Below are 105,858 nucleotides of genomic sequence, written 5' to 3'. Positions count from 1 at the left end.
TTTCTCATTTCATTGCAACACGACTGTGCACTGTGTCACGTTTCCACCAGTGGAGCTGACCTAATAAAACCAGCTCTGCTTAGAGGTGTGTGCAGTCACTCAAGGAGATGAGCACAGATTACGCTTCACGTCAAGAAACAGAACTGTGCCTGATTTATGGCATAATTTATTCTTTCTTATATTCTATGTACAGCTGATGTCTCCTTGAAGCTTCCCTCTGTAGGCTGTTGACTGTCAAAACAAGCTTCTGTGTATGCAAATACAAAAAAGAGGAGAAATCAGCTCCCTTCAGTCACCACAAACTGATGTGCAATTGTAAAGAGGTGATTCCTGAATTTGATAGAACAAATGAAGATTAGATTTGATAAAAGTGAGAAAAACTAATTTATAACATCAAAGTATCAAATGTACGTTGACATATTATCGCAGCAATGTGGATATCATCCTCATCCTCATCCTCATCCTCATCCTCAACCTCATCCTCATCCTCCCCCTCATCCTCATCCTCATCCTCATCCTCATCCTGTTCCTAGTCCTGGTCCTGGTCCTGGTCCTCGTCCTTGTCATCGTCGTCGTCAAAGATTTGACAAGACCCTACACACGAAGCTGCTTGGTTTCTTTTTAACCATTTGAATTATTCATTTCATACAATATTGATAGAGTGTGACAAAATTGAGGCAGCAACAACATTAACCCCAAACACCCCAACATAAATAACGCCGTCAAAATCATAACCACGGCATACTGATATATATATATATATATGTATATATTAAGTAATATAGGTAATAATAAATAAATGTAAATAGAAAAATATTAATATAATAAATTGTGTATAGTTAAAAATAGCACAATGAGGACATATAACACAAAATGATGAACCTCAGTCTTAATGTTATATCGTGATAATTATTGTTTCATGAAAGTATATTTTTGCCCGTGTTGCTAAGCGCTACTCCTTTCATACCCAGCTCCTCGCACTGGGAGTTGCAGACGAGCCGGAATATGAATTGCTTTGCTCTTTGTCCAATTCACTCCAAAATAATGTATCAGCTCCTGCTATTAAATAATGTTTCAGCTAAGGATGTAGAAACATTTTGAGGATTTCAATGTCCCTGGAAATAAAAGTGCCAAGTTGCTGACACACTGAGCTGGCACCTGCTTGAGTTATACTTCATCTTCCTTTCCTGTAGCTGAATTTTGGCTTTTACTAGTTTGGTTACGTGCAGCAAATACGGTATGAGCTTCACTCCACACAGCCCTGAATCGCTTTCATTTCACTCTTACGTGTGTGACGCATTGGGAATTTCCCACAATCTGCAGGTGAATCATTTTGTCACTGCCCTTCAATTACGAGCCATCCAACATGCATTTCACCGGTGAGCGACCAGGCCGTGTGCTCAGAGCCTGCTCTCTGATTCTCACCTGTCCGTATAAAAAATCATCAGTCCCCGGGGTTGCTCTCAGAAGCTGTGTAGCCTACTTTTGTTCCCCCCCAGCGGATCTGTTTATTTTTTCATGAGAAGGGCTCAGCCTGGCGTTTTCAAGATATTCCTTTTCAATTGCATACTTCGTCTTCCTCAAGGAAATGTGTCAACTGTTCATATTTGTTCACACCCAGGCATATTGTATATGTGTAGGTTGGATAAAGTTACAGAATTTTTGAATATGTACATTTTTCCTTTTCTTTAAATCCTAAACACATATAGCCATGAGTGGATGTACCTCTCAGTAACCCTTAGTAGCATGCATCCAAATAGTTGTGATGATGTGGATTTACAATAGGATTTCATGTGCAATAACACTGCAATTATCAGAACTGGGCTGCAGCCAAATTCTTGGTATCCAGAGATGTGCTGAAAATGTTCTGGCTTGATAACCTCTGCGTGTACTTTGAAACTCTCTAATCTGAAGATAGAGCCACAATAAAGATAGTGCCGCCCTGCTGCCATGCAATTAGTGGTATTACAGTACTGATAAAGCTGGCTGTATGTCTGAGGTAAGTTGAGTTTAATGCAACAAATAGGCTACAGTTATCTTTCAAGTTCTTGAAGGATTAAAGGATCAGGGGTTACAAATACGATTATTAAAATTGCTGTGAATCTATTGGGTCCTGAGTGAATCAGTGAAACCATAATTCACAGCACATCCGCCAAAATCGAATTTTCGTTCCTAACGTAACCTTATTTCTGAACATTAGAGACTCTTGACTTGTGTATTTCTGAAAAGCCTGCTGGAGCTGTAAAATCAAAATTCAAAACTGCTTCAGCAAGTTTGATTTATCAACATTATGGGACTTGCCTGACACACACACGCCTGGGAAACAAAGGGAATACTTACCCCATCATTACAGTCTATACAGAAAATGAGAGTCTGCGGACTCAGCTGTGTGCCACACAAACCCCAAGCAGGTCTGAATCTGACGTGCCTCAGATCACCTTTTTCTTTCCTCCTATGCACTCCTGTCCCCCCTCCCCCCCTCTCGTTTTAATGGTTTAGTAAAGGCAACATCAACATCCCACTGAAAAGAAACTTACAAAAGGAAAGATTCAAAAGAATAATATAGTCTACTTTGAAGGGTCTGATGAAGGAAAAATGTCAAAGAATTCATCTGTAGAGAAAAGAAAATGAGGGTCTTTCTTCAGACGTGCTTTGAAGTCAAGCCAGTGGTGGAGGAATTACAGTATGTTGCTTTTCATCAGCCAGTTGAATCTACTTTTTTTCTGAACTGCGGAGAAGTTTAATAGCCCTGCCATTGATCAGATCTCTTCCCCCACTGTGATAATTGCTAAACACACCTTTGACACAAATGATTAAGTATCATTTTGTGTTTCTGCTGCCAAAACATATTATGTAATCCCTTTGCTTATTGAGTGTATGCTTCTAATTATGACTATAAAGATAAGACACTGTGAGGCGTACACTGGTGGTTGTGCCAGAGAAAAAATAAATAATATCCTTGTTCACAGAAACTGAATAATAACTAAGTACTTCAAGGACGTACACAAAGAACCTGAGGGAGTGTTGGAACAATTTTGACAAATTCTGCATATAGGACTTTGGTTTGACAGATTCATTATTAAGTGAGTGATTGTGTTGTCATTCCACACTTTGTTTTTCTTCTGTGCCTTGGAATCACAGCAATGTCTGCACATGACAGCTCCCCAATAGTCGAAGCCAAGGCTCTTGACTGAATCCTCCATGTTTGTGGATGGGAGATGGACAAGACAAAAAGTCTGTTCGCTTACAGCTTTCTAGACACTACAGAGAAAACTATAAACCTCTACTGTATGTTGAGCCTCTCCTTATCATAGACACAAAGATGGACAACATGACTCCCAAAATCTAAAGCCAAAACATCTCAAATCCCCTCTCCTCCATGTTTGGGGATGGGACATGTACCATAGTAAAAAGTCTAAGTACATGTCAATTACTTTTTTCTAGAGGATGATTTCTGTTCTTGTTGCCCTGATTATTGTTCAAGTGCTAATTGTTTTTGATCAATTTAAAAAAATATATATATTTTATGCTGAGAGCGTCATGAATGACAGCTGAGAATGAGTTGCGATTGGTCAAGTGCATGTACCACAGCTCCCTTCCCCAACTGTTCCTGCGCATACTGGCTCTAAATAGACAAGATGGCAGCATTTTGATCTGGAATATGTTAATTGCTTAATTTCTGGAGACTGGGAAGAAGTGGAGACATATCGTCCTTCTATAAATACAGTCTGTGGTTGATCCTGTCCGAATGCTAACGTTTTCAAATAAGTACGCAACAGCACAGCTGAGCTGAAAACAGCCTTGTTAATGATAGCCTGGAATACTGAGCAAACCAAAATCAACTTTTGACATGATTCTGATTCTCAATTACAGACCAATTATTTACATTCTTTTAAATCAAAACAAAACTTTATAAAGAATTGACATTAGCTCTTATTTACCCTCACTCATTATAACTATCTATTTATTTTAGCAATAAATTACATCTGTTGAATCTTAGTTTGTTTCTCGACTCCTGTTCTATTGATTTATTCTCATAGTTTCTTCCTTTTAAAGCACTGTAATATTTCTAAGAAAAGTGATACATAAATTAAATGTATTATCATTGTAATTCTTATTTTCTTTACTTCATTCTGTTTGTTCTTTTATGCAGTAGGGTTATAATGTAGACGATTGGTCAGGAAATTATATTCATTCCCTTCCCAATAGTGATGGTAACTTTCAGTCCATCAAAAATTGCATCCTTACAGCTATGCTGCTAACATGTGTCAGCACATTTTTTGTTGTTTTGGTTTGAACTAATTAACAAATTGTTACTAACAGATAAAGATAATCATGACTCAGTCCGCCCTCTGCCTTTGAAAGCAATAAAAATGAGCTGTTAATCAATCCTTTCCAACAAGTATTCAATGTGAAACCAACAGCGTCTCGTCATGAGGACATCAAATGTCACTCTAGGAGAAACTTTGACCAATAAATCTATCAGAGAGCCTTTGTCTTGTGCTGATTGGCTCTACCAGCTATCTGCTAAACACCGGATTGGACAGTGATCACCTGGGATGAGGTAATGCTTATGGCATTTCAACTTTGTCCCTTGAGAGAGACTTAAGGTTTGCTCCTGGACACTGAGCCACACAAAGGATTGTCTTGATCTAGTTGTGTGTTGTCTTTTAATTCCTGCTGGAAGGTTTCACTGAAAATTCATCAGCCGCTGATTTAGAATTAGAATTATGGCACTGAAAACAGAGAAGGTAAGACATACAATTATTGTTTTTTATGTAAGAGAAGTATTCAGCCTGAGCAGTAGAAGAAAAATTATTACAGAAGGTAAAAAATGGATACATATTGATTTGATTCTTTTTTTACAGGCAAGTGTGGGTTTGAGCTAAAATCAGGCAGAACTGAGAAAAACCTCAACATTCACTCAGACTGGTTGTTCATTTCAGGCGCACACTGGGTTGGACTTCATTGACCTCCTGCTCAGGAACACTGATGAAACCATTGGTTACCAGAGCAACCAGTCGTGGACTATTACATTTGATGATGTGAGTATGGTCGTTTTGCACAGTTAACTCAGGGGACATAATAATCCCAAATGCAAACTCACAGAATCTCATTATGAAAGTGTGAAGGCCGAGTGGGATCTGTATATATCAAGGGTCATGTGTCATGTTAATGGAAGCATGCGTGTGAGCTCATTTACAGCTTCATGTATACATGCAGCTGACTGACAGACACTGATGAGATAAGCCTCTCAAGGAAATGAGCTGGAGGAATTGAATGTTCTTTTCTATGCTCGTGTGAGAGAAAATTATTTTCTGATGAAGTCCATTGCAAGAAGATGATGGGGTTGTTTGTTCATATGCTCACTTCCTCCACCTCAAACTCAGAGTCCAGAGAGAAGCTCTGCTGATGACTTCCTGGACTCCCTGCTGGGGGGGAGTGACTCCTCTACGCCGGCGTCCCCACTGTGGTCACCTTGCACGACCGACAGTGGCATCAATGAGGACCCCCTGATGGATCAATCGGAATGCCCTCACCCAACCTTTGACGCACCGTCTATCCCTCAGGATCCAGGGAATCAGCTGCCAGCCAGTGAAGAAACTGCTTCCATTGATCAAAGTAAGACTGGATTAACCGTGACAGTTATATTCTGGTATTTTGGACTGGCAAGGATCATCTCTGAGGCTTACAGCCACATGAAGCAGTACAGCGTTGAGAGACACACAAACCCACAGGAACAATGTGATCCAGGGCACTGCAGCACTGCCAGGTATATAACCAAGACCTGAATGTGAGACTTCCCAATTTTGTGCTGCAGAATAATGGAAGGGTTTTGAGTGAGCTTCTAAAGGCTAAAGGCCCCTTTCAAGGGGCAAATAATTAGGTTTTCCCATTTATGAGCATCTGCAAAGGATAAAAGGCTGTGCAAGTCAGAGTTTTTTGAATAAATGTCCCTTTTCACAATGCTGATGGTTGACCTCCTCGGTGCTAAAAAGATATAGATGTGTAGACAATTGTCTGCATAAACCACATCCGCGTCAACACAAAGGCATTTCAAACAGAGAAAAATGTGACACATTTTGTTGTGGCAGTGGACTGTACAGCACAGCGGGGTGCAGCACACACGGCGGTCTCAGATGCAGCAACATAAACCCTAAATGTTTCTCTTTGAACGGCACACGGTGGAAATTTGTATTTAAGCAAAGCATCACCTGATGTTTAACTCATTCAATCCCAAGGTCGGGAGTCCAGCAACCTGCAGGAGCAGTTTGGAATAGCATACTACCTCACGACAAACCCAAGCTCTGCTCTGCTGTCCAGTCAGACACTCACAGTGAAGGACCTGCTGATGTCGAACCTGGGACAGAATGTGAGTAGAGAGAGAATTATATTTCCAACCTAGCTTTTAAACTAATGAGGGGTGTTAATTAAAAATAATTTGGTTCAGTGTTTTCGATAATTGCACTTCATGGTCCACTGCTTACCTGTCCCACACAAGAGCCACCTTTGCACGATATCAACAACATTTCCTGAGCTACACTGCAGTGCCTTCTCTGGGTGAGCTGCCCAGAGAGTCACTTGAACTCCAATATTCTGTTTGCATGGTTCACAGGCACAACAAGTCCCCCAGCATCCCCTGCCAGAGCTTCAGCTTGACGAGGACGAGAAGACACTTCTGGCTAAAGAGGGAGTGAACCTGCCCAGCAAACTGCCCCTGTCCAAGGTACATGAGCAGGAGACACACTGAAACATGTATATGGGGCACACACACACACAAACACACACACACACACACACACACACACACACACACACAGACAGTCACCCTTTTTCTTTCTTATTATGTCTTTTCCCTATCCTCCCATGTGTTTCATCTCCCTGACAAGACTGAAGAGAAGGTTTTAAAGAAGATCCGGCGGAAAATCCGCAACAAGCGCTCGGCTCAGGAAAGTCGGAAGAAGAAGAGGGAATATGTCGATTGTCTGGAGGGAAGGTACGAGCCGGCTGCTCTCGGCGTCCTCACTCAGCACAACATTATTTCATGCACATTCCTCGGCCTGGACAAATGTAGTTTTAATCTGAAGCCATCTGTTGAACTCTGAAGTACTTTAAAATCAAGTATTTTTTCATCCAAGAATTAAATTGCACTCATTAAATACGCACCACTATGCTGATGGGGGTTGGGTGTTTGAGTCCACAAAACACTTCTTGAGTCTCGATTGGAGTAAATGGTGATCACTTCTTCCAATGCTCCTTTGGTTTCATCGAAGGGTTTGTAGGCCCTGATATTCAAATTAATTTACACCATGTTTTTATTCATAATGTCCGCTGTTATCCACTCGCCAACACTGTTCCGGAAGAGGATATCAGAACACTTTTTTGGGTGAACAAACAGTCGAGGCCTCATCTACATAACCAATGTGACTGTTTATCACTGTTGAGAAATCATGAAATGCTGTCTATTGTTGAGGTATTTGATGACAAAACACAGCTAAACACATTGTGATATTCCACTTGCTTGGCTTAATACTGCAGATGGTGCATCGGTGCAGTATCTCATAATGCAGAGCGGGATGTTTGTTTGCAATGGAGCTCAGTTTAGTCCCTCTCCTCCTCCTCCGCTACCTCCAGGTGGTGAAGAATCAACCTTACTACCCAGCCAGGCGTCCTTTGTCACCAGATGTATTAATCCTGCCTGCCACCCCCACGTTGGCTCCCCCACCCATCCCGCCTCCGCAAACGATGCGGCATGTTTGAGCCTCTGTGACTTCACATGACGAATAACACTGTAAAAAAAGTGCAGTCCTCAATTCGCCTGCATGCTGCTGTTTTGACAGATTCCAACAATGTATTGTTCCTGAGCAGTGCCAGTGTATTTCCAGGACTGCTCGATTGCACTGGCACTGAGCTTCAGATGGTTATACTTACGCCACTGGAATATTGAATTCCCCATCAGATGAGTTTTTTGGGGCCAAAGCAAAAAAACAAAAACAAAGCAAGAAGCCCTAGTGTTTTATAACTTAATGAGTTGAACATAATCTTATTCATATCTTGAATCTCAGAAAACATTGTCTCCCTGTGCCTCAAAATTACCAAACATCCCTTTGTGCATATTTCAATAACTTCTAAAATCCTTCATTATCTTATAGGACTTTAATATTGTGTTATGAACATCCCCTCCCACCTTGACCTCTGTTTCCCCTGGATGACAAAAGTTTGCATTGAGAAGAGTCGGCTGTTGTTGCTTTAATCAAACTCACTGCAAGCAGAGCCTATATCAACCAGGTTATCACTTATTGATGGTTCAGCTCAGTCTGTTGGCCTTAATGGAGGGTGACTCATAAAGTGACTCAAGAAACCAGAGAGACAGCAGTAGAATGGGGTCGGGGGGGGAGAGTGGAGACCCAAGATTTCAGAATGGGTGCTAGATAACAATCAGCAGAAGGATATTGGCTAAAGGAGAATTGAAGGAACACACAATGCTTAAGGCCTATTAATATCCTCCTAATCTATGTTTCTTTTCTCTTCCACTTACTTCCTCCCTGTCTCCTTCTGAAGGATGTCTGCATGCAGCGCTCACAACCTGGAGCTGCAGAGAAAGATCCAGCGGCTGGAGGAGACCAACCAGTGAGTCCTCAAATCAGCCAAACAAGGCCTCCAACTAACGATGTGTCCTCATTATTGATGTATCCATGGATTATTGCCCGTTGTTTGGCTTATAACTTTGAAGGATGGAGAGAGAATTGAAAACAACTTTTTACATCAACCAAAGATGACAAGCTATTCAATTTAAAGGGATTTTAAAACATTGAATGTAGCTGGATGACTCCCCAAAAGTGAAGCCAAAGCATCTTGATCGCTCCCTTGTGGTTTGTTCGCAGTATTGGTTATAAATCCGGCCTCCTCCATGTTAGTGGATAGGACCTGGATCAAACTGTAAAGTTAAAGTAAAGGTCAAATACAGGTTTCTCAATGATCCTTAGCTCTAGAGCCAATTAAGTGGTGCCGGAAAAACATAACTCACATCAGCTTCATCATATAGGTATGGATTCCATTGTGGGCATCATCTTAACCAATTGAATGAACCAAACAAAACAACTTTAAATGCTGATTGGATTACTTTAATGACTTAGGTTCATTTTAGGTTGCTGATTTTTTTTTTTTATTATTCTTTTTTTTGCAAAATATACATTTCATGATAAAGTCAACTTGAAGAGTAGCGTAGGATGCATCACATTTCAATTGAAGGCATAATCACAAGATTATTATTTTTATGTGTTGAGAGAAAAAAAACAAAAAAAACCCTGCAAAGAATGATAAAGATAAGGATAATAATAATAACATGATTTTTCCAATTTGTAAAATTGCAAATATGTGGATATTGGAATGGCCACATTATACAGCAAGTAAATTGTCTCTTGTCTCAAACTAGGTTGCTGATTTTATCTCCCGGTTGGGATTCATTTCCAAGCAGCTAGACTGTGTATCTTTTGTTGGTTGTTGCAATACATCTGTCAGTGTTTCATCGGTATGGATTTTGTCCCTTGGCCCCTTTTAAAAGGCAGACAGACATTCCTTATTTTGCCAGAATACAAAGCCCTCTACAAATTTGAAACCTGAAATGCCGTAATCTGGCTCCGCTTCTTCCACATCCTGCTGCCTCATTAGGCTGCTTTCTTCCTGATGCTGCTGGGAAGAGGAACGGGGGAAGACGCTGCATGCTCATGCTCTTCCTTTTGTTGTGTTAGTTGCCAGTGATCATGAACAAAAAAAACCTGCACATCAAGGAACCTGTGCATCTCCCCTCTGAACATATTTTTTTTTTACACAGCCTCTTTCGTCTTTCTGTTTGCATTCATATGACAGTGCTCTGTTGGAGCAATTAAACCAGGCGCAGGCTCTCCTCTCCAGCAGCTCCACCAAGACAACGCAAAAAGGGACCTGCATCCTGGTGAGGCAGATTACACACTGCATTTGCACATCTGCCCAGTCGACATAGCCTGCAACCATTATAATGCATGTGGATATAATACACTAGAGGCTCAGTTCTGTGTATGTATTAGAGAACATGTGATATTAATTATATATTCAAGGAAATTGGGATTTTAATGCACGCTCATCATCAAAAGTCACAGCCTGCGTTATACTTTTGACAAATGTCGAGTGAAATGTTTGAGTTGCACCTGCGCTCATCTTTTGTTCACAGTTGTGTGTTGGTTATGCTTAATGCCACCTTTTCCTCACTCCTGTGCTTTCTGTTGTTTCCCTCTGCTCTCTGTGCTTGGCCTGTTTTTGTCCTGCTGTCTGTGTTCATGTCCAGGTTCTGCTCCTCTCGTTCTCTCTCCTTATTTCCTCAAATTTGCAGCCAGAACCCTACAGCCATCTCAGCCAGGCGGACTACACAGAGACCAAAGGTCTGTAGGCAGGCATACACCCACTGTCTTTCTCTAACACACACACACACACACACTTACACCTCTCCACCATGCCTCTGCCCCTTCAGTGCCGTCCCGCTCCCTGCAGGCGATGGATGAAGTGCAGGACGTCCCTCCTCCTCCACTCCTCACTGTCTCCAGGGGCTTTGAGGCCTTGAGCAGCCTGACCGAGAAGCTCTGGACCTGGGCAGATTTCCCCATGGTAGACGTCCAGTCCTCTTACCACCAGGATCACAGGCACCGGGACAATCACTGAGCTCCTCGAGCTTCACAGGAGGAAAGATAGCAGCAAAGCGGTGCAGCCTTGCTCGCAGATACAGCATCCAAATTAGCAGTTTTATTGCTTTTTAAGCGTCTGTTCAGAGACCGAGTGAGGTGTCATGGTGTGTTTGCCACCCACCCTAACACACAAATAAAATATGTTTCTAAATGGAATTCACTCACTCAGATGGAGGTCGGGAGGAGGTCATCCTTTCTTTGGATGCACGGAGCCTCCGGGACCTGGCAGATATTTTATTGCTGACACACTACTGCATGATAAAGGTGTTTGCAGTATGATCTGGAAAAGAAGACGAATGTCAATTTACTGCTGTATTTTATTATTAACTTTAATGTATATAAGAAAGAACATAATTTCAGGATTAAAATGATTTCTGAGTTAATTTTTGCTTTATTTCTTTTAAGTCGAGTTTGGAAGAGATGTCCATCCCAAAAAGTAATGAGGCAATATCGTAAAAGTACAATTTCGTCGCCTCAAATATTAAAGTAAAAACTGCGTCATGACTTCTCACTTCAATCAAACCAAGTCTCACTTTCATGCAAGTTGTCAGAAGAAAGTCTGCCTGTTTTTTATTGGAGATATTATGTTTTTAAGTTAAAATGTTGGCGCAAAATTATCCGTTGCTATACTGTTTGTGGATTATTATTATTATTATCAAATGGTTTTGAGGGATTATGACAGAAGGGGTTACGTTCAGTTTAACTTTCAAACAAGAGAACTTCCTGTCTCGGGTTTGCTGGTGCATTACCTAACCTAATTTTACTTTCCCATATCCTTTCCAGGGGAATAACATCCACTGTGTACCCCTCCACAGCACGTCACAGTTCAGACAGCATATTGATTTTAAAGACGGTCTCCACAGAAGCTTGACTCTAAATCTCTAATTAAATCTGTATGTGACACACAAAGGGAACAATATTCAATCTCTGTACTTATTCACCAGCACACACACACACACACACACACAAACACACACGCAGGCACACACACGCAGGCACACACACACACACACACACTTACACAGAGGAAGCATGTACTATACTTTATAAGCTTAAAGAATGAAAACAACTTTCAGATCACATTTGAAACTAATTTGAAACTAAGCAACTCAGATTAATACGGTGAACTCTGCTTAGGTCCACAAGATAATTTGTATGTTGATTAATCACGGGAATACAGGACACAGTTGGTTGACAGGGCTTGTTAACACTGAGGCCATATCCATCAAAGTATGGGCTGTTTAGGTAGAGTTAATAATGATAAGAATTTTTGTCTTTGTACAAACTCCGTGTAAGGACACATTGAAGAATGTACCTGATGTCTGTAAAGAGCCTGAGAATGCATCAAATATCTATCTCAACAAATGAAAATACGTTTTTATGTCTTCTTTACAGTGTGTCTGTTAGCAGGGTTACACAATGGGCTAAGCAAGAAACCTTTACATTTCCAGGATCTTTAACATTACATGTGGTTTTTTTTTTAGACATTGATTCATAGATCTTGATAACACACAAATATCAAGCTAATTAAATTTGTGTAATTAGGCCCAGATTAAAAAAAGTAATCCATTTAAATAGGGAATTTAAATGTGGTTTCATAAGGGAACAATTGGCCCTTGTCAGATGTATGCACTATAGTATAGTATAGTATAGTATAGTATAGTATAGTATAGTATAGTGTGGTGTAGTAAGGAATAGTAAAGTATAGTATAGTATAGTATAGTATAGTATAGTGTAGTTTAGTATAGTATAGTATAGTATAGTATAGTAAAGTATAGTATAGTATAGTGTGGTGTGGTATAGTGTGGTATAGTATAGTATAGTATAGCATAGTATAGTATAGTATAGTATAGTATAGTATAGTATAGTATAGTATAGTATAGTATAGTATAGTATAGTATAGTGTGGTATAGTGTGGTATAGTATGGAATAGTATAGTATAGTATAGACCATGAATGTGAATCCATCAAGTAGCTGGACCTAAGTGGTGGACCGACTGGACCTACATTGGATACCTGTGGAGTCAGGCTGCCACAAGCATCGATAAACAAAATAAATGCAAATATGCTCTCCACCTGTTTTACATTTCAGAAACAGACCATAATATGTGGAGGCAAGAATAGATGATTAAGCCGTTATTTGAATAAATAACATCTGCATGTGATATTTGATTTGATGAACTTACGAGTTTACAGAGTTTAGTTAGTTGCTCGTCAAAAGTTGTCTGGGGTCAGCCTTTGTGTTTTCCTACAAAACCTCACTGAGTGCTGTGAGTCCCAGCTGAACTGAGAGGACAGACAGAACTTAAAAAATTCTAAACAGAATAAGTTCATGCAAACCTGAAGCCCAAAAATGCAAGTGCACTATCCACAGAGGGAGCGAGAAATTAATTATTGATCAGGTAGCTCTAAGCAACGTGTTGCAGTGGTGTGATAAAGAGTTATAGATATAGGTCGAAACTCTATATGAATAACAATCATGTAAGGGCTGAGCGGAGATACTGCCGGCCGGGTTCTGAAAAGAGGTGACAGGACGAAAAGATCATTTATCATGCTTTTCTCTGCGAGCTCAGTTTGTCTGCGGTTCCACAAGCTTTTCAGGATCGAAGCAGGAATATCACTAATTCTGCAAACTCGTGGCTTTGGCATTTGCACGTGTTGCTCCCTTTATGATGACTGTGATATTTATACCCATACACCGATGTCTAAAGTCATTACTGGCAAGGGGACCTTTATTAAAAACGAATTTGTCACCTCACTGAAAAAGGCGCAGTTCGAAAACCTGACTGTCACTGCTGCTATATTTTTTGCATTGCAGAAATGCAAAGGGAATCATTCAGATAGTGAATTCAAATGGCTACTTCTGCATGATGCTCTTTCAACCAAGAATGACAAAGAAGGCGACCGCTGGATGTACTCAGCCCTGAATCTCTGTGAGAATAACACAGGGCTCCGTTAAGTGATTCTGAGTAGAACGTCCGAACGATTGTGACGAATGATGAAAAGCTCTTGTCAGTAGCAGAGTTCATTCCAAGCTTCTCTCATTCATTATAATCTCTAAGTAATTCTCTCCTAATGTAAATTTCAACTTGATTTAAATATGATAGAATTAAAAGTCAGGGTACATGCACTTCCCTCTGTGCTTTATCGGGACTTGCAGACAAAAAGAAGCCCTCAGCGTCACACAACACAAAGACAAACTAATGAGATTTAAATTAAACATCTTTAAACATCTTTTACAGATTCGGCAGAATGCAAATGAAGGATGATGTTTCATAGATGAAGTATTATTTAGGTGAGATGGTTCATTTCATATACTGGAGAATGGATAATGTGTTTTGTATTTGTTGGGTGCATTAAAATTCGAAAATCATGTCGATAAAGTTTCCACGATTAGCATATACCACAAGTCCGATATATATCGATATAATGTTTGCATCAGGAGTTTTAAAAGATAATTGATCAACCTCAGATTTGTGATACGTTTGACTGTTTATCAAGTGTCATGTGCTCATAAAGAACAGTTCGAAACCACAACATTCACTCAGTAGAAGAGAATTTAAACTTAAAATCAATAATCTTGTGACGTATATATTTATAATTATCAATATTGGCCAATTTTTTTATATTTTTGACTTCATAGAATTTTTAAGCTATATCTCTCAGCCTCTATATTACACAGAGCCATCAAAGAGAGCTTTGGTGAAGATGTCAACAATATCTGGTAGATACTATATAATATAAGATGTATTTCGCTTTGTATTCGTGGCTTCAACTCATATTCATGAGTTGTTGCTTGTTTTGATCAGTTGTAGTATTTAGGTTTGTTGTGCAGTTAGTTTGGATGTTACATATAATGCACATAAATTATCCATAGATATTTGTAATTACATTAGATTTTATTTCAAGGTTGCCTTGACTGGCTATGGGGACTAAGAGAAGACAATAAATTGTCTCCAGCTGTCTTGAAAGGCCTTTGAATTCGATCCTGATCTAACAGAAGAGACGACCATTTCCAGTTGTCCCTCGTAGCAAACTGTTGATGTGTAGTTGTTTTTTTATTCATCAATGTGTCAGATGCTGCCTTTGGACAAATTCTTTAAAAAAACACATTGGAGCGATTTTGGGAAACTGATAAGTCACAGAGCACCCGAGCGAGTCCAGTCCTGCCAGTTGAGGATTGAGAAAATGACAGAGCTTCTCATCCAGCTTCACCCGTTCTGCTCCTGTCTCTTTGATGCGTTTACAGGTGGCCACACAGCTGCTTTATGTGAATACCAACACTGACCTATAAGAAATGCAAATTGAAAACAAAAATCTCTCCCTCTCTCCCTCCTCTGGCTCCCTGACAAACACTAAAGGCTGTTTGAAATCTAATTATCATTCTAGTGATGTGCATTTCTGATGCGTAACAACAAATCCTCGTAGGCAAACAAACCTTTCCTGGAAATACCAACCTTGTACTTTAGCTGAACATCATATTCAGGGATTTCTAAAGGTTATATCAGAGCACAACGATGAAATGTGAGGTTATAGCCGACGCCACAGTGATTATGTAAAACGGGAAGAGATGGCCTGGCTGCAACTCAGATTTAATTTCAAAGGAAGCAGAAACTCTGAGCAAACTTTAAATGAGGTAAACAAGAATTATAACAAGAACAAAAATGACTCTTAAAAGTTTTGCAGGTGTCTCGTTATTTATCGCACTGTTATCCGTTAAAAACAACACAACCTCCTCAATGAAAATAAAATAGATTCAACTTGCTGCAGGAAATCTGGGGGTTATATTTGTTTTGAAGTCCAAGAGAAGTAGATTGTCCACTCCTGTTTTTTTCCACCTTGAGGACTACTCAAGTTCGTCAATTAATTTATCTTGTCCTGGCTAGGTTTCCTGCTATATGGTATTACTCATGCTAGGATTTAAAGCCGAGGAGATAGAAGGCTGGCAGTTAGACAGGTCCCATAAGCGTCCTACAAAACAGAAAATATAAAGAAAAATACAGAAAATGACTTTAATCTCTGTTTGCAATTGTATTTATTATACTTGATTTTTTTTTAAGTTGTTTATGTTATTGTTGTTTTGCGTTTTTATCCTCTTGTAAAACACTTTGTAATTCGGTCATAAAAAGTGCCATAACAATAAAGGTTATTATTATTATAAAACATCATAAATGTTACCCTACAGCATACGTACATCTTCCCCCCCTGATTATTTACTTTAAAAATACACCTGATCTTACTGGAAGCAGAAAAGATGAAATGGTTTACTTCGAGTTGAGAGCTTCACGAAGCGCACGCTCATGAGCGCCCCCAGGCGGTGGAGCTGAGTCCCGCGACTATAAAAGCCTCCTGTGTGTGGATGCTGCCAGCATCAGTGAGAGAAGAGGAGGCTGCTGTCGCACTTCAGGCTCCAAAGTAGACTCCTTCACATTCAACAGCTCCTATCGTTTAGAATTTTATTCTTTCTTCCACAAATGGAAACAACAACAACAAGTCAGAGTCGCTTCAAGAAACCACTCGTATAAAGCTGTGATCTCCCGCTGGGACTTTGAGCCTTAAATGCAGCAGGACGGGGACTATGGGGATTGTTGCATCCGAGACTGAGCCCGAGAAGAGGAGGGAAACCTGCGCAACATATCGCTTCCTAAAGTAACTTGTCCCCGTTTATCTCGTATTTTCCCTCCGCAGCTGCTTCACCATGCAGAGCAACAGCAGCGGCTCCGCAGCGCTGAGCGCGTGTGGAGAGGAGGACGAGCGCGAGATCTCCAGAGTGGTCAGTCCCACCGGAGCAGCCTCCAACCTGGCTCCTCTCAACATCTCCCTGAGCTGCTGGCTGCACGTCCTCTCCAAGGAGTCCTCCCTGGACCTGCACGGGGACGGAGCCAACCTGGCCGTAGGTTTTGTTATCCCATACTTAACAATCACTCAATAATACTCTATTTGTACAGGGACTTTCATGCAGAATGTAGTGCAGCTCTAAGTGCTACCCAATCTTGAGCCAAGAAAAGACAACAATGTGGACAGTAAGAAGCCATCAAGACTTTAAGCTACAACAATAACATAATTTAAAATAAAATGAAATGCAAACCCACTCTAAGAACAGTTCTATTTAATGTTAATCAAAACGAACATGTAAAACGTTGTACTTATGCATGAAAAACATGCTTCAAACACTTTTCTTCTCTGCATGTTGGGTTTTGGCTTTAATTTCCCTATGTGCACTTTTTGTGTGATCCTCTTTGAGAGAAACACTAAGTCTGCGTGTTGTTGTCCCAACAGGTGCGAGTCCTCATCGCCCTGGTCTACCTAGTGGTGTGTGTGGTGGGGCTTGTGGGTAACTTGCTGGCACTCTTCCTGCTCCACTCCCGCCGACGGGGCCACCACCACTCCTCCATTGACTGCTTCGTGATGAGCCTGGCGCTGACGGACCTCCAGTTCGTCCTCACCTTGCCGTTCTGGGCCATAGACACGGTGCTGGACTTCCGCTGGCCTTTCGGCCGCATCATGTGCAAGATCGTCAGCTCGGTCACCACCATGAACATGTACGCCAGTGTCTATTTCCTCACCGCCATGAGTGTGACCCGCTACCGCTCCCTGGTTACCTCACTGAAGATGGAGAGCCCAAGGATCGCCACTGCTCGGGCCAAGTGGGGCAGCTTAACCATCTGGGTGGTGTCACTGGTGGCTACGCTGCCTCATGCGTTCTACTCCACCACAGTCCAGGTTTTGAGACTCATCTGTCATACCCTGATCTGATTTGCTTACAGTGTGTTCTCTGTTGTGTGCAAGCAGCCTCTGATGCAGTTGTTGCTTTCACAGGTATCTGCTGATGACGAGCTGTGCTTGGTGCGGTTCTCTGACTCCGACTCAGGTCACTGGGATCCACAAGTCCTGCTCGGACTCTATCAGATGCAAAAGGTCCTCTTAGGATTTGTCGTGCCCTTGGTCATCATCAGTGTGTGCTACCTCCTGCTCCTGAGGTTCATCCTGAGCCGCCGCATAGTGGGCAGTGTGGTCAGTGGAAGCGAAACCGAGAAGTCAGAGAGCGAGAGGGGACGCCAGCGCCGCCGCTCCAAGGTCACCCGCTCCGTCACCATCGTAGTTCTGTCCTTTTTCATCTGCTGGCTGCCCAACCAGGCCCTCACCATGTGGGGGGTGTTAATCAAGTTTGACATAGTGCCCTTCAGTAAAGCCTTCTACAACGCGCAGGCCTACGCCTTCCCCCTGACTGTGTGTCTGGCCCACGCCAACAGCTGCCTCAACCCGGTGCTCTACTGCCTGATCCGACGGGAGTACAGGGCTGGACTGAAGGAGCTTCTGCTCAGGGTGTCTCGGTCCCTCCAACGTGTCCTCAGACTGGCTCTGAGAGGGAGACGAGTGGAGGAGGCACCATCCTGCCTGGTCGGGATACACAAAGACATCAACATGTGATTCACTGTCGGAGGGAAAGTTTGATATTTTGGGGATAGGTGCTCATTTACTTTTTTCTTGCTGAGAGTTGAAGGAGAAGATTGATCTCCCTCCCATGTGAGAACAGGAAATAGGAGGCAACAGCCAGCACCTGGTTAACTTTACTTAAATAACTAAAACAGTCAGGCTTTAACATAAAACCCTCACAGCTAGAATCTGCAGAAAAGCTGAGATGTAAAGATGACCACCCGCTGTTTTACGGAGGTTTATGTTTCAGACTATATCTTGGACGGGACCGGTTATTTCCTGGTACGATTAATTTTGTTCATCCAATAATGAGCCAGGTGTTAATTACTGGGTGCTAATGAAAGAACTTTGTCACCATGTTGGCTCCCTGTGTTTCCAGTCATTATGCTAAGCTAAGCTAACTAGCTGCTGTAGCCTCATATTTGCACAGTAAGGACGGCAGGCAGCATATTTTCTAAATTTTCCTATTTTATGATGCCATAAACAAGTTTTTCCCCACTATAACTTCTTTCAAGAGCTGGTCTTTCAGTTTAAGAGCAGCACATAATTTCATATTCAGATTTTGTAAAGCTGTCGCATTCAAATAGTCTGTGCTTGTGCTCAAACTTTGCAGTCAGATATTTTGTTGCCTGCACAGACATCCTGCGCTCCAGCTTCACTCGTGACTGACTGATTCTGTGTGATTTAATTCATGCAACAATTCTGTCAAAATTCTCCAACCAATAGAATGCCAGCAATAGTTTTTTTCCAATGAAATTGTCACTTCCTGATTGTCGGTGTGTCAGCTTACTTTACTTTACTAGCCTCGTAAGGGCGGTTACCTTTTATGAACTTTTATACAAAAGCGGAAGGTTTGAGCACAAGCAGAACAGATCTAAGCACAAACAATTCGAGTGAAAGCGTTACAAAATCTGAATGTAACATCAATCAATCCCGCTCTCCAACTGAAAGACCTCACTATGCATCACAATCTATTTCACACACACGCACACAAGCATGCCAACACACGTCGAATCGATCACCTTGGAGAGAGAGTTGAAAGAATCAAACTCCTCCAATCAGTCGACTCTGAGTTATTCTTTCCGACGCAATCAAGCAAAGTGCAGTGTACTATTTGAGATTGTCAGATTTGCATTATGTCTGATGTGTTTAATATCTGTATTATTGTAGCTAACTCAGTTAGAGCATTAGAATCTGTCTAATGTCATTCACAGTAAAACTTAACCCCAGGATATATATATATTATTTGTATTCAGTGTCGGTAGTGTTTGATAGAGCATGATGCTGTGTGCCATTTTCATGTCTCTTTGTGTCTGCCTTGCTCTGCTGATGTGAAGTGTGTTGTTGATACACATGTTCTGTGACATTAAAAAAAGGAGAGGACAAAAGAGTCTGGTGACGCCTGAGGAAATTAATCTCGCCGCGAAACTGCAGAGATGTGGCCAAAGTAGGCAGCCGCACAAACACTGCCATACTTTTGCCCTTTCTGCAACCTTTATAGTGTGCACATGGATCCACATCTTCAGCTGCACACAGATAAGGGCACATGCGCCACACACGCAGACACACAGACGCATATACCAAAGTTGCTCCAGTGTGTGCCACTCTGCATGTAATTACTTCTACAAGCAGAGATGTACAGTATTCAGCACGTCTCGGTGTGGGGGCTTCTGACGCTAAAAGGCCAGTGGGTCACTGAGGGAACCGGCATCTTCCTGCCACGAACGGATACCAGTCAAAAGTACTAGAGTCAGTTCTCCGTCAGCTGACTGCCCGACACGACCACTGTGATATCGGAGAAAGTCTTAAGTCGCTATCGCACATCTGTTATCGTTTCTGCTGATTTGGGGTTTTATTTTTTATCAAGCTGGAAACGCATATCCAAAGCACCAAGCGAGTATAAGTACTGCGTTCAATAATAATAATAATAAAAAGCTATATTTGTATAGAACCTTTCATACAAGAAATGCAGCTCAAAGGGATTTAAACACAATCTACATACATAACAATAATAATGTGTTAAAATGTAATTCCAATAAGGAGAGATGTTAAAATGACATATAAAAGGAAAGGAAAATTAAAAGATCTAGTTAATGGTTGAAGCAAAGACAGAAGTTTAATGTTTTCCTTTAAAGACATTAACTGAACTAGCTTGTCTGATATCTAGTGGCTGTCCGTTTCACAACTTCGCAGCATAATTTATTAAAGCTGCCTCTAAGACCCCCCCTGGCTGATATTGGGAACCACTGATAGATTTGCTGCAGAGGATATAGATGCACATAGTTAACTAGAGTCAGCTCTGTTACTCCATCACATATTCTTAGGCCTGGTTCACAAGAATAACAATCTGACAGGGAGAGTGATCCTGGCTATTCATCTTCAAGGACAGACAGTCGTTTCCAGAGTGCTGCTGATGAAAACCACTGGAGGAAGTCACTGACGTTAGTGTACCAAGTAGCGAGAGAATATAGAGGTACTGGGAGAAAACTGGGAGCAAACTCCACAATAAAGGATTCTTTCTCCTTGTGAAGTCACAGTGCCTTGTGCTGTCGTGTGATGTATAAAAAGAAACAGAAATAGGTCAAAGTCAGTCACACTTGGAGGTGATACTATGAAAAGCACTAAGTATAGACATGATGCCTGCTGCATCTCAGTATGCAAAGATGTTTGCAGAACAGCACAAGAGTTCCCACTGAAGAAAAGACTAAATAAATCTAGACTCAAAGTTCACATTTTTCAGAGCTCCACTTAGTCTTAAAGGGGACATATTATGCCCATTTTACCACAGTTGCTATGGTTCCTTGTGGTATTTTGGCCAAAATACCACAAGGATCATTTAAAACAGCACCCTTTTTACCCTGTCTAAAACAGCTCTCCGCAGATTGACCTGTTTTGAGTGCCTATGACGTAAATTCTTGTTGTAATCCCATTCGACGCCATCTAGCATATGGTTTCTGACATAGAGGAATCACAACAAATCGCGGGAGTTATTTTTTTCCAGAGTTTTGGGGACGGTACATGCTAGATACCCAAATGAACGTGTAGAAGCAAGTGGAATTTTCATAATATGTCCCCTTTTAATCTAAATTCAGCTCTTTCTGGTGCTTTCAGCCGCATCTCACAATTCTCAACAGGACTTGACGTTAAAGCTCTTGTTATAAGCTCATTGTCCTTGGCATGAAGACCAAGAGTTGCAGTTGAAAGCCATGATGGGTAAATTCACTTCTAATGGTTTTCAAGATGAGAAGATTGTAACCATGTTTCCCAGGTTTCATCAATAATGCCACAGGCTGCAGTTGAGATGTCGGAGGGCTTTCAATTGATTCTCATGCTGTGGATCAGAGCTTCAGTGTTTGGGATGAGAGTTAATGAGATGTGGTTGAAAGCTCCAGCTGAAAGCTCATCTGCTTTCAGCCACATCCCAGTTTTCATTGTGAAAACTTTGAGTGAGACCCACACTCTTCTATCAGTCACAGCATGAAGACCAAGCGCTGCAGTTGAAAGCTTATTGATTTTCATAGAGGGGAAATTCCTGCTGCTTTGTCTTCAACATGAAAACCTTTTAACTGCGTCTCAGTTTTCCTGGCTAGGAGTCGAAGTTGACAGCTCCAGCTGAAAAGCTCAACTGCTTCATCAAAGGGCCAGAATAACAACAGGTGTACGTTTCTTACCCAGTTGCCCCCTTAGTTTACAATGTAGTCACAGCTGCTGTGGACGTGATCTATTCAAATTAATTCACAAAACAGCATATATAAACATTGAAAAATACCAGAATTCCTCTTTTAGGTCTAAAAGAGCTTTCAACCACATTCACTCTTAACTAAATATCAAATTACAAATGCGCCTCATGGTCTCTCTTAATTATGTGCTTATTTCTAGATATTACAGCCTTCTTGATTCGATCTGATAGGGATGTTGAGAGACTCTTCGACAGTCCCATGATACTCCGCTTTCAATCCCCTCTGCTGGTCTTCTTCATCACCACTTTATTGGGAGGAACCAAGCTCTGAACATGTCCCTAGTGTCTGAGAGAGTTAAATTATCATATAACCTGACGCTCAGAACCACTCTTTCTCCTCAGTTAGCGGGATGTTGTGCTTGGGAGGTAGCACGGCCGTTCACTAATCAGAAGGCCGGTGGTTCGATCCTTAGTTCGATCCTTAATTCTTCCGGTCCATATTTCAGTCCGCCTCTGGAGTATCATTTCTGTCGGGAACAGTGGTGATGAATCTTGATGCAGCTGTTAGCACTGATGTAGCGGCACGACTTAGTCACGTTACAATTAAGATGCAAGTGTCTTAAAAGGACATTGATAATCCTGTGTTCCTCCTTCAAGAAGAGCAACGAGTGGAAGTGACTGCCCGGAAAATTGCTCCCGCACGTGGAGAAGCAGGTTCACGACGCCTGCTAATTGAAAAAAACCAAACCATTATCAGCCTGTGTCAAAGAGCGAGCTCATGATGAAATCAGTGTTACCACTCAATTTAGAGCGCTTTTGAAAAATTTTACTTCCAATTTATAGGTAAATTACAGCTACTTATCCCTCTTTTCTCTCCTTTCTGGACACTCAAACCTTCAGGTGTTGTGTCAACACCTGAAGGCCTGTGTCAAGAAAATCCACTCAAAACCGTCTCTAATGGCTCGCAAATTTGGCTCGTTAATGATTTTCTTTCAACGGTCTGGTGCCACATGCTTTAGAAGCCTAAACTCTTCAGTTTAAGAAGCCATTAACGCTGATTTACAGGTTAGTCTGACCTTTTGGCTCCGTTCATTGTTCTTAATATGTTCCTTAAACGTGCCACAGCGCTCCACAGCAGTGGGTGTTACTTAATTAACAAGCTCTCCTTCAGACTTGATTCGGTCTTCGTCAGAATATCAACAGTCGTCTGGTCCCTGTGTGCCCACTCAAGCCGTGCAGCTGCTGACTGCCTCCTCGTGGCCTTTCTGTCAGTTAGTGCCGTTGTAGCAGTAGATAGTCTGCAACTATATGACCTGAGAACTTTTCAGAAACCATTCCTCACTATTCTGACTGAAACTCACAAGAGCCAACGAGAACATGGCTCTGATCTCCACTGTGCTCTGTTGGACCTGAGAAACTGTGTTTTTAGTAAATTTACCATTACAGAATACATTTCAGATATAACAATAAAAAACAAATATTAAATTTCTCTAATTTCTATTTTCCTCTTCAGGTCTAAAAAAGTAGATCTAACAAGTATAAGGTCTGATGGAGACCTGGTAGTAACATCAGAGTACGTCAGTTCACACATGGCATTAGAATGCACCTCTCCGTGTGTGGAGTGACCACTTGTGATGAGATCTCACTCCCCCACTCAATATGCAAATACACACGCACAACATTTCTGCCCTCGAACACTAAGCGGTGTCGTCTCCAGAGCCGTAATGAGGACCATTCACAGAGCAGGAAGATTGACATAGCGCGTGTGGGAGTTACAGCTGTTGCATTGTCCGACTGTTCCATCTGTTGCTCATACCGCATGTCGAGGAAGACAAAGTGCCTTAATAGGCCGAAGCGTATTCAACATCGGTCATGCAGCGAAGTGATCTGTACAGTAATGACCTGCACTAACAAACACCTGTGTCTCAATGTGCAGCCGTGGCATTGAGGAATGAATGATCTTATTTACGAAAGAAAAGGAAACAAGGGCGAAATTAAAGTGCAGGGTTTTGTTTTTTTCCTGAAATCTGTATTTACAAGGTGGAGCCTCTTTTCTCCTCTTCCCATTGACAACATGTCTTCTTCACAGACAGCAGGTTCGATTGCCACCTTCAATCACTATGCAGTGATGGGTGATGAATCTTTTAAGCAGCTTATAGATTCTGTCCTCAGTGATGGAGAGGAAGGGACGTGGCAGATTAAGACTCATACATGCTTTTCTCAATTTCCTTTGAAAAACAGGTTGGCCTTTGCAACTAGGCCACTGCTGGCTGAGAGCACTTACACAGCACATATATAACACAGCACAGAACACAGGTAATTATTATCTTTAATGCCATTACCTATATATATATATAAAAAAACTGTAAAATGGGAGACAAAGTACAAGGCTTTTTCCTGAGATAAAAACACTGTCCTACAATCAAACACAACATGGGATCATGGTCCATTTACAGCTAATCAGCAGAAGCCCATCGGAAAAGCTTTTAACAGGGTGTATTTTACATACCTCGATCAAAGCTTCACTTATCACTGTGTTCTAGTTCTCATTTCATTGTCCTAAACTAAAGGTACATCATTCGTGTTCTTAAAGTAGCAGGAGGTACGGCCAGTGTTTCTGGGCCTACTGGTGTAGACAGTGGACAATCCAGGCCAGGACACCGTCTTCTGTTCTTCTTTTATCACACGAGTCAAACTATTCTTCACATTCTACTTTTTGTAGGTGTTTCGGGTCCAGGCGACATTTTGGCTAGTCTCTATGAACAGTCTTCAATGTGGTCAATGTGTTTCACCTCTGTTGTTCTCCACCCAGACTGTTTACCTGTGTGCTGCCAAAGCCTGCTCCAACATGATTGGTCAAACTAAAATGAGGAAACCCCCAAGGCTTCCAGCCCCAAAATCTTGTCCCTCGCCTCCACATTCTACATATTCTCATGTAGAATCTTTTTTACAGAGACTAACTTCTCTCTGCTGTTCATTATGACTGTGACCGAATGTGTACAAAATCTAGGATTGACAAATCCAAGAGGGGGGTTAGATGAGTAGAACCTCCATTATCTGTGAAACCGAGCAGCCTCACATGCAAACTCTTTTTCTCGATGGGTTTGTGTTGAGACGCAGTTGAAAGAAAAAAAATACCTGAGGCTATTTCTCTTCATTTTTCACCACTGGGGAGTCTTCTCTCTCTCTCTTTACTGAAGGCCTCTCATCCTTCACGCTCCCATTGTCTGTTAGCTGTGCTGCTTCTCTCTTCCTTTCATCCTTAACAAGGTTCTTTTTCCCCTTCCCTTTTGCAGGGAGAGCTCGCTGTGGTTTGACATCTTGGGCGGCCTCGGAGGCGCCTGTAGAGCTTTCGCAGACGGTCGGCCCTTCCCACTTTGGGATGTCCAATCCAAGCAGCTCCATCACCTGTTTCATGACCTCGTCCACGTAACCGTTGATACGAATGTGCGCATGCTTGTCCTATAAGAAAGGGGTCAAAATAGGAATTTGAGAATAAAGTCCCAATATTACGAGAAAGAAAAAAAAATATATTGCAAGAAGGAAGTTGTTAATTTAGATCATATCAGAGGGGGAACATCAGGAGATTAGACTCTCACCTGCATTAAAATTAGGCATGTTGAGCAGGAAATACATTGGTGTAGGTTTTGTAAATAATGAGATAATTCATATTTTGTCACATCAGCACCACATTCTCAGGAGTATCAGGAGTCTGAGAGGATGTTTGATAAAAAGTGTCTATTTTGGAGAAAGAACCTGCCTGTGGAGGAGATAATGTCGGGTTGTGTTTGACTCTGATTTAACGTTGGTTCCATCTGTGTTGATATCCAAAGAGGTTTCTCTCTCTTGAAACACTGAGATTGGTATAAGATTTTGAAACCAGCACGACTGAAACCCTGGCAAGCTTGGGTTTCCTAATTTTTTTTTAATATTATGACGGTATACTTGTAATATCAGATTTGGGATTGTTTAATATGGGCCTTGCACTCTATCGTACAATAAGTGATTGCCATTGGATGCTTCCGTACGTAAATATGTATGTAAGGTTGTGTCATATGATTGAGACTCACATGCTTCGTAGGCTGCAGGTTGACAATGACCATTTTCCCTCCTTTGCGTTTGGTTAGGAGCGGAAGGTCTCCACTGGGTTTGATCTGCAGAGACGTGCCGAGGGTCAGTGCCAGGTCTGCTCGTCTGCGAGGCAACAGGAGAGAAACACGTCACACATAAATGGTTCAGAATTAACTCTTTAAACACTGAAGAAATACATAAACTAACAATAAAACCAATGACCAAACTATTCAGACATTCAATATAGTTGTTTGTACAATGTTTTTTATATTTAATCATTTATTTTATCTCTTAATAAGTCTCATTGAGATTTCTGATCTCCTTTTCAAAAGACATGTGGTGACATTCACGATCAGCTAATAAAACCCAATAGAGTAAATAAATAAAAGCAACATAATAAGGACTTAATTGAAACACATACAATAACCACGAAAACATCTAAGAACAAATATAACATATTGCAAAAGGGAATGTGAAACTAGAGTTTATGGATAAATTGCATCTCATTCCATTTAAAAGCTGTTTTACCAACAGTTGATATCTCACAGTTGATATCTCAGGAGATGTAGTGACTAGAGTAGTGACTACAGTTAGACAGTAATTATACTCAAGAGGCAAAAAGGAAAAATAAAGCAGACTGTCCTGCTGGTCAGGAAGTTAAAAAAAGCAAAGCACTAAGGAAAGGAAGTCAGGATAATTTCCAAAATGTTTGTTTATAGTTTATCAAGGCAGACGCTAAATCGAAAACAAAAGAGCCAGTTATAAAATGTAAAAGGGAAACAATTGAGCACAAACTGCAGCAAAGGTATCTGTCTCACTTGCTGGCATTTTCTGCTTTGTTCAGGTCTACGTCAGGAAGAGCATCCTCCCAGTCCAGTATGGTGCTGATTAGCTTCCCTCTGTTGTAGTAAATAAACACACGGTTAGTAAATCACAAATGGTAAAGCATCATTTCCAAATGATCCAAGTGCGTTTGCTCTACCTGCAGGCTCTGAGTCCTCTGGAGCGCACCACGTCACAGTAACGTCCTGTCGGCTTCAAGCCCATCACACCGATCACTTTCTCTCTGACATACTGCCTGAGAGAGGAGAGCCGAAAACAACACTGTTTAACCAGAGAAACCGCAGTTTACTAGAAAACGTGTCACGGCCGCTCACCGGCTCCAGGAATTATTTCAGTTTTCTTCTCCTTATTCTACAGGTATGAAAGGGTTTCTCTTCTGCTGCTGCAGTACATCTGCGTCAGAGTTCAACAACTGTGAGTTCAGAATGCTCTCCTGCACAAGTCATTACCTGTTCTCTTCTAGGCTTCCTGCAATCTTTAATAAGTCTGGCCTGTCTCCTCAAATTTCTCTAATTGATGAGATGTTTTCAATTTCAGAGTTGCCATTGAGTGTGGTTTGTTATTTGTTTTATTTGCTTTATTTATTTAGATGCTAAATGTTGGTGATTGGAGCATGTGTGTGTGTGTGTGTTTGCGTGCGTATGTGTGCATACGTACCGGCCGCACTTCTCACAATCCTCCACAAACATGTTTCCATGAAGCTCTGATAACAAATCCCTAAGAGAGTGAGAGGGAAAAAATTACACAAAGGCAAGAAAGAGTGAGAAGATGACACTGATTTAGATCATTACTAAAGTTAATGGTTATAACAGGCCTCTTAAGCCCAGCATTTTCTCAGTGCTTCTTTACAAAGAAACCTGTGATGTAAATATTCTGAGTACTTCTACTTAATGTCCTTCTGAGTTCTGGCATCTGCAAGTAGAAGTGTCAACCAGTTTACTTCACCTGTTAGTCTGAAGTCTACGATTTTCCTCAGTGAGCTTCCACTTTGCTGACTGACTAATGGAGGAGAGAGGCAGAGCCAAGATGGCTTCAAGGGAAGTGTGGGTCTAAATGATTATTTCCCTTGCACTGAGAATTATTTGAGCAGCGTTTGAAGAGCGCTTCATGTCTGGCGCTGTTGGATTTGTTATCACGAAGCAGCAGCAGCTTAACATCGAAACAATGAGTCAAACCACACATGTAAAAAACAATGTGAGATCTCACACATCTTACGTATGCTGCATACTTTGGTTTGGAAAATTTTAGAAAACAGAAGTGGGGAAGGTTGTCATTAATATTTTAACAATACTACTACTCTAATCAATACTGCTTATTGATCCAGCACCTTCACACTCTGTTCTGATCTTTTTATGAAAGAGAATAATTTATGGGTGAGTTCATAAATTCAAAGCATTTGAAGAATTACACATGTTACCTTAAAATATAAAAAATACAATATGATGCATAATTCATAATTTCAACTCTCGAGCACAATCAAAGCATCACTACAGATCCATTTTGAACATGTGTTTGGCTAAATGTAAATGTGCCGTGGCTACATTGTTCTGAAAAATGCAGATCTCTATCATGCTTTACTTTGAAGTAGAACATTACATCTAGGATTATTTTTTAATATCATCATTATATACAGTCCTGGTTTGGACACATTGCTCATGTTTCCGTCCTCACATGTAAATTACTTATTACATTTGTGGCAACGAGCATCCACTCTACCAAAGTCTAACCACACTTGGGAACAATCAGTTCACTCCAACATTTTAATTTGTGTGTCTTTGTTAGTGCAGGTAACAGCTCCTCCCTCGGCATACAGGAGAGAGGACTCTTGCACTTTCTCTGGAGTTTCTCCAACCCCAAGTTTGTTTATAAACATTCATACTGGTTTGAATGCTAGTGGTTTAGGGTAAGTGAAGTGAGTATATCATGCTGCAGGACAGGAGGCAGAGTGGAGATACCTGGGGAAGCCTGAGCGGACGTGCAGTCCATCCACATTCTGGCTGATGAGATACTTGAGGTAACCGGCCCTCTGCAGGCCCACGAGCGCCATGTGAGTCAAGCTGGGCCGGGCGTCTTCAAACGTGATGTCAAAGCGAGGTGACTCACCCTTTTCCTCTAACGTCCAAACTCCCTTTGGACCCCTGGAATGGAGGATAGTAATGAATTAAGTATAAGGTTTGGATGCAGTGAGTGGACTGGAGGCTTTATCTGGCTTCAACTATATTGTGTGTGTGGGGGGTTTTATTCATGGAGGATTAATGATGTTATTGGAGTATTCTGCAAAGTTTGTCTACCAAACTGACAATGCACTGTCTAATGCTGCAAGTTAGAGCCCACTGACAATCCCAGGGACAAAAACACACTGCACAAAGATTCACCCATTACTGAGATCTACAAAGAAAATTGGAGAAAACGTATTAAATAAAATTATCTATACAGACGTTTCACAAAAGCAACAAAGATCGACATGAAAGAATAATGTCTCACAGCATAGAGCTGCATTTTTTCATGGTGAAAAATACATTAAATCTGGTGAACAATCCACCATCATTCGTTTCGTGCTTCTATAATTACCCATTGAGTCTTGTGCTTCTGAATGACGGATGAACACAGCGCTGGTGACAGTGCCGTATGACAACCTAGCTGCCGCAAGTTACTTCAAGGACACACAACTTATCTCTATGATGCATTCACAACAGTCTCATCTTTCTCTTACTATGTGTGCTCGAACGGCCCTGTCTCTCATCACCAATATGATTCACCGCCTGCTCTGCCAACACCAGTTCAAAGGCATACTGGCATTAACGGAGAGGCACGTACATCATTAGTTACATGCTTAAAACCATAGAAGCTGAAAGACATGAAAGCCACAGAGGATCTGTAATGCTGGTAAATGAGGGTGAGGTGGGGGAGGTACTGACTGTCTTACTCTCAGCTGGAACATGTTTGTATGTTTGTGTGTGTGCGTGTGGGTGTGTGGCAGCAGTGGGAAGACAGTTTGCAGGAAACTGGCTTTAATGATGAGGCTGTCCAAGGTCGAGTCGTCCTGCCTGACTTGACAGACCAATCAAATATTTAATAGTCGAGTTTCCATCGCCAAGCATATTTATCTGTCATTTGCACTAGCTGAACCATGAGTAAAAAATAATGAATGAGAGAATGAGTAAAATAATATAAGACCTTGCAAGTTACATGCAGCTACTATTGCACTTCTGTCCATCCTGGGAGAGGCATCCCTCACATGAGGTCTCTATTCCCCACTGTTAATAGGGTTTTGTTTTGGTAGTTTTTTCTTACTCTTGTTGAGCATTAAGGACGGAGGATGTTGTACCTTGTTAACCCCTATGAGTCAAATTGTGATAAGGGAATATGGGCTATACAATTCTTTAGTTTATGTCTAAATCTTACAAAGAGCTGTACCACCCTCGTCTGCTCAAAAAGTGGTACTGCAACAGGGAGTCTGCAAGTTTAAGGTCAATTTAAGATTTTTTAAGGCCATAATGAATTAAATGTAATACCTATTTCAAATAGAACAGGAATAAATAAATACCAGAGTCCCAGAAATAGTTTCTCCTCCCCATAATTTATGTTAAGCGTAGAAGAGGATAACCCTCGAAACAGCACACGTTTTAATTTGTTTGTGGTTCCATGAAATAAATACAGAATAAAGGTTTTCTGATTTATCATACACAAAATATTTGATAGATGTTTAAGTCTAACTGGGGTGGAATTTGTTTTATTGTATACTTGGAATGTGTTGAAAACTCTGTGTTTTGACAAAAGGTAAACGTGAAAATAGATTCTGCAAATAAATAATGATGGACTGAAATCATGTGAGTTAATATCCCTCAAGCTTCTGCCCCAGAGGAGAGGGAAACATCAGACATATGTGGACTATGAGGAGCCTGCAAAGTTCCTTGAATTGATAGAGGAAAAAAACATATTGTGATCTCTGTCACCAAGCTCTCCATCATGCAAACACATCCATGGCTTGTTAGTTTGAAGCTTGATTAGCACCCTTTTAATGAAGTCATCTCTTTGCACTGTCCTCTGCTGCAGTTGCATAATTGCACCTGAATGGAGAATTAGCACCACCTCATGCATGGAACGTGCAAAATCTCAGTTTCTTTATCCATTTTTCTTTCAAAGGCTGCAGCTCAACTTCACACTGCCTTAACTCTAAAAACAGAGGTCACTGTAATGAGAGGACCCATTTTGTTAGTTTCCTGTCCAGCCTGAAGATGTGCAGCAGCGGGGGCTCTGAGTTGAACAGAGTTACAAAGAATAGCAGGATGGAGCCTGTTCATGTCCACAGCTATCACCTGTTGTTGTACTTTTGTTGTTTTGTTATTATTTTTCAGTGAATGTTGTTTAGCAGGTGTGAGGTTTGCTTTTACCCCAACAGTACATGCAGATATGATGTCACTAGAAATATGAGCAGTAAGAGTAAATGTTGAAAAAAGAAACGGTAATGACTTGGTTTTGTGCCTCACCTGAAGTCGGGTATTCCGGCTGAGGTGCTGATCCCTGCTCCAGAATGGACGACCAAGAACTGAGACTCTTTAATCAACTGGGCGAGAGTCTCCACCTTCACCTTCGCCTCTTCAGCGCTGTCGAACGTCTGCCACAGCACAAAATACGCAATCAGATGCTTTTGTACATGAGGGAGTTATATAGTATCTGAGAAAGAATAGTAAGATTATGTTGTGCAAGCAAGTCGAGAAATAACTTTATATTTCACACAGCTTGACCAATAAATTAAGATCTAAATATTATATCTAAGGAAGCATGCAAATAAGACATTTTTCTTTTAGATTCATCCATTTGCTTCAGGAAACATGATCTCAAAAGTTAAAAGTATAATAATAAAGTATTATATATTTCAAGTGAATGTGGTTTCAAGTAGTGGTGTCACTGGTTCAACTGTTTAGTGTGAACTTCTAGTTTAATTAGGAGCTGCTTTCTATGCTTGTTCAATTATTTTTAATTTATCACAAGCTTCCTTATTTTATCCCAAAACAATAATGGGAAGCAAGTTACAACATCATAAACAATTCTATATTCTTACAAATACTACAGGTATGTGGATAAAAAAAAATGCAAATGAGCATTTAATATTCAAGAATAACTTCATATCTACAGTTTGGAGAGATAAATCTATTTATTAGGGCTTTACCCCCTATTTGGGCATTATCCATTAATTATCGTTACATTAAAGAAGGTAAAAATGGCCAAAAATGCCCTCAAGATTTAAAAATGTTATAACAACAGATATCGATATTTGGGATAAATGTAACATTTTTGTTTTGTTGAGTTGAAAGAGGGATTTTAGCAGAGAATGATCAACACTTGATAAAGTGAAAAACATTTTATATCATCGTCATCTCCTCACAGTGTTACACAATGCAAAACCATCATATTGAATTTAATTGGTCCTTTCTTTTATTGCTACTGATGAGAATTTTACTACAGTAATTATTGATATTGTTCTATTGCCCAGCCTTGATACAAACAAAACTCGTAATGCTTGAACACGTATCTCCCTACTCGTTATTACCTTACACCTTCCATGTGGGTCTTTGTGTTAAAATCTTCAAACGTTTATAAAAGGATCTAAATCTTCTCCCTCCACATCCCAAACATGCATGAACCAGCCATCCTCGGCTAACATGCTAGCTCCATTAGCTGCCTGTTTGTGAGATGTAGCTCCGCTTTGTGCGTGTGAATTTACCTCAGGGAGTCCGCAGACACCTTTGTCCGCATACGGAGAGAGGCCCGCGGCGTAATTCACGGACATGACTGCGTTTTGGTCCGTTTTGTTTTGGTTTACAAATCTCTTCCTGTGTGTTTTCTACACAGTGGGATGCTAAAGGCGCAGTTTAGCTGACGTCATCACTGGGCGACGACATCTGCTGCGTTCATTGAGATTACATTCTTGTTCTTTTTATTATGTGTAAATATCCCCCTTTCATATGTTTGACAACTTTGATATTATCTTTGTGGTTATGTTAATGCTCTCTGGAAAAGTTTGCTTGTATTTTATATATGTTTCAATAAAAATAAACCAGTTATTGTCACGTAGGAATCTATACTGATTTAGAATTTACAGATTTTACCCGACTGCCTACAAATGAAAGGGCCGTGTTTTCATGAACTGTATGATAACCCTTTTCTCTTTAAAAAAACATGTGTTCATTTATGATAGTTATTTGCAGCACTTAACATGTATTATTAGTTAAATGTGGATTAACACCAATTTAACAGTAACTTCTCTTATTTTTAAGGAATGCTAACTTGAAAGGTGCACCCCCTTGTGACATGGTAATAGAGAGCTCTCCCTCTTCTCATGTGCTATTTTGCACTTTCCACCCTCATGGTGAACTATATCTATGTCCGTTAATCCTCATGAGTTATAATCCTTGACATCAATGCAAAAATCTTCTTTGAAAACATTTATGAAGTCTTCAAGGCTTTTCTGATAGAACAGGACTCATCCACAGATGAAGCCATAAAATAACAGCTTACTGTCAATAAACTTTCACAACTGTGTTTTTCTCTTTCCAATACATTTTTATTTTTCAGATTTTAATAACAGAAAATACAAAATAAACGCGAGTGAGTAAAACAACATGACAATCACTTATACAGCTACATGTGCATATCAGTTATGGCTCTGGTTGAAGCTGTAAATCATGAAGAAAACCTAAAAAAGGAAAAATATCTGCTGTTTGAAGTGAATTGAATTCGTCATAATGTAATTCATTATCCTGAGAAATTCAGTATGAAGTCCAGATTTAAGAAAACAATCAAGATCAATATGCAAAAATCCACGGAGGACACCCATACACTTTAAACATATTATGCCAGAACCTGTCCACTCTCGCGCCAACACAACGACCTGAAATGAAAATAAATCATGATGTCCTTCCTCTTCATGTCCAGGGCTAAAAAAACTGTGATAATCTTGACTGACACTGCAACAACACCTTATGAAAGACACTTTTTTCTACAGAAGCTTTTTTTTTGCCAATTAAAGCAAAAAATCTGATCACAAAAAAGAAACATTCTCAAGCAGCGACTGCAGGCATAGTGTCTACCCAACGAAAGAGAGTAAAATAACAACGCTTGCAAGAGAACAAAAAGAAGACAAGAATACAACAAACAGTCATGAAATATTTTGGGCTTTTGTTTACACTTGTTTCGGGTTGTTAGCTCTTTAAGGCCACAAACCTGAGGAGAAATACAGCTCGGATCATTAATTATATCTGGCCAGCACCACCACCAACACCCCCTACCCTGAAAAACATGGTCATCCTACACAACTCTTACATCTGAAGCTACATCAAAAGACAGAACCCCCACTCAAAAGGACAGAGAAACACATCCAACGGTGACCAGAAGAAACACGGCAAAGATCAACGTTAGCAAAAAAAAAAAACGTTCATGAGGATTTTGAGACACCGGCACCGTCCTCCATTATTACAAGTGCTTGTCATCAGCAAGCTGAGATCAGATCACGATGGAGGGGAATCGTCTTTCAGTCAAAGACACACAACACTTCCAAAAGTGTTCAGGCATGCACAGGAACCGTGTCAAATCATATCCTGTCCTGTCCTGTCGCAGCGAGAGGAGACTGTGAAACTCGGAAATGTCTGATTCAATGTGTTTGCAGTAAACTGCTCAACACAGTCAGGCTCCTGTAAGTCCTCTTCATTCGTCAGTCATAGAGACCAACTAGTGGGCAGAGCTATTCAATTACAATTAAGGAAATAAAGATATGGAGGAGAGAGGCTGAGAAATGTTTGGAAGTGTTTGCACCAGAGTAAATGTTTCTGATGTGGATCCAGCAACACCTTAAACTGTACAGTGGACTGGACAACTCAATAAAGCGACAGTTGAAGTTATTCTCTCAAAATAAGGTTTGAGGTGGTGATGAAAATTGCGAAACTGGAGAAATTGGTGACTATTGTGCTGGTGGAAATCTTAACCGGGTCTGACCCTTCCACAACGACGCATCGATTCAATCCTCCTGAGAGGTTGAGGTAAAAACAGCTCATTTCATTAGTTGAGAAGTGGGAAGCTTCAAATCTTTCTTGGTTGTAGGCCTCGAATATCTGGCAACCCGGGCAGAAAAAAAGGGGGTAGCCTATGTCAGCTAGACTGCGTTGCTGTCATACAGCTTGTCATGACTCCTCGTTGCCGGAGTCGTCCTCATCGTAGCAGCAGTCCCCGTCCCCGTCCTCCACATCGTCGTCGTCATAGTAATAGTCATAGAAGAGGTCGGAGCCTTCATCAGGGGCCGGGACGCGGGTGCGGATGCAGTACTCTGCGAGTGTGGTTGGGACTTTCACGCCGTCGCGCTCTGCTTCTGCTTTAGTGGCCAAAACCTGTTTCCTGAGGGAGAAATTAAGAAAAAACTCACACACTGACTCCTCAGGATGAGCGTATCCTGTGAAAACACAGTTTGAAATGTTACCTGATGATTTCTACGTATTCACGGTCCTTGCCCTTGCTCTCCCTCCATTTACGGTACATGACGGAAGCGTCCACGTTAGCAGGGGAGAAGGTGTTGGGTTCATTCAGCAGCGAGATCACACTCAGTAAAATGGTCCTGGAGAAAAACACACACATGAGGGAAAAGAGATTGTGTTTTATTTATTTAGTGTGAAAAAATAACCTCCGGAAATTATGTACTCGCCCATTTTAAAGAATAAAAAAACATTAATTATTCATGTGAAAAATAAATTAGAGTTTTTTTCAACTTATTTAATTGCCAATAACTTTTTCAATAAATTGATTACCATCAACTAACCAACTATAAGAACATTGTTAATGTTTACGAATGTGTAGATTTCATCCATATTAATGATGTCTCATCTGAATACATGAAAAACTTGTGTTTTACTGTATTACTGTCATTTATTATCTGTTTATACACCAGCCTCCACTAACACTCCATGTTAGTGTGTAATAATAGACTTATTAAATGTTTATATTCTGCTTTTGAATGCTATGAATAAGTGTTTCCAGCTAATCAGTTAACTGACTAATCATTTCAGCTCTAGGGTGAACACTGAAGCTAATGTGAGCTAGCCGAGAAAGCTCTTCCTTTCACGGGCAGCTGGAGGCCACTTCACCGAGGAACCGACCGTGTTCAGCTCCCTGAGATCACTGGAGTGGAAGTGAAAACACCCCCCTGACCTCTTCACCAGATACCACTATACAATCCATAATGAATAATATTCCACCTTTGTGGTGGCTTTTTCAAAATATTAAAAATAGGTTTTAAACTGAGCTTTAGTCTCTACAAATTTTACGATTCTACAAATAATGAATGAGTTGCGAAAGAATGGCACCTATCGACAACTAGGGCCAAAAAAAGATCCAGTTACACATGCGGTGTAGAATCCCTGCATATGGATTTATTGTTAGTCTATAGTATAGAATTTTTTGTATTCCCAAGAAAAAACGCATGTGATATTGGTGACAGTCAGGTGGTTTTCAAGAGCACAAAGCAGGGAAGTAACCAGAAACAAGAGACATAAGAGGGGAGATATTGAAGACGGGTGCTCACCGGACATTCTGGGTTGGATTCCATCTCTCTGAAGGCAGCTCTCCACTCTGCGGGTCGTCCACTGGAGGGTGCAATATGGAAATACACACATCTCCATTCTGAAACAATGGAAAGCGACTCTTTTCATTTTCACGTGTCGGGCAGCCATTTAAAGCAAAATCAATATCAAGAGAACACACACAAGTTCATATAAAGTTGAGCCAGACATTGATACTACACCTCATAGATGTTGGGGTGCCACATCTTGGTGAGGAATCTGAAGGCGGGTGGGGAGTACGGGTAGTCAATAGGGAACTTGACCCGAGACTGGGATGCAAAACAGATAAAAGAAGGACATTTACATGTAACTGCACACTCTGCTGCTACAGTTGGCATTAACAGGCTTGAGTTTTAATGACGGCGTCGCCTTACAAGTTCTACCTTTAAACTTTTCCATCTGCGGACGCTGAATACGGTTTTAAAAGGTGTGTTTGTTTTATCTGCTCAAACTACTGAATAACTGTAGAGTTCTGTAAATGTCTCTCATTTCACTGCATGATGAGGGCAGCAACCTGGAACGTGACAACAGGCTCCAGCTGCAGAGGTTGTCCAACAAACTAGTCAGATGGAAGCAGAGGTAATTGTGGGCTTTGTGGAAACAGAAGGTGAGCAGGAAGTCTCTGTGTATCCTGAGGGAACATTCACACCAACACGATGGCAACTGTTCGACTTAAAGTTTTAGAAAATCATTGGTTTACCTCTGCCAACCAATCAAGCTCCGACCCCTGTCCATTTGTTGTGGGTTTGTTTCTGAGATTACACAGAAACAATTTAGCATATTTCCACAAAACCTGGTGGATGGATGTGGTATGGGTCAGGGAAGAAGCAATTAAAAGTTGGTGGGGATCCAGGTCTTTTACTTTCTATAACATTGTTAGATAGGGCGTTTTCAACATTTCCATCCTTATCTCACGATTCATTCATGGATCTCGATTTAATGACTCAAGCACATTTAAGTCACTGTTATTGCAATTAGAAGATTCCTCACTTCTGGTTTCCACGTTTTTTCCTCTGTTAAATTTTGTTTTTTATTTCTCACTCTAGTCGAAGGACAGATGATGTTGCACCTCGTTCCGCCCTATGAGCCTAATATGATTTGTGAATATTAGCTATACATTTGACTGACTGATGTGCTGTGTGTGGTTTAATGAACCGTCAGATGTGTCTAGGAAAACGTCTGGTATTGCTTTCTCGTCTTACCTTGAAGTAGCCCCCTTCATAGTGAGTGTTTGGGGGTCCGAAAATGGCCACTTCCCAGATGTAGAGATCCGCCTCGTCCACCAGTGTGATTTTGAAGCCCTCGACGGGCTCCTCCTGGAGACTCTTCATCTCCAACATGAGTGCTTTCTGCGAGCTGGCCACATGAGTGGAGCTGTGTTGCGCCATCCTGGACCTGCTGTTCTCTCAGGAAGGTGGAGGGGTGAACAGCTGACTGGGGTTGTTTACACCAACGGGGCTTTAAGTGAACCACTAACCGGCCAAACAACAACAACAACAACAACTTGTGTGTTCTCGGTGTTCGCAGACAATGAAAACAGGCCAAACCAGCCTGGCTGCGCACACGCAGACTAAAGGTCGCGTTTGTTCACCCAAAATAATCTAAATGAATTCCTCTCAAACGTCAACACTCGTTCTCTGGTGGAGTGGCTGAACCATGGTGGCTGACCCTCAGGCTTTGGTTGATCTACCTGGCAGGGCAGCCGCCGGACATAAGCCTCCGTAAATCTACTGGTAACGGGCTGGCTAATGTGAGCTAGCCGACAAAGCTGTTCCTTTCACGAGCAGCTGGAGGCCACTTCACCGAGGAACCGACCGTGTTCGGCTCCCTGAGATCACCGGAGCGGAAGAGTAAACAGCCGCTGCTTCGCTCCTGTCAGATGTGAAGCTGATTATGTCCCAACACATAACCGGGTGAAGAACACTGTTGTTGAAAGAAGTCCCCCCTCTCCAATCAAAACAGGCAGCTGCGCTCTGGCTTCTGGTATTTGTAGTTCAACTTAATCTGCAGCCTTCATTTTTTTCACGGAAAACCACAAACAAGCCACACGGAGGCACATCAGGACTTTGTTGTATCACATTAAACTCAAAAACGTGGGAATCGTTTTGTTACGGCCATCATTTCTTGAATAGTAATTTAAAAGGCAATGTGGGAGAACTTCATTTATCAGTGACATGACGTCACCGAAACGCGATGTTGTTTGTGTTTGAGAGACGCGGCTCTGACCTATTTTCATTTTCTGGTTGATTTAACACAGGACCACGTGTAAGTGACGGTAAATGTACTACGGATGTTTCATGTGCTGTAAAAACTGCATTTAAACTTAACGCTTATTTATTTGTTATTTAATTTTCGCCAGCTATGCACATGACGTCAGTAATATGCGCCACAGTGTAAAGCCCCCTGAGCTGGCCTTTTAACAGCCTGATTAGTTAATTTTTAACCATACAAAGACCATATTGATTTGAGGAATATGTTGAGGTCACCACGATTATTAACTTATGTATGTCACAAATAGACTGCTTTTTCAACTGTGTTGTATTTACACCGTGGGTCAGCACACCTATGTCTTTGTTACCTCTTATTTACGCGACTCGGGACTTCCAGGACCCCGCACAGACAAGAACTTCGCGATGAGTTCGAAGTTACGACGTCGGTCCCGCTCCAGGTCCAGGAGCCGAGGCCGGGGTCCGCGGAACCGGTCCAAAGTGAGCAGGTCTCGGTCACCAGAGGACCGGAGAGACCGCAGTCGGTCTGCGGATGCGAGAAAAACCGCCCGTGGCCGCGTGCGGTCCGTCAGCAGGAACTCCAACGGCGGATCTCCTGTTCGGCGTCGGCCTCAACACAAGGACCGTCCCGACTCCAGAAGCGGCTCTGAGAGCGACTTCAGGCAGGGAGCACATCGGCCCAGGAGCAAGTCCAGGGGTCGGACATCCAGGTAACTGTCTTCTTCGATTCACTGTCAGTGCTGCTTCCCATCGGGTCCCGGTGACCTGCGGTTACAATGGACCCGGTGGATAAGTTACTGACTGTCAGAGTTTCTGATCCATCACGGTTTGCGAAAAGTCAACAGAGCATTAGTTTGACTTTCCAAAGTTTTTAGGGATAACTTCTTAATTCTAAAACACATATACATCTGTGAATATTGTTTTTATTAGAGAGTAAGACCATGGTTTCTCATAAAAGAGCACAAATGTACATATAGGATCAGTGTGTAGATATTAGTAAGCTCTAATGATGTAGTTTCAGGTTGCAGCTGAAAACCCCTCCCCTCACCCTCCCCTCCCAAACACGAAAGAGAACCTGTGGTCTTCAGTCGACATATTAACTCAAAAGGTGTTTAGTTTGTCTGGCGGCCTTGATAGAGACAGGGGTAGGGAGCAAATCGTACGATTTAGATGATACATATTAGTTAAGAGATCTCTAGGATTATTTTATGTGTATTTCTGCCAATAGATCTTTCATCTAAATCTCACCCACTGGACTTTAATCAACATTGTATTTGTTCCAGTTCTGATTCAGATGATCCTAAAATGATGAGAAGGAGAAAGAAAATGGAGATGCAGAGAGGACCATCTCATGACAGAACGAGGAGAAAGTCTGGGTCCAGCTCAGACTCCCATGATGGAAGCAGCGATAGAGAAATAATAAGAAGAAGGAGAAGTCCTGACAGACAGAGTCCAGCTCAGGGTAGACAGAGGAAGGAGCAGGATAGAGACAGAGAGAGGAGGAGGAGGAGCAGCAGCAGTGACCGGAAGAGAAAAACAGAGGGAGACAAAAGACAAGAGCAAAGGAAGAGAAGCGAGGACAAAGAGCCAGGGAGAAGTGAACAAAATAGAGAGAGGGTCGACAGAGATAGAGTCCACAATGCTAGAGGGAGGCAGCGTTCCAGCTCCCCTGAGTCGTCTGACAGCTCAGGTTCTGACCGAGAGGGCCGCGCAGTTAAAGAGAAGGTTGATAAGAAGAAACAGAAGGAGATGCTGAAAGCTCTGGAGACACCAGAGGAGAAGAGGGCCAGAAGGCTGGCAAAGAAGGAAACAAAGGAGAAGAAAAGGAGAGAAAAGATGGGCTGGAGCGAGGAGTACATGGGGTACACCAATGCAGACAATCCCTTCGGTGACAACAACTTGTTAGGAACATTTAAATGGCAGAAGGTGAGTTGGGGAGCAGTGTCCAGTAGCTACTGATCCACTCAGTCAGAGTAGTTTGGAACTTTTCTTTCCAAAACTTGATTATTGTGTAAATATATTTGTGTGTGTGGTTTTCAGGCGCTGGATATGAAAGGCATCGGTCATCTCGGAGAAAGAGATCTCAAAGACAGGAACAAGCACATTCAGGAGGAGAACCGCAGAGAGCTGCAGAAGGTATGAGCACGGGTTATATATTCGTTTGTGGTCATGTAATGTTTCAGAGTTATGAGAAACGGCTTTCTTAATGAATCCTTATAATTGTGTAGGTTAAACAACTTCGTCTGGAGCGGGAGCGAGAGAAAGCCATGAGAGAGACTGAGCTGGAGATGCTGCAGAGAGAGAAAGAGGCGGAGCATTTCAAGACCTGGGCCGAACAGGAAGACAACTTCCACTTGCACCAGGCCAAACTACGGTAAGTCTCCAGCAACAATTACAAGGTTTAAAGGTCATCGTCGTCTGGACTGTCCTGCTTGAGTTCACTCTCCACAAATACACATTGAGTGTGACAACACTTAAAACATAGAGCTGGTATATGGAATATAAATTCACACCGATAACAAAAGTGCCAGTAAACCAGAATTAGGAATGGAAAACTGCAGATTGTAAATATACAAGGTTATTATGCAACATGCGAAACACAAAGCCTATTAGTCAGGGTTTTCTGTGGTAGAGTAGAGACCAAGCCCAACCCACGCCTGACCGGTGTTAAGAGGGGGCGTCCTGTCAGGTTCCCACGTCACAGAGAAATGGAGTTATGTTAAATGATAATCTTAACGTGGGATGTTTTGACAGTACAATCTCAACGACCAATCACTAAAACTCCCTGTGGAGTGAAATGTCTTCAAAGTCCAAGATAGCATGAGACCTCCTAAGGACCTGCCTATTATACATGTCCAAAACTTGACATGAATTCTTACCCCTTATGTCACAGAGCACTTCTCTTTTAGTATGCTACATCATTGTGTATTTGTGTATCAGTTTGTTTGCTCTTTTCCAGTCCAGTTCCAGGCTCCTGCAACAGTTCCTGATTACTGACACGCATTGACTGAAAATCCTTGTGCTGTGTGTTTAGATCAAAGATTCGAATTCGCGATGGTCGCGCCAAACCCATCGATCTTTTGGCGAAGTACATCAGTGCGGAGGATGACGATCTCGCTGTGGAGATGCATGAACCTTACACCTTCCTCAATGGGCTCACAGTCACCGACATGGATGACCTGCTGGAGGACATCAAGGTGTGTTGTTATGTTACATTCCAAGGTCTTAGTGCTGTAGCCTAGCATAGCACTGGATTTTAAAGGGGGAACAGTGTATTAAACAGAATACTGTGAAAAAAGTGCAGGAACAATCCCTAGTAAATACAGATTGATATAAAATGGATCATGTTGAAATAAATATTGTGATTAGAAATGCTAATGCTTGTTTCAACATAAATGAGACTATATGTTGTTTGAAGGATGTGAATTTGGTGCTCAGCATTCTGTCACTTTTAACTGTTTTACAATACAGTCAAATGTAAACACAACATTAACCATGAATGAGTGTGAACTCAGTAGAGGTGTTCTGACCCTAAGCACAACAGAGGACATGTTATTTGTTGCTTTGCACCTTTTATAGTTAAAATGGACTCTCATTGTAAGTGCTGTCATACCGACAGGTGTATATGGAGTTGGAGCAAGGCAAAAACGTTGACTTCTGGAGAGACATGACGACCATCACTGAGGACGAGATCAGCAAGCTGAGGAAACTGGAGGCCTCTGGGAAAGGACCAGGTACCCGTTTTTTTTTTCCGACATTGTCGTCAAACTGGTGAATGCCACAGGGAGCTATGCTCAGCAACACATTATTTTTCTTTTCTTAATGCGATCTTTGTGAAACCCCAGGAGACCGGCGTGAGGGCATCAACACAGCTGTGACCACCGACGTCCAGATAGTGTTCAAAGGAAAGACGTACAGCCAGCTGCAGGCTCTGCACCTGAACATTGAGACAAAGATTCGGGCTGGAGGATCCAACCTTGATATTGGTTACTGGGAGAGCCTGCTGCAGCAAGTCAGGGTCTACATGGCCAGAGCCAGGTACGCCCACTGTTCCTCTGCTCCTGAAATCCTAATAACTTCAGAAATCTCGGTCTTTCTGTCATTAAATTGTCTTGACAAACACTCATCCGATTGACATATGACATGACGTGACATTGTTGCTGCTGAGGACGCTGGGAAGCGGATGAGTGGTTGTCAAGAACCTAACCATACCCCTGACTGAATGTTACTGTGTGATGTTGAAAATGAAGCACACTATTCTTTGATTAAACTATAAAATTACAGAGCTAATTTAAAAAAACCATAGTAATTTTGTACATTTTGCTAGAAGTTTTACATTTTTGAAATTACCCAGTAGAAATAATCGCTTAGTTGTTTTTGGTGTGTGTTTTATGTATCAGGTTGAGAGAGCGACACCAAGATGTGCTGCGTCAGAAGCTGTTCAAGCTCAAACAGGAACAAGGTGTGGAAAGTGAGCCTTTGTTCCCCATCATCAAAGAGGAGCCAGACAATGAGGAAGATGAGTAAGTTACCCAGACAGCACATGCTGCACACATCCAGAGACTGTAGAGCCCCGTAGGCTCGGTCAGGTTCTGTGGCCCGGGGTCAAATCTCCCATCAGCTTACATTAGTTCTGATATGAATGCATTTTTGTTTTTTATCTACAGGGAGAGAGCGAGAACCAGAGAGACTGAACCAGAGGAACCGGGACAGTCGTCATCTTCGTCCTCCACAAAAAATAAGAGCAGAGAAACGGATGGTGAAGAGGCGGGACCATCCAAATCCCCAACAGGAAAACAGGATGAGGAGGAAAAAGAAAAGGGTGAAGAGGAGAAGGGCGAGGTGGTGGAGGCCGTATTGACGGAGGAGGACCTGATCCAGCAGAGCCAGGCAGAGTATGACTCAGGCCGCTACAGTCCTACGCTGCTCACGCAGTCTGAGCTGCCGCTGGACACTCACACCATCACCCCGGAGGAGGACGCACACCGACTGCAGCTGGCACGCACACAGCTCCAAGCTACCGGTATGAGACCTTATAAAACCACACACACACAAAAACAAGATGTGCCTTAGATAATAAATTGTGTTGCCAGTTGTAAGAGAACATCTACAAGAGTCAATTCCAAGCAGTAGAAGTGTTAAGTAAATTAGTCATGTATAAAATATGTGTTCAATGTGGCGCAGACATTTCACTAACGGCTGCTTCTTCGACTTCTCTGTCCATCAGGCGAGGCCAGCGAGAGCGCCGAGGACGCCTTTGTTCGTCGGGCCAAAGAGGGCATGGGCAATGATGAGGCCCAGTTCAGTGTAGAGTTCCCAGTCGGGGGGAAGATGTACCTGTGGGCAGACAAATATCGCCCCAGGAAACCCCGCTTCTTCAATCGGGTCCACACAGGCTTTGAGTGGAACAAATACAACCAGACGCATTACGACTTCGACAACCCTCCGCCCAAGATCGTCCAGGGATACAAGTTCAACATTTTCTATCCGGACCTGATCGACAAGCGTTCCACCCCGCAGTACTTCCTCGAGCCCAGTCCCGACAACAAGGACTTCGGGATATTAAGATTCCACGCAGGGCCTCCGTACGAGGACATCGCCTTCAAGATCGTGAACCGGGAGTGGGAGTACTCGCACCGGCATGGCTTCCGCTGTCAGTTCGCCAACGGGATCTTCCAGCTGTGGTTCCACTTCAAGAGGTACCGCTACAGGAGATAGACGCCACGTAACAGGATGGACCAAGAGCCCAGGCCCCGGGCTTTAAACACACACAGTTTAGGATTTATGCTCTATCTGCATTGTTGTATCTTTTAGGAAAAGCCAATTTGTTAAGGTTACAAATAATTTCTGTACTGTTGTTTTGAAAAGTCAATTGTAATGTAGTTTGCAATTACACATTAAAGATGATTTTTACTCTATGCAAGCTGTGTCTGGTTGATGATTTTCTGCTAATTTACATCAGATTTCACAGGCAAGACACTTGGTGTCTATTCAAGAGATTCTATGTTAAAAACTGTAAAGTACCAAGATGATTTGTGTGATTAACGTCCACATCTGTTCTTCACATTCATGTCAAGTCCTGTCATAGAAAACTAGTAAAAACCCTGTTGCAAATATTTGGATTCAATGCAACAACACATGCATCAGGTAGAAAAAGGTTTTAATACAACAAAACAAATCTTTGCATTTAGTGGTAAGGAAGAAACTGGCTCAATTTTAGTCATTGTACATTCCCTGTTAAAAACCACACCAATCTTTACAAGAAAACTCAACCCATAACAGAATTTACAACAATTAGTAAAAAAACTAAAAACATACTTATTAAAATGTACATTCTACTGTTGAAATTCAAGCAACTCATTTGTACAAAAAGGAAAAGTTCATAGATTCTCAAAACAAGGTTTTGTTAACCTGGAAATTACGTTTTACTCCAACCTAATGGAATTCTTCTGAAAAACATTTCTTAGCTGAGATATTACAAACGAACCGATGAATCTATTTGTGCTTTGAAACAAAAGTTTCCTGCCTTACCTTTTGTTCAAACTTAAATCTCCCCTCAAGAGTAAATTGAATAATTTGCTTGTCACTTTCCAATTTTGGACTCCTCATCAATGTACTGCAGCGGTTGTAGGTAATTCATTCTGCCACTGCAGCACTGAACTCCACCTCCTCTCTGGTGTGGTTGTTACTGCTTCTGCCGTTGTCTCTTCAGGACACCATGGGCTTGTCCTCTGACGCCGCAGACCTCTGTGCCTCATGGTACCGCTCAGGATTCAGACCCCCTTCCTCGTGGGATTGTTGGCCATTTTTCTTCCCACACTTACAGGGAAGTGGTATGTGTCCTTTGTAAAAGTTCCAGGCCAAAAGAACAAGTAGGGAAATGACCAGGATTGCTACTACGGCCTGCAGTCCAGCCACAGAGGGGCCGTCCTTCTGGGCTTGTGGAGACAATGTATCAATGCCCTTGCCTGAGCCACCCGTGGCTATTGTGAGCTGGTACTCTGCCACAGTGGTTGTGTACTTGTTGGTTCTCGAGCGCTCCACAGACAGGCAGCGGTAGCGACCACCATCTCTGTCTGAGACGTTGAAGATATACAGTCCGTCTTGTTGTAGCTGAAAACGGTCTGAGGGGGTCACAGGTTGTTTGTCCCGCTCCCACCTGGTCTCTGCCAAGTTGGAAGACGAAGGGCAATGGAGCTTCGTGTTGCTACCAGGCCAGATGGACCTATTCACTGGTTTAAAAGGGTCTGAAAACCAAACAGACACAAATGACCTCAATTATGATGAGTTAATCTTCCTTGTGTCTAATGCTTGTATCTCTTGGACTATTGGCTACACTACCCCCCCTGCCCTTTGATTTCCTAGGGCACTGCTCTATTTCATCTGCTCAATTCATGTCTAAGTTTTCAGAAGATGTGCACAAATACAGATACAGGATCCCAATAAACGCGCTGATCACACTGCGTCGGTTTAACTGTGCTCTGACTCACCAGCATCTGGGCAAAGAGAGGCGTCTCCTTCTTTCAGACTTTGGATCAGCTTTCTGAAAAAATTACGAAAATTTTAGTTTGGCTGAAACAGAACACAACACTGCTTGTCTGAAGAACTGCCTGTACCTTTGTGAACTCGAGAGGGCAACGCATTTCCGAACAACATTGTCCCAGCCACAGTAAGGATCTCTTGCTAGAACGCAGTCCATGCAGGATGAGGACCGCTCACAGCTGGCCAGTGGTATCTGTGCTGCTCCGTAGTCTGAACCTGCATAGAGCTGAGCCTGTGCACACACACGCAGAACAATCACAATGTTGTATGTGCAGAAATAAACAATGAACATAAATAGTTATATTAAAGTAAAAAGTGATACATGTTTTACTGTGTATGAGTTTAAAATTACCGTGACATTAGAAAATTTCAGAATCTTGATTGCCTCCGGGGGCTCGAAAAGTTGTATCTCCTCTATGATGAACATCTCTCCATCGTAGTTCACTGCTTTCAGCATGGTGCCCTTGTCTTTTCATATAAAAACAGAACAACATACCATATTATACACTAACGCAAATGGCCTCACGTGTAACTCTCATCTTGTCCACTAGTTAAAAGCAGCGAATTGAAATACACACAGGAAGTAGCAGTTTGCAGCATTTATAAAAGCCTGACCACACACACCTGTGCCAACAAACATCACGTGATACATCTCGCCATCTGCGTCCTGCATTTCGTTGACTATGATGCGTGTGAATGTAGCTCCCCTTCGCACCAGCAGTGGCTTGTCTCCTATTGGCTTGATAGACTGGTCCATGAGGGGCCTATCTTTGATAAATTGAAGGGTCCGATCAGGGAGGTCCAGAGTCTGATTTATACCCGCTTTACGAGCCTCGTTATTTATGCACTGGCGAGAGAGAGGAGGGCAAGGAAAGAGCAAAGGGAGAACAACGGAGTCAGAGTACAAAAGGAGTCAGCTTTCTGCTGGGCCACTCGTTAAAAAACAAAAAGGAGTTGCTTTTGGAGATTTTGTTTTGTTTCTCACACGCACACACACACAGTGGGCACACTCACAGCTCCAGGCCGAGGGACGGGGACATCTCCGCTATACATCACCCACTTAACAAAAGAGGTTTCTACGGGGACTGGAGTCTTGTACTTCCCCAGCGCAAACACTTTGCTGATCTCAGACACCTTGTACGCACACACTGCAGACAGGTCTGATGTGCCCCTGAAACACAAACACAGAAAATGTGAGCCGAGCGGTGTGCCCAAAAAACATTAAAGAGCCAAAGACCATTAAAGAAAAAAAGCAAGCCTCCTTCTCCCTCGGACAAATACACTAACACGTCTGTTAAATCAAACCCACCACTGTGGTGTGAAGATGGCATAGAACATACAGTCCTTCCAGTGCAGCTGGGGGTCACACCAGAGGTAAGTATCCTGTATTATGTGCGGCAGCTGGGACTCCAGCACCGGACAATCCATCCTGGCCTTCAGGAAGGATGTCCACTTCTTCTGCAAAGTCCTCTGACCTCCAAGATCCCCCTGTGGGCACAGACACACCTTTAATTCCATACAAACGGAAACCTCCAATCAAACAACAGAACAGGGCGAAACGAGCGTAACTGAGGAAGCACTGTTTATATGCTATTGTGTTGGTAAATGGAGCTGTTTAAAATAAGCACACGCATGGTGAGCTCTTAATCACCTTGCAGACGCGGGCCACACGGGAGACCATCAGTTTGTTGTAGCAGTCGCACTCCACAGCCGTCTCACTGAAGAACAAGTAAACCTTGTCGTCATCTCCCTCCTCATTATTGTCACTCTCTGGCATCTGAGCCATTGAAACGAAATGGGGCTCTGGTGTATAAAAGAGAAAAGACATTAATTTTGACTCAGCTATCCAGCAAAGCTCAACAAGGTCAGTGCAGAGACACCGAAGTCCAAACATCAATTATTACAAAACGTAACATCTTACCGTTAAGCCAGGAAGTCTTGAACTCGGTGCGTATGGAGACAGGAGAGCTGCGCATCAGGATTGGTTCAGAGCCCAGGAAGTTAATTGAAGTGGCAGAGTATAGGTTGTTATCTATTGAAAAAAGACAGAAAACACAAAAATACAAATTAAAATGTCCCCACTTTCAAGGCCCCACTTCCAATAAAGCCCAGTCTGCTCTCATTGACCAGCTAGCTGTCTCTGTTGTGATTGGTCAACAGCCTCAGCGCAAGTAGAAAATGTCTGACGTTACTCTCACTTTATCTGGCTTTGCTAGCGCCACACTAGCCACTACATGCATTATGCAAATGTGGAGCATTGTGATGTCAAATGACCCCAAAAGTAACGACCAAACTCCTGATAAGGATGTTTCTGGAGCAGTGATTTCTTTGGATTTGCTGTGGACTTTTTATAATATATCTCCTTTAACAATCTTAATTTCTTAATCTGTTGTTGAAGAGCTACTCACCAACCATGATGGAGGTGTATCTCTGAGAAGGATCAAATGGACACTTCCCTTTGCCATCCTCTTCTTTCTTCTCGAGAGTCAGCTTCCCATCTGCATAGGACTGCATTGACACACAGCATTTCATTTGATGGAAAACTTATACGGCAGTTTAGTTTGTACAAGCGGCTCTAAATTTGTCTTACCATGTAATCACACTCTGGATCGAAGGCATTGGTTCCACACACATACATCCTGTTATCCTCCATCTTATGTAATATCCTTATATAGTTCATGCAGTCCTTCTGTAAATACAGATCAAAAAAAGCAATGAGTACATCTGCTCAATGCACAGTCAGTTCTGGTGAGAAAAACCAGAAGGGACCCACCTCAGGATCTTTGCCTTTGTTTGTGCACTCGTCTTTTTGTTCTTTTGTCACTTCCCATTTCACCTAGGAGTGACAACAGTTTTTGTTACACACTCCACCACAATGTGTTTCCTATCATAGAGTTGATAAACGCACCGCCAGCAGTACTTGAAATTGCTGAGGTAAGTTTCACGCTTAGCTAGTTGTTTTCCTGTGTTAAGTTAAAACATTACCTCCCAACTCGACACTTGCATTTCAAAGTTTGTTTTAACAAGATTAAAACCCAAGAGCAACGTAAGCCTGAGAGGCTGAATTCAGGTCACAGAGTTGGGCCCAACACGGAAGTTTGTTATTATAATAAAAAAAATTCTAGCCGTCATCCAAGAAATCTCTGATAAGAAATTCCAAAAGCTAACAATCAACGGGCCTTGCTCCAAGATGGAACTGGCCATAACCGCATAGTAAACAAAAGGTGTTCTTACTGAGGCGTGTTTCTTGGAGATGTTGTTGAGGTCAAGAGCATACACTGCCTCCCTGGCACCCAGCAGCAGCAGGTCCAGGTCTTCTCTCAACAACATGGTGGAGTAATTGAAAACGCCTTTCTCGTGAAACAGGTGAGCCTTGACCCCTATTGACAGAACATGACCGATTCATTATACAGCAACCACCCTGTTTCCCAATGAGTCTATCCCTTATTTAACTGTGTTTGCCAAAATGGGATGACACACTGTAAGCAGAGGTTATACAAACAGGCAGTAACACTCACTATCATGGGGCACAGTTTTGCGGGCAACACAGTCCAGTGGTGAGGCGTCCTCCAGCACCAAGGCCACAGGCAGCAGCCAAAAGACGCAGAGGGAGAGCAGCGGATGCATGGCTCCTTTGTTCAAGCTGAGAGGAATTTACGCTTTATTGTTTCCCCAACAGTCACTCTCACAGAGGTAGAGACAGCAAGTGGCATCTATGACGTGGTGAGGTCTGTGCAGGCTGAAGAGCCCCGGCCCCTTCACTGGCTCCGCACAGCGGGCTGTCCATGGTGAGATAGATGGCCCACACCAAAGAGACAAAGCAGAGGAAGGCTGAAAGAGACAAGGTTGGATGGGTATCACAATCAATTCACCAAACGTGAGACCTGAAAGAAAAATACAAAATCTTAGGCTGTGTAAAGACAGACACAAAACAAATGGGGGAAATGAGATGTGAGGAGAATCCTTAAAGATGTGTTGAAAACAAGGTGAAAGACACAAAGGGAAAAGAGAGAGAAAAAGTAGAGGAATGGCCAGAGGGAGCAGAGTGAGCTAAAGTCAGCACAGCAGTAATTCTGTCAGTGCCATAGTGATGTTAATGCAGGGCCATGAAAGGCATTCAGCAGGGTGCAGGCATGTCAACCTCAGCTCTCCTGCAGCACCAAACACAAGCACACAATGAGATGCACAGACGCTGCCAAAAGTGTGGTGCAGATGAGCGCCGGTGACCGAGTTTGTTGCAAGAGCAGTTTTACATGAAGCGACAGGAAACACTATGGTTTGAGTCATCACTGCACCGCAGTTAAGAAATACTACACTTCCTCTGCCTGCTCAGAGCTGTAGCTATGACAGCTGTTGTCACAAGTGGTCTTGTCCTGCAGACGGTGTTACTACGACCTGCGGAGTCTGTGTGAACCAATGAAGGGGCTTCTTTCCAAACAGAGATGTGCCGCGTCTCACCGATGAGCTGCAGCATGTCAGAGAATGCAGCTCTGATAAGATGTTTCACATATTTGTCCCTGGGGGCCATAGCCAGCCTCGCTCAACACACACACACACACACACACACACACTGGTTTGTGCAGCTTTCCTTACTAGGACTTTGCACTGACTTAGATTTATTGTTGTCAGCCAAGGCAAAACCTTATCCTTAAAAATGACCAATTCATGCCCAACCCTAACCTCCAGTTCCATCTTATCCCTAACCTTAGTCAGGAGCTCAGAAATGATGGTTCACCTCATTGGGACTGGGCTGTAGGTCCTCATGAGGTTTACTGGACCTGAGAAGGTCTGTGTTTATGCTGGAAAAGGAAAAATGAGTACACACACACAAGTCTCTCTACAGTGAAGGCACTCATTAGCATAATGCATTATCTAGCTCCTTACCCTAATGATCATAAATAAAAGGCCTAACCCTAACCTAAACCTAAAAGCAGATCTCAACCCTCAAACAGCCCTTTGAATTTGTGAGGACTGATCAAAATGTCCTCACAATGATGGTATTGAACAGAAATTGGCCCTAAGCTATAGAAAGAGATGTACACGTACACACACACACACACACACACACACACACACCCACCCACACACACAGTTGTGTCTCCATGACTTCAGAGGACATTGCATTGATTTACATTGATTTCATGGGGGGGATTTACTCTTACCTCACTACTTGCCTTCCTAAAGCTAACCGTAGCCTAAACCTAACTTAAACCTAACTCACAAATCATGTCGTCACTTTAAACTGGTTTTATTCACATACACGGACTTACTTTGTCCCCATAGTGTGACTGTGTAACTACACGCAGGTCCCCACAACATGAGGAATACCTGGGCCGGATACACACACCCACACCCACCCACTGCACTTTTGCGCCATATGTCCCCCGGCAATGAAAAGCCAGCTCGATTTGAAGCATTAAACTGCCAGCTGCTGATAATAGGTTGTCGGAACCACGTTGTTGTGTTAGTAACGCGACACAGAAAAACAGTTTAACAGTTAGCAAGTACTTTGCTTCACTTTAATTAAAACACAAGTTGTTATTTCACTGCATGTAGTAAAGCAGTAATCGCACACACCGTCATTTGGCAGCTCAGTAGGTTCAACGCGACACTTACCTGCGCGCGGACACGCCCGAGATTGTGTGCGCCTCCATTCAAGAAAGTAGTCCCAGCACCTGTGAGTTCGGCGCAGTTTGAAGGACCTCCGCGACGGGCGGCTGCAGGTCGGTGTGAAGACGAGCTCAGGTTGAAGATGAACAAATACAAAAAAAAACAAATAGAAATGAACCCGACACAAGAGCCGCTGACGAGAAAGAAGCGCGTAAGTAAGTTAGAGGTTAAACGTGCGGAAACAGGAATGAAGTAGCGTCTCTGTGTCTCTGTCTTTGTGTGTCTGTCTCTGTGTGCCTGTGTGTCCCCGTTAAAACACAGCGGAGCTTCGTCACTGGACAGACCCCCGGCTCTCAGCCCGCGGAGAGAAGCGTCTCAATGGCAGCTCTGCTAGTTGTGTTTTTGTTGTTCCCTCCTTCGGGCTGACGCGGCGGAAAGACGCTGATCTCTGGTCAGATTAAAACTCGTCCAGTGCACCTGAGTGCCTTAGAGCAGATGACACAGCTGACTCCAGACGGGCGAGGTGAATTATGAAGGCTGCTGTTTTCCAACAGAGCCAACATGTCCGGACAGGAGAGATGGAGTAACCCAGTGTTTTCTGTCTTGCACAAGAGGAGCCATTAGTTCCATTCTTCTCATATTCTCAACACATCCAGTGTAATAATGTTGCACCTGCACACATATTATCTATATACAATACAAATCAACCAAAGATAATGGAGTCATAATCACTTTCATATGAATTTGGTTGATGCAACTTCTACATCGTGCAAAAAGTCCAAACTTGCAGCTAATTGTTGTTTTCCCCACAGGGCAGACCTATTCTGCAATGGAGACAAGTTCAATCAAAACAAAACAAATCCAAATTCCATCCCTCTCTTACAAAACATCAGCCAAACCCAGTGTTGTGGATTCCTAAAAACACAGAATTGGATTAAAGCGTATTACATCCTATTAATATACATATACCTGACAGGCCACATATTAAGTAATACGCTGGCCCAGTGTCCACTGGGACTGGCTCCAGCTTCCGGTAAAGCAGTAAGGATAATGGATATCTTACTTATCTCAGGCTTTTATGTGTGAACTTCAAGGTCCTCAAGCCAGTAGCACTACAAAGGATTTGGGGGGATCCAGACAAAGCAACTCGGGGTGTGGAGGGCCTCTCTCCTAGAGACTCGTAATGCACAATAGACATTCCAGTCTTCACCCAAACCTTAAAAATGTTGTTCTTCAGGATTATGGTGCAGTTATTGTCTCCCATACACAACATTATAGAATTTAAGGAGGTCCTCACAAAATGATTGTTGCTGTGGATCAGCCATTCTTAGGGCACCATTTCTGCTCAGCAGATGAATGCTTTGCCTAGGCCCCTCTTTTAATACACCTACCTCCATCTTACATCGTGGATATACGCACTGTTCTTTGTTTGTTCTTCTTTGGTACATGTTAGTTCCGTTTGAAATGTTAGTTCAAGTGGTTTGAGAAAAATAGCAGGTGGTTTGGCAAACTAACAAATGAAATAGGAACATGTATTTCTACAGATGTATAGGTTTCTGCTAAGTAGTAGTATAAAAGACAGGATACACTTCCTGAAGAAAATAGCCTCAGTGTAAAGCTGTCACATAATCTGTATATATACAGTATGTGTGTATTATTTGTGAGACCACAGAAGGAATGTGGAAATATACTTCCCTACTAAAGTGTAGAAAAGTAAACTTTTACAAAAATAGTTTTTTCTTCTATTTATTTGTGGTAAAATATCTTGATTATGGATCATCTCCCGAACCAGCCACTCATGGTAGCAATTAATTCCAATAACTTCTGATTCTCCTTAGTTTCATGATGTCACTGGAGAGTCATACTTTCAACTTCAGATGAGGAACGACTGAGATCCATGCAAAAACAATTTAATGCCCTCAATATCTTACAAGCACTATCCTTCAATAGTGATCAAGTGGACACATCACATATTGTACAAACATACATGTACAAGAAACCGATCATTGTAAGAAGACTCAAGTCAGTTGATCACAGTTTTCCACGAGTGCTCAGACATATCAAATCTGCTCGGACTGGCCAATTGACAGAAATGTCAAATAATGTTTCCCATGTAGAAAAAAAAAAGACCCTCAGATCTGTAATACATTATCATTTTGTTACTGAAGGACAAAAGTTAGGTTATAATACTGTGATAGCCAAAACCCTTCGTGGGCTAATCTGGAAAATAAAACTTTTGGTTTTTGCCAAGTTTCTGGTTCTTGTGTACTTAATACTTAAATAGTGTTCTGTCTCTTTAGTTTACAGCCCTTCCACTAGAGGGCACCCTCACATACAGCAGATAGACGTTCTTGAAGGGGAACAGCGGAGGCTCCGAGCAGGTCTGAGCACTGGTGAGTCGTAGCACCATACAGTAGCACATATACACAGTAGCAGAGAATAAGGAAACACTTTAAAATCAGCACCGACATTACAGTCAAAGTTGGATTTGAAATGAACCAGGGTGGTGTCGCTGTTTCGATCAACAACATATTAATGGTCATCAATGCTTATTCACCACATATAACACTCGGAGCAGCAGGCAGAGACTGTGCAGGCTTCACCTTCAGGCCAGCTCCACCATATTCACATGATTACTAGATGTTAGATGAGGAGGAAGGTGGAGGGCCGCTGGGCTGAAACCTGAGCGCGCCTGGTTTATTTTACTTTCGGAGCAGATAAAGTGTCTCAGGTGCGGCAGTGACATCAGCAGGTCAGCACAAACAGACACGGGCTCAGACAGGAGAACATTCGGCTCTGTTGGTGGTCCGAGTGTGTCAGGGGTTTCTCCTGGAGGTTTTAGCTGCCAGTCACATTGATTCAGAGAAGGGAAAGTAATCATCTGTTGGGACGGCGGTTTGTAAACAGTTTGATGCATTTGGACGAAGCACTACAAAGAAAATGGCGGTGTTTGTAGTCCCTTGTCTTCCGCCTAGAAGGCACAGGATGAGTACATAGCTGCGGTGAGAAGGGGTTTGGCACTGAAGATTGAGTTCGCTGTGACAGGAAGTAGTTCCTCCCGAGTGAAATCAGTCCTGACTGGCTCGTCTCTTCTCCAGCTTCATTTTGAGTTCCTCGTTGAGCGCTGCGGAGAGACAGAGGATAAACACTTTGAGCTGAAAGGCCTGAGGATCGACGGCTGCAGGTGACGTCTGTACTTTATCTACTCACACTGTGCAAGAGGTGAAGGAGAGAGGATGAGTCGTCTCATCGGGTTGGTGGGCGAGGCCGGTACAGACGTGGTCAGGATACGGCGGTCTGGGGCGGGGGACCTGGACAGGGGACTGCTGCTGCACCACCGATCTGCACCAGAATGAAAGCAAGCAGTAATGAGTAAGAGCTTTCAAACCTGAAGGTCCAAACCAAGCTCCATGTCTTTGTTGCGTCGTTTACATCTTATCTGTTTAGATTTGGTTTCCTACATAGTCTGTGTATGAAGATAGATGAAACGTCTTAACTTTCTCCCACTTTCCAGAAATTATATTAAAATACCCCAGATACAATGCTGCCATCTTGCACATTTGGAGCCAGAGTGTGCACAGTAGCAATCAGGGGATGGAGCTGCAGGGGGAGGTCCAGTTGATACACGTGCTGGACAAATCAGGAGTCAGTCACAGATGTCCCCCCATTTTTATAGCATCAAAGAGTTTGAAACCCAATTTCCAGTGGGGTTAAAATATATTTGATGTTTTTGACTTTATAGTTTGGTCCTTATCCCATACACTAACATGGAGAAGGTGAGGTTAATAACCTATACTGCAACCAGCCACCAGGTGGCGATTGAGACACTTTGGCTTCACTTTTGATAAGTTGTCATGTGGTCAATATTTACAGTCTGCAGTCTCACATGGCAATTTAGACTTTTGTGTGACATACTTACATCGTCATTATCTATGTGGGCTGCATTTTGATGTCATATATAAGGGTTTTTATAACTTCCAAACAAATTGAAAAATGTTATCTCCTCCCACCCCCATGTGGCACCACAGCTCATTTCTGCTTCTCGGCTGTTCCTTTTTTATTGTCCTCAACTTCCTGTAATTGGTCTGAAAGTCTGAACTATCCCAAACGTGATTTCACAATGAGAAGGAAACAAACCATGGTTCTGTTTGATACAGACTGAGACTTCCTCTTGGAATAAATATAGGTCATTCGTTTAAAACCATGGTCCGAGTCACCTTTCATTTTTGATTCTAACTAAACTGAAAGGTCTGGACCAAAGGATGGTGTGAAAGCACCCTAAGGCTGTCTGTCTGTGACTGTCTGTGACTATCTGTCTGTGTGTCATGTTGAAAAGACAAACCTTGTTTAGGCGGCAGGGCAGGAGCCTTTGGAAGGGGGCTAGTGGGGGCAGTGTGGAGGATCCTTTCTCCATTTTCATCATTGGCAGAAACATATGCTGGTGACATAAAAGAAGTAATAATTTTGTTGGACTAATAGATTTATGGAGAGAGAAAGATTTAAAAAAAAAGCAGAAGAAGTAAAGTGTTCCTCACTGATATTCTCCTCATATGGCTCCTCCAGTAGGAACGGTTGAAGAGTTCCTGCCGTCTTCTCTACCAGGGCGTCAATGACCTCGTGAAGTGTAGCACAGGGAATCTGAAAGGAGGAAAACAGTTGGATTATATGACAAAAATTGGATGGATTATTATTGATGTTAAAAAGCCATTTGTCATTCATTTTCAAAGTCAGTGTTTAAGATCGTGTGCTCGACTGTTACCACGTCCTCACTCACCCTGAAAACTCTAATAAAAAAGGCATAAAGAAAAATGTGAATACAGTAAGTTAGTTCTGACAAATTGTCACTCAGACAGATGAGATGATGAGATATTAAAAGCATCTAATCTTTACTTTCCACTTAATAAATGTAATGTAGTGTGTATTTCCTATCATTTTGAATATTTAACCCTATGGTAGAGGTGCATCAAGCCAATACCTAATTATGTAACCATGAAATTATGTTTTATGATAAGACATTAGGAACAGTGAACATATATAAGTCAATCATAAGAGCTTTGAATTCAAGAAATCCACATCCTTTTAATTTAGTCAAATATGAATTGTATATCTATTATACATTTATTACACACTTACAGGATTTTCTACATCGATGACATAACCTCCTTGGTCCCTCTGAGTCACACGGTAATGTCTGAACACCGACCTGGAGCAAGAGACAAATAGAGAGCTCAGACCTTTGGCTGTGAAGACGGCGTCTGTCTGTGTCAATTGGCAGCTGTGGTGTCCAGATGTTCAGCAGGTGTTTTTTACCCGTTGAGGTCTTGTCGAGTGGTGACAGCCAGCGAGCATCCGTCCCGGCCTGGACGGAGCAGCATGTTGCCGCTGTCTGGGTGTCGCTCCAGGAGGACTTCAGCCTCTGTCCGCGACACTGGCCGAAAGCACCTGCACGCCACACACAGAGGACGATGACACTCGTGTTCACACACTCCACAACAGTTACTCTCAACACAGAGCAGGACTCACGCTGGGATCTCTCCTACTAAAGGCACGGAGAGCGGGGAGGGAGGCGCACGTGTGGGTGTTCGAATCCTCCGCCTGGACCTCTCTTTGTCCACCACCTCCTTCAGCATCTGCAGCTGGCCCGGCAGCAACGTCAGGCAGGACGGCACATTGAGCTGGGATTGGGTGGAAGGCGGATTGTTTTTAATTACACGGCTCAAGAGGCAGACACTGGTAAGAGGAATGCTGGTGAGCAAAAGATGAATATTTACATCAATGACAGAGTAGAGGAAACCTTTCCACAGCTCCCTTGATTCTAGGTTAGGTGCCTGGAAAAGACAAGAGCACTTAACACCTTGTAAAAACAGTTCATCTTATTTTATAATAATGTCATAATATGTCCCCATAACATAAACGATGACATAATAAGGTGAAGACACGTTAGGTTAGGTTAAGGTTAAGATTAGAATTATGGAAGTTATAATTATGGTCATGGTTAGAGTAAGTCTCCAGGTAATCATTTAAAGTTAATTTAATTTCCACTGGAGACGTGTGTTTGTGTGTGTGTTTACTTGTATTTATATCTTTGTGAGGAGCATTTTGAGAATAGACCATTAAGTGAAGACATTTTGCACTTTTGCAGTGAGCTGTTTAAGGGTGAAGACTTGGTTTAAGGGTAAGGATAAGTCATTTAGTTGTTAAGGTTAATGTAAGGGGCTAGTTACTGTAAGTTTGGTTTCCCCTTCCTTCATGCGTAGGATGAGTCTGGCCGCCTCCAGGTTTCTGTCCCGGCTGCAGTCGTCCTTCAGGGACACAAATCCACTGAGATCCATCTTCTCTACGAACTGTATGCACCCCCATACACACACACGCACACATAAACGTGTGTTAGCATCAACACACCAAGATGCACACTTGCATGTATACAAGGTATACACACTTACATGGGTGTCCTTGGGGTTATTGAAGAAATACAGTGAATTCCCGCAGAGACATGTCCACAGTCGCCTGGATGCCTGTCACACATGGAAATAAGCAGATAGAGAGAGAGCTTGGATAACAACTGGGCTGTTTCCCACATCCGTAATTTAATGAATCCTTCCCTCCTTTATCACTCTCACATTTCCTGTCCCCAGAGATGGATAGAGAGGGGAGCCTCAGCTGTGGTCAATCTGGGATCACTGGGATATCCTGCACCTGAGCCAGGCTCATATTACATGTCTGAATACATTAAAATAAGCATTATGAGAGGGAGGAAGTCCATGGGTACCATTCTTTGTTCGTTACCTTATATGTATCTGTATGTATGTAAAACATGGAAAAGAACGATTGCTAAGTATTTTATTTCAATAGCTTCCATGTCATGTGACCCACTGACTTCAAACCAATGCGGAATTATACTAATGGTATTATTAAAATATACAAATAAGACACAGCTCTTTCTATCGCTTTTAGTGTTTGTTTATTGTATGTGAACACTCATATTTCATAAAAATGAATGACTTCACTGGGTGTAACTTTGTATCAGACATATTGGGAGATGCACAGTCCAGGCTGTCAGGTCAATACCGTGAAAAGAAGAGTATTTCTCTGAGTCAGCAGTGAATCTTTGGATATAAACTGCTTGGCAGACATGTGTGTGTGATAGAGATACACTGAGTGGGCTCGTTATACGATCACAGCCACAGATCGTTCACGTGATCTGATTGAAATGACATGCATCGTTCTGACAGCCGACGGATTTTCCCTCGATCCTCACGTCGTGATTGCTTCACAGACTCTTCAGAAAACAGACTGATAATTAATCTCTGATCCGCTATGTGAAAGATCTCGAGTGTCGCCTCGCCCAATCCAACACAATAAGGAAGTTGACAGCTCTGTGGGAATGGGGTGGGGGGGAATCAGCCGGTGCATTCATACACACAGATCCTGTCTATCAGTAGCATGCACTGGAACAACATGGCTCTACGTCTGCACCGGCAGCGCCTACCTTTTCTTTCGGTCCTCGCTTCTCCAGGTATCCCTCGTAGTAGCAGGGCGGGAGCGGCGCCCGGGCTCCCCCAGGCCCGGGCCGCTGTCTGACGGGTGCAGCCGCCATGAGTGTCGCTGGCTGGGCACGGAGGACAAAGGGGATCCGAGTGATTCTGGGGGAGTGACACGCCTTCCTCGATGAGATAGTGCTGTGGCACTAATCCAACAGCTGGCTGCCGGAGCCTGCTGTGTCTGGGGGGTCATGCGGACGGGTGGTGGTGCAGATTAAAAATGGCTGCAGGGGGATAAACGTCCAATATATAGAGATGTTCACAGAACACAAATGAACATCTGTGCAGATGTGTAAAGATGAATGAAAGATTTTAAATGAGAATCGTGAATGCTACATGTTAAAATAGATAAACATACAGACACCATATTTTCTGCATGATTTTAAAAGATAATTTTAGTTGCATGGCTGTTATTTTCTGTAATGAGTCAGACACAAGGAAGACAAATTATTTAACATTTATTGAAGAAAGCAAATGAACAGCATCCATTTCCCTTTACACAATAAGGAAAATACACAATACACACATACGATTACATTAAGAATAGAGGTAAACCACATATCCTATAGATAATCCAGGATAATCCCACTTTTAGTCTCCCCACAGTCACAGTTACAAAAGGAAGGCATTGCCTCAGACACAGTAGCTGTAATGAAGACGCATGCAGAGCGGTTACACTTCAACACACAAAACGATTGTGTATAATAAAATAAAGGTATCTTTTAAAGGCCAATAATACTTCTTTCATTTATATAGTGTTATAGAGTCGGGACACTTATGGGTATGGGTGCTTAACAAACCATCACAGGGCTGCAATAAATGTCAGTACGCAGCAGGCAAGACAACTATTTCAGCTGTGACAGCCACGGCACACAAAAATTGATCTTAGTCCTTTGTTCCACGACATTAATCATCAACATTATACAAGCGACATAATAGCTCAACCTGAGCCCCTGACCCTCCGCTCCCCTCTCCTACTCCCGGCTTTTGATTTAGTATAATGAGGCATGAGAAGCCACACCTGAACCACATAGTTATTATTCAGCGCAGCCACTTCAGCCCAAAAGGTAGCACGACTAACATATAGGACACATGCAAACATAACATGAGGAGGCCCATACTATGATAACAGGGAGATTATTGCAGGGATGGACCAGGGGACCGGACTCCAGGGGCACCATGGGATAGGGATGGGAGCAGATAATGAGGAAAGGGGGAAGGGGTACGGGGGGCAGGTGGTGAATAAAGACTAGTTGGGGGGATGGAGGGAGCGTAATCCACTGCTGTGTGCCCTTCCCTGCTGAAAAGACCTGTCTGTTCCGCTCCCACTTTAAATAGAGATGGGAGAGATGAGTGGGGTGGGGGGGGCGGTCTAACAAGGCGATCATGACAAGAGGAGAAAGTTGGCATTTCTCGGTGAAAAGAACAAACCCTCGCAGTTCATAGTCATGCTCGTAAATAGGCTTAAATGAAACTCAAACCAGCCATTGTGTAGAGGCCGCGATGGTTATTAGTAAACTCTGAACACAATAGTTGGGAGCTAGCGTTTTCTGTCAGGTCGGGTGCACAGTTTCAGACTGAAACGTGAAGCAGCCACAAAAAACAAGCCAAAAGACATCAAATTCATTTACATGCTCAGAATTTTAGGTTTAGAGCACTAAAGCAGGAGCTTAATCCCAAATGATGAGGGAGAAAATAAATCACAAGATTGAAAATTCACTGACAAACAGTGGAGTGAAAGCCCACAAAACACTGTGACTGACACTGCCAGCAGCATCACTAGAGGCTGAGCAAACAGAGGGGCTGATGCTTATGGCTTTGGTGTAATGCAAATAGGTCGGAGTGTGGGAAAATGATGTTGCGTTATTAAGTGAGCTGCACTGTGACGGACACAAATGTCTGCTCCTGTGAGGTAAATAAAAAGGAAAACACATGTTTACATATAGTTAAATGATTAACTTAGAGTCATTTTGTAATTTGCGCTGTATAAAATAAATTTTCGCTTACAAGCAGCAACCATGAACAGTTTGGGAGTGTGTGCAGCCTTTCTCTAGTATTAAGAGATGAGAGGGTGGCGTGCACGGAAAAACAATGGTTGCGGTTTAGGTAAGTAAACTAACTAATAACAATTACATGTAATTAAAAAGAAGTGTATTTATGGACCCTTACAGTCCTTCAGACGTAGACCCTCAAACAACTTTTTGGTCTAAAATAAACTCAGCTAATATATATGTATATTAGGGCCATGATTATATTCATCATTGCTTAGTCTGTTGATTAATTCCTCGATTAAGCAATGTTTGGTCCATAAAATGCTCACATGAGTTTCCTGAACCCAAAGATGGCCTCCTCTGTCTTATTTTGTCCATTGACTAAAGAGATTCACTTTACTGGTATTAAAGCAGCAAAGAAACCAGAAAATATTCACATAAGAAACGGAAATCAGAGAGTTTACTTTTTTTTCCATAAAAAAAAACAAAACCTTGTTGCAGCCCTAAAGTCTACACATATATATTATAAGCCATGAGAACACAGCACTAACAGCTAGAAATCTGTAGCACCAGCAGGTGTCAGCAGAGGATAGATTTGGACATCAACAAAAGGCGGCCTGTCTTTCATGTTGAGTTCAGGATGTCGACAGTACAAACGCAGAGGCACAGTGGTGAAAAGGGATGTAGAAAACAGTGCCTAGAAAAATACATGCGTATACGTGCATGTGTGAAGTACCAATATGACAAATACACAGAACAGTTCATATTGTGGATATAAAATAGTAATATATGAATAAAGTACTTGCACTTCTTAGTGTTTGTGGATACTGCCAAACAGGTTATTACATATCTTGATCTTTCTTCATCAGTCCTTTTGTTGGAGGTGTCGTGTACAAAGTGCACAGGTGCATAGAGATGGAATATAAAGATTCAGGATGTGGTATATGCACACTCAGACGTCAGGTGGTAATTTCTCTGGTTTAACATCCCTCCAGTCTTACTGTCTTTAAAAATTCTTTCAATCTTATTATAGTGAAAAAGCTTTGGTCAAATAATTCCTGGATTCAAAATAAGGTCCCTGTCTTGAGATGATTATCTTTAATTACAATAGCCAAAAGATATTTTTTGGTTTAATGAGAGTCAACAACCCTCTTATCATTCCCCCTTTCCATCCTCTGCCGTCCCCCTCTTGCCTTGCTGTATTTTAGTGGGTTATCGGCACCACCACTTCGACGTAGTTGTTGGGGAAGTATCCTGACTTTCCATGCAAGGTCCCCTCAAACCAGTTCTCATCGATTTGATTGACCAAGGTGATGATGTCACCCTCTCGGAAGCCCAGCTCACCTTCGTTCTCTGGTTCAAAGTCATACAGGGCTTTACAGCATGGCTCGGCTGCAGAAAGAAAAGGTAGAGAGATGCAAGGAGGGAGAGAAAAAAAAGAGAAAAGGATTAATATATTCTCCTGTAAAAGGAGATCCTACGAGGAAGTGTGTCTCCCGTATGTTTTCCAGTAGGACTCTGGAATAGACCAGTGACAAGTGAAGTCATGAAACATGGAAGGTTTGGAAGTTAGTCATCAGAAGAGTAGGAGGTGGAGGAGAAGAGTCCTTCTGAAGCTTAAGATCAAAATCAAGCCACTGATACTATTTGTTTCACAGAAAAACTAATTCATTCAAATTATTTTTCAGTGGACTGCAGAGGTGAATGACATTAGATTCACTACCTGTAAAGTTAACCCAGTGGCAGTGATTTTTCTTAAGGTTCAGAAATGTCAGTCCGGGAACAGGTTGTAAGATACATACAGTTCAGCAAAACCATGACTATGGATAAAAATGGTTGTTATCACTTTATTTAAATTGGCTTTGAATTATCATTGAAATACCACAGTCACCGATTGTTTATAACAACAACACTAGAATGGTTTGCTAAAGCTTGTACGTCTCTACAGCTTGGTAAGACAGTAATGCTTATACCAACGAGCCCCATCTCGTTCTGAGATCCTGGCAGACACTGGACCCAACAAATACCCTTCAACAATGTTAGTGCAATAGTTGACCCAGACAAGTGTGCACCCCTCTGCCACACGCATGTGCAACAGAGTGAGTGAAGGTGAAAGACGCATTGTAGTTCTGTGATAAGTGAGACCTTCATCTACCCACTCACGTGGCTTGCTCCTGACGGAGTTTCTTTGGAAGGAAGTACCGTGATATTGTTCTGGAGCTGGTTCATGTCACAAAGGAAAGACACATCAGTCGTAAAGAAGGATTGGACTTGCATGTATTCCTTCTCGGTGCAGGCCTGGCACACATACACATACAGATGTTTGAGAAAACTCACAACGCTCTCACAGCTGTGTAAAATTTACCTGGAGAGTAAGCCGGAGGGTTTATTGCAGAAGGTGAGTATCCTCCGTTGGATGGCTCCAAGTCTCCATAGTCTAATTCTGGTCTGGGTTTGGGTATGTATTCACGTCTTGGACGGTTCTGAGCGTCATTCACCCTGAATACGAAAGTATGGTAAATAGTTAAACTCAAAACAAACCTAATTTATTTTGTGTTATTTGAAAGACAGATTGATATTCTAATGGAATAAAAAACAGATTACAACAGAATTGTCTGTGCCAACAAAAAACAACGATTGATATGATTCAGTAAAAAAAATCATTTTAACTCAGCATCAGTCACTGCTGCTGTTTGACATTTATTACTTGTAATCAGATCAGTACAGGAAAAAGAGGCTGAATCATCCTGCGTCACAGGCCAGAGGACACATACAGAAGGCATGTCGTTTTCACAAAGCAGTCATGGCGCTGACCTTTCTCTCAGTTTGTCGGAAAGCTCCTCGAGGACCTGCGAGGCCTGTTTGTGGTACTGCAGTAGAGACTCCACAAAGGAAGACAGCTGACTCACCTGCTCCACCTACACACACACGCACACAGAAACTATTTTAGAAGGAGACCAAACACGGACACAGCTCGGGTCTTTCTGTAAAAGGATCCAATAATTAATTGTTATCATCCCATTTCTTTTCATGTCTCTAATCTTAATCATTTGTTTATTTACAATGGCACTTTAATTGATGTCAAACACGTCACTCAAAAGCCATGAAACACTAATTATGACAACACAATAAACAGGTTTATCTGGCTCACACTGAAGCACTGCAGGAAAAAAGAATGCATTTCGCCTGCCACATTCTGTCCTTTTGTCTTAATGAGAAGCTGTGAGCAACATGTGTTTACAATTGTTGTCGTCACAACGAAATACAAAACCAGGGGAGAGACAACATGTTGAGAAATAAGTATAATTTAAGAGAAAAAGTGTAATCACTGTTTAATTCTTAACAGAGAATGAGACTTTAGAATTATTGTAAAATTAAGACGGTTAAAATGTTAAATGGATTAAACAAAAATAAAAGAAAAAGAGAAGCTCAGGCTTTTTGATTAGTAGACACTCTCTCTGGTCTTTTTTCAGGATGGTCCCGGGATAGTGGTAAAAAGGGTTATTCTTTTTCAAGCAGGATTAAGCAAAGACCAATAAACAGAAACATGGTGGAAGGATTGGACTTGGGCCAAGACTTGTTTTTTTAACATTGTTAGATGTTAATACTGGTACATATGGTTCAATATGCCTGCTGTTGCCTGTGTTCTTTCATCTAGTAGAATAACAAGGACAGCCTCACTAACCTGACTTCACACACTTTCAGTATATTACTCCATTACTCACAGGAACATTTATTTGGTTCAGCGTAATTAATAACACATTTAGGTTTACCGACTGTTAATGAAAGTAATGAAGGTAAAGTGAAACACTTTTTTTATGAACTTATGGAATTAAAAAACGGTCTGACAGAGCTCAGTGTGCTTAGTCTACAGGTCACTCACATCTGTTTCCAGCAGGTTATGCATGGAGCCCTCAGCCATCTCTTTGGACTCATGGAATTTCTCCAGGGACTGCCTGATCTCCTCATCCTGGATTTTACCTTGACGTTTCTTTTTATAATCGTAGTCCAGACGACGACCCTCCAGCTTCTTCAGGTGGTGCTGTGAGGGAGAACGAGTTGGAAATGGGAGGATGAGGTTTTTCAGATTTTCTCTTGTTTATTGCTATGTCATTAGTGTGATTCAAACACACATGCAGTTCAGCTGTCACGCATCTGGACTTCATATTACTGCAGGTGACACAGACTGTGGAGCTCATTGGTCAGGCCTGGAACCTACTTGCAGAAGAATACCAATGCTTTGATTCTACCTGAATGTCTTTGATATCCTTCTCAGCAACCGCCTGCAGTGGATCGAGAAAGTTCTGCTTCACATCGATATCCAGAGAGTCCTTGATCTCAGCCATCCTCTTCATGGACTCCCCTATGTCTACAAGAGCCCCACCTGCAGTGCACACACAAGCAGAAACATGCAAAACACCCGCATTAGACAGTGTGGGATATAATAACAATTATTAGCTCTGTGAGCAAGGTGGAAAACATGAAAAACTACAGGAAGTGACGATTCAGATTATTTCAAACAATAGGAAAATAATTCATTTTTAATGCACTTAAAACATTCACCATTATATTACACTACTCTAATCCAAGTTAATCTCGTCCTCTCCCCGACACCATCATGCTTACCAAAGTTGGTGTCTTCGCCCATATCCCGTCCATACTTTGTCATGCACTCCCCCAGGAGGCCCTCAGGCTGTGGGTAGCCAGGACTATTCAGCTGTCCGCGCATTTTGGACACTGTTGTGAGCATGGAAAGCTTAGCTCTGGTTGCTGGGTTGGGCTGCAGATACTCCGATGTTTTATTGATGACTTCTACCACTGCTTTGCTGGTAATATCTGCTCTCTGGTGATACAAATCAGGGAGAGAAACTGATACCTGAGTGCATATACAGAGTTGCATGGCCTTTACACTATTTACAAGTGTTTAGGAGCTGTGATGGACACGATTTTACAGCCCAAAATATGAGGATATTGTTACACCACTTTAACTCTGTGTGTGGTCCTAAAGAGTAAGGAATTACCCTCTCGAGGTCCCTGAAGTCTTCATCCAGTTTGGTTCCCTCTGCACCTCCAACTTTTTCACTCATCAACTGTGAAGACAGAGCAAACAGAGCTATGAGGCTAACTTGTTCACTTGTCTCAATGTAAGATTATTAATACACACATTAATTACCCACATTTGCAGTCCAACGTGACAAAATGAAGTTTACTTAATTATTTATTGTTTTTTTCCATTTATTCTTCTTTTTGCCAGGTGTCCACGTACAGAGAGGTCAACAAAAGAACTGAATTTCTGGTTCTTGCAGGGCAGAATCTTGTTGTCAAATAAGGTTGAAATTAAACTTCCCTTTTGCTGCTTCCAAACTTTAAGGGATATTTCATATCTTCCACCACTTTCTTTATTCCAGGAATGCTCATGCCCATGTTTTCCATCTAAACTCTGCATCAGGGAACAAGTTCAGCAAACTAGACTTTCCTCTGCACTGAGTCTCGATTCATGAGTAATAATACTGAAGCGTTTCCTCTTTTCCATCAGGTCAGCACACACACTGCAGTTTCCTACACTTCCACCATATCCATGGATACTTTTACTAAACACAGATGGTAACTTCATCTGGCTCTCACTGACAAATGCATATGCTCACTAACACATGGCACAATCTCCATTTATCATCAGACAAACAAACTCTTGCCCAGTTGTCTGGCCGGCCATACAGAGACTTGTTGAGCTTGTGCTTCTTTATTTGGTGCAGCTGTTAGCACCACATTGCACATAAAACCCCATGACCAGATGCAACAACCAAAGTCTCCCCTTTATATAATGCACAGGTCTGGCAAGTTGCTCTTAATATGTTCATAGCATCTACTGCTACCTGGTTCACGGGACATAATACAGCAACCATGCATTCCCAAATAATCAAATTTAATGTACAGCATTTAATTTAAACTACAATTGCACTCAGAGAGCATTAATCTCCACCAATGTCCCAAGTTACCTAAATTTAACATTTAAATTAACTAGATCCAGGATATTATTTGGATCTGCACCAAATGGCATAAAATCATAAATATCAGTTCCCTAAACATGTCAGAGATTCTTTCATTAAGATCCATGACTTATTTTCTGGGGGGAAAAACAGCATGCATCCTTCCACCAAGTTTTGTGGGAACCCATCAAGTAGTTTTTGCATAATCTTAACATGAAAACAAATGCAGACAAAAACATGACCTCCTTGACTGAGGTATTTAATGAATCCTTTGTTACCAGATGTGAAATTATCGCATTTGGACGATTGAAAGCTAAACAGCAAACACACTTTAGAGGCCCATGTAGTTTTATGATTGCCAACTGATTGTTTTGCACAACACAACTACCAAACCTGCCAATATCACTCAGACTACAGTAGTTAATGTATGTGGAAAACTGTTGAAACTCATAAATACATAATGGGTTAGAGAGATGAAAGACTCATAAGCAGATTAACTGATAAATAATTCAAGATTTGGTTAAAAGATGTTGTGAAGGTGGAGACAGGGACTTGTCCTGGGAAGACCCCAAAAACATCTACATAGCAATACAATAATTTAGACTTAAACAATTGTGCACATAGATAAACAAGATGCGACTCAGAAAAGCAAAGCAGCATCCTTCAGAACTTAGATCAATAATTAATTAAATCAAGTTATTTATGTTGTATTACTGGTAATGGTATCACATGACGCCTGTTGAGCAACTAATTTACACACCTGATTATCCTCCCTTCACCTGTCCTCTATCATTTCAGCCTGAGCTGAGAGCTCTACCTTGTCTCCCAGTAGCTGAATTATTCATAGTGGGATTTGCCCAATTCCCATGCCAGAGTAAATTTTTCTAAAAGAATGAAAGATTTAACATCCAAAAGAATGTGAGATTCAGAGGCGTGTTTTTCCGGCTGTGTTGTCAACAGGGTGACCACATCTGTGTCTTCTGATGTACTTACTGGTTTGGGCAGAGTACCCACATAAGTAGGATTCCTAATAGGTACACACCCAAAGGGCAGAAATTATATTACAAAAAGAGACTGCCGGAACTGGGAACACTTACAATTTTAGACGAGTAAAGACAACTTTGTACTTCATATGATGGTTTGCGACATTTGTTTCTGATTGACATCATAGAACCCTTTGTAATTCAGAGATATGAACAGAGTGATAAACATGTTGTTTGTCACAACATGTACCAGCTACACGGGGGCGCCCCCAGGTCAGCTAACTTCCACACAGGAATGATTAAGAGATGACGGCATTGTCTGTGAATCGTGCCACAGTGCGTCATGTTGTCACATGAGAACTATGGTGTCACCTCAACACAGTTTTGTCTTCAGACAAGTGTTTTGAAAACGCTCGGTAATCCTGCACATAACAAACAAGATCACCGCTTTAGAGCATTCACACTTTGTTAACAGCAAAACACAACAAAAACACACTCCTATAATCGCACACACCATCAGAGGCTCCTTATTTATAGCAATAGAAACTTTAAGAGGTTAGCGACCATCTTTAAGTTTAACTAACCTGGCTAATGCTAGGTAGCAACTAACCTACCTGCGTCTAGATTAAAAACACTTTAAGGAAAGAAAATGGATAAACACGTGCGTGCTTTCCTGAAGTCGGCTGTAAATTGGTATTTTAAACGTTGTTTGGATTGTTACGCTTCTGACGTTAACTTGCCAAGCCTCCACATTAGCATTAGCTAGTTTCGGTGAAGGGTTAACTTTGACGTTACGTGTGAGCCACAACACACACACAGCACAGCTACTGAGGAGTTTAACAACACCTTAACTAGTCAGTTACTTCTCAACGAGTTACAGCACAATGTTCAAACAAGACAACGCGTTTATCGCTTTCTTTTTCACGATGTTTTCCACTTCCTCGAGGCTAGCGCAGGTCAACTCCAGACACTGTCAGCTAGCTTGTTTAGCTATCGGCTAGCGCTAGGAGGGTTAGCTTGTTTACCTGGCTCGCTTTGTAAAACTGCTTCTTAAATCCTGCGACGGACATCTTGCACCGTCTGTGTTGTTGCCACCTGGAGCTCGGCGGAGGGGACGAGGTGTGTGTTTTATAAGAGTCGACGTGGGTCTGTGGTTTACAACACAAACAGCAGCAGAGCGGCGCGTCTGCAAACTTTGCACCGTGGATGAGAAAAACTTGCTAAGCAACCTCAGTTTCCTGGACTGGGGCTGCGTGTGGGAGGCTCCATCCTGGTGGACTAAAGTGGGTCAACACACACACACACACCCACCCACCCACACGTTTGGGAGGACACTCATTGACATAATACCTTTGCCACCCTCAACCTTAACCATCCAAACTAAATGCCGAACACTAAAAAGTCTTAACCCTCAAACAGCCCATTGGAAAAGTGAGGACTGATCAAATTGTCCAGTGTAGTTTTGTCCTTACAAAGGTATAAGTACAGAAGCACACACACACTACCTCGGCTACTGTCTTCTTTATGTTTATAATAAATAAAACATGTTTATAATAAATAAAACAGCAAAACGACTTTTGAAATGTGTAAAAGGTAACTAATAATTTATACTGATGTGGCTCTGCAACTTAAAGGGATAGTTCACCCCAAAATGAAAATGTACTCATTATCTACTCACCACTATGCTATGCTTGGGGGGGGGGGGGGGTGAAGTGTTCGAGTACAATCCAATAGATAGGAAGTAATGCTGACCACTTCTTCAAACGTAAAAAAAAAAAAAAAAAAAAAAAAAAGGAAATAAACATAAAATGCCTCCATACTGCTGCTGTGGTGTCATGCAAGTGTCTGTTAGCCCTGATATCTATATTCAACTCGAACCCAGTAGAGTACATTTACTGTAAATGTGCTCAGTTTTGAGTTGAATTTGAATGTCGGTGCTAACTGACACCGCCGGAGAATTATGGAGCCATTTTATGATGTTGTTTTTTTAACGTTTGGAGTAGTGGTCCGCATTATTTCAATAGCATTGGATTTGGCTGTCACGCTGTTTACCTCTGAAACTCCAAAATTGTTTTGTGGACTTAAACATTTCACCCAACCCTCCATTGACATAGTGATGAGTAGATAGAGTGCATTTTTCATTCTACAAGGAAGGTCCCTTAAAAGTTTCCAGAAACATCCTTTCAAATGATCATGAGGGTATTCTGTGATTACATGTTGAAGATATTTTAAATATACATCTAGCTAAATATACACAACTAAGTAGCGGGTGAATACAACTATCCTATGTCAAATTATTCCAAGGAACATACGGAATCTCAAAAAAGGCTGTAAAAAAGCCCATCACATGGATTAAATGATCATATCAATCAATAATTATCTTGATACATTTCACTTTATTAATTTTATGTCCGGATTGAGATTATTTCTTATTTCAGAGAATTTGGAATGCATTAAAACATATTACAAATCTGAGGTAGATCAATTATGTGCTATACCTCCTTACTGTGCTTACACAATGCATACGCATTATGTTGATATATATTGGAGCTTTGTTATATTGCTACTTATGAAAATTATATTGCAAATGTTATTGGTATTGTGTATGCCAAGCCCTGACAGTAAATCCTAGTATATGAGAAGCTGCAGTCAAAACATTCTTCTTTGAGTTCTTGATTGATTGATGCCTCAAATGAGCTGTGGATCAATTGCTGCCGATGAATTGTTTGAGAATCCATTAACAGTTCAAATTAATGGCACTGATAGAATAGAGGAGGCACGGTATAATATAGATCAAATGATTTAGATATAATCTGTAACGTTAACATGCAGAGACACACTGTACATATTTACTGATATGAAAGCAAAAATTTAAGATTAAATGAGACTCAATGAAACATTTCAAAAGAAAATGAAACAATTTATTACATTCTTAAAACCACATATAAGGTATCCCATTGGACAACAATATATATCGAGCTGTGTGACTCAGATACCTTTGGACTAGTAATATACCTCTTGTACATTTTGTCATAGAGAGAAAGAGAATGAAGACAAACTATTCTTTTGTTGTTTGTAACCTTCCTAATCTTTCTTCAATAAAAAAAAAATTGATCACTGACACAGACTTTACAAAACAAAAAGTGGGGACACCTAAAGAAAAAAGGTGGATGAAGACTGACAAATCAATGAAAATCACAGCAAAAGAAACATTAAACCCAATAATGAAATCCATTTTTGAACTCTAACTGATTTTTTTTTTTTTTTTAAGTCTGCTCTTTAAATTTAATGTTACAATATTACGACCATTGGGAAGGACTTTGACACTTTGTGAGTAACATTCACAAAAATAGAACCTACGTCCACAGTGATTATGGTTACGGGTCTCATCTTAGGTGCAAAGGTGTGAGGAGTACAAGGCTAAAAGACGACACTAGTAATAAAGGGACGAGAGATCACAGCTAGTTCCCTGAGCGGCTAACAGCAGGTCCCCCCGGACTCTGCTCGAGAACTTCACAGCAACCCAAGTAAGTTATTTTCATTTTCAAAGTGTTTTACTTTATGTACATGACAAATCTATACTGTTACAGGTGACGTTGTGTGACAGACTTGGAGAAAAATTCAAAAGTAATCAACAGACTAAAAATGGTTGAGTCTTACTGGCATTGAGGCCCAGTTCAGGGGGGCAGCTGGTAGCTCTGTCTGGTCTTAGACTAGTGTCCAGTGAGAAAGAGGAAAGTATAAGTGCTTGGTATCCTGACAAGTGCTGGGTTTTCGGACTAAAGGTGAGAGGAACAGCAAATGTACACAATAATACAGTTGCTCCAACCAGCAGGAAGGTTTTATGATACACACTGAGGACCATCATTTTCCTGGCCTTTAACTAATTGAAACATTATGAGTGAAAGATAATTATACAACACATACTCTTCTGCCTGCTGGTTAGAAACAGGCGGGGCAGAGCCTTTTTTTGTCTGCTTTTATTTTACAGTTCACGAAGTCATCTTTTTGACTCGCTTTCTCTTCTCCTTAGTGTCCTGTTTCTCCTCTTGTCTCTTAAGGCAGGGGCGCAGGGTGCAGCCACAGTGCAAACTGAAAATTCTCAGTTCAAATGCAAGAAGAAGGCAATGTTTTTCTCTTTGTTTTGCCTTTGTTGGGGCACACTGCCTCCCCTGCTGTGTTGCATCAGCAACAAGTGTCCACCCCGTCGCTTGCCTGATGACCGCGCGTAACCCCAGCTGGGTTTGCCGTCAGGGGTAAGACGGGGTCTTTTGTCACGAAAACCTGAGAGTCCTTCAAAGAGAGGAAAAATAGTCCAGAAAAATCATCCGAGTCCAAAAAAAATCAGGTATCCTCACGCATCCATCTTTTCTTTACGTCCTTCACATCTCACGATCCACTCCTCTGCCTTTCTCTCTGAACTGAACACACACACTCTGACTCTCTCCATATACCTATATAGTCATCTATTTACATTCTTATTTAAAATATTTGTTTATAAATGTGTATATAAATTAAAGATAATTTCTTCTTGTCCTGTCTCTAAGTGGCATTTACAAGGAAAGGGGTGTGTGGGACTGAGGTTTCTCCTTGCATTACAAGAGCCTACAAAAAAGGCAGCACCGAACACCGTCTAAATGTGTGCAAGAGCGGTTCTCTAATGATGTGGGAGGTCAGCCTAAGCCTCGAGTCATTGAATCTGAGTTTTCGTTTTATAGCAGAGAAAATGACTTGTGATCTTGGTCCCTAAGTAATGGTCAGATATTGTCTGTATGAATACACAGGTGTACCATACTGAGATGCTTTATTACAGAGAGAACTACTGACTGAGATCTGTATTAACTGCGAGATCTGGTGATCAATATGAATTCATTCTAACACGACGTGTCTTGAAGTGGCAGGGATCGTACATTCATGGTTGTTTGGTTTGCTTGTGCACTGGTGCTGATCAATGAGGTACATTCATAACTGTTTGGGTGATCCACAGCGGATCTGATCTTAAAACTAGTCCTAGAGCTTGGAGCTGTTTCATGCTAAGCAGGCCGCTATGTTGTCATTATTTTACGGTGTCCATCCGCTCGTTGTTAATGCTACAATATGCAGAGGACCATAAGCATGTGTGGTCTGTAGTGTAAGGTGCTTTGCCTGCTGGGAAAGTGGAGGTATAGTTTGGGATAATGGGAGACGAAGTATTACAAGTCCTGGATTGTCTCTTAACTGCTGGTTTTTGAGCTTCAACATCTCTATCCTTCTTTGTCTTTGCTTCCCTACCCCTCAATACACTCTCTCCATCTCTCTTGTGTGTTTATCTATCTGTCTAGCTGTCTGTGGAGTCCGGCAGAGACATCTCGCTGCCAAAAACTTCCCGGTACAGTGGCGGGAAGCTGAAGGCGGTCTCTGGGTGAACCAAACGGAAAAACTCCAGTTTGTCGGTGTGGAGGTTACAGATAGACTTCATTGATGGCAGCTTGGACATCATCTGAGGGGACAGAGGAGATACAAAATGTAAATGTCTGGGTCTGTCACGCAACTGTTCACGTTAAACAAGTAGAAGTTGCAACTGTTTGGCTTTACCTTGTCCAGTTTCTCGTCAGAAGCACCGCTCTTCTGTAGACTGTGCTGCAGAGCCAGGTAGACTTTGTCCTGGAGTTTCTGAACCTTTTGGCCTTCTGTCAACCACAGTCGATCTACAGGAGAAAAGGATTTACCTTTAGCATACAGTTTCCTCTGTTTAATTCTCCTTAAGTAGCTTTACGGCTGTTCAAATCAAATGACAGTACCCCATGCTGTCTGTATTCTGTGTAAGCCCTTCATTCGACATTCAAGAACTTTATTGTCATCCTGCATTAATTACAACAAATCAAATTGTTCCTGTTGTAAAGATTAACAAAGGGAAATAAATTCAATAATAATAACAATATTAATAAAATGTAAAAATAAGCAAAATACGTATGAAAAAAAGTTCTATAATATAAAATCATTAAAAGTATATCAATCTGCAATAGTGAACTGAAAACCTACATGCAAATCAAAAGCAAATTTTGGTCAGAATGTTATGTTGAAAATGGACATCTTATAGTCAGTGTTTCTTCCTTTAGCAAGGACAAAACATACGGACTGCTGTTATTCCATAATAGGATAGTTGCTTCCCTCTTGAGCATGTTTGTGTTTATGAAAGTATCTGTGGGCGAGAAATAGAAATAGAAGGAAGATTATTCACCTGGGGAAAGAAGGACGGCAGCGCTAAGCAGAGCCATCTCCTCATCGGACAGCTGTAGACGGCAGAGTCCTTTTCCAAGGTCGATCACTGCACTGACCAGGTCATCACAACCTGCAAAGACACAGGATATTGATTTAATTCTGTCAAAAACAACAGTCTGAAGACCTAAATGCTCCTTAAAATGACAGCTGATGTAGGAGATACTGGTGTGTAATCACTGAGCTACTGTGGCCGACAATGAAAATACCAGGTCTTACTCATAGAGTGTTTATAAAGATGGACGGAATGACTGCTCCCCATTAGTGAAGCCAAAGTGTCTCAATCACCACCTGGTGGCTGGCTGCAGTACAGGTTATAAATCCTGCCTCCTTCATGTTAATTGACAGAACATGTACCTAACTAAACAGTTTTCATAGCATCAAATATAACTTGGGATTTAATTTGATGCTATGAAAAGGTTGTGAAATGTCATAAGGACAGCAGAGACAGAATCGCTGACAAGTCAATCTGCTGTACTGACAGACACTATCCATCATTTAATATTAGAAATGGCAAATTGTTCCTTAAATTGGTTTATCACATTGTTTTCACGTGCCCTTTAGTGTTTTTTCTATTCCTCCATAAGGGTGTATTGTTAAACAGCTAGTAGACGATTCAGCTTTAACAAACTGCTGTTGACGAGACGGAAACGCATTTCTTATGGAAACATTTTTCAGAAGAATAAGCACAGTTATGGTATGGGGAGAGCGTGGCCTAGGGGATAGAGCGGGTGCTCTGCAACAAGAAGGTTGCTGGTTCGAATCCCACTCTATCCCATCTGCATGCCTAAGTGTCCATGGCAAGATACTGAACCCCTAGATGGCCCCTCATAAAATGATGAGTGTTCTTAAAATGTAAGTCGCTTTGGATAAAAGCCATGTAATGTAAATGACATGTAATGTAATATGTGTTATTTAAAATGATGAGTCATTGCAGAGGCATCTGAGTCAATAATGGATTGAGAACAGTGAGAGCCCTGGCATTTCCATACACAGCTGGTGTGTTCTGACAGCAATTAGTGCACAGTGCGAAAGGGAAAAAAGGCACAAGCTTACATAAGGCCCGAGATGCATAAGACACTTCAATGTGTGAACCCGTCAATTATCTGAATGTCTTAGAGGCGACACAATTTACATTCCCAATCAAGCTGCTCCTCACCAAGAGCTTTGAAGAACTGGGCCGGAGCGAACTTCCCGTTGAAGAAGATGGTATTGTTGTTGACGTTGAAAGCTCGGCACATACGTATCAGCAGCACCTCCAGGCAGCCTGAAAGGTCAGCCACCGATAGAGGCCCAGACAGAGAGAGATGTAGAGATGGAGTCAGAAGAGGAAAGAGGAGGGGAGGGACATAGAAGGTCCATATTAGAAACAAATGTTAGCAAAGATAGAAGGTTGGAGACAAAGCAGAGGAAAGAACCAGAGTTAGCAAGTTTCAGAGAATGAATTCCTTTGTCACCTTTGTATGAATTAAGTCGGTTGAAGTATTTATTGTGAGTACTTTAGACTGTGCACTCACCGGCTTTGAGCAGTATTATCTGATCGTTCTGGCATAGGTCCATAAAGCCAGTGATGCGTTTGGCAAACTCCACCACGTACTGGATGGCGTTGGTGATGTGGTGGGCACACTGCTGCCACATCCACTCAGCTGACTGGAACAGGGAGATGATCAGAAATACACAATCAGCTTCAGTGCGTGCACAGACAAAACAGATATTTTCAGTAAAAGATATTTAATCTCTGCCCAACAACAAGATGTTTTGGAAGCAGACAGGACTTAATAATAATAAATGTTACTGTTGATTGTGACAAACAGCTTTGGGCTCGATCGTGTACCTTGTTCTGAAAAGCACGTGTTTCCTCAGGAGTGTATTGTACCCAGGTGAATCTCTTCATGTCTTCGGCGCTGTACTGACACGTCTCTAAGTGAGACTTAACAATACTCTGAGTGATGCGCTCTGTGGAACAAAACAAGCACAAACATTAGTGTTGTCTCACTCACACAGATTATTTTTGGTGGCAGTAGGTTTGAGAGATAGCGGCAGGGTGGAACATGGGTGTTGTTTACTGTATCTATTCACAGCTGAGGGCATTGGTGTGATCTTGAGTAAGGAACTAATGAGCTTTGCAATGCTGTGGGTCCCCAAAAAGACAGAGAGTGATTCTGAGTGCTCAGCTTATTTTAGCAGAAGTTAGAATCTCCTACACCTCTTGCCCTTGTTATATCCAGCAGCTTCAATATTTACCTACAGCTTCTTTTAATAGTCCCCAGAGACCCTTTTAAATGCATTCTTCCTCAAGGTCTCCAGAGACACTGCTATGAATGATGTCTCCAACCTCTTAAAAATAAATACCACTACAGCTTTATTGCTTGATCTGCCCCTGATAATGTACTGTAAGTTCCCTAATAAGATCCAGTACTCAGATAACGGTCAGGTAATAAAAACACTAAAGTAAATGAACACTACCCATATGACATTTGTAGAGCAATTTGTTCCCCGTAGAGCATCCCCATGCCATAGTCTCTTTACGGAGCAAGTCTCTCCTCGGTCATTGATTTATTATTAACGATTCATTCTGTTTTGCCGTGTTTACTGCTGTTATAAATACTACGCAGTTGCAATAAATGTTACACAATAAAGGATTTACGGTCCCTGAGTTTCTCAGGACAGTTTTAATGTGAATCATTTTACAGAAGTTTTTAGTTTGCAGAGCACAAAGCAGGAAGTGAAAAATGCCAGCAGTAGGACAAATTACAAAAAGCAGACCATACAAACACTGCAACCTTGTATTAGGGCCTGATTGTCTATTTAGTTGCACTTGGGCTTGCTAATATACAATGAGAATAACGTGTACACACACTGTTTGTAAAGGGTTGAATAAAAGGAATTTCTGTGACATTATATCGTTTAGACTCACCAAGTTCTGTTATTGAGCAGTCATCAGGCAGATGGTCCAGAAGTGTGTCTCCCAGCACCACCTGCGTGTGAGAGTGTGTGTGCAGGAGCTGTATCCCAGTGCTGTCCGTCCTGTCCAGTACAGTCGGCTGAGGGGAATTCTGATTGGACAAGGATGAGGAGGAGGAAGCAGAGGAGGACGATGAGTTGGAGGTGTTGCCGGTGCTGGTGCCCCCGCCGAGCAGCTCCAGGCTGCAGTACTCGCTGGCCTCCTCGGGGGTCAGCGGCAGATCGAACAGGTCAGGCAGCGCTGCGATGTCGTCCAGGTCGCTGATGGTGGAGCTGGAGCCCCCGCTGCTGTAGGACCGGCTCAGGACCTCCTCACCATCCTCCCCACTGCCTCGGCAGACTCCCTCGTCCTTGGGTAAAGACAGAGCGGTGGAGCCTTTGCCTCCGGAGCCCGCACACTCCTGGGACTTCTGGTGCTTCTGCACTTCGGCGTAGAGGCTGTCGCGCTGCTTCTTCGACATGCGACCAAACTTCACGGCTGCAGAGAGAACAAGAAGATACATGTGTTTTTGGTAAAATGAAACCTAATCTCAACTGAAGCTTCCCGCTGCGTGGTTGAGATGTGTTTATTTTGATAAAACTAAGTCAATTTTTCGTTTTTGCATATGTGCAAACTAAAACCTTCACATCTGTAGCTGTGACCTCAGTCCAACTGTAAGATATTCCTGGCTCACATACGATTCCTTCTGCCACCTTATCTCGAGTACTGTATGTTCCTGTTTCTATATCCAGTTTGAATGATGACAGTCCATCACCTCCTCAGTCTATATACCATATTTGTTTTCTCTCTGCGGTCCACAGGAGAGGTGAGCGTGTGCTGAGCTCTGCTGCAACAGCTGATGAGGAACATTACTGCTGAGGGCTTCGAATTCTCCAGGTATCAGCTTTAAATTAAAGGCACACACACACACACACAAATCCCCACTAAACCTGTCGTTTGTATGTCAAAGCTTCAGTTTATCTAAATGTTGTGGTTACGGTGCGTTGTGTTTACCATCTCTGCTCATGCCCAAAGCCAGACACTTCTGTAGGCGGCAGTGCTGGCAGCGGTTACGGTTTGTTCGGTCAATCAGGCAGTTCCTCTGGCGGGAACATGAGTACATGGCATTGTTCTGCTGGCTGCGCCGAAAGAATCCCTAGACAAACACACAGACACACAATGAGTGCCTGCACATTTTAAATAAAACAGGTTGATTCAAATTTAGGTCCGCCAAGCTCCAGGTTTCCTCCTCACCTTGCAGCCTTCGCAGGTGATGACTCCGTAGTGGATTCCTGAGGACTTGTCCCCACAGATCTTACAGGGGATGACCTCTATCTGAGCTGCAGGACAGAAAACAAGTGGGACGAGAGAGGGGTCAGAAAGCTGCAGACTCTTGGGACTCATATGAGCACTCTCATATCTGCACATGAGATTGGAAAGTCAGTCTTCAACATCTGCTCAGGAGTTACATCTTTGGCTCGCGTCATCCTGTGGACTGTTGCCAAAGTATAGTTCAATAACTATACACTAACACAACTCTGTAACACGATACATCCATTCAGACAAAACACTTTCACAGAAGCCCATATTTGGCATTTATTCCATGCCTGCTTCACTCTGAGGGGAGTCAGTGGGACTTGCCTGAACTACTGATTTAATCCAAGATGTTGTGTAACTTTGATTCTGACACGTCTACGCAGCGCTGCAACTGTTCTCAACTTGCAAAGAAGGCTTGGCTCCTCCTGCAGCGACCATGGGTTCGGTTCCGACCCCGCCAGTTGCTGCATGTTTTCCCCACATTCTCTCAATTTCATGCTTTACTATCCTGTTGATTAAGGTGAAATGACCAAAAACATATTTGATAAATATTGTTCTGGACCTGTAAATGATGTACTGAATCCTCCTCGATCTGGGCTCTGCTTAAGAAACACCTGGTTGTGTTGTATATATCAGTGTTGATGCGAAAAATTGAAGTCTTTCTTTCTATGGTACTTGTTTCTTCCTCTTTCTTCCTTTTCTAGTCTTACCCAGTGAATCATTTTTTAACCCTTAATATTTTCCATTTCTTCATAGCACTTTGGACAAATAGACAATTTCCATGCTAATGATAAACAGTATGTGTGTTGTATATTGTTTATTTGATGTGTGACATGTCACAGATTGTCCTTGTTTGCACACATAAAATCTGTCATCCTTTTATTACTTTTTCCCCTAACCCAATTATTTCAGGCCTCTCCCCTCTGGTCCTGTCCTGCTTCTGTCGCGCTATCATGTTGTTTTCCTCGGCTATAAACCTTGGCAAGATTACAGTCGTTCCTTTGTATCTTCTGTCATCCTTGAAAAAGGTTGCCCTATGCTTTTATCTAGTCACAGTCAGACTACTGTATCCCCCCATGTACTCTGGGCTCAATGAGAAGTCTATTTCCTGCCTCCGACTGATACAAAATGCATCTGCGAGGATTTGTTGTTATGTTGCACCTCTCCTCGCCTCCTGTCCCTAGGAGGCCTTACGTTTTTAGATTGTAAATTAATATTTTACTGACAGTGTTACAGGTTTCAGACACAGGCTCCTGTTCTCCCGAGGTCAGTCTTCTTCTTAAGACATTACCCCATGACCAGGGGTGATCATGTGTGTCTGTAAATGTCATGGTAGCAAACAGCACTGACTTCTTTCACCTGGAGGCTTTTAATAAAACCTTTTGTCCTGCGATCTTTGACTATATCTTATGTCTTTCCTGTCTCTCCTTTACGATGCTGAATGACCCCTGAACCCTGCTGCGTTGAGTTGGTGAAACATGTGACTAACTGAAAAGCACTAAACTCCATTTTTATTATTATTATTGTCTAATTATTAACACAGTTAAGAAATTTAAAACACATCAGTGCTTGAGTCAAATCCTGCACTTTGCATCGGTGTGTGACAATGACAAAACCCCAAAACAGGATGTAATAGCATCATATAGGTCATATACAGTGTATTTATATATTTTTTTTAAATCTTTTTCTGTTGATAATAACAACCTTGCAGACAAACCCTCCCACAACAAGTACAAGAGACCATAACTTGCTGTGAACTGCGTTTTTCTGCACCCTTCATGTGGCCCCCATGAGGGAACAGAGTACACAAACAGATAGGGAATCACATGACCCTTGCACATATAACAAAGACTCCTTCTTCCTCGATTGAGGTGAAAACAACAACAGCAACTATATTGTGTTATTGTTGCAACTTCGCCTTGTCACCTGATTTATTAAAATATGTATTTGTGCCTTCTCGGACGTGTTGGGACGATGTGTGGAAAACCACTGACTGATGGGGAATTGCTGGACTCTTAGCTACTGGAAAACACAAATTTCCACCTCCTTAAACGCAGCAGTCGGCCATCTCTCTCTGCTGAAACTGTTACTAAAATACTCTAACTGATCAGGGCAGCTGCAGGCATGCAATGGAAAAATATCTGCCTCTTCCCCCTCCCGCCCTCCCTTCCTCTTTTTCTCTCAGGTTCGCCTCCACCCCTCCCTCATCTCTTAATTATATAACTCGAGTCTGTGAGCATTCCTCACAACACTCATTCAGGGCTCAATCTAGCAGGACCGAGAACCCGCCCTCTGCCGACTCTCCCCTTTCCTACTGGTTGAGCGCTCGCCGAGCCTCCTCGGCATTGGCTGAGTCATCCGTTCGTCGTCGCTGGGGCCTGTCAGCTCATGTGGACATTCTGTCCCACTGACACACTTTCCCACTGCAGGGGGAGAGGGAGGAGGGAGGCAGGCAGGCGCGATCCCGTCTCTCCGCAGACCAGTTTTAAGGTGGATCCAGACAGCGCTCAGAATTCCCCTATAAAACATTTCCCTGAAGGCTCATAAGTTGCATTTGAAAACTGGTCAGTGTTATGTAACAGCTAAATGAACCAAGACAGGCTGCGATGATGAGGCTAGGAAAACTACAGTTACCAGTTCAGTTCTAACACTAGACACATCTCTGATTTACAATTCAGTCTATTTCTGTATACGCTGATGTTTATGCAATAATCCAACACTGTGCTGCGAGAGAAAAAACATATTTCATGTGGAATACAACGGCCCCTTCTCTGCCTGTCCACAGCCCGCTCCCCAGCAGACAAGCTCAGGAACTTGAATGTCAGCCATCCGTCCCCCTCCCCTCTCTTTGACATTGAGCTTCTGCTTCAACCTGTTCTATTCTTGTCCTGTGCTGGAAGCCAGATTTACACAGATGCCCAGCCACCCACCCCTGCTGCTACAACCACACATTCACTTCTCTTGACTCTCCGCATATATATACGAACGCAACCCACAGACAGCAAACTGAGATTCATCTCCCTAATATTCATTCATTTGATGTAGTTTCGTCTTTTATAACCTGGAGAATGAAAAATTGTCACACAGTTAGACCATTATAGACATAAAAATAATTAATATGTAGAAATTGAACTGAGGTTGCTTGTGTGTGTCGCTGAACCAGCAGAGACAGAAAAACTGTGGCTGCAAGTAACTATTATCTCAGTGATAGAATTCTGTTATCCATTATTTCTTGATTAATTGATTGTATGCTCTGAAAAAAACATGAAAAAAGTCAACATTAAAAGTCCTGGAGCCAAAGGCAACATATTTCAACTTTGGACACACTGTGTCAACAACACAGTTGTATTCTGTATATTATCATATGTCACTAATAAAATCACAAGAATCTGCAACAGTGCATTTTCAGTACTTTTTGCCTCAAAAGTGACGCCAACTATTGTCAGAAAATTTGCCGGTTAGTCGTAGGCTGTATGTATTGACTTATCGATTAACTAACTAATTGGCAACTATTGTTGTGAAGGTGTCAATACCAAATTAAAACCTACTAAACAAACATGTCAGATTCAACCAACAACAGCAGCAGCAGGAGCCACACTAACGTTTACCCTTAACCTGAATATCATTGTTGACCTAGAACATCGATTTGAGACATCTGACATTGACTTAACATTTATCAACCACTGACACATTAACGTTTTAAAGGTGTTTGCAGTCAATGCACTCAATAATGTGTAATTCCGCATTCAAATGGCAAACAAAGAAAGGTGTTTAAGTAGCGTGACCGCAACTTTGTGCGGCACACCCAAGGCCTTTTCACAAAATGAACTGGGCAAGAGACACTTTAGGAGCTCTGCTGCAAACAGGTTGTTTATCAACCAGCTAAATGTGTAAACTGTGTTATCTCTGAAAGCCTAATTCAGTAAGGTGGTGTCGGGACAGGCAGAGAGAGAGAAAAAAAATCATTGACTGTGCTTGCAACAGTTCAACTCTCTGCATCTATTGTATTCTCCAGTCAGTGACTCACACAGTGGCCAGACGAACACAAGAATGTATTTTAACTCCCCACATGCACGGAAATCCTCGGTGCACCAATTCTCTGTTAAAAATGTCATAAACAGTTTAATCAGATACAGGTTGTTCGTGTTTGCTTATCACGTGAGTCACGACACTATGCAGACAAGCAACAGATCAACTGAGGTCTCAGTGGCGTGACTGCATGTTGTTCATGACCTGCTCTTAATGAGACTGAGCTCGGAGAGACACTCCGAGTGGGGGCCTTGTGTGCTCGGGCTGTGTACGTCTGAAGCACTTGTTGTGTCATGCTTCACAGTTGGGTGTAGGCCTTCAGCTCAGCACGGAGATGTATTACAACAATTCACCGCAGTTGTGTGTTTTCCTTCTCTTTGGAAATCATGTTCAGAGAGATGTTCTATATTATTTCTATATTTAAATCGCCATATTATTCAATTATAACATTCTAAGATACGTGACAAAAGCTTATTTGTTATCTTCTCACTGATTCCCCCCTATACATCGTAGTACTCTTTTCTTTTCCCTCCCTGTCGATGGCCCTCCTTGAAACAGAACAATGGTGTTGAGTCTCGACACTAAATGCATGTACACAGTCAGGCTGCCAGAGCATTCAAATCAAAAGGCTCTATTTTAAAAAGATGCAAATACCAGTGGAGGCCAAGCTGAGGCCCACAGAGAGGGTTGGGGATTAGAGAGCTAAGAATTCCATAGGCCCCTTGCAGCGGGTGTCAGTGTATGACATGAGTCCCATGATCTCTCACTGTGTTTACACGTTAAAAAACAAAGTGCGCTCTTGGGTCCAGGAAGCATCCAACGTCCAGACATCAGCAGAAAAAAGTCTTGTCAACTTGCCAAGATGCCTGAAAAATTGTATGCGTGATTGCAAAGCGTGGTTAAAGCTGAGGCCTTAACAAATAAAATGCTGATGCTCTTTTTTAGGGGGGGGGGGGGGGGGGGGGGTGAGGAAACAGCAAGTTGAGTTGAGCAACCTCCGTTTTCAGAGCTACGGGCTAAGAAAGGGCCAAGGTTTGTTTACCTTTGGATATCCTGCCAGAAAGGGAACCTCCCTCCACCAGAGGCCCCCTCTGCTTCTCTCCAGCCCTCCCCCTTCTTAGTGCAAACATTCATCTCTTTGCTCAACAATAATATTAAAAAAAACAACGCTTGCCTATAGTCTATTTATCTGTTCTGAAGAGCGAGGACTGTAATGTTGGCCCTGCTTAGACCAAAAACCAAGGAATGAAACAGAAGAGCAGAACCAAACAGAGCAACTGAAAAATACAGCATTCATAAGTGTGATTGATTCATTGATTTGTAAATGAATCAGAAGTGGATGCAGGTGAATGCAAGTTTAAGAGGTTGCAGCCCCGGTGTGGACCTAACACATGCACAGAATATACACATTTCAGATAAATGGGAATTCCATGTGACATTTAAGCCTATTTTAGTATTTTGTATGAATCATTGATTTATGATTCGTCAGTTTGTTCTTCACAGTCTGTCTACAAACACCCACCCTTGTCAATAACACCCATCTGCTGCCCGCAAGTTCAAGTTCGGCCTGTGTCAGGGGGCAACACGTCGTCGTGCGGGCCGCCTGTAGCCCGCACATGGCGCTTCCCACAGTCGCTCCCCCCTCCCTCCGCTGCCAGTGCCGTATAATGCTGGGTGACACAACTAGGTCAGTGGAACAGCCAGGTCCCTCTCTCCCTCTGTACCAACACACTGTCGACCATGCTGGCACAGTCACCACATCACAACACCGGCTCAGCAGCCTCACGCCCACGTTGCCCAACTCCATGTTTTCATAAATCACTACAGTAGAAACTTCCGACGTTCTCCAGGGAGTTTAAATTCTAAGACATATAAGATAATAAGATGGTTGAGTGTACATAAATACCAGGGAAATGGCTATATTATGTGTGTTTTTTCGCGGTTTGTGAAAAAAAAACGTTGTCTGTCTTCTTTTTTTTAAATTCACCTGATAAAGAAACCGGGAAAAAAACGAATATTATCTCTGTTACATAATTCTAGTTTTGGTTAAAGACAAGCTCCCCTCACGCCCCTCCCTCCCCTTATTGCATAACTCGAACATGAATCCCCCTGGCACATTTTACAGCAGGACACCACAGGTGCGACGTGACTCCCATTTCCCTTCAAACAACACATGTGTGCGTCTCTGCAGCCACTTCCTCACCGTGCACGCAGTTCAACGATACTTTTGTTATGATAACATAGGACAGACTAGAATAAGAGTGGCTGCGTGTCTTTACGGTTGCATTGGACTTCAGTGGCGCACGCAGCCCCGGGGGAGCCCTGTGCACAGATAATCCATGAGGGATTAATGCGCACTTGGGAAGGCAAACGCACTTCAACTCGTGCTCTCACCCATGTGGCCGCACAAGACACACACACGCACACAAACACCGCGACGTCCCCCCCCCAAGTTCAACCAAACAGATGTATTATTATGACACACGCACGCACCCACTCACCTCTCATGGTTGCTGTGTTCTTGTCTCCGGATCAGGGCGAAGAAAAACTAGACTACATGTGGCGACTGGAGGTGACAGGACCGAGGGGGGGGGGGGGGAGCGCAGGAGCCAGAGGACGCTGGCTCTGTCAGTGTTCACCTGGTCCCGGCTGCAGCTTTCACAAAAACAAGAAGATGGAGGAAGAAGAAGAAGAAGAAGAAGAAGAAGAAGAAGAAGAAAAACTGTAACTCTTCTCCTTCGCGTTTATCGCTCGGTCAGGTCCGAACAGAGTAAAAGAGTGCAGGAAGTCGCTTTGGATCGCATCCTAAACGCGCAGGACGAATAGATTCGGATCAACTTTCTCTCTGGTTTTCTTTTCTGACAGAATAGTCCCACGGTGGCAGAGTGCTGGCTGCTCTCTCTCTCTCTCTCTCTCTCTCGCTCTCCCTCTTTCTCTCCCTCTCTCCGAGCTGTGATTGTCCGCCTGCCTTCCTCTCAGTCTACCCTGCTAACCTACTTTCTCCGAGCGTGGACTCTCACATGATCTCACTGCCGACAGCTCCGCTCGCATCACTGGCGGGGGCGCGCCTTCGGGAGCGAGCTTAAGGGGGCTGCTGGCAGATAGTGACCAGGCTGTGCTGCTGCTGAGGCTCACTTCTTCTGTCCCAGGGATGAGAAACCAACTGCTGTCACTTCCAACAGGCGACAGGAAGGTGAAAAACCCACAATCAGTTCTCCTTTCAAACAGACACCTTCCTCTCTGACTTGGCTGCATGGAGCCAGTGCAGCACACAGCCTAGTTATCCGTCTTAAAAGAGATCGTTCCCCCCAAAATTGAAAAATTCACTCATTATCTTCTCATCACTGTGCTGATGGAGGGAACACACTTTTGGAGTTTAAGGGGGTCAACAGTCCGATACAAATGGAGTAATTTGTAACCACTTCCTCAAACGTAAAAACAAAACAAACAGAAAAAAACATTAAATGACGCTGCTCCTGTGGTTTCATCCACGTGTCCCTAAGCCCCGCCATTCAAAATAGTTTGCAACAGCGTGATTTGCATTTTTAAGCATTAATGTCCTCTGTGATCCATGTATGAGCGCGGCTCCAGAGAAGGATCTCAGTGGACATTTAGGCAAAAACATGGTGTTAATGACACTGTTTCGAGTTGAATTTGAATGTCGGGGCTTACGGACACTTGGATGACATCACAGGAGCAGCACGCAGGCACTTGGTCGCCATCTACCTCGCTTGTATTGGATTTGGCTGCAACGCTGTTTACCCCTGAAACTCCAAAATACTTTTTGTGGACTCAAACACTCCACCCACCCCCTCCATGTACATAGTGGTGAGTAGATTACGAGTGAAATTTCATTTTAGGGTGAACTATCCCTTTAAGATTCATACTTATTTTATTAGGTGTTGCCGGAAAGAAATATCTCCAACAAACAAACCGGAAGAAGCTGTTCAACAGGTTCTTTGTTTATAAGAGAGCCTGCACCTTTGGAACACAGTGTGTTTTAATCGTGTTGACCTAGTTCACAGCGTAATCGTTTGACCTGAGATGACTTCCTCCCAAAAACACGAGGTTGAGATTGACTGATTCACAAAAATCTCTGGCAGAATTTACAGCGATGATGATTGATTCATTACTTCACCGAATACATAGTATATACCTCCTCAAAGGCCCAGCAGTCCCCTCATGAAACCACGTTTAGATTTACTCGATCTGTGTTTTTACTTGGATTCTCTTTCAATTGCACACTCTCATGAATTTCAGTCCCTCAAACATGTCTGGTCCTGATCCATTAATTATTCTCTTGGAAGAAAAAAATCTAGAGCTCCCTGATCCAGATCTTATAAAAATTCCATGGTTTCTTCTTTGGGTCATGTCCCACCCTTCCGGAAAATGTAATGGGAATCGATAAAACAAGACAAAAACATAACCTATAAGTAGAATGGCGGTCAGAGAACACAAACCTCCATCAAGGCCCAACAGTCTCTTTAAATTCAATCAAACTGCACCACATCACCCACAGTCTAAATGAAGCCTCTATGTCAGGATTTATCTTCACCAAGATCCATTCATTATTTTTTGAGAAATCATTATGGAAAGATGCCCTATCTTGCAATGTTAAAGAAATGAATGAAAGAAAGCCCCCTAATTTGGATCCGCCCCAAAACTTTATGGATTTTTCCCTGGTCCTTAGCCACCAACCATCCTTCCACCACGTGGCAGGTTAATCAGTCCAGTAGTTTTTGTGTAATCCTGCTAAATAACAAACAACCAAAGACAAAAACACAACTTCCCTAATCAGTAGTTGCAGCCCAAAAAACAAGTGAAGGCCAGCTCTTGTCTGAAACATTTTTATTTTTGCCGTTTTAAAGGTTGTCATTGTGAAATGTAAAACAAGTTAATCATTAAAAAACAGTTTTTTAAAACATTTTATGGCAACAATCCGTGAATAGACATTACAGTAAGAAAAAAACTGTATAATGGTAATAGCACGTTACAGCATAATCTCGTAAAACATTTAAATGCACAGTATTGTACAGTAATATTGTTTATGGTAATGAACTGTTGTTTTAGGATACAGTAGGTACGCTGTAGTAACAACGTTATCTTACTGGCGATTGTAGCTGCCATGAGTTTACTGTAATTTAAAGGGTTATATTGTTTATAGTGTAGTGGAGGTCCACCCCCCCACACACACACTCCCCAAACATCTAACACATTAATGAAAGACGACACAATTTCTTCAATGAGGCTGCTTATCATGTTGTGCTGTTAACAAATCGAAACACATGTCTTCTGATGAAATGAGAGTGAGTATAATTTTATTGATAGTAAATATACAAAGTGGGGCCGCTGCAGGGACTTTGTCGGGCCTGTCAAATATTGATTCGAGCCTGTGCACTCCAACGAGCTTTGTTCCTGCACCAGGAAGGATAGTTCAGAAAAAGAAATAATCCTCAGGTGCATTCCCAACGATTGCTCACCACCTCTCAATTTACTTTCTGTATCGTGGATGTTGTTCCTGAGGCTGCACCCAGCAGACACCTGGCAGTAGTCAGTATAGCAGGAATACTACTGTGATATTTGAATCTCATCTATTTAACTTAAGTATTAGTATGCTGCCTGCACCGTTTGGTATTTTTTCCAGCAAGTATCCTATGTTTTTTCCCCTCTTATGAATAATCTCTTGGTTTTTAAAAGGGACGTTTTCAGCTCATCTTTGCGGCTTTAATCTATGAATGGAAAGGACGGAGATTGACGTTCTGATGCAAGGATAGTGTGTGACTGTTGGTGCTGATTGGTGAGTTCTGAGGGAGGGTGTGTGTGTGTGTGTGCTTATGATGCAATGCTCCGGCAGCGGTGTTATGAAACAGCATGAAGGCAGAGATTACTCAAACTAGGTTAGTGGAACAGGCGAGCACAGACTACCTACAGTCACAGATTCCTTTCCTGTTCCTCAAACACACACGCACAGGCACGCACACACACATACACACACACACACACACAGGCACGCACGCACACTAGCACCCACACAGAAACCAACACAGAGACTCACATTCTTTTGTAGTTTTCCTCTCCAACCCCTTTTCCCTCTTCCTCCTCCTTGTTGCTCATACACAATCCCCCTTTATTCTTTATTTGTACACTTCTTCACTTCAGCAACAGTGAAGGGAATAATAACATTTTGATGTTGACATTCTCATATCCGTATTTTTGCTGGCATTTCCTGCATATTTTTTTCCTTCTCCGCCGTTGGTGTCTGCTGTTTTTTCCCTCTCTGTCTCTCGCTCCATGTACACATCTCCTCCGAAGCCCCTCTGTTCTATGTCTCCCTTGACAACGCCGGTGACACTTTGACCTTAGCTCTTATGTAACCGCCGTGCAACTTGGTTAGACGCCAGAGCAAAGAGAGAGAGAGAGGGAAACAGGAGGAGCAAGAGGAAGAGGAAGAGGAAGAAGAGGTCCCCTGCATGGGTTTGTATATGGCAGACATTTTGTTGCCTTATGATGAATTCAAAAAGGTGAAAGAAGAGCTAAGGAAGAAGAAGGAGAGGCTTAGAGGCGCTGGGAGGCCATTTTTTTGAGAGGCTGCCAGCTGCAGCATAACAGGATGAGGGAGCAGATGTGGGAGCCCGGCTGAAATTATATATAAAGGGACGGACATTTACTTCATAGGCCTTTCGACCACAAGCAGAGCGCACACACGGGGGGGGGCGGTGAAAGAGCCCATGTTCAATGTGCCTTAAGTCCTCTATAAAAAAAACGTAACCACAGCAGCACATTTAAGGTGACCCATCTGCGCAGCCAGTGAAGGACGGACACGATCCCTGCAGAGAATTATTATCAGCATATCTCTCCTGTTCGTTCCTGCTGGGATCACTTTAGGCTCTCTGAGATATAACCCACTGTAAAATATGTATTTTCTTACACTGCAGCCTTGAAGGACAGACATCCGGATGATGTTAATGTGTCTGCCCAGCACAACACCGTTATAACCACCCCATATTTTCTCTTGCACATCAAGCAAAGAGGTTCTACTATAGGTCGAAGTGTATGCTACAAGGCTGCCCGGTACAAAAAAAAAAGATGTATTTCCTTTTCATACCTCCTGGAATTATTCGAGGCTCTCTGAGATAACAATCTGTGAAATATCTCTCTTTTTACACTGCAACCTTGAAGGATAAGATTCGACCTCCTCTCTTATTGTGCATGAGAAAATTAGGGGATGGGAGCTGAAAGTTGAGAGTGTTACTTGACCAGACATAGCAGTAAAATCCAGCATTTTCACTGTTTACAATTTTTCAAAGTAGATAATTTCAGGATACTTCAAAGTACTGTAACAACACTTTGCTCAATAAGTTCAGAGAGAGACTGATGTGCATTTGTTCAGGACCTCCCTGACTAACTACACATGGGAGTATCCACGATTTTTACCCACTATATATTTAGAGATTTTTCAAAGTAAAATCCAAAATTTTCACTGTTTACAATTTTTCAAAGTAGAATAGATAATTTCAGGATACTTCAAAGTACTGTAAAAACACTTTGCTCAATACGTTCAGAGAGAGACTGATATGCCTGTGTTCAGGAACCTACATACGGGAATATCCACGATTTTTACTGCCTATATACATGGACATTTTTCAAAGTAAAATCCCAAATTTCCACTGTTTACAATTTTTCAAAGAAGTCCAACATTTTCACTGTGGAATAGATCATTTTTGCGATCATACTTTTTTGAACAGTGCACTGCAAGGCTGCGTCAGAGTTTCCCAGCCGAGGATGAATATCACCGACTCTTTTAATGTCTGGCCATTTGGTTGTTGTGCAGAACGTCTTGCTGTTAGGGACGGAATAAGGTTTCTCCTGACTCAGATCAAACAGCCAGTGAAGCCTTGTGACTCCCCTGGGTTGAATTTAAAGGCCTCGCTCACATCAAAGAGTCTTTGTGGGGATGAGGGACCAACTGTAACTGATTGGCCGCACATGGTTTCAGTGGGGCCCCATGGCCAGTCTCTCTCTCTCTCTCTCTCTCTCTCTCTCTCTCTCTCTCCGCCTTAGCAGCATCGACTCCTTACATTCCTGTGAAGTTTCTCATAGAGCAAGTTGAAAAAAAAAAAGGTTTTCATGCATTCGTGTGCGAACAGCGTTGATTTAACGTGCAACTATCACACACAATGCTCATACCCTCCTATCCTTCCATTTCCTTCATTGTGCTCATTTGAATGTCACATCCACAACAGGCAGAAACACGTCTATGCACATAAACATGTACTGGACTGTGCCTGAGATTATTTCGGGCTCAGGCTGGCATCAACAGAGCTGTAATCCCCCGCTCCCTCTTTCCTCATTCGGTTAATCTCCCTGTTTTCTCCTCTCTGAAGTCCCAATTAATTCCTCTCCCTCCCTCCCCTGCAGCCATTGCTCTGTAATCCGGAGCTGTGAGCTGTGCTGCGTCAGTAGGTCAGTGTGTCGGACAGAATGAAAACACTGTTCCCTCCTGTCACGACCTGCTCATCCTCCTCCAGTCAAGCACATCTGTTTCTTCTTCACTCTCACTCTCTCCTTATCAGTTTCATTTTGTACCCACCGCCCCGCTCTCCAGTGTGATAACTCTGCACTATAAATGAGATAGGAGTTCAATCACAGGTTATTGTGTACAGATTTATCTCAATGAGCATATGCACTCCCAAAGTCATACAGGATGAAAACCGTGTATTTTTCTAGTGTCAGGGCTGCTAACACTCAGATATATCACTGAAAATAAGCTAATGTGAAACATTCAAAAAGTGTTTTAGGTTCTCTGCACAGCTTGCACTGGATGAATAAAGTAAAACCTGAATGCAATGAAGGAAGAAGCATTCCAGAGTCAGACCTCTGTTAATAATCGTTTGTCATGAACATCTTTTCACCTGAACTTGACCCCTGACCATAAAAGACTCTGAAACCTTATTCCTCTCTCATCCAGTCATGAGGATCCAAGGAGAGTTGAATTTAGGGCAACTGGACCTGATTGTTGACTTGATACTTGAAAAAACAACCAAGGATTTTGTCTCTGATTCAACTCTTCTTGGATAACTCCGCTTCTTAATGAGTGATCCAATAAGCAGTTTGGGTTGTTTTTACTTGAGAGATTTCATCATTTTTTCCTCTTAGCGCTTAACACTGGTTTAAAGTGATGATTGCAGCAGGGACATTTTATTCTGATGCTTATGGTGTGTTGAACAAATTTATAATTTATCTAATAGTTGTACCTGCTCTCTCCAAACACAGTTTCTAACATTGATCATTATATTTAACTTCAACAAGGAGGTTATGTTTTCATCGGTTTGTTTGTTATTAAGTAGCATTATGCAAAAATCAACCAAAAGACATTTAATTTTGGTGCACATCCAAGAATTGCTGTCACTTTCAATAACGCTTTTCAACATTTTCCTGAAGAATAATTCATGGATCTCGATGAAAAAATAATCGAGATCCATGAATCTCGATTATTGAGATCCATGAATCTCCCTACATACTGGGAGGGGAAAAACCAGTCCCCTACCAGTATGTAGGGGACTGGTTTTTATAAGTGTGTGCAGTTTGGTGCAGATCTACATAAAAAGTGTGGATTTAGTGAAATTAAATGTGGTATCATTAGGGCACTGTTTGGTCCTGGGGGAGGTATGTGCTCTCTCCTGATCGGCCTTCGACTGAGTTGCACGACGGAACCGCAGCATTTAACTGCTATTGCACATGAACCTTTATCGCCTGTTGGAGGGTCCTCTACTCTGCTGAACAGGGGAAGATTGGTTCTTCTCTATTTGCCCTGCACAAATAGTCACATGAATCAAACTTAGCAACCCTCTTATCAGAACTCCACTTCATGTATGCTGCTAAGTGCCGGCTGCAGGTCTTCACTGAAATGTTCTTCATGGCTGCTTGTGCGTGTGAGGAACATGCTGACACATCCAGATTTTAAACTGTGCCGAAATTTCTGCTGTATGTCCAGACTTGTCTTGACAGACAGTGAATCTCTCTTGCTCTCGCTCTCGCTCTCTCTCTCTCTCTCCCTGTCACAAATTATATCACTCTCTCTCCTCCGCCCTTCTACATCTCTCCTCCCTTGTTTCCTCACAAACGAGTGGCCACTCCCACAACCTCTTGAATAGAGGGACGACCACAGTGCTTTAATAGAGTTGATAGATTTGAAAACCAAAGGCCGCTCATGAGAGATTGAAGATCAAAACCTTTTCATGATCACGGCCTTACAGTGCCAGTTGGCCTCAGTGTGGAAGAAGCTGTGCTGCTTTTGTCTGTGTCGACATCGTCACAGAAATCTGATGCAAACACAAATATGAGCCATGCAAAGACTAAAAAAGAGGTTTCACGGCAACTGGTTCTTGTTTATCTCGGGTGTGAATCAACGTGCTCTGCCATGTGAACCGGACCCATTCACACCCAAGGGAGTGTGAATGGACACACACACGCACTGGGTTATGTGCCACATGCATGTGCACTCACACATGGAAGCAGAGACGTTTCTATCCACATGAAAAGCCATTCCAAGAATCCTACAACTGTGATTATTCGCGTTTTCCGCTTCGCACATCATGCTTCCTCCGTCTTTGCTCTGATGACCTACATTTGCTTTGTACCATCCACTGGGCGCTGGACACCCATACACTCCTTATCTCGCTCCTCTTTCATCCTCCATTTTCTTTTCATCCTCCCTTATTCCCTCACATCCTCAATTCTCTATCATCTACAACTCTAAGCCACGGCAGTTTCTTCTTATCAATCCTCTTTCTGGCTCAAATGATCTAACGAGGGAAGAGTGAAATAGCAAAATCCTCCTTTTTGTGATAACCGCTTCATGTTCATACGTCATGCATCACTTTCATGTTTGGGTTTTGTCATGCAGCTAATTTTAGAACATTATTCACGACCCCCATTTTTGTTCTCATCTGTACTTCACATATAAATCACTGCATCCTCATGTCCCACTTGTTTACTGAAGTACCCCCCATTTCATCTGAGGATCAAGCATGAGTGAGAATTGGGGATTTAGCATTCAGTTCATATGTAACCGCCTGGATGAGTCATGGCAGCACGGCCGGCACAAACAGAGCCATCTAGTGTTTGGATCGTTGTACGGTATGCAGGGCTTACGTAACACTTAGAGATTGGTCTTTAGCATGCACATTTCATAATTATTGTCAAAAGAGCATGCAGACGCATGATAAGTCACAAGTTGAGTATTTAATGGGCTTTGAAAAACTGCAGATGAATACGGCGATTGTTCTTTATCATCTCTGACACACACACACGTGCACACACACACACACACACACACACACACACACATCAGCACACAGGAAGAGTGACTATAAAAAAAAAAGTGTGTTGCCCTCAGCAGCTGCACAGTAACAGTGACAGGGTTTCTGATGGCTGCACCTCACCGCCACTCCAAGTGCGAAAGTAACTGATTGCAGATTGACATCCCCCTGAAACATTATGGAACGCTGGGAGCATTATGTAATCGCAACAAGAGGCTGGAGCCAAATCACTGGGACTCTGAGCCGAAGCCGGGATCCGTTCGGTGCAGCGGATTCAGCCAGTTTGACTGACATTTGGGGTAAAAAGTGCAAGTCTGGTTTGCTTATACGCTGATTTTGCAGCGAGCATCACTGTCATAAAATGAAGTGTAAGAGGGCACTGTGTGTTTTTTCAGATTCAGAGTTATCAGTGGGGAGAAACAGCAGGCCTGTGCAGAAAGTCTGCATTGCGTCACAGTGTGTGTGTGTGTGGGGGGGGGGGAGAGACAGTAGGGTGGAGAGCAGGGGCACAGCAAAGGGAGAGAGAGGTGTGTCTTCATTGACCTAGTTAGAGTCATGGAATTCCCCCCCCCCCCCCCACCTCCACCACCTCCACCACAAATTAATGATAACAAGAGGCTGCATCCAAAATACTGAACCCCCTTCATATCCTGTTCAATATTAGATTGATGCCTTTATTTTCAGAAAATAAAGCTTAGAGCAGCTTTTAATAAAATCTCAAAAACAAAGAATGCAATAACTTGCAGGAAAACAAGCTGTGATTACTCATAAACTGGATGTAATCCATGGTTTCCGCTGCCTTGCAGACGGCTCCTTGTACATGTCTTAATTGTGAAGATCATTTCAGTGTAAACATGCATTAATATGTTAATTACAAGCAAATTACAAGCTACTGCATCTCCAGAGCTGCAGGCGGCATCACCTTAACCTTCAGCCTTTTCTCTAATGGGCTGATGGTTTCCCCCTCTGGCTTGAAATAGTCTACATTACAGTTCAGAGGCCGCAGACTTAATGGAGCGGGTCGACTCCTCTGTCTAGAAAAGGGCAAGCCAAAAACTTCCCTGAAACCAAACTGTATCCACTAAAAATAGATTTGACTAAACGAAACAGCAAGTAAAAAAGGGCAACTTCAAACTCCAAAACCTTCGTTCTCTGACATCTGTTTTGGTGCCGCGTGTAATCAACTGTTCCATTTAGCCCGTCAGTGTTTTTTCTTTTTTGCAGGTCAGGTTTTCAGATTTCCGTCATTTTCCTTTTCAATAACACCTCCTCAGATATTCACTCTTGGGTTCTCTCTGTCAATTGATTTCCTGTGCTGGCTGGATGAACTTCCAATTTTTGCGTTTTGATTCTGAAAGCGATCCTCTAAGGTTTATTATTTTTTAACGTCTCTGCACTTTGCTCACATTGATGTATTTTGACTGAAAGTAGCTTAACACACTGAACCTTTGGAGCAACACTTATAAAATCCAGATTTGGGTTTAGTTGTGCAACACTTTTTTTTATCATAAGACACTTTAATTCTAATTTTAACAATGATCAGTGATGACAAATACACAGAGAGCTCTGAACCTACAATGTGGATCTTTGTATCACTGTCCTCCCTCACTAAAACAGACCTCTTCTTCCTCTTAAAATCAATTAATCCCTCTCAAACTAAACCGTTCTTCTGTATTAAACATTTAAGGTTAGTGTTACAGAGAGGGCAGTTGTGCTCAGTGTCGCCAGGAGCCACAACCAGTCTTTCTTTTTCTTTTTCTGAATGTTTCTTTTATGTTTTTTTTTAAACCATGACCATCTCTCCAAGTTGAAGGCCTGTGTGCGACAACCTCAGAGTACCTTTCTTTATTATTACATGATTGTATGAGTGCAGTGTTTGTACGATAATGATAAGAGTGCAGACAATGATTCAACTGTGCAGTCTGGTCAAGGTTCATGATTATTTTTGGACAAGCAGTTTCAGTCTCTCCTTATCGTCTTTGTTCTTGACAGTAATCTCTGCTCCACACCCGTTTACAATGTTGTCAATAATAAATACTCATGAACCGAATATCACTCAAACTGAATTTTACAAAGGGCGACTCGAACACAACGTTCAGTCCGGATTCAGGGTTTTGTGTCGTGGAACACAGAGTGAATATACCTCCTCTGTGATCAACCAGGGATTCAGACCCCACAGGACACACAGGCTCAGACATAGTTACAGTGATCACACACACACACAAACACACACCCACCCACACACACACACACACACACACACACACATGCATGTCTTTCTATAGTTGTGAGGACACTCATTGACATAATGTATTCACTAGCCCCTTACCCTTACCTAAACCATCACAACTAAATGCTTAATCTTAACCCTCAAACAGCCCTCACAATGAACCAAAATTGGCCATTGTAACTATAGATTGGCATGTGCATCTATCTATCTATCTATCTATCTATCTATCTATCTATCTATCTATCTATCTATCTATCTATCTATATCTATCCACCCTTCATTCACATGTGTTTATCAGCTCATATATGAAGTATGACCAGGTTCTTAGTCTTTTCTAATTAAGCATCATTGTGCAGTGTCTGCCTCGTGTGTGTGTGTGTGTGTGTGTGTGTGTGTGTGTGTCTGTGTGTGTGTGTGTTTCAGCGGAACCAGAGTCCAGCTCCCCTCAGCCTCCATCTGTCTGCCTGGACAGAAACACTCTGCTGAGGACATATTGACAAAATAACTCAGGAATATGGAGCAGATTGGCCGGAGCAGGGTGAAGGCCTGCAGATGTCTCCAAGATTACTCAATCTGTTCTAGCTTACTGTCTTATTGAATCAAGACCATAATTTACAAAGGTTCTTCCACAAACAGGGGTTTCGATCTGCGGTCTCTGGCTGTTCCACTGGGGCTGTCAGTTGTCGACTAGCTTAAGGAGTGATCGGAGGCTATTTTTCGCTCCTCAGTTGATGTACTACAATGGAAAGTATTGTGTGGGACCAACATTTTCCCAGTCGGCGTGCTGACACACTGACACACATTTTCCAAACCAAAGCCCAGCACCTTCATGTTGCTTTATGCAGAAATTTCCGCTTGTTTCATCCGACAGAACAAAACTTTGACCAATTTCTCTTCATTAGATGTCGAAGAGTGATTACACTGTGTTTGAAATAAGGCCTATGCTGTTCAGGGACATCTTGCTTTTTCCCTTTTCCAATCTGCAGCTCTCTCGTGACTTTGCACTTCCACCTCGCGTGTGTCTGTGTCAGAGAGGTTGTTTCGCTTCCTACTTCACATTTATTCAAAAATGTATATACAGCAGCATCGACCAAAATCGAAACAGGAAACAGATGTGCTCCAACCAAGTGCTGCACTATCACAACTTCTGTTCACACCAGCTTTCACAACGTTCACATGTTCTTTGTAAGTAAGCCTACTAATATTTTCCCTCATATGAATGTGTTCAGTTATCGATTAGTCGCTCTATATGTTGTTTCCACTTATACATACATACTTTTTCTACTGAAATGGAGAAAGACCACAGACCACAGGGGAAATTGTGCAACGTTTCCCAGGCGTTAACTCAGAATACTGTGTCTAAAAGGACTCGCTTGACACAGATACAGGTGCCGCTGCCCTCAAAGTGACTACAGTGAGGTTGATGCTCAGGAGCTCAGCGCACTTGGTGAGTTCAGCAACATACATTTTTTACTGCTTACTTCTTTTTACCTATTTCTTATATAAATGTGTGTGTGTTTGTGTGTGTGTAATAATATCAGGAAACTAAGATTTTTGCAACCATGTGAATGGCTGATGAAATCATACTTTAAAGACTGAGACACTTCCATTGTGAGAAAATTATGATTTAAAAAGTGGGAGTTCAAAAATGGCTTCATTACATACACAGTAATTCAACGAGAAGATTCACAGAGTTGTTGATTTCTTACATTGTCGTCAGTTGTAGTGTTGTGAGCAAACGCTTTGAGTTCTGCTGTGATATAATATAAACTAATCACATGTAGTTGTGAAGTAACGGAACCATAACTTTGACCACAAGAGAGCTTCTCGTTTCACATCTGTCACAAAGCAGCACTCCAATGTCCCTATCTTCAAATTTTTGCTTTCGATAAACTTTGGTCTTGTCGAACCTTCCGAGAGGTATTAAATATAAAGATTCACAGATCATTCACTGGAAAATCGAAATCTACACGCAAATTGAATGGGTCCTTCCCTGACACATGTCGCATTCCTCCACTAGGTTTGATGGTAATCTGTTTATTTGTATTAGTATTATTATAAGTGCTGAATTAGTAGTTATTATTGTATGTTTTCTATTCTCAGTCGTATCTCAATAATTGTGCCTTTCTCTGCTCTAAAATACTCCAATGACACAATTTCTTTCAGGAAAACATGAACAACACCACCACCAGCTGCCATGTAGAACACCTCCAGGGTTTGGCTTACACTCCTCTGTTCATCCTGGGTTTCCTCATCAACGCGGCAGCCCTGCGCGCCTTCATCGCCAAGCGGGCCTCCTGGACGGACACCCACATCTACATGTTCAACCTGGCTATAGCTGACACTGCCCTCGTTCTCTTCCTCCCCTTCAGGATCTTTGACGCCTACTTCTGCCTGCCAAAGAACTACTTTTGCACTGTCCTCCTCTTCGTTCACTTCATCAACATGTACGCCAGCATCATGACCACGACCGCCATCAGTGTCCACCGCTACCTGGCCGTGAGGTTCCCCCTGCAGACCCGATTGTTGAGGAGGAAGAAGGAGGTAGCTGTTGCCGTGTGCTTGATTATTTGGGGACTTCTGGTGACGGGATCCTTGATTTTCCGAGAGCAGAACCACCCGCAGAAACTCTGGACGTGCTATGAAAGATGCAAGGATCGACCGCTCAGCACATGGTTAATCCTGATTATGGTCGTCCTCGGCTACCTCACTCCACTGGTGATCATTGTGTTTTGTTCTCGTCACATCATCTCTGTTCTGTCAAAGTCGGAAGACAAGTCAGAGGAAAAGAGAAGCATTGTTGGTCTGGTTTCAGCCAACATGGTCGTGTTCGTCGTCTGCTACACACCGATCCACATTGGCTTCCTCGTCAACTACTTTTCCACTCCACCTTCGAACTGGCGGGAGGTACATTCGCCTCCACATTTGTTTTTACTTGTGTGTGAATGGATTGCCACCACAAACTGCTGCTTTGATTCCGTCAGCTATTACTTCTTATTGAAACACTTTTATTCATAAGTCAGTGTTAGAATTAAAGAAGTGCTCCACAGACGTAAGATCAAGAAATGACTTTTTATGATGTCATCAAGGTCGTCTCTGTTTGGCCTTCAGACTCTTTGGGGAGGATGAATGAAATACACTGTTGATTTATGGGAATTGTAGGATCCAGTGTTTCTGCAGCTTGATACAGTCAGGGGTGTACAATTTAGGATGTTACAAAATCAGCTTCTTGGATTTAGAATTTTTTTCAAGTGAATCATTCTTTTGTGAGATCCCAATATGATCATTTATGCAGAACAAAAAATCCTGGGTGGCCTTTTAAATAGGCTTTATGCTAACTCTTTAATTAGCACCATGTTTTAAGTGTCTAATACTCAGTATTAGTGAAACATGAAAGCAGAAAAATCTTAGATCTAAAAAAAAAGTAATATCAGAATAAAGTAATATTCTAGGTGTCATGTTAGAGCACAAATATCAAAGGATCATCTTATCGCCTGCTCTAAAATGAGGAAAACTGAGCATCATATTAAATTAGAACAAATAATTAAATATTTAATCTTTAGGCATCACATAATCAGGGCTTTGAAGAAATTGTGCAAGAAACTGAATCTATGCTGACAGAAGATCCACACAGACCAGGAGGGAATTGACTGTTTAGTGATGGAGGAAATGTTTGCTTGTGTTCGACTGGGAGGATTTCATCTGTTACATCTGCGTGATAAGTGAGAGGGTTCGTAGATTCTCACGAAATAATGGTCCAAGGGTTTGGATCCAGAAGGAGTCGAACTTTGGCCAGCACAGTGATATGATGACTTGAAATACATACAGACCTAAAACTCTGTCATAATCGGGCATTGCTTGTGATGATTATTATTTTGTATATTCTAATGATATGATTTATTCTCAGAAAATGTAAGTTATGTATATTCTAAAAATGTAGTTTTCCACGTGACAAAGTCCAAGGTTGCTGTATGAGCTGGTTCCCATTATGTGTTTTCCTTATGCGGACAAAAGCAAGTTCTAATAACATAAATCTGTGACTTTTAAGGTGAAGACATGTTTTCAGTCTGTATTGAGGTTTCGGTTCAAGTAAAATTTGCATTGATGGGCAAGTGAGTGCTGCCTGCACGATGGACAGAGCGTTACATCAGAGCAGAGGACGAGGGCTATTCTCGTCTCTGCTCCAGACCTTTCAACGAAACAGCTGTCTGAGTCAGGCTTAGCTGCACAGACAGACGATGTCCGGTCAATGCACATGGCGCCCATGGGAGTTCGTACCTCCCACACCCTCACACGGGCCGGAAGAAGGGAAGCCAGTGTCCAGCTCCCTCTTGTGGCAGGACACAGGTAAATACTAACTCAGCCTGCCTGTCTGGCAATATGATGAAAGGTGTTTCTCATTTTAAAAAAATTCACAGGAGTAATGATAAACACGGTACTCCTCGTTGCTGGGAATCTGCATCTGTTCAGAACCACACGCGACCACATTAGCAGTCAATTGTATAATGTCATTTAATAGCAGTACTCCAAAAATCGATGGTTATTATAACAGCAGTATTTTAGCAACTGCAAAAAAAACAAAAACAATCAAAAAACAACTCAGCAGGCACCAGTCAAATGAGATGGCTCAGTTGTGGCTGAGTCCAGGCCTGCGACTCTACTCTAACAACAGGAAGGAGAGGGCTGCCCTCAGCAGTCACGTAAATACTGTACATACATCTTATTCACAGCATCGTCGCCGAATAAAGAAAAACTCACACTTCAAACACAGTCCTGTCTCAGAAGAGCTCAAACAACCCCCACCCTCCCTCCCCCCAAAACCCCCAGACCGATACATTATACCATCAGCCTGATTATTTACACTATTCACAAATGATACAGGACAGCTCCTTTACAGAATGCAAAAAAAATGTGCTTTTCCTTATTACGGCACAGTACAGGATGACATTCAATGGAAGAGAATGAGCGCAGTCATTCAGTCAGGATGCTGAGAAGTACTTTCAAGATCCTCCAGTATGGCAGTCGGTTGGCAACGACAGACAAGACACTATACGACAGAAGAAGACAAAAGAATTTGGATCTACAGAGGTGACCTCGCGGCACTTCAGTGCATTCGAAGGTTTGCTTATAAAACTACTTATGGATCATTGTTATTACATATCAGCTATTCTGGATTAAAAGCAGCTCCCGTCATGGTTTAAGTGAAAACATTACAGTATAATCATGACAAAGGGTCTGCGGGTGTTTTTACATATTTACAGCACGTTAGTTTGGCATGAGGCCTCAAAGTAGTGTATAAACAGACCCTCAAACACCCCTGCTGGTGGCGCTCTGTATCTGCAGGAAAAAAAAATAAACAATTTCAACAGTACCAGCCAACGTGGAGATGAAAGAGCGGAACATTCAGCACGTAAAGTCAAAGGCATATCACGCGTACAGTATACTGCAGTCGTTGAGCTCTCCATCACCACAGTGCACAAAACCCCTGCACTGCTGATTCTTCATGGCACTTTAAACATTTCTCCCTCCGTTATTTTTTTAATTTTTTTTGCTTTGGGAATCAGGCATCAGGAAATCATCATTCATTATAGTTGGCTTCGATGTACAGATGTAAAAATAACAAACAGACACTGGTCATCTTTAGCGTCTGAGGTTTCAGTCGTGGAGCAGGTTGATGTGAAAATTTACATAGAAACAGATTTTCATATATTCATATTTATAATGACATGACAGATGGTTTTACTTTTGTTTGCAAGCAAATGCCTGATATCCTTTTTTGGACTCATTATCCCTTGATCTAAATTAAATGTTTGCTATGTACAGATAAACCACATATTGCTGCTCACTACAAGGTCCTCCTACTGTCTGGGGCCGGGAGGGGAAATCGGCTATAACAAAGCACACTCTCATTATTTTATGGTTGTTGCACCTCATTTCATCAGGCTGCATTTTGTTTCCTCTACGTCTTGTCTCTTTTTATGACCTCCATCTCCTCGCCAACACACTCACAGCGTGTCGTGTTAATCTAAACGCTGACCATTTCATGCCACCGGACACTTTGATATGCTGGATATATATGGTCCCATTTGCCTGCTGGGAACATTTCCATTACCCCTATTGGCTGCGAGTTAAGCCAGAGGTTTCAATCACGGCTGCTGTAGCTGTCACTTTATTCTGTACCACGTCTGTGTGGGACCTTGGCCACTGTGGCCTTAACGGGGGGGAAATTTTCGTCCTATAAAAGTGGACTGTGTTCTTTAATGCAGCGGTAATTAGTGTTTTTAAACGCGTGGAAAAAACCTCCGGGTGATAGTGAAGGACAGGGTGGTGATATATTGCAGCGCTTTGAATTCAAATTATCTCAAATGCTCCTCTCTGCGTCCCTGCCCCCGTCGGTCCCCTTTTGTAGCACCCCCTCTCCAGACGTCCTCGTGGAATTATTAGCCATTAAAGAGCACGCGGAGTGGAGGCAGGCAAACAAACAGAGCGATGGGCGGCTGGGATGTCGTCATTTACACAGAGCATGCGGGTTGGCAGAAATAGTGCTGACATTACACTCCTGCACTCTGCTCTCCAAAGAAGTTGAGTTATGGTCCCGTGGGCCCACGAGACAGGTTCGAGGCATTGGGCGCTCACGTCTCCCCTCTCGTACACATGGAATACTAAATACCCCCCTGTACAAATACATGTATCCATCTTCTGTGTGCGCGTGTGCAGCTGGGGAACAGAGAAAAGGAGAAGCACAGAGGAGGGATTTGCGTCGCTTCATCGTCCATTAGGTTTGTGTTTACAGTCACAACAACTTCAGTTTTTTTTCGGATGAGTCAGCTATTAGGCTTCAGGTACTCGAGGATCCGTTTACGAATTTTCAATTTCACCACAAGCACCTAGTTGGCACGAGAACAACAGGTACAATAGATGGGTGGCCATCTCATCAGTGTTATCCAAGAGGGGGGGGAAAGCAACCCCTTCTCCTGCGGCAGTACCTGACTGCTTCTGCAACCTCAGTTAATGTGCACAGAGAAGGAAGCTCCTAAGTGCCGTGTCCATCTTTGTCCACATCCTGTCTGCCCCCCATACTGCTCTCTGTCCCTCTTTCTTTCCTCTCCATCCTCTCTCCTCACTCTCTCTGCTGCTGCTGCTGCTGCTGCTGCTCGCTAGCTGGAGAGGGGAGAGGCAACTCTGCAATGCAGACACAGCAACAACCACAGTCCATCTGACCAATTAGTGTGAGTCAGGATGTGAGTGGCAGTCCCAGCAGCCAGTCCCGAGGAGAGGCTTGTCATGGGGGGACATTTTGGGGGGTGGATGGGCAAGAGACTGACAGAGGAGATCAGAGGGGCTGAATGACCATGAAATAATTATGAAGTGAAGGTAGAGAGAGGACAGAAGATAGAGAGAAGGGGGAGAAAAGAGAGGAAATAAAACTCTGCACATGGAAAGTTGTCCCCTTCATTTCCTCAGCAGTCACTGGCCGGTCTGAGTCCTGTCACTGCAGTTCTTCTTGCTCATCAGGTGGCTGAGATCCACCAGCTCGCCCAGCTCGCCCCGCTCCAGGGCCCCTCTCAGCAGGGCCCTGGTCAGCCCGGGAGTGTGCTGCTGGGACACATACGCCTGAACACTGGGAGCCGGCATGGAGGGGGGAGGCATAGGGACAGGGACCATACCGTGGCTACTGAGGATGTATCCTTCCTGGGCCGGCCAGCGCAGAGGCAGCGGGTCGTTGTACTCCATATGGGCAGTGGGTGCCGAGACCACCCTCCGACGCTCAGGCGAGTCCTGGGGGGTCATGGGGTAAACATACTCTCCTGCAGACTTCCTGAGCGGGGCCTTGGGCGTCCCTTTCATTCCCTTTTCCTGCTTGCTCAGGCAGACATAGTGCTGGCGTGGTGTGTCTATTACTCGGCCCTCGCCAGCGTGTCTCCCAACAACCCCTTGCTGGAACAGTCTGGTGGTCAGGTAGACAGAGGGGGGAATGCGGCAGGGTGAGCCCAGACCCACAGAGCCTCCCCCCAGGTACGTCTGGCTGGTGTCCCACCCTCCAGAGTAGGAGTCAGACAGCCGCAGGCCTCTGCGTTTCTGCTGGGGGGTGTGCTCCGGGGTGGGGAGGAAACCGGGGTCGAGCTCCCCTGACTTCACCCAGCCGTTGGGCATGACGAAGAGGGTCTCCCCGCCCGGGGGGCAGGGGCGCTCCCCGCCTCCCTGCCGCGTTACGCTCAGCACGGAGCCTCCCATTCCGCCGCCGCCGCTGCTGAGCAGGCCTCTCTCTCGTCGCTGGATGGAGGACTGGGAAGCGTTGCCATGGCGACGGTTGGCAGGCTTGTGGGCCATGATCCAGCACACGGCAAGGCCAGAGAGCGCCGCCCCGATGGTAAATGCAGAGACTGCAGACGCCACGAGCAGGTTGAGGGAGACCAGGCTCTCCGGCTCAATCAGCAAACTCTGCTGCAGGATCCCTGAAGATTAAGAGACACAATTATTAAAGATGACATTTAGTGGAACTGTGCAATGGACACTTCTCAGTGTCTGTCTGCGGAGTGCAATTTAAAATTACTATTATTATTACATATGGAGCTATCTTGCTACTTGTACTTAGTGGTTTCCTCCTCACAAGATATAATGCATCATAATAAATCCATATCTACAATAACGCTCATAATGGGTGATCATCACGTTAAGCATTATTTCTGTGGTGATTATGTTTAAGAGGAGCTTCTCTCCAGTCTGGCCTTGAGGCTCCACAGGCTCAGAGTTCAGATGGGGCCTGCACTTGTCATCAGCTCGGCTCAGACCACTGCAGCCGACACTCCCGCTCCTCACTCTTTCCATCCTGCAGCCTGGTCACAGAGTCTCCCCCTCACAGCATACCATTACCTCAGTGTTTCCACCCGGCCCTAATCACTGCCATCTGCGCACACAGCAGAGCGTCTTTGGCTCGGACTCTCCTGTGTTTTCACCTCTCCAGTCTGTCTGCAGCAATGCATCACCCGCTTCTACTCTTAATTGTTGATTAAAAAAAGCTAGAAGCCTTTATACATGAGTGTGATGAGGATCTGGAATGTGCCACACACTCCTCTTTGTAGGCTTTTCCGGAAATTCAGATCTGGCAAAATGGATTTCATGACTTTAAAGTTGGACTCAAACAGGCAGAGCAGCTCCGAAAGAATCCGGTGGAAAGGAAACAACTTCTATTTTAGTTTCCACTGACTTGGTGGATTTCAGAGTGAGAGTCTCTCCGTGGGGCTGCTGCAGTGACATCTGAGCCTCTCACCAGAAGTGACACTAGTATTTTTCTGCTTAGCTATTTCCAGCTTGCTCACCGACTACACTCGGTCATTGCCCTCCTCAGATGTTCAGCTCCGAGAGAACAAATCCCCTCAGGAGGATGCAGGAGGATGCTGCATTTCCCAATCCTGCAGTTCCGTGTTGTCCAATAGCAGCTACACCTCTTTCACATCTTTCCTAATTAAACTGTCTCACACTGACCTGCTGGAAGTGAGGCTGAAACCAAAACACCGGCTG

At 42.7% G+C, this 105,858-nt stretch overlaps 11 protein-coding genes across 14 annotated transcripts in view; 4 read left to right on the top strand and 7 right to left on the bottom strand.

The window, feature by feature from the left end:
• Positions 1 to 4,604: 4,604 nt before the first annotated feature.
• Positions 4,605 to 11,216, top strand: LOC133967912 (cyclic AMP-responsive element-binding protein 3-like protein 3-A). The gene is made up of 10 exons (XM_062403613.1): positions 4,605 to 4,751; positions 4,947 to 5,045; positions 5,391 to 5,622; positions 6,243 to 6,373; positions 6,617 to 6,727; positions 6,891 to 6,997; positions 8,563 to 8,631; positions 9,871 to 9,955; positions 10,325 to 10,418; positions 10,508 to 11,216. Exons 1-10 carry the CDS (start codon positions 4,731 to 4,733, stop codon positions 10,693 to 10,695), a joined length of 1,137 nt encoding a protein of 378 aa, XP_062259597.1. The 5' UTR covers positions 4,605 to 4,730; the 3' UTR covers positions 10,696 to 11,216.
• A 4,952-nt stretch (positions 11,217 to 16,168) lies between these two features.
• LOC133968610 (relaxin-3 receptor 1-like) lies at positions 16,169 to 19,511 on the top strand. The gene is made up of 3 exons (XM_062404756.1): positions 16,169 to 16,610; positions 16,997 to 17,440; positions 17,537 to 19,511. The coding sequence occupies exons 1-3, from the start codon at positions 16,416 to 16,418 to the stop codon at positions 18,146 to 18,148; spliced, it is 1,251 nt and encodes a 416-aa protein (XP_062260740.1). The 5' UTR covers positions 16,169 to 16,415; the 3' UTR covers positions 18,149 to 19,511.
• A 4,361-nt stretch (positions 19,512 to 23,872) lies between these two features.
• On the bottom strand, positions 23,873 to 32,620 carry sirt6 (sirtuin 6). The gene is made up of 8 exons (XM_062405223.1): positions 32,476 to 32,620; positions 31,238 to 31,365; positions 28,703 to 28,885; positions 27,405 to 27,464; positions 26,887 to 26,982; positions 26,723 to 26,803; positions 25,904 to 26,027; positions 23,873 to 25,295 (listed from the first exon to the last, which is right to left on the bottom strand). The coding sequence occupies exons 1-8, from the start codon at positions 32,539 to 32,541 to the stop codon at positions 24,978 to 24,980; spliced, it is 1,056 nt and encodes a 351-aa protein (XP_062261207.1). The 5' UTR covers positions 32,542 to 32,620; the 3' UTR covers positions 23,873 to 24,977.
• A 679-nt stretch (positions 32,621 to 33,299) lies between these two features.
• Positions 33,300 to 38,283, bottom strand: cdc34b (cell division cycle 34 homolog (S. cerevisiae) b). Its single transcript, XM_062404655.1, has 5 exons — positions 37,558 to 38,283; positions 36,538 to 36,624; positions 36,319 to 36,416; positions 35,221 to 35,355; positions 33,300 to 35,138 (listed from the first exon to the last, which is right to left on the bottom strand). The coding sequence occupies exons 1-5, from the start codon at positions 37,741 to 37,743 to the stop codon at positions 34,928 to 34,930; spliced, it is 717 nt and encodes a 238-aa protein (XP_062260639.1). The 5' UTR covers positions 37,744 to 38,283; the 3' UTR covers positions 33,300 to 34,927.
• Positions 38,284 to 38,939: 656 nt separating this feature from the next.
• cactin lies at positions 38,940 to 44,501 on the top strand. The gene is made up of 10 exons (XM_062404639.1): positions 38,940 to 39,293; positions 39,867 to 40,509; positions 40,624 to 40,719; positions 40,812 to 40,957; positions 41,618 to 41,780; positions 42,203 to 42,317; positions 42,429 to 42,621; positions 42,984 to 43,106; positions 43,251 to 43,606; positions 43,811 to 44,501. Exons 1-10 carry the CDS (start codon positions 38,989 to 38,991, stop codon positions 44,299 to 44,301), a joined length of 2,631 nt encoding a protein of 876 aa, XP_062260623.1. The 5' UTR covers positions 38,940 to 38,988; the 3' UTR covers positions 44,302 to 44,501.
• Positions 44,502 to 44,726: 225 nt separating this feature from the next.
• sema4e (semaphorin 4e) lies at positions 44,727 to 52,211 on the bottom strand. The gene is made up of 15 exons (XM_062405193.1): positions 51,742 to 52,211; positions 49,644 to 49,956; positions 49,360 to 49,505; positions 48,899 to 48,961; positions 48,716 to 48,814; positions 48,534 to 48,633; positions 48,047 to 48,157; positions 47,777 to 47,928; positions 47,435 to 47,613; positions 47,140 to 47,296; positions 46,750 to 46,972; positions 46,478 to 46,593; positions 46,200 to 46,357; positions 46,074 to 46,126; positions 44,727 to 45,830 (listed from the first exon to the last, which is right to left on the bottom strand). Exons 2-15 carry the CDS (start codon positions 49,750 to 49,752, stop codon positions 45,292 to 45,294), a joined length of 2,205 nt encoding a protein of 734 aa, XP_062261177.1. The 5' UTR covers positions 49,753 to 49,956; positions 51,742 to 52,211; the 3' UTR covers positions 44,727 to 45,291.
• Positions 52,212 to 53,629: 1,418 nt separating this feature from the next.
• Positions 53,630 to 59,396, bottom strand: stap2a (signal transducing adaptor family member 2a). The gene is made up of 11 exons (XM_062403620.1): positions 59,225 to 59,396; positions 58,179 to 58,250; positions 57,960 to 58,079; positions 57,507 to 57,563; positions 57,259 to 57,410; positions 57,046 to 57,177; positions 56,869 to 56,938; positions 56,271 to 56,373; positions 56,078 to 56,173; positions 54,946 to 55,077; positions 53,630 to 54,859 (listed from the first exon to the last, which is right to left on the bottom strand). The coding sequence occupies exons 1-11, from the start codon at positions 59,330 to 59,332 to the stop codon at positions 54,804 to 54,806; spliced, it is 1,098 nt and encodes a 365-aa protein (XP_062259604.1). The 5' UTR covers positions 59,333 to 59,396; the 3' UTR covers positions 53,630 to 54,803.
• Positions 59,397 to 59,721: 325 nt separating this feature from the next.
• On the bottom strand, positions 59,722 to 69,489 carry LOC133969011 (endophilin-A2-like). 2 transcript variants are annotated; one of them, XM_062405313.1, is made up of 9 exons: positions 69,263 to 69,489; positions 66,289 to 66,357; positions 65,894 to 66,110; positions 65,518 to 65,651; positions 65,151 to 65,309; positions 64,082 to 64,185; positions 63,633 to 63,766; positions 63,431 to 63,487; positions 59,722 to 62,659 (listed from the first exon to the last, which is right to left on the bottom strand). In XM_062405313.1, the coding sequence occupies exons 1-9, from the start codon at positions 69,305 to 69,307 to the stop codon at positions 62,472 to 62,474; spliced, it is 1,107 nt and encodes a 368-aa protein (XP_062261297.1). In that variant the 5' UTR covers positions 69,308 to 69,489; the 3' UTR covers positions 59,722 to 62,471. The 2 variants fall into 2 exon arrangements, with proteins under 2 accessions (XP_062261297.1, XP_062261298.1); XM_062405314.1 differs by lacking the exon at positions 63,431 to 63,487 and having other exon boundaries at positions 69,263 to 69,488.
• A 1,647-nt stretch (positions 69,490 to 71,136) lies between these two features.
• rorcb (RAR-related orphan receptor C b) lies at positions 71,137 to 85,873 on the bottom strand. Of its 2 annotated transcripts, XM_062405310.1 has the most exons (10): positions 85,287 to 85,868; positions 78,694 to 78,779; positions 78,454 to 78,595; positions 77,413 to 77,937; positions 76,330 to 76,451; positions 76,013 to 76,145; positions 75,655 to 75,762; positions 74,458 to 74,568; positions 73,812 to 73,924; positions 71,137 to 73,716 (listed from the first exon to the last, which is right to left on the bottom strand). In XM_062405310.1, the coding sequence occupies exons 1-10, from the start codon at positions 85,291 to 85,293 to the stop codon at positions 73,555 to 73,557; spliced, it is 1,509 nt and encodes a 502-aa protein (XP_062261294.1). In that variant the 5' UTR covers positions 85,294 to 85,868; the 3' UTR covers positions 71,137 to 73,554. The 2 variants fall into 2 exon arrangements, with proteins under 2 accessions (XP_062261294.1, XP_062261296.1); XM_062405312.1 differs by lacking the exon at positions 75,655 to 75,762 and having other exon boundaries at positions 85,287 to 85,873.
• A 10,780-nt stretch (positions 85,874 to 96,653) lies between these two features.
• gpr35b (G-protein coupled receptor 35 b) lies at positions 96,654 to 100,433 on the top strand. Of its 2 annotated transcripts, XM_062405133.1 has the most exons (3): positions 96,654 to 97,521; positions 97,719 to 97,783; positions 98,503 to 100,433. In XM_062405133.1, the coding sequence occupies exons 1-3, from the start codon at positions 97,239 to 97,241 to the stop codon at positions 99,352 to 99,354; spliced, it is 1,200 nt and encodes a 399-aa protein (XP_062261117.1). In that variant the 5' UTR covers positions 96,654 to 97,238; the 3' UTR covers positions 99,355 to 100,433. The 2 variants fall into 2 exon arrangements, with proteins under 2 accessions (XP_062261117.1, XP_062261118.1); XM_062405134.1 differs by having other exon boundaries at positions 96,659 to 97,783; positions 98,503 to 100,432.
• A 416-nt stretch (positions 100,434 to 100,849) lies between these two features.
• LOC133968889 (semaphorin-6B-like) overlaps positions 100,850 to 105,858 on the bottom strand; it is a 28,286-nt gene continuing 23,277 nt past the window's right edge. The window contains exon 17 of the mRNA XM_062405132.1: positions 100,850 to 104,792. Within this exon, the coding sequence (XP_062261116.1) occupies positions 103,804 to 104,792 (989 nt within the window). The 3' untranslated portion in view covers positions 100,850 to 103,803. The remainder of the gene's footprint in view (positions 104,793 to 105,858) is intronic.

Source organism: Platichthys flesus, chromosome 14 (assembly GCF_949316205.1).
Source record: "Platichthys flesus chromosome 14, fPlaFle2.1, whole genome shotgun sequence".
NCBI lineage: Eukaryota > Metazoa > Chordata > Actinopteri > Pleuronectiformes > Pleuronectidae > Platichthys > Platichthys flesus.
Note: the sequence above shows the minus strand (reverse complement) of the source record. Positions and strands in the feature narration are given on the sequence as shown.

Bases quoted from the DNA above. Each gene is read 5' to 3' on its own strand.
- sema4e (XM_062405193.1), bottom strand. From the start codon at position 49,752: ATGCATCCGCTGCTCTCCCTCTGCGTCTTTTGGCTGCTGCCTGTGGCC. The intron at 46,973-47,139 runs GTGAGTGTGCCC...CTCTCTCGCCAG, and splicing joins CCGTCCCTCGGCCTGGAGCT to TGCATAAATAACGAGGCTCG. The intron at 46,127-46,199 runs GTACAGGCAGTT...TAATTTTTTCAG, and splicing joins GCCCTCTCGAGTTCACAAAG to AAAGCTGATCCAAAGTCTGA.
- stap2a (XM_062403620.1), bottom strand. From the start codon at position 59,332: ATGGCGGCTGCACCCGTCAGACAGCGGCCCGGGCCTGGGGGAGCCCGG. The intron at 57,178-57,258 runs GTGAGTCCTGCT...TGTGGCGTGCAG, and splicing joins TTAGTAGGAGAGATCCCAGC to GTGCTTTCGGCCAGTGTCGC. The intron at 54,860-54,945 runs GTGAGTAGATAA...GTCTCTCCGCAG, and splicing joins TCCTTCACCTCTTGCACAGT to CGCTCAACGAGGAACTCAAA.
- sirt6 (XM_062405223.1), bottom strand. From the start codon at position 32,541: ATGTCCGTGAATTACGCCGCGGGCCTCTCTCCGTATGCGGACAAAGGT. The intron at 26,804-26,886 runs GTAGAGCAAACG...TTACTACAACAG, and splicing joins AGAGGACTCAGAGCCTGCAG to AGGGAAGCTAATCAGCACCA. The intron at 26,028-26,722 runs GTGAGACAGATA...GTTGCCTCGCAG, and splicing joins AAAGCAGAAAATGCCAGCAA to ACGAGCAGACCTGGCACTGA.
- gpr35b (XM_062405133.1), top strand. From the start codon at position 97,239: ATGTCGAAGAGTGATTACACTGTGTTTGAAATAAGGCCTATGCTGTTC. The intron at 97,522-97,718 runs GTAAGTAAGCCT...CGCTTGACACAG, and splicing joins ACAACGTTCACATGTTCTTT to ATACAGGTGCCGCTGCCCTC. The intron at 97,784-98,502 runs GTGAGTTCAGCA...AATTTCTTTCAG, and splicing joins TCAGGAGCTCAGCGCACTTG to GAAAACATGAACAACACCAC.
- LOC133968610 (XM_062404756.1), top strand. From the start codon at position 16,416: ATGCAGAGCAACAGCAGCGGCTCCGCAGCGCTGAGCGCGTGTGGAGAG. The intron at 16,611-16,996 runs GTAGGTTTTGTT...TTGTCCCAACAG, and splicing joins GGGACGGAGCCAACCTGGCC to GTGCGAGTCCTCATCGCCCT. The intron at 17,441-17,536 runs GTTTTGAGACTC...TTGCTTTCACAG, and splicing joins TCTACTCCACCACAGTCCAG to GTATCTGCTGATGACGAGCT.
- LOC133967912 (XM_062403613.1), top strand. From the start codon at position 4,731: ATGGCACTGAAAACAGAGAAG. The intron at 5,623-6,242 runs GTAAGACTGGAT...TTCAATCCCAAG, and splicing joins AACTGCTTCCATTGATCAAA to GTCGGGAGTCCAGCAACCTG. The intron at 6,374-6,616 runs GTGAGTAGAGAG...CATGGTTCACAG, and splicing joins TGTCGAACCTGGGACAGAAT to GCACAACAAGTCCCCCAGCA.
- cactin (XM_062404639.1), top strand. From the start codon at position 38,989: ATGAGTTCGAAGTTACGACGTCGGTCCCGCTCCAGGTCCAGGAGCCGA. The intron at 41,781-42,202 runs GTGTGTTGTTAT...TCATACCGACAG, and splicing joins ACCTGCTGGAGGACATCAAG to GTGTATATGGAGTTGGAGCA. The intron at 43,107-43,250 runs GTAAGTTACCCA...TTTTATCTACAG, and splicing joins CCAGACAATGAGGAAGATGA to GGAGAGAGCGAGAACCAGAG.
- rorcb (XM_062405310.1), bottom strand. The intron at 78,596-78,693 runs GTGAGGAGGAAA...GTGTTTGTCTAG, and splicing joins TCACCTGCGAAGGCTGCAAG to GGATTCTTTCGGCGCAGCCA. The intron at 77,938-78,453 runs GTAAACACAACG...TTCTCTCTGCAG, and splicing joins TTTGGGCATGAGCAGAGATG to CCGTGAAGTTTGGTCGCATG.
- cdc34b (XM_062404655.1), bottom strand. From the start codon at position 37,743: ATGGCGCAACACAGCTCCACTCATGTGGCCAGCTCGCAGAAAGCACTC. The intron at 35,356-36,318 runs GTGAGCACCCGT...GTTTTTCTCCAG, and splicing joins AATCCAACCCAGAATGTCCG to GACCATTTTACTGAGTGTGA. The intron at 35,139-35,220 runs GTAACATTTCAA...TTTCTCCCTCAG, and splicing joins GAATACGTAGAAATCATCAG to GAAACAGGTTTTGGCCACTA.
- LOC133969011 (XM_062405313.1), bottom strand. From the start codon at position 69,307: ATGTCCGTCGCAGGATTTAAGAAGCAGTTTTACAAAGCGAGCCAG. The intron at 65,310-65,517 runs GTAGAATCAAAG...TCTCCCTCACAG, and splicing joins AGGATATCAAAGACATTCAG to CACCACCTGAAGAAGCTGGA. The intron at 63,488-63,632 runs GTAAATTTTACA...GACATGAACCAG, and splicing joins CCCTCCGGCTTACTCTCCAG to CTCCAGAACAATATCACGGT.